This window comes from Elephas maximus, chromosome 17, assembly GCF_024166365.1.
Source record: "Elephas maximus indicus isolate mEleMax1 chromosome 17, mEleMax1 primary haplotype, whole genome shotgun sequence".
NCBI classification, from domain to species: Eukaryota; Metazoa; Chordata; class Mammalia; order Proboscidea; family Elephantidae; genus Elephas; species Elephas maximus.
The window spans coordinates 48918173-49033025 of NC_064835.1; the positions used below are offsets into that span (position 1 = coordinate 48918173).

The 114853-nt window shown below is 46.6% G+C and overlaps 7 protein-coding genes across 17 annotated transcripts in view; 3 read left to right on the forward strand and 4 right to left on the reverse strand.

Annotated features, from left to right (window-relative positions):
• SFTPB (surfactant protein B) overlaps positions 1 to 9727 on the forward strand; it is a 10180-nt gene extending 453 nt beyond the window's left edge. The window contains exons 2-11 of one of the 3 annotated variants that reach the window (XM_049857207.1): positions 103 to 233; positions 562 to 633; positions 997 to 1122; positions 1660 to 1812; positions 2152 to 2241; positions 6297 to 6480; positions 6603 to 6763; positions 8049 to 8129; positions 8661 to 8751; positions 9123 to 9368. In XM_049857207.1, the coding sequence (XP_049713164.1) occupies positions 103 to 233; positions 562 to 633; positions 997 to 1122; positions 1660 to 1812; positions 2152 to 2241; positions 6297 to 6480; positions 6603 to 6763; positions 8049 to 8129; positions 8661 to 8723 (1061 nt within the window). In that variant the 3' untranslated portion in view covers positions 8724 to 8751; positions 9123 to 9368. The other 2 variants (XM_049857206.1, XM_049857208.1) reach the window with 2 other exon arrangements.
• A 27971-nt stretch (positions 9728 to 37698) lies between these two features.
• Positions 37699 to 72942, reverse strand: USP39 (ubiquitin specific peptidase 39). The gene is made up of 13 exons (XM_049856928.1): positions 72645 to 72942; positions 69068 to 69137; positions 65361 to 65455; positions 64112 to 64248; positions 62521 to 62673; positions 58757 to 58982; positions 56516 to 56593; positions 55269 to 55336; positions 54567 to 54755; positions 51180 to 51322; positions 40787 to 40922; positions 39080 to 39166; positions 37699 to 38195 (listed from the first exon to the last, which is right to left on the reverse strand). Exons 1-13 carry the CDS (start codon positions 72910 to 72912, stop codon positions 38148 to 38150), a joined length of 1698 nt encoding a protein of 565 aa, XP_049712885.1. The 5' UTR covers positions 72913 to 72942; the 3' UTR covers positions 37699 to 38147.
• Positions 72943 to 74797: 1855 nt separating this feature from the next.
• Positions 74798 to 79762, forward strand: C17H2orf68 (chromosome 17 C2orf68 homolog). Of its 3 annotated transcripts, none has more exons than XM_049857082.1 (4): positions 74798 to 74993; positions 75074 to 75192; positions 76087 to 76238; positions 76608 to 79762. In XM_049857082.1, the coding sequence occupies exons 1-4, from the start codon at positions 74887 to 74889 to the stop codon at positions 76728 to 76730; spliced, it is 501 nt and encodes a 166-aa protein (XP_049713039.1). In that variant the 5' UTR covers positions 74798 to 74886; the 3' UTR covers positions 76731 to 79762. The 3 variants fall into 3 exon arrangements, with proteins under 3 accessions (XP_049713039.1, XP_049713040.1, XP_049713038.1); XM_049857083.1 differs by having other exon boundaries at positions 76105 to 76238; XM_049857081.1 differs by lacking the exon at positions 76608 to 79762 and having other exon boundaries at positions 75074 to 76179.
• Positions 79763 to 81985: 2223 nt separating this feature from the next.
• TMEM150A (transmembrane protein 150A) lies at positions 81986 to 86509 on the forward strand. Of its 7 annotated transcripts, XM_049857078.1 has the most exons (9): positions 82497 to 82633; positions 83217 to 83254; positions 83364 to 83399; positions 83852 to 83928; positions 84245 to 84331; positions 84871 to 84938; positions 85279 to 85406; positions 85629 to 85806; positions 86268 to 86509. In XM_049857078.1, exons 3-9 carry the CDS (start codon positions 83391 to 83393, stop codon positions 86507 to 86509), a joined length of 789 nt encoding a protein of 262 aa, XP_049713035.1. In that variant the 5' UTR covers positions 82497 to 82633; positions 83217 to 83254; positions 83364 to 83390. The 7 variants fall into 7 exon arrangements, with proteins under 7 accessions (XP_049713034.1, XP_049713035.1, XP_049713033.1 ...); XM_049857077.1 differs by lacking the exon at positions 82497 to 82633 and adding an exon at positions 81986 to 82317 and having other exon boundaries at positions 83217 to 83399; positions 83852 to 83899; XM_049857076.1 differs by having other exon boundaries at positions 83217 to 83399; positions 83852 to 83899.
• Positions 86510 to 87030: 521 nt separating this feature from the next.
• RNF181 (ring finger protein 181) lies at positions 87031 to 89353 on the reverse strand. The gene is made up of 5 exons (XM_049857084.1): positions 89240 to 89353; positions 88513 to 88643; positions 88257 to 88366; positions 88025 to 88099; positions 87031 to 87795 (listed from the first exon to the last, which is right to left on the reverse strand). Exons 1-5 carry the CDS (start codon positions 89323 to 89325, stop codon positions 87736 to 87738), a joined length of 462 nt encoding a protein of 153 aa, XP_049713041.1. The 5' UTR covers positions 89326 to 89353; the 3' UTR covers positions 87031 to 87735.
• Positions 89354 to 92352: 2999 nt separating this feature from the next.
• On the reverse strand, positions 92353 to 100141 carry VAMP5 (vesicle associated membrane protein 5). Its single transcript, XM_049856388.1, has 3 exons — positions 100037 to 100141; positions 93233 to 93370; positions 92353 to 92791 (listed from the first exon to the last, which is right to left on the reverse strand). Exons 1-3 carry the CDS (start codon positions 100037 to 100039, stop codon positions 92582 to 92584), a joined length of 351 nt encoding a protein of 116 aa, XP_049712345.1. The 5' UTR covers positions 100040 to 100141; the 3' UTR covers positions 92353 to 92581.
• A 2117-nt stretch (positions 100142 to 102258) lies between these two features.
• Positions 102259 to 105746, reverse strand: VAMP8 (vesicle associated membrane protein 8). Its single transcript, XM_049856389.1, has 3 exons — positions 105554 to 105746; positions 104065 to 104223; positions 102259 to 102716 (listed from the first exon to the last, which is right to left on the reverse strand). The coding sequence occupies exons 1-3, from the start codon at positions 105554 to 105556 to the stop codon at positions 102573 to 102575; spliced, it is 306 nt and encodes a 101-aa protein (XP_049712346.1). The 5' UTR covers positions 105557 to 105746; the 3' UTR covers positions 102259 to 102572.
• Between the last annotated feature and the right edge of the window lie 9107 nt (positions 105747 to 114853).

Here is a 114853-nt window from a genome sequence, read left to right on the forward strand (position 1 = left end):
TGAGTCCCAGTTCCTATACAGTTGGGTTTGAGAGTTAGGTCAGGTCGGGGTGCTGAGATTGGCCTGGATCTGGACTGAGAAGGCTGCTCTTGCCTCAAGCAGCAGCTGTCGGGAACTCCACATCCCTGGCCTGTGCCCGGGGCCCTGAGTTCTGGTGCCAAAGCCTGGAACAAGCATTGCAGTGTGGAGCCCTGGGGCACTGCTTACAGGAAGTCTGGGGACATGTGGGAGCCGTGAGTACCAATTAAAGTCACACAGGGGCTGGGGGACTGGATGGAGGGTACTAGGTGGACCCTTGATGGGCCTGAGGGGATAGTACGGGATGAGTTGAGATGGGATGAGACAGGTCGGGATGGGATAGGATAGGACAGTAGGGGATGGGACAGGATGGGGTGGGGTGGACAGTATGGGATGGAACAGGACAGAATGGGATGGGATGGGATGGGACAGTAGGCAGCTACCTGTGCCTTTCACCCTCTGCTGAGAGCAGCTCACCCACTTGGGCTGGTGCTGGGAGCATACTCCCCACTCATGTGCCCCCACCCTGGGTCCCCTTCCAAGGATGAACTGTGCCAGGAGTGTGAGGACATCGTCCGTATCCTCACCCAGATGACCAAGGAGGCCATTTTCCAGGTAACGAGGCCCAGATCCTGGGTGAGATTTGGGAGCCAAGACAGAGCAGGGGGAGAGTTTAGCATCCTAAAGGAGGCACTTCCTGGCCCAGGGTAAGGTCCGGGTTCATCTGGGACTCCAGGAACCCCCTGGCCGGAAGAGGGACCTGGGGGTGAGCTCAACGGCACAGCCAGAGATGATGTCTCCTGAGGGCAACTCCTTAACCCCTTGGCGCTCTCTGAATTCCAGTATCCTGGGGAGTGGTAGTCAGACTGCCTGGTGAGGGCCTTGCATCCAAGGATTCAGGCAGGGCAGACTTCAGAGAGAGTGGGCTGACCGTGTCCTCCCATCCTCCTCTCTGTCCCTCTCCACCTAACCTCCTAGGACACGATTCGGAGGTTCCTGGAGCACCAGTGTGACGTCCTCCCTCTGAAGCTGCTCGTGCCCCGGTGCCACCATGCACTCGACTTGTATTATCCACTGGTCATCAGCTACTTCCAGAGCCAGATTGTGAGGCCATGGGAACTTTTCCATGCCCCCCCCATGGCACCCCACCCCTGCCACACGCACGCATACACAGAGACTCTGCCCACAACTTGTCCAGGAAGCTGAGTGCCCCTCAACCAGGCACCCCAGGCAGAGCCCCACCTGCTCAGCTGCACACAGTGGCCTGCTCGCGTACAAACAGTCACACACACTGATAGGCATACGCCAGCCACAAAACCCATACCTGCCCACTCACGTCGTTACGCTCTCACACATACAAACACACACCTGTTTAAACTTTTCCTTCTCACAGACATACAACCTCGTGCTCAAGCGCATTCATAGACACTTGTCCCAAAGTCCCCACACAGCCCATCTCTGCCTTTTGTCTCCCCAACACCCCTGATCCCTAAACCACAGCTCCCCGGCCCAGCCATCTCCCCACACTTCCAGACCCAAAGACGGAGCCTAGACCCTGAGGCCCTGGGGCAAGTCTGAGCAGGAGTGGAGCTCCCTTCCTTCTTCAGCTATCCTCCATCCTGACCCTGTATTGCACCCTAGAACCCAAAGGCCTTGTGTGAGCACTTGGGCCTGTGCAAACCCAGGCTTGCTGAGCCAGGGCAGGAGCCACAGCTGCTGGATCCCCTGCTGGACAATCTGGTCCACCCTGTGCTGCCCGGGACCCTCCAGAGGGGTGCTGGGCCTTATACACAGGTGAGGCCCCAGCAAAGCCAGAAGCCCCTCACACTAGATAGTGGGGATCGAGAGGGCTAGGGCCACAGCCAAGGCTCATGAGCACGTGGACCCTTGAAGCCCTGACCATGGGAGAGTAGGGATCAGTGGAGGTCAGAGACGTGGCCAAGACACTGGGGTTCCAATTAGAGACTGGGCAGGAGGAGAGGGAAGGCTGGGGCAGAGCAGGGGAAGAGGTGAGAAGCTCCAGTTCCTACCTGGAGGGAAGGAGAAGGCAGGGGAGGCAGAGCCTGGAGGACCCCCCCATCAGATACCTTCTCCCAGCCCTCACTCCCACCTCCACCCATTTTTTCTCCCCAGGATGTCTCGAAGCAGCAGTTCCCCATCCCCCTACCCTTATGCTGGCTCTGCCGGACTCTAGTCAACAGGGTCCAAGCTGCGATTCCCAAGGTGAGGGGTCCAGGGCCACACGGAGCTCAGCAGGGCCCCAGCAGCTGCCCCTTCCCCATACACCCCCACACCTAGCTGGCTTCCAGCAACTACCCATTATCCATTGCCTTCGAGACAATTCCGACTCATAGTGACTCCACAGGACAGAGTAGAACTGTCCCATAGGGTTTCCAAGGGGCAACTGGTGGATTCGAACTGCCGACCCTTTCGTTTGCAGCCAAGCTTTTAACCACTGCACCATCAGCAACTAGGAGGGAGCAATTTGTGCACAGCCCCACCCACAGGACTCTAGGGATGAGGCTCAGGCTCGGGAGGTGCCTCGTTGAATGTTCATTCAATGAGCATTACCATCACTCCATAGCCGTCCAGTTGATTCCGACTCATAGAGACCCTATAGGACAGAGTAGAACTGCCCCATAGCGTTTCCAAGAGTGAACCCTGGAGCCCTATGGGGCAGTTCTACCCTGTCCTGTAGGAATGCTATGAGTCAACTCGACTCGACCATAACAGGTTTTTGTTTTTGTTTTTTTTTTTAACCTTTATGGGAGTAGGCTACTACATCTTTCTCCCAAGGAACAAAGGATGGATTCCAACCGCCAACCTTTCAGTTAGCAGCCGAGCACTTAACCACTCTGCCACTGTGCCATGGGAGGTGGATGGTTCAAACCCACCAGCTGCTCCAAGGGAGAAAGATGTGCACTCTGCTTCCATAAATATTTCAGCCTTGAAAACCCTATTGGGCAGTACTACTCTGTCCTGTAGAGCTGCTATGAGTCGAAATTGACTCAATGGTAATTGGTTTGGGTTTTTTTTGTTTTGTTTTTTGGTATATGCCAGGCACTAAGCTAGGTGTGGAAGTGTAAAACTGGATAAGGCCCAGCCTTCCCCTCTAGGAGCCCACCATCTGATGCAGAAGAATCCCCAGTTGTCTCTGTAGAAAAGTTGTTTAATTTTCAAAAGGAGAACTTCCACAACTGGACTTCCCACCCCTGCCCGCACCCAACTTGAGTCTTCCAGACCTGTAGGGGCCATCACCCAGTGGGCTGACAGCCCAGGGCTGCCCTGCCTGCAACGAGGCCCAAATGAGGAAAGGCCTTGCTCCATCAGCCCTTCCCAGATGGGGTCCTGCAAACCGCCTGGTCACTGAGGGCTCCCAGCAGCAGATGAGGTACCTGCTTTCCCCAAACTTACCCTGAAGGTGGGGAGACACTGTTCAGATACTGAAGAGTGCTGAGCAAAGGATTAAAACAGGATGAGGTGATGGGTAGCAACTGAGGACTTGGCTGGTTTTAGGGAGAATCTCTGAGGTGGTGGCAATTAAGCTGAGACCTAGAGGACAACGAGGCCCCAGCATGCAAAGGGCCTACATCAAGAATGAACTTAGCAAACTTGAAGAACAAAGAAGGCCAGTGTGACTAGATCAGGTGGGCCACTAGAAGAGTGGCCAAAGGAGAGACCAGAGAGGGCTGAGCCTTTCAGAAATTTGTAAGCTGAGTTAAGAAATGTTGAATTTTATTCTAAATGCAATGTACAGCTATGGAAAGCTTCCAAGCAGAGGGGCAAATACTCTGATTTACACTCTAGAAAGAGCATTTTCCTGAGGGCTGAAGAATGGATTAGGTAGGCAGGAGGCAAGGACTAAGGAAGGAGATTAATTGGAAGATTGCCGCTGTAATCAAAATGAGAGCTGGAAGTGGTAGAGGAAATGGAGCCTGATGGGAGGACTGGGGATATGTTTGGAAGGTGGACTCAATGGGACTTGGTGATAAATTGGACACAGGGAGTGAAGACAAGAGGAACCCATGATAACTCTATGGACTTTGGCTTGATCGATCAGCCACCGCATGAGATTGGTGAACTTAAGAAGAAACAGGTTTGGGCAGAAAAATGAAGAGCTCTCTCCCGTCTACGTGAAGTTTGAGATGCCTATGTGGCACGCAAGAGAGGATGTCAAGGAGAGAGTTGAATACCTGAGCTTCGAGGGAGAGGTCAGATCCAGAGGTATCAATTTGAGAGTCATCGTCTATAGTCAATCAGTTGCCGTCAAATAGATTCCAACTAATGGCGACCCCATGTGTGTCAGAGTAGAACTGTGCTCAGTAATGTTTTCAATGGCTATAAAAAACCCAAACCCATTGCCATCAAGGCAATTCCAACTCATAGCGACTGTAAGAACTCCCCCATAGTTTCCAAGGCTGTAACGTTTATGGAATCAGACTGCCCCATCTTTCTCCCCTGGAGCAGCTAGTGGGTTCAAACCACCAACCTTTCATTTAGCAGCCAAGAGCTTTAACCACTGCACCAGCAGGGCCTCCTTTCAATGAATATAAACCATAGCCATCGAGTACATTCCAACTCATAGAGACCCCATAGTGTAGAGTAGAACTGTCCCACAGTGTTTCTAAGGAGTGGCTAGTGGATTTGAACTGCTGACTTTTTGGTTAGCAGCCAAGTTGTTAACCACTGCGCCACCACAGATCCTTCAGTGGGTATAGAAATACCTAAATTCAGCGGAGTGGGTAAGATCACCCAGGGACAGAGCGTGGGAAGGATGGAGAAGGAGGCCCAGGGCAGCCTGTCAAGCAGAGCAAAGGTCAATGAAAGAGCCTGAGGAGGAGCAGCCAGTGAAGTGGGGGATGCCATGGCATGGTGTCATAGAAGCCAAGAGAAGTAAGTGTTACGAGAAGAAGGGAATCACTATGGGGCTGAAATCTACTGAGAGACGAAGCATGATAAGTCTTCAGAGCAAAGGTTGTTGGTGACATTGATGGGGGCTGTTTTAGAGGAGTGGTGGGGACAGAAGTCCAAATGGAGTGGGCAAGGTGAGAATGGGAGGGGAAGGAGGAAAGCAGTAAGTATCCACAACTCTTTCAAGAAGTTTTTCTGCAAAGGGTAGCAAAGATGGGTGAGGTATTTTAAAAATAAAAGCTATTTCGGCATGTTCACAGGCCAATGGGACCAATGGGCAGAAAGGAGGAGGTAATGAGACAGGAGACAGGTAATAACCATGAGTGAAGCACCTGTGAAGGTGGCAGCAATGGGGTGGGCCTGGGCACAAGGGGACAAAAGAAGGACCCTTCATCCAGAGTAGCAGAGTATGGGTTCCCATGCAAGTAGGTGGGTTCATCTGGTGATGGAAAGTATCACAACCCAGAGAAAGAGGCTTCCCTGTGCCCAATCCTACGTCAACCTCCTTGGCATTGTTGGGCAGCCAAGGGCTATGAGCAGGGGCAGGGCCAACGCCAGCCCGTGTGGTAGGTCCTTGATGAAAATTGATTGAGTGGATAAATTTGTGAAGGAATGAACCTGTGTGCTTTCCACTCCTCTCTTGCCCTTCAGTTCAGAGGTTGGGTTTGGAATCAGGGCCGGGTGGGGAAACTCCTGGCTTCCTGTGGGGGCCTCCTGAGACCAAGGACGTGTTGGCTCCAGGAGCCATAAACAAACAAACAAACAAACAAAGTTGCTGTGGCGTCAACTCCGATTCATGTGTGTCAAAGTAGAGCTGTGCTTTGTAGGGTTTTCAATGGCTGGTTTTTTGGAAGTGGACCCCCAAGCCTTTCTTCTGATGTTCTCTGGGTGGGCTCAAACTTCCAACCTTTCAGTTAGCAGTGCACGTGTTAACTGTTTGTACCACCCAGGGACCCGACAGCTAGGAGCTAACCCACCTGTGGGGAGGTAGACCAAGTCTGGGTTAGGAGCTGGGAGACACAGGTCCCAGTTCTGGCTCTGCCCAGGCTCCTGTGTGCCTTGGTGATGCCCATCTGTCTGGGTACAGTGTGAGGAGGTTGGGCTCCAACCACCCCTTTCAGAGACCCCAGAGTCAAGCAGGGATTGCACAGCCTTTGGGGTCAGACTGCCTGGGTCCAAGGCCCAAATCCTACACTTGCTTAGTGATCCCAGGCAAGGCACCTGGACTCTTTGGCCTTCAGTTTCCTTATTTGTAAAACAGCATAATTCTCCCTCATGGAAGGGGATGAAGGAGGGTCTACAAAATGCCCAGCCAGCTCCTGGCCAAGCGAAGGTCCCACTCTGCCCTCTGTCTGCCCCTGCCCCAGGGTGTGCTGGCCGTGGCTGTGGCCCAGGTTTGCCACGTGGTGCCCCTGGTGGTTGGTGGCATCTGCCAGTGCCTGGCTGAGCGCTACACCATCATCCTGCTGGACGCCCTGCTGGGCCGTGTGCTGCCCCATCTGGTCTGTGGCCTCGTCCTCCGGTGCTCCAGCGTGGACAGCTTTGGCCCAGGTGAGCCCCCAACCCCTGCCTACTGCCCACTCTCCTTGTCCGCTCCCTGGACCCGCACAGCTCTCTCCTGGTCCCTCTGCAATGCCCTGAGGACAAGATTGCCTGGACCTTTTTCTCTGTAGCCCTCGCTTCTCTGGAGTCCCTGCCGGGAGAATGGCTGCCGCAAGACTCTGAGTGCCACCTCTGTGTGTCTGTGACCTCCCAGGCCAGAAACAGCACAGAGCAGGCCACACCGCAGGCGATGCTCCAGGCCTGCCAAAGCACCTGGCTGGACAGGCAAAAGGTGCGGGACAGACACAGGGGGGGTCTCGGGTGCAGTGTGGAGACTGGGAAAGGCTGTCCAGTGGGAGACACACAGGATGGGCTGGTCCCTCCCCCTGAGGAGCTTATAGGCAGGCAAACAGGATGTGGGTCAGACAACGGTAGTACTGTAATCTAGGGCAAAATGTGCTAAGGGTCAGAGTTGCTCTGGAGAAAGGACTGGGGGTTCTGGAGGGCCAGCAGAGCTTCCACGTGGAACCAGGGAGACTGAGGACGTGCTTCTCTGTCGGGGATAAGTAACACCAGGCCCACTGGAGCTGTGAGAGTGCCTGGCCTTCCGTCCAGGGTCCCCATCCTATTCCAGCCCACAAAAAAAAAAAAAAAAAAAACAAGCCACCTGCAAAAGGAGAGGGCAGGGCTTGAGGCCTAGGGTCCCCCCAACACTCAGAATCCATGACAGTAAATTCCTTGCATCAAGTAAGATTGCACTCTGAGGCCAGCCTGTGATCTCTCTCCTAAAATGCACCTCACTGCGTGGTGCTCTCCTCAAGAACGTTCAGGGCTCCTCACCGTCCATCACATCAGCTCTCAAAGGCCAGGTGAACTTTAAGGTTCCTTCTAGCACTGAAATCCCAGGGCAGAGCAGGGGCTAAGATTCTGCCCCTCCACCTGGGTTTTAAATCCCTCACCTGCAGTGTCACAGCTTTTCCAACAGACACCCTCCACTTCAGCCACCCCAGCTCATTCACACCTGAGCATGGTACAGTGCCCTCCCTTGCCACTGTGCAAATTCTGCTGCTTCTTCTAGTCCGATTCAGTCGCCCTCTTCCACGAAGCCTTCCCTGACTGCTCCAGCTCATGCTGTCTTTCTGGACTCAGAACTCATAGTACCCACCCACTCAGCACTTCCACCCTAGGCCCCTGCACACCCCGTATAGCCCATTGTGTTCTACTTGTTTTGTAAGGTATTGTCTACAGCACAGATGGCAAATAGATGGCACACATACTGATACTGTTCTCACACCATGGCAGGCATCACTAATCGATCCCAGCACTCTATCACATTGTCTCGGAATCCTTAACAGAATGTTCTGGACAGCCACTACCAGAGTCTTCTGATGGCTCAGCTCAGAGTCCTACTTACAGCTAGGACTGGCCAATGGGACTGATAGTTGGACCTATAAATACGGTCAGGAGAGGGAACCCTGGGTGACCCAGATAAGTGGGGAGGCCAGGGCCACAAGGCAGGGGAGTTGTGAAACTGATCTGAGTTTCCCCCACATATGTGTGTCTGTCTCCTTCCTCAGTGTGAGCAATTTGTGAAGGAACACACACCCCAGCTGCTGATCCTGATGTCCAGGGGCTGGGATGCCCAAACCACCTGCCAGGTATACCTGCCCCTCCCATCTGACCCTAGGACTTTCCTCAGCTCCCAGGGCCCCCACCCTCTCTGGTCCATGATTTCAGAAGCCCTGATCCCCTGGGTTCAGGGCATTGCCCAGATGTGCAGGCCCGGAACTTGGAGGTGTTCTCCAGCACTGTGTTAATATAGGAAGGGCAGTCTCTGAGGGGCAAAGAGAAAGTCACAAAAGAATGAAGAGTTTGGGAAGGGAGGGGCAGCCGTAAGAAGTGTAGTTTGATGTACATTATGGGATGAGGGTGTGTTCACAGACCAGTGAGTGCTGGGCAGGTGGGAGGGGTACGAAGTGGGAGTTCTGGGGCAAGCATCCTACCCCTAGAAGACCCATAGTCCCAGGCGGTAGCCTTAAGGGTCTAGGAGGTCACAGCCAGAGTGCCACCAGGCGGCAGGTGGAGTGAAAGCGGCCCTTCCCAGAGGAGCTTCTTATCCTCCTGAGAGCTGGGGGTGGGGAGTGCTGAGGGAGCCAAGGCCTCCAGCCCTCCTGCTGTCTCACGGACAGAACCTGGGGGCGTGTGCAACCATGCTGAGCCCTCTCCAGTGCGTCTTCAGCCCTGACTTCTGATGAGAACACGAAGCCAAAGCTGTGCCAGGTAAGCGCAGGTGAGGGCAGAGAGATGGGGTGGGGCCTGCATGTGATGGGGAGGAAGCCCAGCCCTGGTTCTGGAACTCCTGTCAGAGAGAAGAAGGAGAAGAGAGGACCCAGGAAAACTCAACTCAGACCCATCTGAGGGACTAATTTAATGTTACCCCTCCCCCCACCAAAGACAGCTGGGGGGCCCAAGGGTGGGGAGCTGCCCAGGCTGCCTGATCCAGGAGTCTCAGGGCAGTCCTATTTGCCCAGGACTCCCAGCACCAAGAACTGCTGGGCCTTCCTTCCCTGTTGAGACAGAGAGCAGCGGGTTGGCACTGGAGGCCCAGGCTCTGGTCCCAACTCTCCCATCAACTAGCTGTGTGTCCCTAGGCAAGAAGCACGGTCCCCTCTCTGGCCCTCATTTTCCTCAGCTGCAAAGGAGGAGCTGAGTGACATGGTCTCCAAGTCGTCTCGAGCTCTCAACATCCCAACAAGGCTCCTCCTCAATCTCACTCTACCCTGCCCACTGCCCACACGGAGAGCACTCCACCCTCCACACCCCCTTTCCTCAAAATGGCTTTAAACCAGTGGGCCCAGGCCTCAGTCCCGTCTTGGCCTCGTCTATCTTATTTCTAACCACAGCGCAGAAACCTGAGACACTCATCCCCTGGTGTGAGTCACAGCCAGGGCCTTCTGGAGGAGGTCGGAGAGAGGGGCATCCAGCCGCGGCCCAGCCTTCACACCACACTGAGGAAGCCCAGCCCAGCTCCACAGCCTCTCTGGGGCTGCGCTGAGGAAGAACATCCACACAGCTCTTCCCTGGTCCAAAGAGTCCAACAGGGTAGAAGCCGGGCCCCACCTCTCACCAACACCAATATACTCAGGATACTGGCTTTTACAATTATTTTGTTAACATTTTTATGAAGTTCAAAATTCAGGAGAATAAAAAATGGAAACAAAACACTAAGATAGGCATAGAAAATTCTTTTTTTTTTTATTGTACTTTAGATGAGGGTTTACAAAACAAACTAGGTTCTCATTAAACAGTGCACATATTTTTTATGACATTGGCGACAACCCCACAACATGTCAACACTCTCTCTTCTCAGCCTTGGGTTTCCTATTACCAGCTTTGACATAGGAAATTCTTAAATGAAGCTTCTTTCAAAAGTCAGGACCTGTCTGGCATGGTAGATACTGCAATGTTCAAGTGAGCGTGATGGGAAGGTGGTTGGGCAGATTCTAGTATTTTAAATATTCTGCTGCTTGAGAACTGCCTCTTTATTAAGACATAAAAGGGATTTTCTCTTTATTTTTTTGTAAGGTGGACTTCCACTTCTTCTTCGAAATTCCAGTGATTCTATTTCTGCCATGATTTATCGGCTCAAAGCTCATGGGGTTGTACATTCTACAGACCAATTCCTATATAAGGCAATGCCTGGAACAACATTAATAAAATCCTGTTTTCTTGTACTAAAAAGAAAAAGACACTGCCCTTTAAGGTTCTACAGGAGCCACAGCCTCACCCTGAAGTCTGCTGGCTGGAGGCCTGCCTCATTGGAGCTCTTTTGGCTTGACAGGGAAAGAGAAGCCCCATCTCCACTCCCCCTTCCAGCTGTTTTCACCTAGACCCCCACCTGTTACCCCCCCACCTTCACCAAAGAGACTACTCACTGTTAGGGGAGCACCAGCATCAGTTGCTATTGAGTTGATTCCAACTCATGGCAACCTCATATGTGTCAGAGTAGAACTGTGCAGAGTTTTCAATGGCTGGTTTTTTTTGTTTGTTTGTTTTTTTAATAATTTTTATTGAGCTTTAAGTGAACGTTTACAAATCAAGTCAGTCTGTCACATATAAGCTCATATACACCTTACTCCATACTCCCACTTATTCTCCCCCTAATGAGTCAGCCCTTCCAGCCTCTCCTTTCGTGACAGTTTTGCCAGTTTCTAACCCTCTCTACCCTCCCATCTCCCCTCCAGACAGGAGATGCCAACACAGTCTCAAATGTCCACCTGATACAAGTAGCTCACTCTTCATCAGCATCTCTCACCAACCCGTTGTCCAGTCCTGTCCATGTCTGATGAGTTGTCTTCGGGAATGGTTCCTGTCCTGGGCCAACAGAAGGTTTGGGGACCATGACTGCTGGGATTCCTCTAGTCTCAGTCAAACCATTAAGTCTGGTCTTTTTATGAGAATTTGGGGTCTGCATTCCACTATTCTCCTGCTCCCTCAGGGGTTCTCTGTTGTGCTCCCTGTCAGGGCAGTCATCGGTTGTGGCTGGGCACCATCTAGTTCTTCTGGTCTCAGGATGATGTAAGTCTCTGGTTCCTGTAGCCCTTTCTGTCTCTTGGGCTCATAGTTATCGTGTGACCCTGGTGTTCTTCATTCTTCTTTGATCCAGGTGGGTTGAGACCAATTGATGCATCTTAGATGGCCGCTTGTTAGCATTTAAGACCCCAGACACCACATTTCAAAGTGGGATGCAGAATGTTTTCATAATAGTATTATTTTGCCAATTGACTTAGAAGTCCCCTTAAGCCATAGTCCCCAAACCCCCACCCTTGCTCCGCTGACCTTTGAAGCATTCAGTTTATCCCAGAAACTTCTTTGCTTTTGGACCAGTCCAGTTGAGCTGACCTTCCGTGTATTGAGTATTGTCCTTCCCTTCACCTAAAGTAGTTCTTATCTACTAACTAATCAGTAAATAATCCTCTCCCACCCTCCCTCCCCCGCCTCCCGTAACCACAAAAGTACGTGTTCTTCTCAGTTTATACTATTTCTCAAGATCTTATAATAGTGGTCTTATACAATATTTGTCAATGGCTGGTTTTTCAGAAGTAGATCTCCAGGCCTTTCTTCTAAGGTGCCTCTTGGTGGAGCTGAACTGACAATTTTTTGGTTAGCAACTGAGTGTGTTAACTGTTTGTGCTACACAGGGACTCTGTGAGGTTATTAGGGTGCCAAAAATCAAAATCAACAACAAAAAAATAAGCCTTTAGAGTTAAAGACCTAAATGTTTGGACCAAAAAAAACCTAAACCAAACCCATTGCCATCAAGTTGACTCCAACTCATAGTGACCCTATAAGACAGAGTAGATCTGCCCCCATAGAGTTTGCAAGGAGTACCTGGTGGATTCGAACTGCTGAACTTTTGGTTAGCAGCTGTAGCACTTAACCACTATGCCACCAGGGTTTCCAAATGTCTGGAAGTATCCCTTTATTTATGAAATAATTTTTGTCAACCTATTTCTTTTTATAAAAGAAATACATGTTTATTGCCCCCCCCAAAAATAGTAGAAATCACCATAATCCTACCACTCCCAGGGGACAGCTATAGTAGGCTGTATATTTTGAAAAGAGTCAAATCTTTGACTTCTGATTTCAAACTTTCAAGCACACTTTGGTAAATCTATGCCAGACTATTGTCTTGAAAACCATTGTTTCAATTACGAGATCCAGGTATCTGAGAGAAAAGTGTGTTTTAAATTAAAAAAAAAAAAGTTTGGCTGGAGAGGCAAAGCCTGAAGGAAGAGAAGCGTTACTAGTTTATTGCAAAAAATGAAAGCGGGAATGAGTGCCTTATAACAGAAGAGGAGGCTTCACTCAAAAGGAGATTAAGAGTTGACCAGCAGGTGGGAGGAAAGAATTAAAAGGAAGTGGTCATACCTGGGAGCCCTGGTGGCACAGTGGTTAAGAGCTACAGCTGCTAACCAAAAGGTTGGTAGTCTGGACTAAATCAAAAGCTAAGAGGTTTCCTGAATACAACCAAACACTTTGAGGGACAGAGTAGCAGGGGCAGGGATCTGGGGACCACGGTTTCAGGGGACATCTAGGTCAACTGGCATAAAATTTATTAAGAAAATGTTCTGCATCCCATTTTGGTGAGTGGGGACTGGGGTCTTAAAAGCTAGTGAGTGGCCATCTAAGATACATCAGTTGGTCCCAACCCACCTGGAGAAAAGGAAAATAAAGAACACCAAAGACACAAGGAAAATATTTGCCAGAGAGACAGAAAGGGCCACATAAACCAGAGACTCCATCAGCCTGTGACCAGAAGAACTAAATGGTGCCCTGCTACCACCAGTGACCACACTGGCAGGCAACACAACAGAATCCCTGACAGAGCAAGAGAAAAAGTGGGGTGCAGAACTCAAATTCACTTAAAAAGACCAGACTTAATGGTCTGACTAAGACTGGAGGGACCCCGGAAGACATGGCCCCCAGAATCTCTGTTACCCCGGAACTGAAACCATTCCAAAGACAACTCTTCAGACAAAGATTAGACTGGACTATAAAGCATAAAACGATACTGGTGAAGAGTGTGCTTCTTAGCTCAAGTACATAATGAGACTAAATGGGCAGCTCCTGTCCGGAGGCGAGATGAGAAGGCAGAAAGGGACAGGAGCTGGTTGAATGAACACGGGAAATCTGGGTGGAAAGGAGGAGTGTGCTATCACATTATAGGGAGAGAAACTAGGGTCACATAACAATGTGTATATAAATTTTTGTATGAGAAACTAACCTGAACTGCAAACTTTCACTTAAAGCACAATAAAAAAAGAAAAAAAAAAATGTTGGCAGTTTGAATCCACCAGTTGCTTCCTGGAAGCCCTATGGGGTAGTTCTGCTCTGCCCTCTAGGCTCCGCAATCGACTCTACAGCAGGGTTTGGTGGTTTTTTGGGGCAGGTTCTGTTTTGTTTTTGTGTTTTGGTCATAGCCGAGACTCAGAGGGCCCCTGGGAAACACCCAGCATCCTGCGCCCCCCAGAGCAAGTTAGAGGAAGAGAGGTCCCAAGTTAATTAGGGCCCAAGAACAGGGAGCACTTGTTCCCTCAGGGAAACCTTGACACCAGAAGGGGTGAATAAACAGCTTATGGAGGTGCCTAGGCAGACAGATCTGAGGACTGCATCACAGAAACCAGGTCTCCAGCACGGTGTAGAAGAAAAACCACACCCCACCACCAAGAGACAGTCAGTAGTGGCTCCGAACAAAGAGCCCAGGGTTGGGAACAAGGCAGTGCCAGAGTCCATGGATCCTGAGATGACAGAAACCAGGCCTGTGTAGCCCATGCTGGCACAAGAAGGGTGAGGCCAGGTAAGACCAGTGACACCTCAGCGGAGGCCTGGACCACCAGGGACAGCAGCGGACAGACATCTCTCCTCACAGCAGGGTAATTTGTAAACATTCCCAGGGAAAAGGGAAGGAGGATTTGCGGCTAGTTACCCAAGAGAGACTGAGTATTAAACAAGGGCCTGAGCTCCCTTCAAAAGGAAACGGAGAAGTTTTGAAGGCTCATAAGTCAGGATGAGTTCAATTATACAGAAATAAAGACAGTTCCATTTATACCCACCTGATTAAAGACTGAAAATTTAAATCCACTACAAATCCCTGTTAACATTTTATTATTTATTATATATCATTCCAGACCTTTCTGTGCACATATACAGATCTGCCAGTGGGACCATCCTATACATGCTGTTTTGTAACCTTTCTGTTCATTTAACAATAATATTTCCAGGTCAAGAAATACAGATATCATTGTTAATCACTGCATGATCTTGATATGAACTCTTTCCTTTTTTTTAATTGTACTTTTTAAAAATTTTTATTGCACTTTAAGTGAACTTTTACAAATCAAGTCAGTCACTCATACAAAAATTTATATACACCTTGCTGTATACTCCTAGTTGCTCTTTCCCTAATAAGACAGCACACTCCTTCTCTCCATTCTCTATTTTCATGTCCCTTTGGCCAGCCCTTGACCACCCCCCACCCCCCGCCCTCTCATCTCCCTTCCAGACAGGAGCAGCCCACATAGTCTCATGTATCTACTTGATCCAAGAAACTCACTCCTCACCAGTATCATTTTCTACCCCATAGTCCAGTCCAATCCCTGTCTGAAGAGATGGCTTTGGGAATGGTTCCTGTTTTGAGCTAACAGGAGGTCTGGGGACCATGGCCTCTGGGGTCCTTCTACTCTCAGTCAGACCATTAACTAGTCTTTTTATGAGAATTTGAGGTCTGCAACCCACAGCTCTCTTGCTCCCTCAGGGGTTCTCTGTTGTGTTCCCTGTCAGGGCAGTCATCGGTTGTAGGTGGGCACCATCTAGTTCATCTGGTCTCAGGCTGATGGAGTCTCTGGTTTATGTGACCCTTTCTGTCTCTTGGGCTCGTAGTTACCTCGTGTCTTCGGTGTTCTTCATTCTCTTTTGCTCCAGGTAGGTTGAGACCAATTGCTGCATCTTAGGTGGCCTCTTGCCAACGTTTAAGACCCCAAAAAGTACATAAATATTTAATATGTTTATATCCTACTGGTATACTGTCCCTTTAATCATTATATAGTGTCCTTCCTTATCCTTTGTGGTGGATTTAACTTTAAAGTCTATTTTGTCAGAATTTTATATTGTCACTCCTGCTCTTTTCTGATTGTTGTTTGCCTGATATATTTTTTCCCATCCTTTCAGTTTTAGTTTGTTTGTGTCTCTAAGTCTAAGATGTGTCTCTTGTAGGCAGCATATAGACAGATCATGTTTTTTTAACCCATTCTGCCACTCTCTGTCTCTATAATAGTGCATTTAGTCCATTTACATTCAGGATAATTATGGATAGGTATGAGTTTAGTGCTGTCATTTTGATGTCTTTTTGTGTGTGTTGTTGACAACTTCTTTTTCCACTTAATTTTTTGCACTGAGTAGTTTATCTTTATATATTGTCTTTTCCTCTTAATCATTGTTGTTGATTTTGTTTTTGCTGAGTATTTTTTTCTTGTACTTTATTTTGATCAGTAGGATCATTAGTCTCCTTTGTGGTTATCTTAATATTTACCACTATTTTTCTAAGTTTAAACCTAACTTTTATTTCTTTATATCACCTTGACTTCCTCTCCATATGAAAGATCTATGACTACACTTCTTAGTCCCTCTTATTGTTTTAATGTTCTCTCCTTTTACATAATGGCATCACTGTTTGCCTCTTTTGAGTGTTTTTTTATCTTGATTTATTTTTGTGATTTCCTTTCCTGGGTTGACATCTGGTTGTTCTGTCCTGCTTCTAGTCTTGGGTTGATAGCTGATATTATTGATTTTCTAACCAGAGAACTCCTTTTAGTATTTCTTGTAGTTTTGGTTTATTTTTTATGAATTCGCTAAACTTCTGTTTATCTGGAAATGTCCTAATTTTGCCTTCATATTCGAGAGACAGTTTTGCTGGATATATGATTCTTGGCTATCAATTTTTTTCTCTCAATGCTTTATATAAGTCATCCCATTGCCTTCTTGTCTGCATGGTTTCTGTCAAGTAGTCAGAGCTTATTCCTATTGACCCTCTTTTGTAGGTGACTTTTTGTTTATCCCTGGCTGCTCTTAAAATTCTCTCTTTATCTTTGGTTTTGGCAAGTTTGATTATAATATATCTTGGTGACTTTCTTTTGAGATCTACCTTATGTAGAGTTCAGTGAGCATCTTGGATAGATATCTTCTCATCTTTCACAATATCAGGGAAGTTTTCTGCCAACAAATCTTCAACAATTATCTCTGTATTTCTGTTATCCCTCCCTGTTCTGGTACTCCAGTCACTCATAGGTTATTTCTCTTGATAGAGTCCCACATGATTCTTAGGGTTTCTTCATTTTTTTTAATTCTTTTATCTGGTTTTTCTTCGAATATATTGGTGCCAAGGGTTTTTATCCTCAATCTCACTAATTCTGCCTTCCACTTCCTCAATTCTGCTCCTCTGACTTTCTACTGAGTTGTCTAATTCTTTAATTTTATTGTTAATCTTCTGAATTTCTGATTGCTGTCTCTGTGGATTCTTGCAGGCTATTAAATTTTCATTATGTTCTTGAATAACCTTTTTAATTTCTTCAACTGCTTTATCGGTGTGTTCCTTGGCTTGTTCTGCATATTGCCTGATCTCCTTCCTGATCCCATTCCTGATGTCTTGAAGAGTTCTGTATATTAATCTTTTGTATTCTGCATCTGTAATTCCAGGAAAACACCTTCATCCGGAAGATTCCTTGATTCTTTGTTTTGAGAGTTTGTTGAAGCAATCATGGTCTGCTTCTTTATGTGATTTGATATTGACTGTTCTCTTTCAGCCATCTATAAGTTATTGTATTAGTTTATTTTATGCTTGCTTACTGTATCCTAGCTTCTTGCTTTATTTTCTTTTGATATGCCCAGATAGGCTGCTTGAGTGAGCTAGCTTGATTACTTTAGCCTTTGAAGCTCTTACATCCTGTCACCAGATGGCTAGAGCTGTTACCAGGTATATAAGCCTAGGAGTCCATTCACTCTTCTGGTATGGATTCAGCTCAGGTGTTCAGGTAGTTGGTCATCAAGTGCATGGGACAGGCTCTGTCCTACAGTCTTAGAAGGGCAGGGGTGATTGGTGTAGGTACAGGCATCCGGTTGCAGCAGGGGGTCTCGCTGTCAACAAGGCAGGGGGCTGACAACTGTCCCCTGAGTATCTTGTGAGGAAAGCATGCCCCTGTGCCCTAGAGTGGACAAGTAGGTGGGTTCTGCAGCTGGACCATGGGCACCCAATACTTTTGGTTGTAAGGACTGGAAGGTACCCCTTGTTCTTGGACCTCTGTAGTGGGTGACTATGTGATGTGGATGGAGCTACCAGTCTTTAGGCCCCTGATGTGGGTAGGTGAGGACCCTGTTTAATAGGCAGAGTGGTAGCAAACATCAAATATCCACCTCTCCACCACACAGCTGAAACAGTTGCAGTCTGCAAACAATGGCCTTTTCTCCTGAAATGGGCCCACACAGGTCCATGCTGGGGTGAAAGGTGTTCAAAGTCCACGGACTGTTTGTGCCTGGACAGGAACCGCTTCTGTCCTGAGATCCCCAGGTTAGTGGAGCTAGCAGATTATCTTTTCCCACAATTGTGAATTTATTCCTTCTCCAAGGCCAGGAGAATAGCTCAGGGTGTGCAGCAGAGCCTATCTCAGGCCCAGGGAAATCGACAGCCACTGAAGCTGGCTTGTGGGCTGGGGCGGCATTAAAATAAACGCAAGTACTTAGCTTTTGCTGAGAGCACCATTCTTCTCTGGTTCTGGAGGTTTGAGTAGGCTGTGCAGCTCGCTGTCTCTCCCTGAGAAAACTGCATCCAGAATGCTACCACCAGCCCTGCTGCGATCACTGCAGGGAATGGTGCCTAAGTGTTCCCGGCGATTCAGGTCCAGCAACTCCTCTCTGCTTCTGAACTGTCTCTCTCTCCCCCTGCTGCTCAGTCCATTTTCTAACTTTGCCTTTGATGTTCAGGGTTCCTAGCTTGTCATAAATATAATTGTTTCACTTGTTTTTGCAGGTCTTTATTGTAAGAGGGATCACCAGAAGTGTCTGACTACTCCGCCATCTTGGCCCTGTCTCCTAAATTGTACTTTAGATGAAGGTTTACAGAACAAACTAGCTTCTCAATAAACAGCTAGTACACATATTGTTTTATGACATTGGTTAACAACTCCACAACATGTCAACACTCTCCCTTCTCAACCTTGGGTTCCCTATTACCAGCTTCCCTGTTCCCTCCTTCCTTCTAGTCCTTGCCCCTGGGTTGGTGTGCCCCTTTAGTCTCATTTTGTTTTATGGACATTTCTAATCTTTGGCTGAAGGGTGAACCTCAGGAGTGACTTCATTCTGAGCTGAAAGGGTGTCCAGTGTCCATACTCTTGGGGTTTCTCCAGTCTCTGTCAGGCCAGCAAGTCTGATCTTTCTTTTTGAGTTAGAGTTCTGTTCTACATTTTTCTCTAGGTCTGTCTGGAACCCTCTATTGTGATCTCTGTCAGAGCAGTCAGTGGTGGTAGCTGGGCACCATCTAGCTGTACTGGACTCAGTCTGGTGGAGGCCGTGGTAGATGTGGTCCATTAGTCCTTTGGACTAATCTTTCCCTCGTATCTTTAGTTCTCTTATCCTCCCTTGCTCCCAAAGAGGTGAGACCAGTGGAGTATCCTAGACGGCCGCTCACAAGTTTTAAGACCCTAGATGCTACTCACCAAGGTAGAATGTAGAACATTTTCTTTATAAACTCTGTTATGCCAATTGAGCTAGACGTTCCCTGAGATCATGGTCCCCACAGCCCTCAGCTCAGCAATTCCATCCCTCAGGGAGTTTGGATGTGTCTATGGAGCTTCCATAACCTTGCCTTATACAAGCTCTTTCCTTTTTTAAAATTATTACCAACAACATTGTGAAGAACAAACATCCTTACAAACATATCTTTCTTCGCTAGTCTGATTTTTTCTTAAAATCAATTACAAGACATAAAATTTAGGGGTCAAAAGGTATACACATCTTTACTTTCAATATAGATTTGTTCTGAAGTCACCACCCTGTAACAGCTGCACCAATTTCTACCCTAATAGTAAATAATTTCCTCTTTCCCACTCTCACCAATCCTGAGTATTAGCAATCTTTTGCATCTTTGCTAATCTAAAATATGAAAATGACTTCACGTTGTTCTATTTTGCATTTCTTTGGTCACTAAGTAAACATATTTTTACATGTTTATTCACCATTTGTATTTCATTTTATTTGAAATGCTCATTTGGGTTTTCTGCTTAATTTTCCATTGCAGTTGTCTTTTCTTGTTTTACAAATAAGACTATATTAGATGTACTCTTTTCTTGGCTGTCTTATATGTTACAAAATTTTCCCCATCTATATGTCTTTTGGAAACCCCGATGGCGCAGCGGCTAAGGGCTACAGCTGCTAACCAAAAAGGTTGGCAGTTCCAATCCACCAGGCAGTCCTTGGAAACCCTATGGGGCAGTTTTATTCTGTTCTATAGGGTCACTATGAGTCGGAATTGATTCAACTTTTTTTTTTTTTTTTAATGTCTTTTAGCTTTAGGATATGTTTCCCACGTGTCTATCTTTTCCTTTGTGGCTTTGGGGTCATACTAAGAAATCACGAAGTTTACTTCTCTCTCCTCTGTGGTTCAGACTCTGGCCAGGGCCTGGGGTCTCCAAAAGGGGAAGTACATGCTGGGATCATAACTGTAAAGAGATGCAGGCCAGTAACGTTGCTTTTAGAGTTTCTGCTCTACCTCCCAGTTAAGTGAATTGTGCCTAGGATCTTAAAAACCTTGTAAGCAGCCACCAAGATACACAATTGGTCTGTATTCACCTGGAGCAATAGGGGAAGCAGGAGACTCAGGAATCAGAGAAGGAAATGGACAGCAGGTCTCATTGTCTGCATGGACTACTACTTCCTTTGCCATGAGACCAGAAAAAATGGATGGGGCCCAGCTACCACTGGGGAATGTTTTGACCAAGGACCCAATAGATGGATCTTTATCAAAAGGAGGGAAAATGTGGACAAGAACTTCAATTTTTTTTCTGTAATCTGTTATTATTATTGTGCTTTAGATGAAAGTTTACAGAGCAAATTAGTTTCTCATTAAACAATTAATATACATATTGTTTTGTAACATTGGTTGTCAACCCCACGACATGTCAACAGTCTTCTCAACCTTGGATTCCTCATTATCAGCTTTCCTGTTCCCTCCTGCCTTCTCATCCTTGCCCCGGGGTTGGTGTGCCCATTTTGTCTCATTGTGTTTTATGGCCTTGTCTAATCTTTGGCTGAAGGGTGAACCTCAGGAATGACTTCAGTACTGAATTAAAAGGTTGTCCAGGGGCCACACTCTCAGGGTTTCTCCAGTCTCTGTCAGATCAGTAAGTCTGGTTTTTGTGAGTTAGAATTTTATTCTATTCTTCAGCTTTGTCCAGGAGCCTCTATTGTGATCTCTGTCAGAGCAGTAGGTGGTGGTAGCTGGGCACAATTTAGTTGAGCTGGACTCAGATTGGAGGAGACTGTGCTAGTTGTGGTCCATTAGTCCTTTGGATTTATCTTACCCTTGTGTCTTTGGTTTTCTTCATTCTCCCTTGCTCCAGATGGGGTGGGACCAGTGGAGTATCTTAGATGGCCACTCACAAGCTTTTAAGACCCCAGACACTACTCACCAAAAACTTCAAATTCTTATGAAAACCAGACTTACTGGATACATTAAGACTGGAGGAACCCCTAAATCTATTGTCTTGAAACAACTTATAAGCCTTGAAGAAAAACTATCCCATGAATCATCTTTAAACTAAACAATTCAACACATTTAATAAAGAATATTGGCCTTGAAGCATTGCACTCTTTTAAAGAACTGTCTATATGAGATCAAATGGATAATAGTACTAAAACACAGATGAGAACTTCAAGGCACAGAGAGTCTAAGTTAACAGTGGTGAAACAATATGAGCAGAGATAGGGAGAATGGTAACAAAATGTGAAGTATGTAACCATTCCAATAAACTGTACATGTAAAAATTGTTGAATGGATGTATGCTTTGTTGTGTATTTTTTTCACAAAAAATACAAAAGTAATTAAAAAATTAAAAAGATGCAGGCCAGGCCCCCGCTCAGACAGCAGTGATGGAACCAAGCCATGTGTCACCTATAAAGGCCCTTAAGCTGTTGCACACAGGATCAGTCAGCTCTGAGAAGTGGCCTCCAACCTTTTAGGCAAAGGTATCTATTGTCAGCAGCTTGGGAGAGTGTAAAATTATTTATGCAAAAAAAAAAAAAAGGACATAGAGTACAGAGACTTAGCACTATACCATTTGTTCCACAAACATTACAAACTGACTCTCAAGTACCAACCATTTCTCTAGCGCTGGATACAAAAGAAACAGTTCCTGTCCGCTCTTTTGGAACTTAGAATCTGGTTGAGAAGATAGACAAGAATCACAGAAACAAACTGAATAGTTCAACGGCTGTAAGTTCTATCAAGGAGAAATATACATGTTAGTGAGAGCGTATTAGAGAGGAGAGGTCGGGGGTAGTGAAGGGAGAGCAAGAGTTAAAAGGGAAAGAAAGAGCATCCCTAGCAGAGAAAGCAGATGACAAAAAGCTTCGTCTTGTGGCACATCTGAGCAATAGAATGAAGGTCACTGATCCTGGGGTTGAGGCCAAGGTGAAACTTCCCAAGAGGTTAAGAATTTCCATCTTTATCCTAAGAGCCAATGAAGTGTCTTAAGTGGGGAATCAGGTATGAGGGAGAAATGACTTGGTTAGATTGTTTTAAAAGATTTCTCTGGCTGAAACTCCCCCCCCACACACACCAAAAAAACCCCGTTTCCGTCAAGTTGATTCCGACTCACAGCTACCCTATAGGACGAGAGTAGAGCTGCCCCATAGTCTCCAAGGAGCACCTGGTGGATTTGAACTGCTGACCTTTTGGTTAGCAGCTGTAGCATTTAAATATGGATGAATTGGGGGAAAGGAGCAAGGAAATGTGGGGAGACTTGTTAGGAGACCATTGCAAACAGAAACTGGCAGTAGCTCAGACTAGCATGATGGTGGCAGAAAGCCTGTGCAGGAGTTAGCTGGACCTTGCAGAATGACTGTGGGCTATCATAAGCTTAATCAGATGGTAATTCCAACTGAAGCCTCTGTCTCATGTGTAGAACCTTTTACTGAAACAAATCAACACAGCTCTTGGCACTTGGTATGCTTTCTTCTCCACACCAATTTATAAGGATCGCCAAAAGTAGTTTGCTTTTACCAGGCAGGGCCAACAGTGTAACTTCACAGTATTGTCTCAGGGCTAAATCAATTCTCCTCTCTGCCATAGTGTAGTCCATAGAGATCTTGATCATCTTGATATTACACAAAACCACACTGGTCCACTACCTTGATGACATTATGGTGATTGGATCTGATGATCAGGAAGTACCATGTACTTTAGATACCTTAACCCATTGCCGTCAAGTTGATCTCGACTCATAGTGACCCTATAGGACAGAGTAAAATTGCCACAGAGTTTCCAAGGAGCACCTGGTGAATTTGGACTGCCAATCTTTTGGTTAGCAGCCATAGCTCTTAACCACTACGCCACCAGGGTTTCCTTAGATACCTTAGTAAGACATATATAAAAAAGAGGATGGGAATTAAACCAGAAAATCCAAGAGCCTGCTACCTCAGTGAAGTTTCAGGGGTGGGGGATCAATTATCTAGAGCATATCAAAATATCTTCTCCAAGATGAATGACTAGTTGCTATACCTCACACTACCTACCATGAGAAAAAAAGCACAATGTTCGGTAGGTCTTTTTGGCTTCTGGAGACAACATATACCACATTTGAGTGTGCTGCTTTGATCCATCTACAGAGGTACTTACAGTTAGTTGTAAGGCTGCTGGTTCCAAGTGGGAAGCAGAAGAAGAGAAGGCCCTACAAGTTCACACTGCAGAGCAGACTGCTCCACCACTTGGGCCTTATGATCCAGAAGATCCAATATTTTGAAGTGTTTATGGAAAATAAGAATGTCAAACGGAGCCTCTGGCAAGCACCAACAGGAGAAACAGAACACAGACCTCTGGGATTTTTGAGCAAGTATATGCCCTCTTCTACAGATAACTACTCTCCTTTTGAGAAACAGCTTCTGCTAGCTACTAGGTCATGGTAGAAACTGAGGACCTAACCATGGGGCATTAGGTGACCATGGAGCTTGAGCCTCCCCTCATGACCTAGCCATTGTCTGTCTCACCTAACCATAAGGTTGGGCATGTGCAGTAACAATCTACAGTCAAATGGAGCTAGTATATAAGAGATCAAGCTTGGACAGGTCTGGAAGGTATAAATTGCAGAAGCAGGAGACTCAGGCTCCTTTGATACCAACTCTTCTTGACTATTCTCCCTCAATCCATAACTATTGCCTCCTGAGACTGACTGAGGAAGGTGAAACTCAAGTCTGGTTTATAGGTGGATCCATAATATAGCAGTATTTCACACCCACTCCTGGGTGACACTGAAGGACGGTGGTTAGGGAAAATCTTCTTAGTGAGTATAACTTCGAGTGGTATATTTGGTTTCCACTATATCTGGGGTATGAGACGGCTAGAAGTGCAGATCTACATTAATTCCTGGGCACTTGCCAATGGCTTGGATGAATGGCCAGGGATTCAGAAGAAAGAGAATTGTAAGAGTGGTGAAAAGGAAGTCTGGGGAAGAGGTATGCAGATGGACCTATTTGAATGAGTATACACTGTAAAGATAATTTTGTCACATAGGAATGTTCTCACCAAAAGGCATCCACTGCAGGGGAAATTCTTAATAATCAGGTAGACACAAATGACAGGCTCTGTGGATGTCAGCCAGCCTCTTTCCTTCCCACACTTGCTCAATGGGACCATGAGCTATGGCGGCAGGGATGGAGGCTATGCATGGGCTCCACAGCATGGGCTTCCACTTTCTCTGAGCTGAGCAGTGCCCCTGTTGAGTATCTAATCTGCCAACCAAAGAAACCTGAAGCCCTTGATATTGAACCATTTCTTGTTGGAGATCAGTCAAGGCCCTACTGGCAGATTTATTACATTAGACCTCTTCCGTTGTGGAAGGCGCAGAGATACACCCTCACAGGAATACGAACATATTCTGGATACAGATTTGCCTTCCCTGCCTGTACTATTTCTCCCAGCACCACCATTCATGGACTCAAAGAATTCCTAATTAATCATCATGGTATTCCATACAGCATTGCATCTGATCAAGGAACTCAATTCACAGCAAAGGAAGTGTAGCAATGAGCTTAAAAAAAAAAAAAAAAAAGTTGCCATCCAGTCGATTCTGACTCATAGCAACCTTAGAGGACAGAGTAGAACTGCCCCATAGGGTTTCCAAAGAGCAGCTGATGGATTCAAACTGCCAACCTTTTGGTTAGCAGATGAGCTTTTAACCACCGTGCCACCAGGGCTCCAGCAATGGGCTTATACCTATGGAAGTAACTGGTCTTACCACAGCCTTCAGTATGGATTACACCTCAACACACACACACACACACACACAAAAAAAAAATCCTCACAACTGGACCAATAAACAGCATCATGATAAATGGAGAAAAGACTGAAGTTGTCAAGGATTTCATTTTACTTGGATTCACAATTGACACCCACAGAAGCAGCAGTCAAGAAATCAAAAGATGCGTTGCATTGAGCAAATCTGCTGCAAAAGACCTCTTTGGAGGTTAAAAAGCAAAGATGTCACTTTAAGAACTAAGGTGCACCTGACTCAAGCCATGGTGTTTCCAATTGCCTCATATGCATGTGAAAGCTAGGCAATGAATAGGGAAGACCAAAGAATTGATGCCTTTGAATTATGGCATTGGTGAAGAATATTGAATATACCACTGACTGCCAAAGAACAAACAAATCTGTCTTGGAAGAAGTACAACCAGAATGCTCCTTAGAAACGAGGATGGCAAGACTTTGCCTCTCATACTTTGGACATGTTACCAGGAGGGACTAGTCCCTGAAGGACATCATGCTTGGTAGAAGGTCAGCGAAAAAAGAGGAAGACCCTCAACGATATGGATTGACACAGTGGCTTTAACAACAGGATCATGCTTAACAACGATCGTGAGGATGGCATAGGACCCGGCAGTGCTTTGTTCTGTTGTACTTAGGGTGGCTACAAGTCAGAACCAACTCGACAGCACCTAACAACCACCACCACGTACCCCATTAGCCGGAAGCAGCTGGTTTACTGAAGACTCAATTACAGCACCAGTTGGTGCTGTTTTATATGACGTATTATATTCTTTGAGTAAGAGACCACGATACGGTGCTGTCTTTCCCCATAGTCAGAATACACGGGTCTGGAAAATGATGGGAATGGCTCCTCAACTATACCTAACAACTTTCTCACAGTTTCCTGACCTGGCAACTTTTACCTTTGCAGCTTTTGAGATCTTAGATCCTAAAAGAGAAATGCTTCCACCAACAATGGTTCCATTAAACTGGAAAATTAGATTATCACCTGGACATTTTGGCTCTTTATGCTACTGAACCAACAGGCAGAAAAAAGAGGAAGAAGGTTAATCTACTTGAAGTGATTGATCTTGATTACCAAAAGGAAATTAGGTTGCTCTTACACAATGCAGGGCCAGATGGATCAAGTCCAATAGTAAAGGTTAATGGAAAACTACAGCAGCCAAAAAGCTGGCAGGATGATTGAAGTGTCAGACTCTACAGGACTGAAGGTTTGGATCCCCTACCAGGCTCTGGCTGAAGGCAGAAGAAATATGGACGCAGTGAAAGAAAGCTGTAGGTATCAATTACAGCTTAGTTGTGATCAATTCAGAAATGAGCAAGGTAGTAGCTTTGCTTATTTTCTATTTGCTTGTTTTGTGTGTGATAATTTGCATATGCTAACCATTTTTTCCTTTTCTTTCCATTTTTATCTTACATACAAATTGTTGGAAGTTAACTATACAATTTTGTCTTTAAGTATCAGAAAATTCAGTGGGAAACTCTGGTGGCATAGTGGTTAAGAGTTCAGGCTGTTAACCAAAAAGTCCAGCAGTTAGAATCCACCAGGCACTCTTGGGAAACTCTATGGGGCAGGTTCTACTCCGTCCTATAGGGTTGCTATGAGTTGGAATTGACTCCATGGCAAAGGGTTTTTTTTTGTTTTTTTAATGCCAACAATGAATACAATGGTTCTTGGAACTATGCATCTTCTCATTTTGGAAAAGAGTAAAAACTTCTCCACTTATAAGTGTAGCTGTTTTTTGTTAGGCAGAAATACCATTTTTTTTGTTGTTGCTGTTGTTATATGAAAGTTCAGATGCATGTGTTGCTGTTGTGTACGTCAAGGTGATTCCTACTCATGACAACCCTATATGACAAGAGTAGAACTACCCCATAGGGTTTCCTAGGCTGTAATCTTTACAGGAGCAGATTACCAGGTCTTTTCTTCCATGGAGTCACTGGGTGGGTTTGAGCTGCCGGCCTGTACCACCGGGTTCCCTTCAAGTGTGTATAAAAGTGTATACACAGGCTAAGTTTTCAAAAGGATGGACTGTGCCAGTTATCAATTATTGCCTCTCAGCTCCAAATCTACCCTTTTGCCTGCTCTGTGAACATGGATCTGGACTCTTTGTATTTTTCCTTGCCAACTGGCACTAAAGCTTTGTCAGTAGAGGGTGCTGGAGATACACTGCAGAAAGAAAGGGTTTTGCTTCCTGGTTCCAGGGTATTCACTTGAAAGCAGCATGTACAGCTTTCTCCAGCATCAGGCTCCTACAGCACTCAAGATTGTCCAGTGCCTAACTACCTCACAGTACACTGCGGCCAGCAGCTCCAGGCACCCCGCAGCTTCAGCTACCGCTACCACCCTGCCCCCGGCAGCTTTATAGCAGAGTGCCTCCAGTGAGACCCTCCTCCTCAACAGCTTTCCCCAGTACACCAGAGAATAGATTTCTGGCAAGTTCCAGAGGGCAGATTTCCTTCAAGGTCTGAACTTGGATCTCTGCCTTGGACACTCTGTGTCAGCCCTAGGGGTAGTAGCTACTCCTTATATCACTATTCCTACATTTTTTAGAGTTCTCTTTACTTGTTACTCCAATCCCCTGTTGTATTTAATACTTCTTGAAATTGAACTTCCTCTGTTAAATTATTCTATGGTTTCTCTCCCCTGACTGGACCCAGACTCATGCCGAGATACTGCAAACAGAAGCCTGCAACAGCTTAGATTACACAGTAGCAGAAAATGAGAAGAAGCTGGTAGATTCAAGAAATACCTAAGAAGTAAAACTGACAGGGCTTGGTAATGGATTAGACAAGGGAAGGGGGGGAGGTATAAAAGATGGTTCCCCCTTACATAAGCAGCCCTGGTGGCACCATGGTTAAGCACTCAGCTGCAAACCAAAAGGTTGGTGGTTTCAACCCACCCGGCATCTTCAAGGGAGAAAAGACCTGGAGATCTGCTCCCATAAAGATTACAGCCTAGGAAACCCTATGAGGAAGTTCTACTCTGTCACATAGGGTCACTGAGTTGGAGCTGACTTGATGGCACCCAACAACAACAGCCAGCTTACGTAATGAGATTAATGGTAAAGCCTTTCACCCAGACAGGAAATGATGGAAACAGGTCAAGTTTAAGGGGGGAAAATCACAAGGTCAGGTTTGAACAATGTGAGTTTGAGTTGACAATAAAACACCCAAAACATATCAAGTAGAAAGTTGACTATAACATTCAGAAACTTAGAGACGTCTCGGGTTAAGCTGTTTATGTGCCATCTCCCTAAGATGGTAACTACAGGCACAGGCCAAGCTGCAGTGGGCTGGGGAAAAAGTAGACAGTGAGAAGAAAGTCTTGAAGAGCCCAAACTTTTTCTGGCTAAACACAGGAAGATGAGCCTGCAAAGGAAATACTGGGAGCTTCTAGGGAGATAGGAAAATAAGGACCATACTGTCCCAGAAGCAAAGGGGGTGGTCACATAGGTATGCCGCTCACATCTCCCTTCAAAAGAACTTGTGGTAGGGAGCATAGCTGACTGCCTCCAGCTGCTTCATCTTCAGATCTCCCACATAGTCGGATCTGCTACAGTGGTAACACTGAAGCCATGCTTCCTCCAGTCTGCTCTTGGTCAATGACTGAGCCGCAAGCCACTTCTGCCCAATTCCTTTGACAGGCGATCTTTGCTCTGGGGCTAAGACTTTCTCAGAATTGCACTACAGTCAGAAGCTCTTTTTTCCCAATTTTCCTTCCTTCCCTCTTTCCTCATACAGGTGCCAGATCTGCACCACAGCTGCAAGCGCCCACCTCCAGACTTCCAGTTAAGTACAAAAAAATTTAACATTGTTAGTCAGATACTTTTACTTAGAGACAAATGCATCCTAACTGACCTACCACCCCTGAGCTAACAAGAAGAGATAAGCAAGGCAGGGTCAAGATGGTGGAGTAATCAGATGCTTCCGGTGAACCCTCTTACAACAAACACCTAAAAAAACAAGTGAAACAATTACATTTGTTACAAGCTAGAAGCCCTGGCATGAAAGGCAAAGTCAGAAAATGGACTGAGCAGCAGGGGGAGGGAGAAACTATTCAGAAGCAGAGAGGAGTTACCGGACCTGAATCGCCAGGATCCCACAGACACCATTACCAGGAATGGTGGTAATGGGCTGGTGGTAGAGTTCGGCCGCAGTTTCCTCAGGGAGAAATAGTCAGCTGCACAGCCTTCTCACACCTCTGGACCCAGCGAACGGAGCTCTCAGCAAAAGGTAAGTACTTGCATATATTTTACTGCACCCCCAACCCTGAAGCTGGCTTCAGTGGCTGTCGATTTCCCTGGGCCTGAGATAGGTCTGCTTGTGTGCCCCAAGCCATTGTCCCGGCCTTGAAAAAGGAATAAACTCACAATTGGGGAAAAGATAATCTGCCAGCTCCACTAAGCTGGGGAGCTCAGGACACGAGCACTACTGTCAAGGCATAAATGGTCCATAGACTTTGAATACCTTTCCCCTCTGCAGGGACCTGTGTGCACCTATTTCAGAATTGGCCCTTGTTGGCAGACTGCAACTGTTTCAGCTGTGCAGTAGAGGTGGGTGATTGATGTTTGACACTGCTTTGCCTATTAAACAGGGTTCTCACCTACCCACATCAGGGGCCTAAGGACGGGGTGGCTCCACTCAGGTCACCCACCCACCCACGACAGGGGTACAAGGATAACTGGAACCTCCCGGTCCTTACAACCAACAGCATTGAGTGCCCAAGGTCCATCTGTAGAACTCACCCACCTGTGTGCTCTAGGGAACAGGGACATACTTTTCTCACAGACACTCAGGGGACAGTTCTCAGCCCCATGCCTTGTTCAGAACGAGATCCCGTTGCGACCAGATACTGGTACCTACACCAATCCCTCCTTCCCCTCTAAGACTGTAAGACAGAGCCTGTACCACACACTTGACTACCAACTACCTGGACACCTGAGCTGAGGCCATACAAGAAAAGTGAATGGACTCCTAGGCTCATATACCTGGTAACAGCTCTAGCCATCTGGTGACAGGGCATTAGAGATTCAAAGGCGAAAATCCTCAAGCTAGCTCACTCAAGCAACCTACTGGACATATCAAAACAAAACAAAGCAAGAAGCTAGGGTACAGTAAGCAAACATAAAGTAATACAATAACTTATAAATGAAACGGAGACAAGAGTCAATATCAAAACAGATAAAGAAGCAAACCATGATCACTTCAACAAGTTCTCAAAATAAAGAATCAAGGGATCTTCTGGATGACGGCACCTTCCTGCAATTACCAGATGCGGAATATAAAAGATTAATATACAGCATGCTTCAAGATATCAGCAAGGAGATCAGGCAGTGTGCAGAACAAGCCAAGAAACACACAGATAAAGCAGTTGGAGAAATTAAAAAGGTTATTCAAGAACATAATGAAAAATTTAATACGCTCCAAGAATCCATAGAGAAACAGCAATCAGAAATTCAGAAGATTAACAATAAAATTAAAGAATTATACAACTCAATAGAAAGTCACAGGAGCAAAATTGAACAAGTGGAAGGCAGAATTGGTGAGCTTGAAGATAAGGCACTCAGCACCAATATATTTGAAGAAAAATCAGATAAAAGAATTAAAAAAAAATGAAGAAACCTTAAAAATCATGTGGGACTCTATCAAGAGAAATAACCTACAACTGATTGGAATACCAGAACAGGGAGGGATAACAGAAAACACAGAGAGAATTGTTGAAGATTTGCTGGCAGAAAACATCCCTGATATCGTGAAAGATGACAAGATATCTATCCAAGATGCTCTTTGAACTCCACATAAAGTAGATCTCAAAAGAAAAGTCACCAAGACATATTATAATCAAACTTGCCAAAACCAAAGATAAACAGAGAATTTTAAGAGCAGCCAGGGATAAATGAAAAGTCACCTACAAAGGAGAGTCAATAAGAATAAACTCTGACTACTCGGCAGAAACCATGCAGGCAAGAAGGCAATGGGATAACTTATATAAAGCACTAAAGGAAAAAAATTGCTAGCCAAGAATCATATATCCAGCAAAACTGTCTCTCAAATATGAAGGTGAAATTAGGACATTTCCAGATAGACAGAAGTCTAGCGAATTCATAAAAACCAAACCAAAACTACAAGAAATACTAAAGGGAGTTTTTGGTTAGAAAATCAGTAATATCAGGTAACAACTCAAGATTACAACACTAGACAAAGCAATGAGATCTCAACCCAAACAGAGAAATCACAAAAATAAATCAAGATAAAAAAAGGCTCAAAACAGGGAAACAGCAATGTTATTCTGTAAAAGAAGGTAACATTAAAACAATAAAGAGGGATACAGATCATTCACATGGAGAGGACGACAAGGCAATATAAACAAATAAAAGCTAGGTTTAAACATAGAAAAACAGGGGTAAATATTAAGGTAACCACAAAGGAGACTATTCTACTCATCAAAATAAAATAAAAGAAATACAGACTCAGCAGAAACGAAATCAACAACAAATGAGAGGAAAAGACAATACATAAACTACTCAGCACAAAAAATTAAGTGGGAAAAGGAAACTGTCAACAACACATGAAAAAAGACATCAAAATGACAGCACTAAACTCATACCTATCCATAATTACACTGAATGTAAATGGACTAAATGCACCAATAAAGAGACAGAGTGGCAGAATGGATTAAAAAACATGATCTGTCTATATGCTGCCTACAAGAGACACACCTTAGACTTAGAGACACAAACAAAAACTCAAAGGATGGAAAAAAATATATCAAGCAAACAACAATCAAAAAAGAGCAGAGTGGCAATATTAATTTCTGACAAAAGAGACTTTAAAGTTAAATCCACCACAAAGGATAAGGACACTATATAATGATCAAAGGGACAATATACCAGGAGGATATAACCATATTAAATATTTATGCACCCAATGACAGAGCTGCAAGATACATAAAACAAACTCTAACAGCACTGAAAAGTGAGACAGACAGCACCACAATTATAGTATGAGGCTTCAACACAGCACTTTCAGTGAAGGCCAAGACATCCAGAAAGAAGCTCAATAAAGACACAGAAGATCTAAATGCTACAATCAACCAACTTGACCTCAAAGACATATACACAACACTACACCCAGCAACAGCCAAGTATACTTTCTTTTCTAGTGCACATGGAACATTCTCTAGAATAGACCACGTATTAGGTCATAAAGCAAGCTTGAGCAGAATCCAAAACACTGAAATATTACAAAGCATCTTCTCTGACCATAAGACCATAAAAGTAGAAATCAATAACAGAAAAGGGAGGGAAAAGAAATCAAACACTTAGAACTGAACAATACCCCGCTCAAAAAAGAGTGGGTTATAGAAGACATTAAGGGCAGAATAAAGAAATTCATAGAGTCTAATGAGAATGAAAACATTTCTATCAGAACCTTTGGGACACAGCAAAAGCAGTGCTCAGAGGTAAATTTATATGTCAATACATGCACACATCCTAAAAGAATAAAGGGCCAAAATCAAAGATTTACCTCTACAACTTGAACAAACAGAATGAGAGCAATAGAAGAAAGCAAATAATAAAAATTACAGCAGAATTAAATAGAAAACAGAAAAACAATTGAGTTAACAAGACCAAAAGCGGGTTCTTTGAAAAAAAATAACAAAATTGTTAAACCCTTGGTCACATTGACAAAAGAAAAACAGGAGAGGAAGCAAATAACCCAAATAAGAAATGAGATGGATGATATTACAACACACCCAACTGAAATTAAAAAAATCATATCAGATTACCATGAAAAACTGTACTCTAACAAATTTGAAAACCTAGAAGAAATGGATGACTTTCTAGAAACACATTATCTAACTAAGCTAACACAAATAGAGGTAGAACAACTAAATAAACCCATAACAAAAGAAGAGATTGAAAAGGTAATTTAAAAACTCCCAACAAAAAAAAGCTCTGGCCCAGACAGCTTCACTGCAGAGTTCTACCAAACTTTCAGAGAAGAGTTAACACCACTACTACTAAAGGTATTTCAGAGCATAGAAAAGGGCAGAATACTCTCAAACTCATTCTATGAAGCCAGCACATCCTTGATACCAAAACCAGGTAAAGGCACCACACACACACAAAAAAATACAGACCTATATCCCTCATGAACTTAGATGCAAAAATCCTCAACAAAATTCTAACCAATAGAATTCAACAACATATCAAAAAAATAATTCACCATGACCAAGTGGGATTCACACCAGGTATGCAGGGATGGTTCAACATTAGAAAAACAATTAATGTAATCCATCATACAAATAAAAGACAAGAACCAAATGATCTTATCAATTTATGCAGAAAAGGCATTTGACAAAGTTCAACACCCATTCATCATAAAAACTCTCAGCAAAATAGGAAGAGAAGGAAAATTCCTCAACATAATAAAGGACATTTATACAAAGCCAAAAGCCAACATCATCCTAAATGGAGAGAGTCTGAAAGCATTGCCCTTGAGATAGGAACCCGACAAGGATGCCCTTTATCACCACTCTCATTCAACATTGTGCTGGAGGTCCTAGCCAGAGCAATTAGGCTAGATAAAGAAATAAAGAGCATCCAGATTGGTAAGGAAGAAGTCAAAGTACCTCTATTTGCAAATGACATGATCTTATACACAGAAAACCCTAAGGAATCCTCCAGAAAACTACTGAAACTAAGAGAAGAGTTCAGCAGAGTATCAGGATACAAAACAAACATACGAAAATCTGTTCGATTCCTCTACACCAACAAAAAAGAACATCGAAGAGGAAATCGCCAAATCAATGCCATTTACAGTAGCCCTCAAGAAGAAAAAATACTTAGGAATAAATCTTACCAGAGATGTAAAAGACCTATACAAAGAAAACTACAAGACACTACTGCAAGAAACCAAAACGGACCTACATAAGTGGAAAAACATACCTTGCTCATGCATAGGAAGTCTTAACATCATAAGAATGTCTATTCTACCAAAAGCCATCTAAAGATACAATGCAATTCTGATCCAAATTCCAATGACATTTTTTAATGAGATGGAGAAACAAATCACCAACTTCATATGGAAGGGAAAGAGGCCCCAGATAAGTAAAGCATTACTGAAAAAGAAGAACAAAGTGGGAGGCCTCATACTACCCGATTTTAGAACCTATTATACCGCCACAGTAGTCACAACAGCCTGGTACTGGTCCAACAACAGAAACATAGACCAAAGGAACAGAATTGAGAATCCAGATATAAATCAATCCACATATGTGCAGTTGATATTTGACAAAGGCCCCAAAACAGTTAAATAATGAAAAGACAGTCTCTTTAACAATTAGTGCTGGCATAACTGGATATCCATCTGCAAAAAAATGAAACAAGACCCATACCTCACACCATGCACAAAAACTAACTCAAAATGGATCAAAGACCTAAATAATATAAAATCTAAAATGATAAAGATCATGGAAGAAAAAATAGGGACACTAGGAGCCCTAATACATGGCATAAACAAAACATTACTAACACTGCACAAACACCAGAAAAGAAACGAGATAACTGGGAGCCCCTAAAAATCAAACACCTATGCTCATCCAAACACTTCACCAAAAGACTAAGAAGATTACCTACAGGCTGGGGAAAAGTTTTTAGCAATGACATATCCGATCAGCGCCTGATCTCTAAAATCTACATCATACTGCAAAGACTCAACTACAAAAAGACAAATAACCAATTAAAAATGGACAAAGGATATGAACAGTCGCTTCACTAAAGAAGACATTCAGGTAGCTAACAGATACGTGAAGAATGCTCACGATCATTAGGCATTAGAGAAATGTAAATCAAAAGTACAGTGAGATTCCATCTCGCTCCAACAAGGCTGGTGTTAATCCAAAAAGCACAAAATAATAAATGTTGGAGAGCTTGTGGAGAGACTGGAACACTTACACGTTACTGGTGGAAATGTAAAATGGTACAAACATTTTGGAAATCGATTTGGCACTTCCTTCAAAAGCTAGAAATAGAACTACCATACGATCCAGAAATCCCACTCCTTGGAATATATCCTAGAGAAATAAGAGCCTTTACACAAACAGATACATGCACACCCTGTTCACTGCAACACTGTTTACAATAGCAAAAAGATGGAAGCAACCAAGATGCCCATCAATGGATGAATGGATAAAAAAATTACGGTATATTCACACATGGAATACTACACATTAATAAAGGACAATGATTAATCTGTGAAACATTTCATAAGATGAAGGAATCTGGGAGGCATTACGCTGAGTGAAATTAGTTGCAAAAGGACAAATATTATATGAGACCACTATTGTAAGAACTCAAGAAATAGTTTTAAATAAAGAAAATAGTCTTTGGTAGTTATGAGAGTTGGATCAAGGGAGGGAGGGGGTATTCACTAATTAGAAAGTAGACGAGAAGTATTTTAGGTGAAGGGAAGGACAACACACAATACAGGAGAGGTCAGCACAATTGGACTAAACCAAAAAGCAGTTTCCTGAATAAATTGAACACTTCTAAGGCCAGCGTAGCAGGAGCAGGTGTTTGGGGACCATGGTTTCAGGGGACATCTAAGTCAACTGGCATAATAAAATCTATTATGAAAACATTCTGCATCTCACTTTGGAGAGTGGTGTCTGGGGTCTTAAACGCTAGCAAGTGGCCACCTGAGATGCATCAGTGTGTCTCAACCCACCTGGAGCAAAGAAGAATGTAGAACACCAAAAAACACAAGGTAATTATGAGCCCAAGAGACAGAAAGAACCACATAAACCAGAGACTACATCAGCCTGAGACCAGAACTAGATGGTTCCCAGCTATAACCAAAGACTGCCCTGACAGGGAACACAACAGAGAACCCCTGAGGGAGCAGGAGAACAGTGGGATGCAGACCCCAAATTCTCATAAGACCAGACTTAATGGTCTGACTGAGACTAGGACCCCAGAGGTCATGGTCCCCAGACCTCCTGTTAGCCCAAGACAGGAACCATTCCCAAAGCCAACTCTTCAGACAGGGATTGCACTGGACTATGGGACAGAAAATGATAATGGTGAAGAACGAGCTTCATGGATCAAGTAGACACATGAGGCTTTGTGGGCAACTCCTGTCTGGAGTGGAGATGAGAAGGCAAAGGGGGTCAGAAGCTGGTCGAATGGACATGAAAATACAGAGTGGAGGGAAGAAGTGTGCTGCTTCATTAGGGGAAGAGCAATTAGGAGTATACAGCAAGGTGTATATAAATTTTTGTATGAGAGACTGACTTGATTTGTAAACTTTCACTTAAAGCACAATAAAAATTTTTGTAAAAAAGAGACACGTGCCATGCCCACCAGATAACACACAGTAGGGTAGACAGTTTGTGAGGATTAAAAAAAAATCCTTCCCACTTGTCATAGATTGTGTCCCCCCAAAAATGTGTTAACTTGGTTAGGCCATGATTCCCAGTATTTTGTGGTTGTCCTCCATTTTGTGATTGTAATATTATGTTAAAGAGGATTAGGGTGGGATTATAACACCACCCTTACTCAGGTCACCTCCACGATCCAGTAATAAAGGGCATTTCCCTAGGATGTGGCCTGAACCACTTTTTTTTTTTTTTTAATAATTTTTACTGCGCTTTAAGTGAAAGTTTACAAATCAAGTCAGTCTCTCACCCAAAAACCCATATACACCTTGCTACACACTCCCAATTACTCTCCCCCTAATGAGACAGCCTGCTCTCTCCCTCCACTCTCTCTTTTTGTGTCCTTTTCGCCAGCTTCTAACCCCCTCCGCCCTCTCATCTCCCCTCCAGGCAGGAGATGCCAACATAGTCTCAAGTGTCCACCTGATCCAAGAAGCTCACTCCTCACCAGCATCCCTCTCCAACCCATTGTCCAGTCCAATCCATGTCTGAAGAGTTGGCTTTGGGAATGGTTCCTGTCCTGGGCCAGCAGAAGGTACAGTAGCCATGACCACCAGGGTCCTTCCAGTCTCAGTCAGACCATTAAGTCTGGTCTTATGAGAATTTGGGGTCTGCATCCCACTGTTCTCCTGCTCCCTCAGGGGTCCTCTGTTGTGTTCCCTGTCAGGGCAGTCATCGGTTATAGCCAGGCACCATCTAGTTCTTCTGGTCTCAGGCTGATGTAGTCTCTGGTTCATGTGCCCCTTTCTGTCTCTTGGGCTCGTAATCACCTTGTGTCCTTGGTGTTCTTCATTCTCCTTTGATCCAGGTGGGTTGAGACACATTGATGCATCTTAGATGGCTGCTTGCAAGTGTTTAAGACCCCAGACACCACTCTCCAAAGTGGGACGCAGAATGTTTTCTTAATAGAGTTTATTATGCTAAGTGACTTAGATGTCCCCTGAAACAATGGTCCCCAGACTCCTGCTCCTGCTACGATGGCCTTCGAAGCATTCAGTTTATTCAGGAAACTTTGCTTTTGGTTTAGTCCAACTAGGCCTGCACCACCTTTTATCTCTCAAGAGATAAAAAGAAAGGGAAGCAAGCACATATTTGGGGACCTCATACCACCAAGAAAGCAGCACTAGGAGCAGAGCTTGTCCTTTGGACCCAGGGTCCCTGTCCTGAAAAGCTCCTCAACCAGGGGAAGACTAAGGGCAATGACCTTCCTCCAGAGCCAAAAGAGAGAGAAAGCCTTCCCCTGGAGCTGACAACCTGAATTTGGACTTATAACCTACTAGACTGTGAGAGAATAAATTTCTCTTTGTTAAAGCCATCCACTTGTGGTATTTCTGTTATAGCAGCACTAGATGACTAAGACACCACTAAACAAATTAGTGAAGAATGTTTACCTTGAGATAGCACTCTTGTAGAGCACTGTCTATATGAGCTTAAACTGACAAAAGTTCATCTAAAGCACAGATGGGAACTTTAAGGGGTAGAGATCCTAAATCAACTGTGATGAAACAACGTGGGTAGACAGCGAGAACAGTGACACAGTGTGATGTAATCAATGCCATTCAACTGCTTGTATAGAAACTGTGAATGGATGTATGTTTACTTGTAAATTTTGCCACCAAGAATAAGTATTTTAAAAAATATACCCTTCCCTTAGGCTGCCTAAGAGAAAAATAAAACAAGAGGCTAGTTTAAAAACAGAAATATATTTAATCCAAAAACACATCAAGAAATGAAAGGAACCCCAGGAGAATCATCTACCTGTAATAGGTGAAAGATATGACCAGCTTCAAGCTCTTATTCCTAAAATCCTGAGGCTTGATGCTTAAAAGAAATTACCTTGTCCTTCAGATCCTTCAGATACTCCCAGACACTCAGAAATAAATTACACATGTTTTTAAGAGTTCTGGCCTGCTGAAGCTAGAAGGAAGCCAGACAGGAAGGAGAAGGGAGCTTCAATCTACAATAAATTGATCAAAAACTAGCTGGGTGACGGCACAAAGCCATCCCAGGAGGGCAGCCCTGACATTCTGATGTGAGCCAGAATCCGGAAAAATCAGGCTGCCCAAAGAACCCGCAGCATCAGTACTCTCATTTGCAGTCTTCAGCCAAAAGCACCCCAGAGCAAATTCCTAGACTCATCCTTCAAGCCCCCTGCTGGTTGGTTTCATCATTATCTCGGCACTTCCATATCTGTAAGATGAATACAACAGACATTTAGGAGCTGGTCTAGGAGACATTCAATCAACAAAAATTTATCAAGTATCTTCTGTGCCAGGCAGTGGACAACCTTTACCCCACTTACATATCTGCTAAGTAAGTTCCAGGAAACTGACTCATAACCTTTCAGAAAATTCCCTTCATTCAATTTTCATTTTCCACCCTTCCTCACCCTTCTTTACTTCCCTTTCCAAATTCCCTTTCTAAGAAGACTCATGGCCAAGCCTACAACCTTAGACAAGCCACTACCGAGAGAAAGGAGTCATCTCCAAAAAGTGAGGTGTCTTTTACAAAGCTCTAGTTCTTTCTTAGTCTCAATCTTCCTTCTTTTCCCAGGTATCAGGGCAGTTACAAAAGAGAAGATAGCAATCCTATCTTCCATGGGCTCTCAATTCAATGGAGAAGGCAAACAGGTAAGATAATATGGTCAGTACTCTAATAACAGCATGTAGAGAGTGCTGTGGGTCATAGAGAAGAGTGCTAACTTTGCCTGACGACCTGGGGAAGACTTCAGAGACAACGCCCAGCTGGCCTCCCTGATGATTCCAGACTCCTCTTCTGTGGAACCAGACCACACGCCTCTCCAGACTCACCTGGCTGTAAACACAACTCTTCTTCCTTATTCATAAATCCTCCATGCTTCTCTGCTTCTCTTCTTTTCTGAAAATTTCTGCTTAACTTTCCAGGCCTCACCACACCAGCGCCTCTCAACAGGCATCCATCTATCTAAGGTAGAGTACCTCACTCTCTCCCACCCCACTTCCTGACATCTCCCACATCATTCCTCATGGGTTCCCACATCCCACCTCTGAGGCCTTGTCATGCTAACCCCTCCACCAAGTCTGAGACCAACCCACCTGAATGTACGCCTCTGACAGCGTGATCATCTGGGGAAGGATGTCAGTCACCTGGAGGTCTTGTAATTCATACCACTTGCCCGTCCCCTGCAAAGAGTGGGCAGGGCTGGGTTAGTCTGTTCCCTAAAACCAAGGGTGCAGAAGGAAGAGATCGCAGCCAAAAGTTAGAAAAATCAGAAGAAAGGACACTAGACCGTTACCCAGCAAGAGCCACAAATAAAAGGTGTAGGACCTCTGCTGAGCATCACTGCATTTAGAGTTTTTGGTGTGCTGATCTCAATCCCATTTGAGGATTCACTGAAGTACAGTGGAGTCAAATGTCTTTTCAGGAGGATTCAAGGGGACAATAAAGAGGAAAAGAAGAAGCCTTCTACTCCTCAAATAAGACTTCTCCACGTTCAGAGATGACAGGCTAGACAACTCACTGACGTGTACAGTGTAGCTGGAAGGAGAACCTACACGTGCACAACCCTACCCCCACTCCAGAGAGCAAAAGCAACTGATACACAAGAAAGTGTCTCTGATGGACAATTCCATCGTTCTAACCTGCTTCCTTTTGGCCTACAAACTACTGCTGCACATACAGCAAAACCTGCCTAACTTCATGCTTCCAGGAACAAGGGGAGAAAGAGGCTTCTTCTGGATTATGGCAGAGGCACTTCTGGAAGCCCACCTACCTCACTCCTCCAAACATCTTGGAAATGTCAACATGGATATTCCAGATACTTCGGGTATTCCGATATTTCAGAATATGGATAACATAAGCAATTTCCTTTCATGGTTCAAGGCCTGGTTATGAACATGGGCTTTGAAGCCAGCTCTACTGACTTCAGATAAGTTACTCAAACTCTTTGGGCCTAGGTTTCCTCGTCTGTAAAAAGATGACACTGACTGACCTCAGAAGTGTGTTTCAAGGATATAAATGCAGTAACATAAATTAAGCACTTGGTGTCATGTCCAGCACATAGTAAAATACTTTATAAATCAAAACCTACGGTTCCATAAACAACCAATCAAATTATAACCTGTGCTAATAATCTGGATGGTACCAAACACATCTTAAGAACCTGCTTCATCCTTTTCAGCCTGAGACAAACACGTAAAATGTTTTAGCTGAAACGGAGCCTCTAGACAGTGCTTCACAAGCTTTAATTTCATACAAATCAGAGGATCTTGTTAAAATACAGATTCTGATTTAGTGCTTTGGGTGGGACCTGAGATTCTGCATTTTGAACAAGCTCCCAGATGATGTCAATGCTGCTGGTCCACTGGTCCCACTCTGAGTGGCGAGGCTACAGTCTCAAACAGTGGCCCTCAAACTTGGCTGCACCTCAGAATCTCCCAGGGAACTTCAAAATATCACGATGCCCTGGTTCCACCTCCAGATACTCTAACGCAGGGTTTCTCAACCTCAACACTGATTGTATTTTGGGCCAGCCAACTCTTTGCTGTGGGGGACTGTCCTGTGCACTGTCAGGTATTTAGCAGCAACCCTGGCCTCCATCCTGGAATTGGTCTGGGCTGGTGCCCAGGTATAAGGATTTTAAAAAGTTCCCCATGTGAGTTCAATGTACGGCTAAAACTAAGAACCACTGTCTCAGCCACGGACAGCTCCATTATCTGCAGAGCCCCAAAGCCAAGAAAGGGCAAACTGAAGGGAACTGCCCTCGGAAGTGCCAAAGGCTCTTGCCACCCACTGCCACTCACGTGATGGAGTACGTGGATCCGGTAGGAGCCCTCTGAGGGCTTGCCGTCGTGCACAATGTTGGCGATGAGGTCATAGGTGGTATTCTTGTGTACTGCCTGTACTTCTTCAGACAAGTATTCTCTCAGATCCACATTTCTGGTGGAGATAAAAATACAACCAGGATATCAGACAAAGGCTGTGAGGTTAGGGAAACTTTCCCACACACACTGACCACAAAGCTGTTGAACCTTATTTGAAGACCCTAATCCTAGACAGGCTTGCAGAGCCATGAAAGCCCAGGTTTGTGGGAATTCACATAATTTGCCATAAAAACGAGGCTTTTTACTAGAAAGAGAGGCCCTGTGGGAAACACATATTTTAAAAGCAAGTCCAACAGTCCAAAGTTCAGGAACTGGAGTCATCCCAACCTGAATGGGAGACCAGGCTCTGCCACTTCGGAGCCATGAGATTCAGCATGTTCTATGACATGAGAATGAGAGTATGGTCTCCATAGGCCTCCTACAAGTATGTGCAGGTAAGCATTAAGTGAGACAACAGGTGTGATCCATCTCACCACTGTCCCAGCTGGGAGTTCGGCTGCAGTGTTCAGTCAAGCCTGGTCTTTGGTCCCAGGTCATGAAAGGCCCAGCCACGTGATTACGCAGGCTGCCACAGTGTGTAGTGACTGTAACAATCTCAATGTGACAAATCAGCCAGAGTGAATTTTTTTCTCCTTTTCTTTCCTGGGACTCTGCTTCTTCATTTGGTTGTTCTTCTCTTAAGTAAGTGACAGAAACTCACCCAAGTTAGCCTAAGCACAAAAGGGCAATTTATCGAAAGTTTCTTAGGTGCGGAATGAGCTGGAACCAGGCACTGGAGAAGCAGCGGGATCCAAGGGACCTCCTTACGCTCTTTTCTGCTTCCCTTTACACGCTAGCTCCATTCTCCCTGCTTCTGCAGCCTGGCTTTCTCCTCTCCTCTCTGTGTATGTGACACACCTTGGCCACTCCATCACTTCCACATTTCTCAGGTCTAGTTGCCAAAAGAAATCACTGACTAGGTTCCTTCAATTAGGATTTAAAGAAACAGATTTATTTTTAATATCTGAGCATTCACTTTCAAATGTAGAAAATCATTCTTGATGTGCTTGGAGTAAAATCTCCTTCTATACATCAGCTGAAGTACAAATGTATACTGGTTATTACAAATAACATGCTGTAATAAATGCTTCTTGTGAAGACTGTACAAAAACAAGAAATCAAAACAGCCTGGTACTGGTACAATGACAGACACATAGATCAATGGAACAGAATTGAGAACCCAGAAGTAAATCCATCCATCTACAGGCAGCTGACTTTCAACAAGGGGTCAAAGTCCATTCAACAGGGAAGAAACAGTCTCTTTAACAAATAGAGCTAGCAAAACTAGGTATCATTTGCATAAAAATGAAGCAGGGTCTGAATGAAGTAAGTCGATCACAAAAGGACAAATATTGTATGAGACCACTATTATAAAGTAACAATAAAAGGTTTATACACACAGAAAAAACAACATTCTTTGATGGTTACGAGGGGGGGTGACATAGAATATTACCAAATAGACGGAAGACACGTGTTAATATTGGTGAACAGAAATGCAATACACTATGGGTGAAGTCAGCACAACATGACCAAGGCAAGAAAGGACACTGAGAGGAACACAAGAATTAAGCTCAACTACAGTGACTACCATAGCATACACAATCTTGAACCAATAGTATTAACAAACGATAATCTACAAATGGATACTTAGGTAGGCAGATATGCCAAGAGGTGTGGGAGGGTGTAAGGGAGCACGTCCACCAGCAGATACAGGTGTGATGGTGGATATGTCTACATACATGACTGCAGGTGCTCCTCATACATCAATACAGACAAAAGAGCACACAAGGGGCACAGCCAGGGAAACCTCTTAGAAATAACCAAACACCTTGCGGGATGAAGCTCCCAGGCTCCAAGACAAAGGGCCACAGACCCAGAGAACATCTATATCAACTGGCACAACATAGTTCATAAAGACAATGTTCTGCACACTACCTTGGCGAGTAGCATCTGGGGTCTTAAAGCCTTACAAGTAGTCATCTGAGATCCAACTATTGGCCTCTTCTCATCCGGAGTAAAGGACTACAAGCTATTGAATGGGAATCTAATTTGTACCGTAAACTTTCACCTAATATGCAATTAAAAAAAAAAAAAAAAAGGAACAGGATCCATACCTCACACCATACACAAAAACTAACTCAAAATGGATCAAAGAGGGCTCAGGGTTGTAGGGACCATAGTCTCAAGGGACATCTTGCTCAACTGGCATCACGTAGTTTACAAAGAAAATGTTCTACATTCTACTTCAGAGTAGCGTCTGGGGTCTTAAAACCCTTCAGCAGCCATTCAAGATATTCCACTGGTCTCACCCCATCTGGAGCAAGAGAGAATGAAGAAACCTAAAGACACAAGGGAAAGATTAGTCCAAAGGACTAATGGACCACAACTACCACAGCCTCCACCAGACTTAGTCCAGCACAAGTAGAGGGTGCTTGGCTACCACCCCTGACTGCTCTGATAGGGATCACAATACAGGGTCCCAGACAGAGCTGGAGAAAAACGTAGAACAAAATTCTAACTCACAAAAAAAGACCAGACTTACTGGCCTGACAGAGACTGGAGAAACCCTGAGTGTATGGCCCCTGGATACCCTTTTAGCTCAGTAATGAAGTCACTCCTAAGGTTCATCCTTGATCTAAAGATTAGACAGGCCCATAAAACAAAACGAGACTACAAGGGACACACCAGTCCAGGGGCAAGGACTAGCAGGCAGAAGAGAACAGGAAAGCTGGTAATAGGGAACCCAAGGTCAAGAAGAGAGAGTGCTGACATGTTGTGGGGCTGTTGACCAATGTCATAAATCAGTATGTGTGGTAACTGTTTAATGAGAAGCTAGTTTGTTCTGTAAACCTTCATCTAAGGTACAATAAAAAATAAAAATTTTTTTTTAAATCTGAAAAAAAAAATTAAAAAAAGGATCAAAGACCTAAACGTTAAAGCTAAAACTATAAAGTTCCCAGAAGATAACATATGGACAAAACTACGTTGTTAGGTGTCACTGAGTTGGTTCCGACTCATAGCAACTCTATGTGCAAGAGGACGAAACACCGCCCAGTTGTTATGGATTGAGCAACCGTATGTGCAAGAGGACGAAACACCGCCCAGTTGTTATGGATTGAGCAACCCTATGTGCAAGAGGACGAAACACTGCCCAGTTGTTATGGATTGAGTTGTGTCCCCCAAAAAGGTGTGTCAACTTGGCTAGGCCATGGTTCCCAGGATTGTGTGACTGTCCAGGATTGTGTCATCTGATGTGGTTTTCCTATGTGTTATAAATCCTACCTCTATGCTGGTTGGTTGTATGATGTTAATGAGGCAGGATTAGAGGCATTTATGTTACTGAGGCAGGACTTAATCTACAAGATTAGGTTGTACCTTGAGTCAATCTCTTTTGAGCTATAAAAGAGAGAAGCGAGCAGAAAGACCGGGGGATAAGAATGAAAAACCAGGAGAGGAATGAGTCCTTTGGACCCAGGGTCCCTGTGCTAAGAAGCTCCTAGACCTGGGGAAGATTGATGACAAGGACCTTCCTCCAGAGCTGACAGAGAGAGAAAGCTTCTCCCTGGAGCTGACTGATGTCCTGAATTTGGACTTACCCTAAACTGTGAGAGAATAAATTTCTCTTTGTTAAAGCCAACCACTTGTGGTCCTTCTGTTATAGCAGCACTAGATAACTAAGACACCAGTCCTGCACCGTCCTCACTACTGTTGGTATTTTTGAGCCTACCGTTGTGGCCACTGTGTCAATCCATCTTGTTGAAGGTATCCCTCTTTTTCGCTGACCCTCTACTTTACTAAGCATGATATCCTCCTCCAGGGCCTGATCCCTCCTGACAACAAGATCAAAGTAGGTGAGATGTAGTGTCGCCATCCCCGTTTCTAAGGAGTATTCCAGCTGTACTTCTTCTAAGACAGATTTGTTAGTTCTTCTGGCAGTCCCATGGCATATTCAGCATTGTTGCCAACACCATAATTCAAAGCTGTGAATTCTTCGGTTGTCCTTATTCCCTGTTCGCTTTTGCGTGCATATGAGGCGACTGAAAATACCATGGCTTGGATCTGGCACGCCTTAGTCTGAAAGGTGACATTTTTGCTTTTTAACACTTCAAAGAGATCTTTTGCCGCAGATTTGCCCAGTGCAATGTGTCTTTTAATTTCCCGACTACAGCTTCCATGGGCGTTGATTGTGGATCCAAGTAAAATGAAATCCTTGACAACTTCAATATTTTCTCTATTTATCACAGTGTTGCTCATTGGTTCAGTTGTGAGTATTTCTATTTTCTTTATGTTGAGGTGCAATCCATAATGAAGGCTGTAGTCTTTGATCCTCATCAGTAAGTGCTTCAAGTTCTTGCTTTCAGCAAGTAAGCTTGTGTCATCCACATATTGCATATTGTTAATGAGTCTTTCACCAATCTTGATGCTGCATTCTTCTCCATACAGTCCAGCTTCTCAGATTATTTGTGCAGCATACAGACTGAATAAGTATGGTAAAAGGATACAACCCTGACGCACACCTTTCTTGATTTTAAACCACACAGTATTCCCTTGTTCTGTTCAAATTACGAAACTCAGGGAGCTAATTTTTTGGAGAAATAGACTATCAAACACAACTACAAATGCATGAACAACAGAAGACAAATTCGGTAACTGGGACCTCATAAAAATTAAATAATTATGCTTATCAAAAGACTTTATCAAAAGAATAAAAAGAGAACCTACAGACTGGGAAAAATTCCTTGAGACCCACATATCTAATAAGGGTCTAACCTTCAAACTTTATAGAAAACTTCAACAACTCAACAACAAAAAGACAAATAATCCTATCCAAAAAAAAAAAGGCAAAGGACATGAACAGATACTTTACCAAAGAGGACATTCAAGCAGCTAACAAACAGATGAAAAGATACTCACGGGTCACTAGCTATTGGAGAGTTGCAAATCAAAACTACAATGAGATACCATCTTAACCTGCAAAAATCGCAATGATCAAAAAACCAGGAAACAACAATTCTGGTGAAGTTGGGGGGAGACTGGAACTTTTATACACTGCTGGTGGGATTTATAAAATGGTATAACCACTATGGAAAACAGTATGGCATTTCCTCAAAAGGCTAGAAATAGAAATATCTTACAATCCAGCAATCCCACTCCTAGGTATATACCCTAGAGATCTAAGAGCAATGACACAAGTAGACATATACACAACCATGTTCGCTGCAGCATTATTCACAATAGTAAAAAGACAGAAACAACCTCAATACCCATCAACAGATGAATGGATAAACAAATTATGGCACATACAACAGAATACTAGGCAGCTATAAAGAATAATGATGAGTTCCTGAAACATAATGTAGATGAATCAAGCAGACATTATACTAAGTGGAATAAGTCAATCACAAAAGGACAAACATTGCATGGTCTCACTTTTACAAAAAGACAAGAATAGGTATACACACAGATAGCAACTGTTCTTTGATGGCTACCAGGGACAGGAGGGAAGGGAGGGGAATCCCTTTCTAGATAGTAGACACCTACTGTATTTGATGATGGGAAAGGCAATAGCCAATATGAGTGAAGAATGCACAACTTGACGAAGGTAAATGATAACAGTACAAAGAACCCAAGAATAAAAGACAATTTTGGTAAATGCTGTAACATATACAATTTTGCAACAAAATAACAACCAAAAAATATCTGTGTGGTTACACAGGGAGATATGTATCTGTATATGTGTATAGGAAGGCACATGTTGAGTATATGGGCATACATGTATAGGTGTACCTGTACCTGATAGCTGTGGCCATCAACTCAATTCCAAATTATAGTGACCCTATAGGACAGAACAGAACTATCCCACAGGGCCTCCAAGGCTGTAATCCTTTCTGAAGCAGGCTGCCACACACATATGTACATACATGTTCGTGTGTGCTGCAAATATATTCATACATATAACAAAGCACACAGGGGGCACAATTGTGAATACCTTCCAGACATAACTAAAGACCTCGCAGGTTTGGTTTACTGGGTTTGAAGGCTTAGGACCATAGTCTCAGGGGACATCTTCGTCAAACGGCATAACACAACTCATAAATATACTGTTACATCTTATTTTGGTGAGTACTGTCTGGGGTCTTAAAAGCTTACAGGCAGCCACCTAAGACAAAACTATTGGTCTGTACTCATCTGGAGAAAAAGAGAATGAAGGAAATCAGAGACTCAAAGAAGAAACTATAGGACTAACAGCTCACACGAACCACAGCCTCATCTATCCTGAGGCCACAAGAAATAGATGGTGCCGGGCTACCACTAACAACTGTTCTGACCAGGGACACAATAGATGGTCCTGGACAGAATGGGAGAAAAACGTAGAACAAACCTCAAATTCCTAAAAAAGGCCAGACTTACTGGACCAGTAGAGATTAGCGGATCCCCCAAGACTATCACCCTGAAATATCCTTTAAACTTAGAACATAACCCACTCCTGGTAAGTCACCTTTCAGCCAAATAATAGACTGGCTCATAAAATAAGCAGTATCACCCATGAGTGCTGTGATCCTTTAAATAATCACCTATGTGAAACCAAACAGTCAACATTTACCATAAAGCAAAGATGAGAAGGTAAGGAAGGGCAAGGAAACTCAAGCAATGGAAACAGAACAGCCAGAACGGAAATAATGAGAATGCTGACACACTGTGAAAATATAACCAACATCACTGAACAATATGTAGAGAAATTGTTAAAGAGGAACCTAATTTGTTGTGTAAACTTTCACCCAAAATGCAATTTAAAAAAAAATTAAGAATTTCCAAATAGGGAAATAGATTGACAGCTAACAAAAATATTAAGACTATGTAAGCTGCATAATTTTATCTTAAATTTTTATTGTGCTTTAAGTGAAAGTTTACAAATCAAGTCAGCCAGCCCCTCACACAAAACCTTATATATACCTTGCTTAAAAAAAAAAAAAAACCACTGCCGTTGAGTTGATTCTGACTCATAGCGACCCTATAGGACAGAGCAGAATTGCCCCGTAGAGTTTCCAAGGAGTGCCTGGCGGATATACCTTGCTACATCCTCCCAATTGCTCTCCCCGTAATGAGACAGCCTGCTCCCTCCCTCCACTCTCTCTTTTCGTGTCCATTTCACCAGCTTCTAACCCCCTCTACCCTCTCATCTCCCCTCCAGGCAGGAGATGCCAACGTGGTCTCAAGTGTCCACCTGATCCAAGAAGCTCACTCCTCACCAGCATCCCTCTCCTACCCACTGTCCAGTCCAATCCCTGTCTAAAGTAACTGCATAATTTTAGGAAAAATATACCTTTTTCAGCCTACAAATATTTTATAAGGTAGAATAAAAGAGATACCATATTTCTCTCCGATTAGAGGTTAGAATTGTTTGATGTGCTACCATTCTTAACAGGCAACAAAATAATACTGTATCTGGACGTGTTCACAAGAAAGCACTAACATGGTTCCTTCCAGAGGGAGGGTGGGAGACAATGTTATACATATACACACACACACAGAGATGTATGTATGCATATATATATAACATTGTTTCCCTTCCACCTTCCCTCTGGGAAGATGTGTGGCCCTTTGACTTTTAGACTACATGACAACATCACCTGTTCAAAAATACAAAAGTTTTTAATGTATTAATAAACACAACTTTGTTCCAACTTCTTTATGTGGCTAGCTTTCTAGGTGTTGGCAATAGCCACTGATTTCTACAGACTGACAGTATCTCATATATAATACAGTGGGGTTGCAAGATATATTCATTAATAAAGACAATTTAGGTATGAGTCTTAAGAAATCCATGTGAGCTCTACATAGCCAAACTGCCTGTCAGCTGCTAAATACTGACTTCCCATGAAACTGTCTCCTAAGCTTTAAAAACAGCTGTCAAGACTTGCCTGAACAAGTCCCAGAAAAATCTTCAAGAGTATTTACATTCAAGTTTTCATGACTGAACCAAAATGGTTCCAGTGGCAAAGGAATGAATGTTAACATGTTTAATCACTTGTTTTAGAAAACAGGCAAAGGAGCAAATCATAGTCATCTCCCAACCAACAACAGTCTGAGAGAATGACAACTCATTAGCCAGAAGTGAAGCTTTTCTGTTCACAGGTTTTAACCTGTGCTCCAAAAACCCTACCTCCCAAAGAGCAGAGGGCACCTAATCACAACAAGTTTGGTAAATCTCTGATAAAACGAGGATGTTTATGAATAAAACGCAGGAGAATTAGGTACATAAAGGTTCCAGTTCAGGAAGTGGGGATTACCATATTACCCTGAAAGGGATTTCTTTAGCGCAGATGCCCAGAATCACTCTCATGCTTTGATGCTCTCTAAAGCTGACTAGTGAAGAAGTAATCTTTTCCTCAACTTATCCAAAGCAAGCTTTCTGGAGGACAAACTACTGAAGTCAGTAACCAAAACTCCAAATGCAACTGGGGGCAAAATAAACAAAGCGCATGCTCGATACAAAAGAAGCTGTGGTGTAAGGAGGTTCCCACAGCAGACCAGGAACTGAGGTCAACACACAGTCAGTCCTCCTTCCCCTGGAGGGCTCAACACAGTCAGTCCTCCTTCCTCTGGAGGGCTCAACACACAGTTGGTCCTCTTTCTTCTGGAGGGCAGCCCTGGAGTCAAGAGCATTGCTTCGTAACAGGAACAGAGAGATGACTGTGGCAATTCACCCGAGTCCAGTTCTGAACCATTTCACAGACTTGAAAAGAAAGACCCTTTGTGGTCTCCCTCAATGTTGCAGAGAGGCTTGCGTGTCCCCTATTTCCCTCTACCTGTCACATGAACAAGATGCTAGTGAAGAACAAGAAAAGTGTGGGAAAAGAGAAAAGAAATTCTCCTACAATGCTCATCACAAAGGCTTTCTCTCCTGCTCTCCCACCCACTGTTCTCAGCTTCTTCCTGATCATGAGATCCAGAAATAACAAAACATCATACCTGGAAGGATCCTGAAAGTTTATCCAGTCCAAACCCTTCATTCCACCCATGACAGAATACATATACGCAAATGGCCTGCCCAAGGTTCCACAAGCAGGGAGGCCCGGATCCCAGGCCTCTTTAATTTTAGAAACTACTCTTAGACCCAACACAGAATTAAGAACTGGAGCTGTTTTCAAAGGAGGAATCGGCAGTGCTGGTATAGCCTGAGAAACTGGGAAGATGCGGGGAGATAGCGGGAGGAATGAAAGAGGAGATAAGCATTTGTCCACTACAGCTCCCAAACCACTTTGCAAAGATAAAAGAAATACTGAGCTAAACATGGTGTTCATCCCATCATAAAAAACCAAAACCCATTGCTGTCAAGTCGATTCTGACTCATAGTGACCCTACAAGACAGAGGAGAACTGCCCCGTAGAGTTTCCAAGGGGCACCTGGTGGATTCGAACTGTCAACCTTTTGGTTAGCAGCTGTAGCTCTTAACCACTATGCCACCAGAGTTTCCCAGCCCATCACATATCCATTAAAATCCTTCTCACTAACAAACACAGGGCTTTCCCCTCGCCATATTCACCCATTTGCACAGACCCATGTTTCTTCCTGACTGCTCTGTCACCAGGTTTCTCCATGACCTCACAAAAACATCCTCTTCAAGTGTGAAAAACTGCACCTCTTGAGAAGTGAATGCCACCTGTCTACCCCCTGAAGGGGTCTTACAGGAGCTTTCTGAGTTAGAAGGTAGTAGAAGTACCTGATACGACTCCTCCCAATTTCCCACTAAAATACTCATAAGACCATATATCAAAATATATGTCAATAGGGAGAAACTGAGGACGTTCTGGGTTTTACCCTCTGGGGAAAAAAACAAGCCAGATCGACCAAGGCAGGCAGGACAAATGTGGCGTCACCCCCGTATGCAAGCCTACCTACAGCATGCAAGAAGGTGCATGGCCTGCAAATAGATGGACAGACGTATCTGCTTGGGACTACCTTCCAAGCCAGGCAGAATGCCACCTGTCCTACTGCTCCTTCATCACTGCTCTTCCTTATACCACAAGACTGTAATTCCCAGCAAGCAACAGGACAGAAGGTGAAAGTGAGACTGCGTCCAGGTAAACATCTGTCTTCATGGTCCTTGTATCCCTTCAATAAAAGCCCTGAATTTATGTAATACAAGTAGGCTCTGTTCCTTGCAATTTCCAACTAAGACAGTCTAAAACTTATAGTGATACAAAAATATGAAAAAAAAAAATTCAGGTTCACTCCCCCTAAGAGGAAAGTGAAGCGGGGTGATACCCACGTAATAGGAAAGTTGACAATAGTTGGATTCTTCTCCACAAAGAAGTTGTTCTTAGTGAATCTCTTAATACAAAAGATCAGATATGGTGGCAGCTTGGTGAGCTGGAAGCGCTTCAGGAAGTTCTCCTTGTAAGTCTTATATTCCTAGAGAGAGAAAAGAAAATTATCAAATTAGCACTGGAACTGAAGCAGGGGCATGAGTATTGGTTTGTTTTGTTTGTTTCTGTCTTGCCTTGGTTTCTTTAATGCAATTTTGCCTTGCACTTACGATTCAGAAGTCAGCTGATCCCAGAAACTGTGTAAAAGTTTAAGGAGGATCAGCAATCCAGCTAAGGCTGTGTTTCAGCCAGCACATGATTAAACTGCTGAATGCTAACCACAGTAACATGGATACCACGTTCTACAAGGAAAACAACTGTCAAGTGAATAAGAGATTTGTTTAAAGCTATGGAAGCAAACCATGATAGCCTCACTTATTCCAAATAAGGAAGAACTTCCTGACCATTAGGTGAGTGCGCCCATGGAGCAGGTGCTGGTGAAGCAGATAGGAGCTCCTGATCACTGAGGGTATTCTAGCAGAGGTGATGGCTGACCTCCCACCTCCTTCCCTGTCAAAGGTCCCATGGTTCTAGGGTCAAGTGCAGTCTGTCAGGCAACACTGACTGATGGCTAGCTCATCATGCATGAGGTAGAATGCTGGGGACCGAGGACATCCCCTAAGCTTCAAGGCTAGTGAACATGAATTTGTTTTTCCTGAACACAAATGCAATTTAGTAAAGTACAAACTAAGAGATATACCCCAAATGTCCTCAACTGATGAACGGATAAATATGGTATACCCATACAACTGAATATTAATCAGCCACAAAAAGGAATAAAGTAGTGATGTTGTTGTTGTTATTGTTGTTAGGTGCTGTCGAGTTGGTTCCGACTCATAGCGACCCTATGTACAACAGAATGAAACACTGCCCAGTCCTGCACCATCCTTGAACAATCGTTGTTATGCTTGAGCTCATTGTTGCAGCCACTGTGTCAATCCACCTTGTCGAAGGTCTTCCTCTCTTCCGCTGAGCCTGTACTCTGCCAAGCATGATGTCCTTCTCCAGGGACTGATCCCTCCTGAAAACACGTCCAAAGTATGTAAGACGCAGTCTCGCCATCCTTGCTTCTAAGGACCATTCTGGTTGTACTTCTTCCAAGACAGGTCTGTTCGTTCTTTTGGCAGTCCATGGTATGCTCAATATTCTTCGCCAGCACAATTCAAAGGCACCAATTCTTCTTCTGTCTTCCTTATTCATTGTCCAGCTTTCACATGCATATGATGTGATTGAAAACACCACGGCTTGGGTCAGGTGCACCTTAAGTCTTCAAGGTGACATCTTTGCTCTTCAACACTTTAAAGAGGTCCTTCGCAGCAGATTTACCCAATGCGATGCGTCGTTTGATTTCCTGACTGCTGCTTCCATGGCTGTTTTTTGTGGATCCAAGTAAAAGGAAACCCTTGACAACTTCAATCTTTTCTCTGTTTCTCATGACTAACGCTGACTGCAGTGATGGTTGCACATATCTAAGGATGCACCAAAAACCACTGAATTGTGCACTTTAAACAGGTGAGTTGTAGAACATGTGAATTATATTTCAATAAAGCTATTACTTTAAAAGATGAAGTAAATGCCAAGAGCCTTCACTACCATTTTTATCTACTAACAAGCTGACATCAAGAAACAGTACTCTAACTACCTCAGACTAGTGGAAAAAGGACAGAGGAGATTTAACACCTAAATGTTGTCAGAGCCGAACCTACAGACACTTCCCAGGGGTTCACTAGAAAAGATGGTGGGCGCCTGAGTCATCCCCAAGCTGAACTGGAAAGGGTTTCAGCAGGGCTGTCGGCACCATGATCACACAGCAGGAGCAACTTGCCTTCAGCCTGACACATTACAGCACTGCTGTTGATCAAGTTCACTGGTTTCAAAGTTTGATTTGTATGTAATCTATAAATTTGTTACAGCTTTAAACTTGTTGAAAAGCTGTTAAGTATGAGGAGTGTATACCAACATTTATGTTGGTACTAATTTGAGTAATATTAAGAACAAATTTAAACTGATACTGAGGGTCCATGGGAATATTAATACTACTTAAGTCTGAAAAAGCAGTGATAACAGGCACCAAGTGGTATAGCCGACTCAGAGGAAAGATCTGTGTAAGATTTCCAGCTGTGTCACTTAAAACCATTAAGAGAAAGAAACTGGGCTGCATGTACCCTAACACCTCTTTCACCCCCCAAAAATGACAGAAGTCTAAGAAACTGGTTAGACATTTAGGTATCACTGTTAACTATCTGCGGTCACCCAGACCTTGTTTTGCTTATTATGCTTGCTAACAAGACCCAACGACTAATAGATTGTGACAAAAAAGGTAATGGAGGCTTAGGGGTAGGGGGTGTCTTAGATACTTCTTGAGATAGCTGCCCACCTCACAGTTCCCCCTTCTCAAGGCAAGACCCCCATACACAGGGCCCTTGACCGGGGAGGACACCTGATCCAAACTGACCTCCTGACTCTCTCCCAGGAACACACAGTGGAGTGGCACAGAGGCTGAAAGTGGCTGAGATCAGGGTAATGGCAGATCAGCAAGCGATATCAACAGACCACCACTTCTGGGAACCCAGTCACGCTAGTTCTCACCCCTCCCAAGACCTGGTTGGTTCAATTCTTCCTCAGGTCCTAGGAGACACCTTCCAATAAAGACCCTCTTCTACTTTAGCTTGCTTTTTTATTGGTATTTAATATTTGAGAACAACAGAACCGTAACAAATAAAAAGGAGCAGATAGGGTTTGAAATGAGGTATCAATTTAAAAAAAAAAAAAAACTTTCAGAAAAGAACCAAAAAGGATTAAGTCTGTGTAGGAGAAAGGAGAAAGGAGGGGATTAAACTAAGAAAATAAGAAATAGTTAACTCAGCAAATAAAAAACTATTTCAACTTGATAAAGGGTAATATTATAGTAAGAGTAATAATTTCACTTATTTACATTCTTATCTTAATCTTTCTGACTTAATTCGGAGCATATTAAGTTACAGTATATTAAGCTACCGGGGTTAGAGCATGCCAATTTTTTAAGATGGAATTTTTCCTATATTTTTGAGTCTCTACTGTCTTAAATACTCTCTTCCTCTTTCTGTATCATCCAGAGGCAGGAAGCTTAAAGGGATGTATGACAATTACAAGAGGGATAACCAGCTAGAATACCAAGGAGTCTGGGAGGTTCGATAAAGACGATACACCTTACGATAAATGCACTGATACATGTGGTGTTTCTCAAGAATAAAAACAAAATCAAAAAGCTGAAAAAGGGGTACGAGAGAGCAGGTAGGCAGGTGGGCTACCTTCTCAGTGATGCCATTGAACTTGGCCAGGATGTTGAAGAGCGGCACCTGGGGGATGATGAGCTGCTCCTTCTCGTCCTTATAGAGGGGGGCGGTAGGAAGGTCCAGGGTCAGGTACATAAAGGTGGACTCTACCATCGTCTCCTGGTACTCGTCATTATGGAGCAGCTGCTCTTTCTCTTCCGCAGGCTAGAAATTAGTAAGAAGAAAAGGGCGGGACAGAGCATGAGCAGCCTGCAGACCAGCACAGGTGGAAAGCAACCGTGATTTTGCTGCACTCAGGTTTCCTTCATGTTACACTGAAGTGACTGAAGACAGCTGTCCCAGAGCCGTGACCAGGCAGTTTCACACGCAGCAGCACCACCCAGTTAGGTTAGCACAGGGAAGAGGTGGTTGTCCACCATCAGAGAGATTTTGCTTATACACCATACCATCTAGAGAGCTTTACCTGAGCCTCTGAAACACACAGCAGCACCACCCAGTGGCCAGATGCTTAAACCACCAGGCTCCAACCAGCCCCTAAGCTCCCAAACTTGGAGAATACTGGCAAGATAGGAATCTGAGAGAACTGCTCCGTGGCAGGAGTATTGTAGAACCTCTTCATGGGGCAGGGGCCTTGTCAGGTCTCTAAGCATCTTTTTGTCGCCCCTAAATCCCTCAGACAATATAAAGCAGTATAAGACCCAGGTTCAACTCACTCACCAGATCAGGATGGGGAAGCTTTTTAGTGAAGATTCTCATGGACCCCTGGAAAACATCAGTCACAATCGCTGTATAAACAGAAATCAAATTCAGTGAGGTTGAAAAGCTTTCCCAAAATATATCTTCCAAATTTCTGAATTAAGCCATCACCTTCCAGCCTCAGAACTAAGGCTCTCATTAAACACCTAAGCTTCCTTTCTAACATGTATGCCACCACAAGACCTTTACAATTATCTGTGTAAACAACAATCTCATGTCTGTCTCCTCCCTTGAGCCCTCAGCACAGGGCCTGGCCCATCAGGGAAAACTGTGTTTGCAATGAATGAAATGTACAGAGCTGGAGACGTGTGAATCACAAAAAGCTCACAAGCAGAACAAGGCACAGCCAAGGAGGTCTCATTAACTACATGCTGCCTGGCAAGGGAGACAATGTCCAGGCTGAACTGGACACAAAAGGGATATGATCGACTGAGTGGATGGAGCAGAACAGAAACAAAGCAAGGAGACAGAGAGCACAACAGGGTTCTAGAATCCTGACAGGACACAAGTCAGAGAGCTCAGAGGATGAGCACATGATGAAGACACCCGGCAGAGGTGGCAAGGCCGACGAGGGGAAAGGGCACATCAAGGTCCCACCAATGCCATCACCATCAGAACACAGATGCCAACAGTCACCATGAAAGGAGACAAGGAAAAAACGATTTCAGCTCCCAGAATGACTCACCTAGCTCTGCGGTCAGTAAGCTGGTAGTTATTAACGGCATTCCTGGGAACCATCTCACTACCACCAAGTCAATGTAGACTGCTGAGGGACACAGACTCAAAGTCTGAGACCTGTATGCAGGCCGGCATCATCCCTCCAAATACAGGTTCAGGGTGAGGAACTAGGTTTTAGCCTGGTCTAGCCTTTGACTTAAAAGCCAGGCAAATGAGCCCTCCTCACACTATCACAAGAGCAGGAGACTAGGAGTCTAGAACATGCTGCTCAGTCCTTCTGTTTAAAAACTGGGCCAGGATTTCTAGGGTAGAGTCATGTCTAATTCCACTTACTGAACATATGACCACATCTAACAAAAATGGAGAGAGGCCTAATCAGGAACAAAGTTTAGCCCATGTTTACAACAGATACTACCCCGGCCCCCATGCACAAAAAGATAAACAGTTGAGAACAAAAGGATGAGAAGTAACGATGTTTTTAAAGGGGAGTAAACAATAAAGAATTCCTTTTCACAAGCAGTATAACTTACTCTTCTTTTTCTTCTTTGTGCCCCCCAGAGCTGAGTGCAGGGCATTCAGAAACCAGGATAGAAAGTCAACTCCATCCCCTGGGGAAAAAACGAAGGGTGGGACACGTCAAAGCTGGGAGGCATTATACTCCCAAGCCACGCCCTGGTTGCTGTGACTCCATGGTTCCAGGTTTTCCTTCTTCCTCTCTGGCCACACCACCCTGTCCCTGTGTGTTCACCTCTATCTGGCCGCTAAACGCTGGCACTCCTCAAAGTCAAGCTCTTGGTCTTGCATTCTTTCCTCTCTCCCCAGGCTCTCTGATCCATACCATGACCTGAAATGGTCAGCTCTCCCCCAAGCCTGTATCTCCAACCCAGTGATGACTAACTCCACAGACAAACAATTTTTCCCTGAGGAAGCTCAGGCTTCCTTCTTCCCTTCTCTAGCTTACAAGAACTCTTGCATGACAGAAGGCAGGAAGGCACCTTTCCCTAGCATGAGGACTGAAATGGCATCCAAAGCAGAACACAAGGGTTTCTGGGAACCAGCACATGGGTGACACTCCTGATCTATGAGCAGGGTGTCAAAGGAGCCTGACACCCAGATACTTTGGGATAATGGCTACTTTATCACCAAGATTTGTATCAATTTTACTTCATCTTTGCTCACCCAGGAGCCCTGGTAATGAAGTGGTTAAGAGCTATGGCAAGCTAAGGCTGCTAACCAAAAGGTTAGCAGTTTGAATCCACCAGCCACTCCTTGGAAACCCCCTATGGGGCAGTTCTACTCTGTCCTATAGGGTTGCTATGAGTCAGAATCAACTCAGTGGCAACGGTTTTGGCTTTTTCGGTTTTGCTCACCTAATTAAAACCTCATGCTTTCTTTAATTTCATTTCCCTAACTTCAAAGGCCTCTAATAACTCCATAATGACTTTCTTCACATTCCCCTCACATAAAATTATACACATGCCTTTGTTCTATCACAGCAAGAGCCTCTTCAGGTGTCTAAACACTAGGCAATGAAAGCCCTGACAGGTCTCTAAGATACGGGCAAGCTACGTTTATGTGACAACATAACTGTTGGGTATGTGGCTATGACAGGAGAAAGCAGGTATGTTTATTTTTAGGGTGCCCTGGTTTTTCTGCAACTCTACAACCAATTATGCTTTCTGATTCTATCAGAAGCTGAGACCCCAGTGTTCATGTGTAGGCCAGGAGTCGTCTGCTAAGCACTGTAAATCCTTACACTGAAAAGACACTCATTCTCCAACAAAAACTTCCCACCTGATGCAGCCTTAGTATAAAAACCTGTGACCAGATAGAGCTGGTGCAGAAACAAATATCCCTTAGAACAGCAGATGCCCCAGCCATCCTAACTGATGGGAATTAGATGGCCCTACACAGCATACACACAGTGGGGGCCTCAGACTAAGATTTTATTGCCCATGTTATAAACTACTAAGCATCATCAGCAGCCGTGTTCAAACAGATTAGTTACTTCTGCTCATTTAGGAATAAGTAATGGGGTTTCTGAAAAGAATATACTGATCTAGAAAATACAGTCTCAATCAATGTACCTTATCTATCCCGAAGTGTCTCCTATTTTCTCCTACCCTAAGAACCCAAGGGCCCCACAGTGGCTCCTTACCTACTTGGAGTCCTCTCTATCTCTCCCTTCCTCAGGTACCTGGGAATCTTAAAGGCTGTGAGGCCATGACTGAGCTTCCTCTCTAATCCACCCCTCAGCCAGAGTAAAGCTTTTAAAATGTACATCTAATGTCACACATTCACTTAAAAGCCTTTGCTGATTTCCCACTGTTGTCAGGATATAAATTCCTTAGAGTAGCATAGAAACCCCGACACAACCTGCTCCCTCCCAACTTCTACCTCAGTGCTCTCCAATTTCCCCTGGAATGTCTTCTTCCTGCGTCAGGCTCTCCTGCACTGTCTGAGGTGTCCTTCCAACCTGGAATGCCCCCCTCCCTGTCAGCCTGCCTTCACCTCTATCAAAAACTCAGGGGTCTTTTTCTCCACACTCTGATCCCCAATCTATCTCCCGCATGTTGGATGGGAGGCCCCTGCCCCGTGCTCCCATAGTATATTCTGCTTCCTTATCACAGACCTGAATACTCTGTAGCCAGCTTTCTACATAACTGTCTTCCTCACTAGACAGACAGCTCCTAAAAGGGAAAAATAAGTTTGTGTATCAAGCTAGTTTTATTGCTCTGAAGTCAGAGAAACATGAATGACTTGTTCCTCACCTTGCTTGGTGATCTGAAAAGTCTTCTTGCTGCAAAGGACAACTGCCTGAAGCATTTCGTGGGGAGAGACATGCGCCTTGAAATTTCGAGGGTTCCAGAGCTTTCTCATCAGCTCTCCAAAACGCTGTACCAACAAGAACATGATATCCCCTGGAGGACGCTTGATGGTCTTATAATTGTCTTCTTCGAGGAAGTAGTTCCGGAGAGGAGGAACATTAGACAGAGCCTGTAAGTCAAACACTCATGATTAGCCCAAAGCCCCTTTGCAGGGCCCCTTGGAGTCAAGGCACCTCCCACCAAAGTTACTCTAATGGAACCCTGTGACGGCCTTAAAGAGTCAGAAGTAAGTGGGCCCCAGAAGAATGCTACCCAGAGTTAATAATACAGGAATATCCTTCACGTTGAGTTTCATACAAAGTCCTACTCTGCAGACACTTGGTTGACATGGATATGACAAAGGAGTTTAAAAAAAAAAAAAATGGTATTCAATTCCCTACCTGCTGACCAACTTATTTAACAATTTCCTTTCTTACTCTAATTATGCCTGTGACTATGCTTGAATATGTAAGGAATTAAAGGCTAGAAACATAAATACTCTTTCTTCATCATCCATTTTCACTGGAGCAGAGCTAACCATCTGGGGAACACAGCTTTCCTACCTCTCAACTCCACTCATCTTAATGAAAGTTGATGTTCTCCTAAAATGTACCACTGACAGAGTGATAATAAAATGACACAATTGTATATAACAAATGCACTCTGTTAGGATGGAAAGTGGTCAAAAGGTTTAGGAGAACAAAATTAAATTTGACCTTATTAAGCAAAAAAGACAAAGAACAGCCATGTTAGTTGAGGAAGGAATACATGCTATTAGCCTGAGCTACAAAACTGAACATGGAAAAGCTCCTAAATAAAAACACGGTATGCCCCCGGGTCCTTTCCTCATGGGCTCACGGGTCCTCACCAGCACGGTGTTTACTATGAGCCCACATTTCGTGGCAAGATAACCCATTCAGAAAAGGCAAGAGTTTCTACTAAATACAATAAATCCAGGTGTCTCTGGGGAAGATGACTCAAAACACAGGTGATCAGGAAAGCCTCGACAAGCCTCCCTCAGCTATAGAAGAAACAGGGCTTTCTTCTTAGAGGCTAATTGCTTTCAAGGAAGTTACTCTCAAAAGATGAATATGGATAAAAGCTTTTACTAATTCTCAGTAATCCATATTGTGTAGCATTTGCTCTCTGGCTTCCACGCCCTAGAACAAGACCCACCCCCACAGACCAGCAGTCACACAAACAGTAGCTACCTCAGAGAAATGATCCAGCCACAGGATCCCTGATCCATTCAACCCTATTTCACTGGAAACATCATCACAGAGAGTTTATTATTCATCTCTTTGTTTTTATGGGAGAATTTCCTATGGGAGCTTAAATTCATCAAAGTCAAGACCAAGTGCCCTGACTCTGTTCAAACCCTGTCTGTCCATCCGTAGTAGTTTTCACAGAGCTGTAAGAGGCTGGGAGAGGAACAGTCTGAAAAGTCTCTCTCCACAAGGATCTGACCTTCCCAGGGACTAAGCTTGTCACCAAGGGCAGACACTGAAACTAGTAGATAAGCCTACACAACTGTTTCCCCAGTTCTTCATGGCAGAAATATAAACAAAGTTTAAAAGCAAAATAAGAATTGAGTGAAAACATCTTGCAACTTATATAACACAAACAGGCTACTATCTTTATTACATATTTCTTAAAACTCAGTTAAGATGAGCCACTATTAGAAAAACAAGCACATAAGGCCCAACAACTCAAGAAAAAAATATAGTTAATACGTTGAAAGATGAAATCAACTTTAGAAGTGATCCAAAAATGTAAGTCAAAATGGAGGTACCTATCAAAATGGCTACATACATACAAGTACACAAAATATGTATATACATGTATACACACACACACAATACACACCACACACTTTTTTTTTAAGTATTAGTGACAACGTAAGGTAAAAGAACACTCTTTTGTGTTGCTGGTGGGTTTGTAAATTGCTACAAACCCCCCAGAGCACAGAATCTAGGCGCTGAATGCACTAATACAAGAATAGGAGATAGATTAAATAGGTTGTAATTTATCAATAAAATGAATTAACATGAAATTATTAATAATGCTATACTCCTTTGCCATGAGATCAAAAGAAATGGATGGCACCTGGTTACCATTACTTGGCATTTTGATCAAGTACCCAATAGACAGATCTTGATCAAAAGGAGGAAAAACGTAGAACAGAACTTCAAATTCTTATGAAAACCAGACTTACTGGATACAATGAGACTGGAGAAACCCTGAGTCTATTGCCTGGAAACACTTTTACACCTTGAACCAAAACTATCCCATGAAATCACCTTTAAACAATTTAGCTAAATTAACAAACAATGTTTGCCTTGAGCATTGCACTCTTCTGAAGAACTATCTGTGTGAAATCAAATTGACAATGGTAACCCTAAAGCACAGATGAAAACTTTAAGGGGCAGAGAGTCTAAGTTCACGGTGGTGAAACAATATGGGCAGAAATGGGGAGGCTGGTGACACAATGTGAAGTATGTGACCATTGCCAATGAACTGTACACCCAAAAATTTATCAATGGGTGTGTGTTTTGTTGTGTATATCTTCACCAAAAATGAATTAAAAAAAAAAATTAGTGAAAGCAGGCATATAATTCTGGTAGAAGAGATTTAAATGTGTATTGCTCACTGGCTTTTTCTAATGAAACATTAATGTAGGTTTAAAAAAAAAAAAGGAATACTCTAGAAGAACACTTGTAAATTAAATATTAAGATGCATACACATAGTATATTACTTTATAAATAAAAAACATGTAGTTGTATGCATTTTGAAAGTCCAGAAAAGAAATATAACAAAATATAACACTATCACAAAAAATGTAAGACTGTCTACAGAAGGATGCTCAATGCAGCACTGGAAACAGGGGAAATAAAGGTAAGTTAAATTTTATCCATCAACTGGGAATGGCAAAATAAGCCATGATATTGCCACATGATGGAATATTCTAAATGTGTGAATATGTTCAGAAAAAGTTCTGCAAGTCTACATGCTGTTAACTCCCCTGGGACAGAGCAGTGGGTAAGGAAATGAACAAAGCTTTCACTTTTCACTTTACACATTTTCCCTCAATGAGCCTATGTTTGTGTTTGTAGGTTTTTTAATCAATTTTTTTCTTGAAGTGGGATTGTCATAATTTTCTTATTTATGCCTTATGCTTACCAACATGTTCCAATTTTTCTATAATATGCACATACTATTATGTAATTACAAAAAAAAAAAACTTTTCACTGAAAATAGGTCAGCTTTGACTTTCTATCTTTCCCATTTGGGGCATAAGCATGGGGAAGGGATGAGACATCTCACAGCCGAGACAATGAACATCTGCACCAGTATAAAATGCGTTATCTAGCTAGCCGTTTCTAGTTTGGTATCACCAGGCAACACCCAGATTCCATCCCTCATTCCCTAAGACACTCCAAGGCCATGAGGCCAGTGGCTGGAAAAGCCTCACATGTGGCAGCAGTCCCGAGAGCACACACAGGAATATACTGCTTGCTGCAGAACAAATACTCTGCAGAGTCCTCAGCAGGACTCAATGCCTGGAGACCACTCGACTGTGCTCAACAAGGCAGCAGTGATTTCTCGGCTGACCCCACACCATTACTGGGTTACCCTCTCTTCTTCAGTGTTCCCATCCTGACCCTACCTGAAGGACAGCGTTGGCGTAGTCGTTGGCCTTTATGTTGTTCAATCCCACAATGCCTGGCAGGTAAGTGGTACCATCATAAGCCCGGGACAATTTGGCTTGCTTATCCAAGTTTGCAATTTGCTGCTTCGTGAAAGTGGGCTTTAATACATACTGCAAGCACAAGAAAATTTTACATTGTCTGAGGACTATAAACAGAATTCACAGAACAGACAAAGTATGTCTGGAACAGCAACTTCTGCCAAAAACAAAAAATGAATGGGTCATGAAGTTCTGACCACACACCCAAAAAGGCCCCAACAGTAAGTGTAAAGGCCAAGTAACGTGGGGTAGATCCTCTCCACACTGCTAATCTAGAAGGGGATCTCCACGTTTAGCCCCAAATCACTGAACCCCAGGTCTTTGCTCAGACCTCAGCTACCTGGCCAGCCCCAAGGTAAACGACTGCCAGAAACTGCAGGACCGCTCCAATCTCTGAAGGCAGTGGGAGCCTGAGTCCCGGCTGTGAGCTCACACAGCCAGCACGTCCCCTCAGCTCAGGAGCCTGAGAGCCTCCTCACCTCAGGCAGGACTGAGGAGCTCGTGGCTCCCTATGACTGGGGATGTGGGATCAGAATTCTCCCAGTTAGTGCCACGCGGGTCAGCCAAACGTGCCACGGGCTGGACAGAGCTCGTCACTAACGCACTCTGAAATCTTCATTTCAAATCCTCCCTTGTAAATACGGTCCATAACTACCTAAACTCAGCTATATTAAACTTTTAAAGTAGCATAAGTAGTATTTCAAAAACTCTGAACACCTAGCTTTCCTTAAAAAGAAACGGAATACTTAACACAATGAATACGGAGCCACTTGCTAAAAAAGGAAAATGATAACCAATGGTTTCAATATTAATCAAAGCGTAAGAGGCTCTCCAGTTAGTACAGCAAGTAACCCTTGGCACAGGTCAGAGACCAGAGCCGTCAAATGGGGCGTGCTGGCCACTCTGGCTACATCGCGTTAAAAGTAGTCAGGAGCTGGTAAGTTTGGTACCCAGTGTACTACACCAGGTGCAATTCACAGCCCTACTCCAAAACGTGGAAGGAAAACTGATCCCACAAAAAATGCTTTAACTCCATCTACCAGATGCTCTGATACTAAGATTTCCTAATGGACACAGATACTTTAATAGCTGGAAAGGAATGTCCCACATTTAAATAACTTGACATTTTGGTTTACAAAAAAAAAAAAGCTTTAACTCCAAGTAGAAAGTGACTGACTGCTAAGTGAAAGGTCAGCAGTTTAAAACCACCAGTGGTTCCAAGGGAGAAAGATGCAGCAGTCTGCTTCCATAGGGATTTGCAGCCTTGGAAACCCTATGGGGTCACTATGAATCGGAATCTAGACAGCAGTGGATTTAGTTTTTTGGTTTAGAAAGCAGCCATATTTCTTCACTCCCAGCCCTCGATAGTTATAAGGCAGAAATAACGACGAGGCTGCAGACCACAGGATACAATTATGAGCCCTGACCTCCTTACTTGGCTTTCCGGGTTCCACCCACACCCAAGGGGACTGAGAGTCTTCCCTGCAAACTAGCTCTCCTGGACACAGACCGTGATATCCTCCAGCGAGGAATCAATGATCTCGTAGTTGTCTGGAAGGCAGTAAAACTTGAGGGTGTGGAGATTGAGGAAGACATGGTGGCTAAACTGGACGCTGTGGATGTAGGCGTGAGACTTCAAACCCCGGCCTGCAGAGAAGGATGAAAGGCTGTAAGAGAAGGGCAGGTTCCAGAAGGCACAGTTGAGGCTTGATTTTCCTTTCCCTGTTTTGTACTGGAACATGTTAATATCAGCAAAACCAAAGAATGATGCCATCCATGAAATGAAGTTCCCACGTGAGCATCTCTCATCACAAAATGTAGCAAAAATAATCGCTATCAGGTACTTTGTTCCCTAGAAGGCATGAGCCATGGGTTGGGGAAACTAATGTCATATAAATGAATGTGAAATATACATATATATGAACCAGCTTCATATGCATTAAAGGTTTGTGCATCTACCATATGTAACACACGCACACACATGCGTAGACAAGCACATACGCATATACACCCTGCGACAATCCATCACCGCTCAGTCCTGAATTTCCAACTGCCCACGTTTGGGATAGCCCTGCACCTAGGTGCCTCTGTTCGTGTCATTCCCTTCTAGAATATCTCCCCCTTTGCCCATCCAAACCCTCAATGTCCTGCCAGTTCAAGTCCCAGCACCACCTGCTCCATGAACTTCCCTCAAACACTCCAGCTAACACTGGTCTTTCCTTCTTTCCACTTCTTGCTGCCTTCAGCTGCACTGAGCACCACAGTCCGGCGGTCATCTTTATGGGCTTACAGAGCTGACCGGCTGCTTATGTGTTAACCTCGACTCCTTACAAGAGCAAGGGATGTAGTTCGTAATTCTTCAAAACTTCCACTATACTACGGACATACATGGCATTTGCCTGGTCTGAATGAACTGAAATAACAAATTTTCAGAAAAGAACAGACATAAAAAGTCTTTAGAGCAAGAAGATTCTCAGAAAAAGACATAAACATGGAAAACATTAGAGATTTGGCAACCCAGACTCTTTGAGATCCCTGACACAGACTTTCACACGACATTCTCTTTCACTTCGAGAAGTATTCAGGTTCTGACCAATCAGAGAGCCTCCTGTTCGTTTTCTGAGAGAAAATGTGGACTAACAGAAGGGTCATCAGACACAAATCCTGAGAGCAATTTACTTTCTTTAAAAAAAGAAAACTCTCTGGAGCAGACCTGTGGTTAATGCTTAACACCCTGCAAGCTTATCACATTTACTTACCCTGAAAGTACTTGCCACACACCAGGCAGGCATAAGCGTTAATGTGGGAGAGGGAGATGGAACACAGCTTCTCAAAGTCAAAGTCCAGCACACTCCTAAAAGAATCAAAACAAAAGGAAAAGCAGTTAATAGGGGCAGATGTCTAGGAGGGCAGCCAGGCGAAGCAGAACAGACCCTACGTTCCACAATGTGAAATAGCATTCTTCAGAGAACGGCTCAACAACCACACATATACTGTGGGGAGCATTAACTATTCCTCTCCCACCACACCCCAAAGCAGAGCCAAGTGTCCCCACCAGACAAACAATGCCAATGACCCTCCTTCTCAGTAATACTGATAACCGGTCAAGGACCTGCCACTGCAGTCACTTTCTCTGAAGGGAAAGCTCCCAGAACTGGACTAAGGAACAGGGCCCCAAAGGCACTCCAAATTAAAAGACTAGGCACTGAAGGGCATAGAAGAGTGAATCTATGCTTTTATAAAAATTATTTTTTACAAAAGTGTATTTTTATAAAAATAAAAATTTATTTTTGTCCATAAAAGTAAGTGCAAAACCTGAAGAATTTCAGGGAGTACCCACAAATAGGTCTATTTATGAGTGTGGGCAGGTGAGAGACAACTCTTACCTCCACTGAATCCACAGGCGGCCAAAGGATTCCTTCTCAAACAGCACTCTAAATAATTGATAATGTCCCTCCGAGGTGCACCATCCAATACAGGAGCCACCAGCCACATGTGGTTATTTACATGTAAATTTTTAAAATGAAAACTAAATAAAATTTAAAATTCAGTTCCTCAGTTGCACAAGCCACATTTCAAGTGCTCGACAGCCACATGCAGCTTGTGCTTACCACATGGGACATCCCTTACACAGAACAATTCCGTTTTTGCAGAAAGTTCTATTGGGCAGATTGAAAGCATTCTAAGATGACATCTGGGCTCAGAGAAAAGAGGACCATGATGAGGTAAATACCTCTGCTTTAGGACTAATTTTTGTCTTTTTTTTCCCCCTCTGCTGAATCCCAAGCACTTAGTATTGTACCCGGTATACAATGATGAGGTAAATACCTCTGCTTTAGGACTAATTTTTGTCTTTTTTTTCCCCCTCTGCTGAATCCCAAGCACTTAGTAGTGTACCTGGTATATATGAGCACTCCATAGATATTTTAGTACTGAGGTTTAGAAGGACACCACCGTACCCATGTGTCTTACTCATCACTACTGCTGTAACAGAAATACCAAAAGTGGATGGCTTTAACAAACAGAAATTTATTCTCTCACACTTCAGGGGGCTAGAAGTACAAATTCAGGGCACCAGCTCCAGGGGAAGGTTTTCTCGCTCTGTTGGCTCTGGGGGAAGGTCGCTGTCATCAAGAGTTTCTCAGCACAGGCACCTCAGGTCCAAAGTACGAGCTCTGCTCCTGGCTCTTCTTTCTTTGTGGTAGGAGGCCCCTCTCCTCTCTGCTCACTTCTCTCTTTTATATCTCAAAAAAGACTGACTCAAGGTACAACCTAATCCTGTAGATCGTGTCCTGCCTCATTAACATAACTGCCTCTAATCCTGCCTCGTTAACATCATTAAAAAAAAAAAAAAAAGACCCGCCGCCCTCAGTTGATTCCGACTCACAGCGACCCTGATGTGTCGTTAACATCACAGAGGTGAGGATTTACCACACGTAGGATAATCACATCAGATCACAAAATTGAGGACAACCACACAATACTGAGAATCATGGCCTAGCCAAGTTGAAACACATTTCTGGGGGACATAATTCAATCCATAACATTCTACCTTGCCACATATGAAACACATTCACCCCATCACATCATCTCAAAAGTCTCAAATCAACTCCAAGTCCAAATTCCATCCTAGGGCAAAATTCCTCCTCATCTGTGAAATCTAAAATACAAGTTATCTGCTTCCAAACTACAATGCTGGAACAAGCACAAGGTAAGACATTTCCATTACAAATGAGAGAAATTGGAGGGAAAGAAGGGATAACAGGCACCAAGCAAGTCAGCAGAGCACATTACATTAGCCCTCAAGGCTTGAAAATAATCCTCTGTTTTCTGAGACTGTTTAGAAAATGGCCCTGCCCTCCAGACTCTAGGTCTTGGCCACACTCCCCAGATTCTGAATGGAGGCCCCTCAGCCCTGGGCTTCATCTCCATCTTCCAGGCCCACTGGACTGGCAACTCTGTTCCCTCATCTTTGGGCATCCCCATTATCCCAGTCCATCTGAGTGGCAATCTCACTCCCTTGGCCCCCACAGGCCCCATTCTTCTGCCCCTTGGACATGGTGCCCCACCCCCTCAGCTTTGGTCAGCAGATCTGGCCACATCCCACTGGCACTCGGGAAAGGCAGCCCCACCCTCCAGAATCAAGCTGATGAAGATCTGACTCTTTGAAACCTAGGAGGCTGTGGCCTCGCCCTTTGAGACCCCAGAGGTTGTAGCCCTACCCTTTGAGACCGAGGAAGTTCTGCTTTCTGTACTCCTTGTCTCCTCAGCTTCTGTTTCCTGGTTCCTTGGCCACTCGACCCCTCAGGTCTTTTGTGCCCGCCCCACGTCTGCCCTGCTCGGGCAAGTGTTCCAAAGCTCTTTTAGCTCTACTGATAAGTGCCTGGAGCCACTCAGCTCTCTTGCTCACTAGGTCAGCTCCCCCACTGTCTCATACCAGTCTTCTGGTTCTGCTGCTGCTTCTTTCCATCTGCGCCCTTTCCAGTGTTACAGCACTCCTCACTTCCTTCTGAACTTCACCAGAATTGTCTTTGATGTCCATAATTCCAACAGTCTCTTCAAGGCAATCCAGGCTTTTACTATTAGGTACCTTAAAACCCTTCCAGCCTCTACCCATTACCCAACTCCAAGATCACTTCCACAGTTTATGTATCTATTAGAGCAGCACCCCACTCTCAATACCAAATCCTGTCTTAGTTATCTAGTGCTGCTATAACAGAAATACCACAAGTGGATGGCTTTAACAAACAGAAATTTATTCTCTCACACTTTAGGAGGCTAGAAGTACAAATTCAGGCCACCAGCTCCAGGGGAGGGCTTTCTCTCTCTAACAGCTCTGGGGGAAGGTCTTGTCATCAATCTTTCCCTGGGTCTAGGAGCTTCTCAGTGCAGGAACGTAGGGTCCAAAGTACGCTCTCCACTTCTGGTGCTTCTTTCTTGGTGATAGGAGGTCTCTCTTCTCTCTGCTCACTTCTCTCTTTTATATCTCAAAAGAGACTGACTCAAGGTATAACCTAATCCTGTAGATTGAGTCCTGTCTCATTAGCATAACTCTCTCTAATACTGCCTCACTAACATCACAGAGGTGAGGATTTACAACACACAGGATAGTCACATCAGATCACAAAATGGAGGACAACCACACAATACTGAGAATCATGGTCTAGCCAAGGTGACACACATTTTTGGGAGACACGATTCAACCCATAACACGGTTCTTCTAACACAGAAATTCAAAATGAATTGAAAGCTCTTTATGCATTTATTCACCCTTAAACAACATTCCTGTTCTATAACATACACTCTGACTCTTTAAAGTAAAGGAAGAAGTTTTTGATAATAATGGCAAGAAGCACAATTTTCTGAGCAGAAGGCTTAGAAGGGGTAAGATTAAGATGTTTTCCCATGTGTGTTCTGGAGAGATTGCATTGTTCTTTTTTCTGCCTTCATCACCCATTCTACTGACCTGTTAATGGTATCCAGGTATGGGCAGTGGCGACTCCTCCGGTCCTCGGAATCCACGCGGCCATTCTTGGCTGAAAGAAAAATCATCACAGGCTTTGGAAATGGAAACATGTGCTCAGGGTCAGCTACCAGTGAAAGTAAAGAAACACAGACATGGGACGAACTAAGCAAGATGAGCTCCTACGCAGCAGGCTCGCAACACCCAAAACACCCACTAATGGCGCAAGCCGCAAACTGGAGACTATAGTTTGAACACACCTACTCAACAAAGGATTAGTTTGCAGATTACATACAGAAACCTTGTCAATCACTAAGAAAGACAAACAACCCAACAGAAAAATGCACCAAAGACGTGAAAAGGTATTTCTTAAAAGAGGAATACAGCCTACATACATAAAAAAGAAGCTCAACCTCATCAACACATGACATACCACTTCACACCTACCAGAGAGGAAAAAATAAAGTCAGAAAATCCCAAGTATTGGTGAATATGTGGAGCAATGGGAAAGCTCAAGCGCTGCTGGTGAAGTATAAGCTGGTACAACCTTTGGAAAATAGTATGACAGGATCAAAGCTAAAAACATGCAGACCCTTCAGCTCAGCAATTTCTCTTCTAATTGTACACCCTAGAGAAACTTCTGCACACACACACCAGGAAACATTGTAAAACATTTACAGCAGCAACACTTGAAAGAGCCAAAACTGTAAACAACCCAAATGTCCATCACACGTAAAATAGTGAAATACATTTTGGTACATCACCCATGGAATATTACAGAGCCATGAACATCTATCTGGATGAACCTCAAAAACATGTCTCACAAAAACAAAAGGGAAAATCAAAAGACTACATACAGTAAGACTCCACTTACATCAAGCACGAAACAAAACACTGTGCAACTTAATGGTACATATATGAGATAAAACTGTAAAGTAGAAAATAATGCAATGAAAATTCGAGACAGCAACTACTCAAGCAGGAAAGGAAGCAGATACAACCAGGAAGGGGCCTACAGGAGCTTCTAAGGTACTGGTACTTCTTAAGCTGAATGGTGTTAGGAGACAATTCTCTATGGGTCTCACTTTTCTGCACATCTTGTGACCAGAGGCACTGCCAGCCTCTGCTGCAGATCATCTTGTCAGGGATGTTGGTACAGTGAACAGCCTTGAAAGAGAGAAACAGTGTTTCCTTACAAAGTAAAGGCAAGGTTACTGTCCGTTATAAAAGATCCAGGTTCTCAAAGCTCAGGGTTCCTCTCCCGTGAGGCACCGTGTGTACAGGTGAACCAAGCCGCCCTGTGGGAACTGACTCAGGGAACTCACACAGATGCTGGTAGTCTCACCACTGCTACTGCTGTGAGTAATAAACTGTCCTTTGTCTTTGAACCAGGAGTTCCATATTTTTTATCAGCATCCATGAAACTGTGCCAGACTAACTTGTTAGCCTGCAAATAGGATAAAATCTTAGACCTTTCACAGTTCTTGGCAAGTGGTAGATTTATGGATATATATTCATGCTCATCTTTAAACGGTACCTGTTCACTGTAAATTCAGTCCATCTTAATGCCTGTGATATATTTCACAATTTTTTTTAAAGACATTAACAGTAACTGGAATCCTAATACGTCCACCAGAGAAAACAATCTCCTCACCACAATTATGCAAAATATCTCACAAACCATTTCCCTTGCCAGGAAGGGGATACCTGAGGCTGACACAGTTATTTAAGTAAAGGAAGTCAGAGAATACCCTGAAGTTATTATTCAAAGATAATCAAGCTCTTTCTATGAGCAGGAAGCCCTGGTGGCGTAGTGGTTAAGTACTACGGCTACTAACCAAGAGGTCGGCCGTTCGAATCTGCCAGGCGCTCCTTAGAAACCCTATGGGGCAGTTCTACTCTGTCCTATAGGGTCACCATGAATCGGAATCCATTCGAGGACACTGGGTTTGGTTTGGTTTTCTATGAGCAAGATGCTATACTAGACCCTGCGCATAAAACAAAAATATATCAAACAGATAACCTGACCAAGAAATTTAAGAGCAAATATTACAGTATAATCATATACAGATAACCAGTACCACAAGGTACAAGAGACCCCTCCAGACACCGCCCCCCTCCGCTAGCATGTAGATGAGTGATATACGCATCTGCCATTTCAATAGACTTCTACTAACTCACCAGAATACAAGTATACAGGAATATATTGAAGTCAAGAGTACAAAATTGGGAGAAGGAATAGAGGATGTAATTGGGTTGGACAGGAAAAGTTACAAAGGTGATAACCAGCTGCTGTGAAGTGGACTCCAACTCAGGGCAACCCCACATGTGTCCGAGTAGAACCGTGCTCCACATGGTTTTGAATGGCTGATTTTTCCGAAGTAGGCCACTGAGGCACTTCTGGGTGGACTCGAACCACCACCCTTTCAGTTAGCAGCCAAGCATTACCATTTCCACCACCCAGGGACTCCTCAGAGGTGGCAGGCACCTATTTGATGAGCGGTAGACTTTCAACAGGATTCCCTGAGTGGCACAAATGGTGAAGCACTTGACTACTAACAGGAAGATTGGTAGTCTGAGCCCACCAAGCAGTGCCTCAGGAGAAAGCCTGGTGATCTGCTTCTGAAAGGTCGCAGCCTAGAAAACCATACAGAGCAGGTCCCATCTGCACACATGGGGACGCCAGGAGTTGGAATCGACTCCATGACAACAACAGACTTTCAACAAGTAGGAAGAGAGAGCACTCTACACAGAAAACCAAGGCTGGGCGATGGTTCTCCAGATCTCACCCTCTCACAAGTACTAGGGGACACCGAAAGAGCCCAGAGGAAGGAGGCAAAGGGGGAATTCATGGAGGGAGTAACAGTTTCACTGGCAGGGCTACTTCCACTAATTTAGAGACAGACCAGAATATGAAACCCACCTGCCCAAACCAGAGTGACTCAATCTCAGAGGAAGGACCAGAATCCAGACCTCCTGACTGCTACACCCCAAAGGGATAACGGGGTAGTTTTATGCAGGTGCACAGCACTCAGGCTCTTAACTGAACGGTCTGATCCCAGAAATTACAGCAAAACTCACACACCTCAGCTTTGTTGTAAAAAGTGAAGGAGTTAACACCTGAGAAGTAATCAACCCAGTGCCGGACCCTCCATAGGGATTCAGTAAAGGCAGGCTGCTGTTAATATTAACAAAAATACTACAACTACAATTATTAATATTAGCGGTCCCTAAGTGGTGCAAACAGCTAAGCGCTCGGATACTAACCTAAAGGTTGTCGAGTGGAACCCACCCAGAGGCGGCTCAGAAGAAGGGCTTGGCGATATGCTTCCAAGAGGTCACAGGCTTAAAACCCTACAGAGTGCAGTTCTACCCTGCACACATGGGCTTGCCATGAGTCCCAATCAACTCGATGGCAACCATTCGGGTTTGGGCTTTTCATTACTAATACTAGTACTGTCCTCGTTGACATCTGGATTCCCCCACCCCCACTCCTTGCAGGGAAGTCTCAGAAAGTCGGAAAGAAAGGACGAGGAAGGGTGGAGCCCGGCCCAACCCGGCCCGGCCCGGCCCCGCGCACCTCGCACCTCCCGCTCAGGCTCCGAGTCCTCATCCGCCTCGCGCTCCCGCTTCACCCGCACCACTGGGTAGGCGGGCGCCGGGGCCTCGCGAGCGCTCGCAGGCTCTGCCTCCCGCTTCACGCGCACCGGGCTGCCCCGGGAGCTCGCCGCCTCGGGCTCCCGCTCCCGATCTCGCTCCCGCTTGACGCGACCCGAGCTGCTCCGGGACTCGGATTCGCGTTTCCCGCGGGCAGAACCACGAGACTCCCGCTTGGACCGGCTAGACATCGCCACTACCAGCCGACCCGCCCGCGCAGACGCCAAGCACGCTGGGAGTGCCCGTCACGCGGCCAATCAGGAGCGGCGCTGTTACCGAGCCCAGGGGACTCTACGAGTCGCTTATGGGGACAAATCGCGCCGCCGGAAACTTGCAGGAGTCATCGCGCTTTTAGCGTTTTGCTTGCCATTGCGAGCGCTCTTGAGAATGTTTTGCGGGCCTACAGCCACCTTACTCGTAATTTCCAGTTTCAAGAAGCAGGAACCCTTTATTGGCAATCGCGTTTCTGAATCAAAGAAGGTGTCATACGGCCCTAGATTTGTTCAAGATATTTGTGACTGAAAACCAGAATCGGGAGGCTGGCTCCCACGGTCTCGGGATGTCAGAGCCTGACGCTCCTGCGCAGTACAACTAGGCGACATCCCCTTTTTGCAGCACCCTGGTGGCCCCAATTCCGACAGCGTTGCTCTTAGTACCACCAAACCAAACCAAAAAAAAAAAAAAAAAGACAAACCAAACCCACTGTCGTCGAGTCGATTACAACTCACAGCGACCCCATAGGACAGAGTGGAACAGCCCCGCAGGGTTTCCAAGAAACAGCTGGTGAATTTGAACTGCCGAACTTTTTTTTTGGTTAGCAGCCGAACGCTTAACCACTACGTTGCCAGAGTTTCCCTTGGTACCACAGGAGTAAGCAAATGCCCAATCGGGGCAGATTTACCAAGAAGCTGGTAAAACTCAGGCTTCAGGGCCTGTCACCACCCCCTTCTAACCCCTGTACTAGTATGTTTCTTGTTTTAACAGCTCTGTATGGGGCGGTTCTACTGTGTCCTTTAGGGTCGCTATGAGTCAAAATCGACTGTACAGCAACGGGCTTGGTTTGGTTTCTTAATTGAGTTATAGGAGCCCTGGTAGCATAGTGGTTAAGAGATCGCTTCTAACCAAAAGGTCGGCAGTTCGAATCCACCAGCCTCTCCTTGGAAACCCCCTGGGGCAGTTCTATTCTGTCCTATATATAGGGTCATTATGAGTTGGAATGACTGGACTGCAACGGGTTTGGTTTTCCGATTACTGAGGTATAAGTGACATACAATGAACTGCACATGTTTAAAGCGTACAATCTGGTAAGCTTTGACAAATGTATACACCGGTGAAACCATCACTACAATTAAGATAATGAAGTGTCCCCCTGCCCCACCCATCCAGCTATAGACTAATTTGCATTTCCTAGAGTTTTAAATACACGGACCCTTACAGTACGTACTCTTTTTTTTGCGGGGTAGGGGGGCTGGTTTCTTTCACTCAGCATAATCATTTGGGGATTCTTCCACGTTGTTGGTTTATCAACAGTTCATTCCTCTTGATTGCTCAGTAGTATTCCATTGTGTTGATGTAACACAGTTGGCCCTATTTTAATCATAAATTCCTACCTTTTATCTTTTTTTCAAAAAGAGCTCGAAAATTATATAGGTCTGGCTGGCGGCACGTCTTCGCCCAGGCCGCCCAGCACTTTGCCTCCTACCAACCTAGCAGGCGCGTGCTATCCGTGTCCCCATTTACAAGTGCGGAGACTGAGGCACTGGGGGATTAGGTCACGCGGCTGGTGATGGAGGTTCACAGTATCCTATCACCAGAATAAAGACAGGAAGGCTCCACAAGGGACGTTGAGTAATACAATGGGTGATTTGTACTTTCCTGATGTATTTTGGCTTCTGAGCAGTAAGCCTAAGTCTTGTCTCGCATTGATAATGTTACAAAGGAAACAAACAGCCCGGTCAAGTGGCGGAAGCGCTTCCCTGGCCTCCCCACTCCGCCACTCCCTTGTCATTTCAGCGCGAGCAGCACTCGGCCTCCTTGGCCCGTCCGGGACCGGAAGTCACGACGCGGAGCCGGAAGTTGAGCTAAGGGAGAGGCGGGCCTCTTCCGACGGGAGGGCGGCCGTTGAGACCGTTGAGGCGGCTGCTGCTCCGCGAACAGGGCTTCAGATGGAGGCGGCGCCGGCTCCCGGGCCGGGGCTCTGCTGCAAGCCTGGCGGACGACTGGACATGAGCCACGGCTTCGTGCAGCACATCCGACGGAACCAGATCGCTCGGTATCGCCCCTCCCCGCGCCGGCGCCACCCCCTGCCTGGCCCAGCCGGGCCGCCCCTGACTCCCGCTCGGCTCCCCATAGGGACGACTACGACAAGAAGGTGAAGCAGGCAGCCAAGGAGAAGGCGAGGAGGCGGCACACGCCCGCGCCGACGCGGCCCCGCAAGCCCGATCTGCAGGTGTACCTGCCGCGACGCCGAGGTGAGGCCGCCCGCCCCGCCTGCCTCCTCCAGCCCGCGCGCCCTTCCGGCCCCGGGCCCTCTGCTGCGACGCACTCCCCTTCTCTGTATGGAAAAAAACCACTTCTCGTCCCCCGAGGCTCCGATCACGTCGCCCCTGCCCGGAACCTCTGCTTCAGCCGTCCCCCACCTCGGTTTAGTTATTCTCCCCGGGGAACAGGGAGGACTCATGGCCCCCACTTAAAAATCCCGATTGCTGTTACAGGAGATACTTGTAGCAAAAAGTTGTTTGTGGGTTTGCCCCGCCATACCGTACCTCTGTATCTGCAGTGCTTGGCGGAGGGGAAACCTGGCCCAGCTATAAGTGACCAGGACACAATTGTGGAATAAAACCCAAACCCAGTAAATGGATTTTTCCCTAGCTTCACTGGGATCTAGAGATCAGAGTAACTAACAGTGCAATAGTGCCTTTACCTTTTCCATACGCTAACTTATTTAGTGTTCGTAGGATCCCGTAAGATGGAAATGATTATCACATCTGTTTCACAAGTGAGGAAACTGGGCACAGGGAAGTTAAGTAACTTGCCTGAAATCTGAGAGCTACTAAATGGCAGAGCCTGGATTTGAACCCAGGCAGTGGCTCCAGAGACTGTTCTATCCACTCCTCCAATACCTTCCAATCCTATTCACCAGACAAACAGGCATTGTATACCTACTATGTGAAAGGACTGTGCTGGGTTCCCAGCAATGATATAAAGGTAAATAAAACTGCTTCTAATTGGTAGCACACCACACACACATACACACAATTCAGGGCCCATAAGAAGATTGGGACTTTGTTTTCCTGCGTCATCTCTGTGTGCAAGGGCTCCAACTGCCTCCCTCTCTTCCCTCTCACTTTGGTTCATCCCTCCAGATGGTTCTACTCACACAGGCAACCCAGACTATGAGGAGTCCGGTGACAGCAACAGTAGTGGTGGATCTGAGCTGGAGCCTTCTGGCCATCAGCTTTTCTGCTTAGAATATGAGGCGGACAGCGGAGAGGTCACGTCAGTTATCGTGTATCAGGTACGCCTCCTGTGGAAACAGCTGCAGCCTAAAGGCCCTGGGCCATGGTAGGCGTTACTGCCAGACCCTGAGCTGCTGTCTGACTCAGGGCCAGTGGGAAGAGTGCATTCCACGTGGGAGCATAGGACTATTGGGCAATGCTTTACAAACACGACTCCCTCCCATCTCACAGTGATTTTCAGAAGGGAACAGGGAAGGCTCGTGCCCCCAGTTGAGAATCACTATTACAGGGGATAATCTGGGAAATGACAGAGCCAGCAGGAAGCCGTGAGCCAAACGGAGTTCTGTGAGAGCATTGTCTGGGGATGGGGCAGGCTGCCTTTCCAGAAGAGGCCAGGCCCTGAGCTTCCTGACTCTTCCTCCACGTAGGACGATGACCCCGGAAGGGTGAGTGAGGAGGTGTCAGCACACACGCCTCTGGATCCACCCATGCGAGAGGCCCTCAAATTGCGCATCCAGGAGGAGATTGCAAAGCGACAGAGCCGACACTGAGGGGTTGAAGGCATTGTCTCCAGGCTGGGTTTACTGCATTCAAAGGAGTTCTGTCCACGGAGCTCACTCCTAGCTTGAGGGTGCCAGGACCATTTGCTGATCTTAAGAGCCCTCCCCAGAGCTGCTGCATCTATCCACAGGAGAAGGATGTTGTAGGACTGCCTGCCTCTGTTGCAGCCATTCCTTTACTGTATGTTGACCCATTTGACCAGCCTGATAGTCTGGAATTTCTTGAGAATTTTGTTTGACTAGCTTGGTGTTCTGGAAGCAGAGACTCCGGGAGGAGTTGGGGTCACAAAGCCTTGCGCCATCATGCTGCTTTCACTGCGGTCATGTGCCACCGGACACTTGGCCAATGCTGTTTCACCCAGCTCTACACCCACGTTTGTAATTTTATGGTTCCTTCCTTTTGCCTTTCTGCTCACTTCCATCGAATGCCATGTTTCCTAGGTCTTCTTTTCAGCTCTATTTCTTCATTCTTTTTTCCCATCCATTTGCCTTAGGTAGAGTCCATCAGTTGCCCCTCCACTCCCATTCTCATGTGACTGCCTCTGGATGCCGGTACTATGGGAGCCTCACTGAAGTTGTAGGCAGTGGTCTGTGCCCCTCCAACTGCTCAGCACCTTGGAGGTGGGGGGTCCTGGGGATGGATCTACCTTTCTAAAAAGCTCTCCAGGTAATTCTGTTACCAGCAAAGTGGGAGGCCCTTCATTTTGGGGGTGTATCTGCAAGCACGTCTCCGTCTTCCATGGCCTTTGCAAGTTCCTCACATGCACCACTACCTTGTACTGTCTAATAGGAGACTTAGGAAGAAGATACCGGAACTTAACTGCAATGATTTCTTGTAGCAAAACTGGCCTTGGTTAGGGCTATGGAATTCCAGCTTTTACCTCATCCCTAGTTGTCTCTCCTCTGTTCAGACTAAAGAAATTATCAAAGCAAGCTTGAAACTGACTCTCCAAAAGTGACTTAACAGTCTTGAACAAATCCACAAAGGGGATTTCAACATGAGTAAGAAGTCCTGAATGATGCCCCAAAGGGAGTGAAGTGAGTCTCTTGTCTGCCCCTCCCCTGCCACACGCGTTCCCATCTCCTGTCTTCCTGACCTCCTTGGAATAAAGCTCCTCAGGAATATCACTCTTTTCACCTAGTGGACATGTTTCCTAATGCAGGGTTAAGCCAAGGTCTGAGATGTCCACAAGCTGTCATGCACACCAAGGTCTGGAGCCACTTCAGCTTTCCAGCAAGTCAGCTTCACCTCCGTGACTTGAAATGTGGGGTTTAAGTGAGCGCTAAGACTTGCCGAAACCAAAGCCCCCCTGCCCCAGGGGTTTCTCCACATCAGGTTCTCAAGCTCAGTCTGGCTGTTGGCTATCCCATCTCAGCAGCTTTTCTCCAAAAGGACACCCGAGGGCACTGTTTGTACACTAGTCCTCTGAAAGTCTACCATCTCAGCAACGGACAAGGCAGCTCTTTATAACCTATACCATTAAAATGCACAAGCCACAGCTTGTAGTGCACAGGAATGCTGAGAAGGCGAGTGAGATGGATAAGTTAGAAGGACCTGGTTGTGAAGGTGGCCTGGAACCAGAGTGCACCAAACCCACGGAGCCCGCCCAAAGTTAAATGCCTTAAATTCGCCAGCCCTGTGCTCCATTCTGCTTTCAAAGAGGAAAGTCTTTGCCCTCTTCTTCAGCTAGGCTGAAAGTGCCTTTTGACTTATAATATTAACTACCCTCCAAAGCCTTGGGCCAAGGAGGCTTGCCAAACTCTATCCCCCTCCCCCCGCCCCCATTCTTCTTGCAGGTCAGAATCAGAGTACCAGTAATTTTAGTCTTCCAGCTCTTCAGCTTATCTTGTGACTTGGAACATAACAATTTCACTGGAACTCTTGGGCTTCCTGGTCTGGAAATACTTTTTGGGTCTGACTTCTCATAAGTGGATCACCTGTTTCCTAGTTTTATAATAAAACTTGGAAATGACCAGAAGAGTATGGGGGGTGGCACCTGAAATTTTAGCCTGTTTTGTGAGAAGGGAAAATCTAAAGGAGAGGCCGCGTTTGGTGTGTACCTAATTGTGTCTTTTTATGTGTTACGTAATCTTCACAAAGTCCTCAGGTCGGAGACTGATGGGAACTCCTTGCTTTTAAACTTTTTTTCTTGAGGCATTTTGCATATGAAGTACATGTAATATATTTTCTACTCAAAAAAGCATTTTTATCCTTAGCAAATGTATACAGTGTGACTATGTACATGATTAAGCCTGGTATTGAAAGGAGAGGTTGTCCTTCAGAGCTGGCCCGTTGGAGGTTTATGCGCACATTTCTATGATGCTGCCACTGCTTCAGACATGTCTGAAATGCCTCTCTGGGATGCCTTAGAGTTCAGCCACATTGCTTATTACTGCTCCTCATCTGGGCTCCATGAGGACCCCTGGTGACCAAAAGGTTAGCGGTTCAAACCCACCAGTGGTTCTGTGAGAGAAAGACCTGGCGATCTGCCCTGGTAAAAATCACAGCCTAGAAAACCCTACAGGGCAGTTCTACTCTGTCACGTGAGGTTGTTATGAGTCACAATCAACTTGACAGCACCTAACAACAGCATTTGGGCTCCAACATACTACCACCCAGATCATTCACCAGATTTGGCTTCAGACATAGCTATTTTCTAAAATCTGTGCTTTGCCCCCAAGAAGCATGATCCCGATCATTTCCCATGGTCTCTAGAGACATCCCATGCTGTGTGGTACAGTGGCAACAGTGTTGGGCTAAATGGCGTTTTCCAGCGAGCTGCTTCAAAATCAATGCTCATTTGACTACGTACGTTCTCAACTAAGAAAAAAGGCTGGGAGCCTGACAGGCATATCTCATGCCCATCCAAAGTGACATGTTCTTAGTAGGTAAGCTATCAGTTTTAAGCCTTTTTATTTCCTGGGCTGTGGCAGATGTTAGTAACGGAAGCTGAGTTTTACAGGGGCTTTGGGCTGTGCATGGGTAAACACTAGCTTGAGATCTACCCAGTTGGCAAGCGTGGAAGTCTTTGAAAAATGTAATGTAAGAAAGGAAGAGAAGAATGTAAGGCTTTTTGTCCTGAGCAAGAGTAGGAGCTTCTGGTGCCTGGCCAGCCAGTAGGACCATCATGGGCAATAACATGCTTTTCCCTGTGGAAGAGCCTCTCTGAAAGAGACATTCCATCTCCATGGTCCACTCTGAGGGGCACTGCCAGGTAGAGATTAGCCCCTGCGGCTAGAGAAAGCCCTTTGAGGTAGTGAGTATCCAACCTGCTGTGTGTTTGGCAGGATCCGTGCTTGGCAGGGTAGTGGATCGCCAGCTGGTTCACAAACTTAAATGAGGCTTTTGCCTGTAGAAAGGAGTAAAGACATCACTTTCCTACCTCTGAGCCATCTCTTCGTAGAAGCACCATAGAATGTTACCAAATATTTAAAACATTTTAAGCTCGCTTGTTGAATTCCTGTCCTGTTCATGAGGAACCAGATGGCCCAGAAGCCACAGGCACCCACCCCAAGTTTCCCCAAAAGTTGGAGTGATGCTAAAAACCTTGCAAGTGAATGGCTCTTCTACCTTCTCAGAACCAACAGTGAGAGAGTGGTCTCATTGGTTATGTTGTGATGTTCAGTATATAAAAAGCCATACATTCTTCTGATTTCTTGTTTTCAGTGTTTCTGCTGTGTGGATGTATAGGATGAAGTATGCAAATTTTTCGAAAATGCTAGAAGAAAAGTACTTTTCAAATACAGTATTTTTTTTAACCAATAAACTTACTAGTTTTACAGCACGGTTTTTCCAAGAGTTGTGAAATCACTTGTGTACATAAGAGAAATGTAGATTAAATGCCTGCCCTAAAGTCATTCACACCACCATGGAATTCAGGACTGGAAATTTCATCTCTTGCTTTGCCTATTTTAAGAGCTGTCCTGGTTGAAGCAGAACAAGATTCACGTAGCATTAGAGCTGGAAGGCATTTTTAAAGACATCTGGCCCTACTTCACTGATAATGCCATTCCGCCTCCCAACCCATCAAGAAGACTGTGATAGGGAAGCTCTATATTGGGGAAATTCTACTTCAGGAACCGCTTAGATTGTCACATTAAGCCAAAATTTGTGCTCCTTGTCACAGATCTGGAGTGTATCTGCCTTATCCCCGCTTCCACATTAGAGCAAGCATTGCAGCCTCTCGGCCCTTCACCATAATAATGGATGGACAGGGACTGAACCCCAGCTCAGTAGGAGACGGTCTGTAAGTGCTCATTAAGAAGGACAATGTTTCCAGAGATAAAGGAAATGCTGGGGGTTTACAGCACCTTTGGACAGATGAGAAAATGTGTCTGCTCCAATGAGAGTGCAGATAGGTGGGAAGATGGCGGTTTTGAGTAAATTAGAAAGGCACCCCCTTCGTCCTAGAGGACAGAGCCTGGCCAGCAAAAGGAAGACTGGATTTTATCCCCATTCTTCCATTCAGTGCGGTGTTCTTACACAGTGATCACCCTGCACAGCCGTACTTCTTGGCCCTGCTTTAACTGTTCATCCTGTATGTGATGCGGTTTGTAAAAGGACTCTCCAAGTCACTTCTCATTTCTATTTCCACCTTCCACTGGGTCCAGAAAGGTTTCTCCCTCTTCAAAGCATTGTCCAGTTTATCCTGCTTTCCATGCTCCATTTCTCCACAGTACATGGCCCTGTTTCTGACAGAACCTTTGCCTTACCGTTGTGGCCCAAGTCGTCTGCTCCTGGTGGCCTGGGCCAGTGCTCCTTCAGGCAGTGATCCTCCCCAGTGTCCTCTCAAAAGGTCTGCAGCAGATGCTGGGCCAGAAACACAAAACGGCACTCAGCTCCCAGGCACACTTAGTAGGCACATTTCTAGTATGTGAAAGGAAGTACTCCCACCCTTTCAGTCCTTAAAAAGGTGTCAAGGAGAACACTTCTGGCCAGCAAGTTTTGGTGAAACCGGTGGGTAATTTATTTTCACTCTATTCTCAGCTTCCTTTTCTCAGATTCCTCTGGGTCTCTTGGCTTCCTCTCTCTGTTTACCAGCACCTGACAGTGTTAGTCCTCACCTACCCTACACTTGACTGACGAATGTAGAACGGGCGTCCCTTGGTCTGTGGCACCTCGTTTCCAGTAAGTATCCGGTAGTCAGGACCCACGTCTTGGACACATGACTTCTGGACAGTACTCTGTGCACTTGTACAGCTTGAAAATAAAAAGCATCTGATGAAAGCTGCCCTCCTCCTGTTTGTTGAGCGGCGGGAAGCATAAGCCAAATAAATCCAAGGCGCTTGGCTTTCTCAAGGAACAGCCACGGCTTTGTGCTCCCTTCCTCTGCGGTCCCACCTGACGCCCTCTGACCGCCAGGCACCTGGCGCCTTGTGGAGAGAGCTTCGCCGAAGTCTCACTGTCGCCAGTCCAGACTGTAAAATGTGCCCGGCGGCGGAGGGAGGCTTCCTCCAGCCATGCGCACGATGACAATCACCGGTGGAACTGGAAGGTTGGCCGGCCCCTGAGGGCGCCTGCCTGCCGGCGCTTCCACCACAGGAACAGGGTGAAAGGGACAATTCCTTTGGAATCTCGGTATGAGAGTCTCTGCTCGGTCCCCAGGCCACAGCCCTCGGCGCCCAGGTCCCCCGAGGTTGAGGCACCGCCCACGTTTGCACCGTGACGCGGCCGCGGGGGCTCGGGAATTGTAGTCTCGGGCCGGGCGCCGGGGCCGGGGCCGGGGCGGCGCGGACTCCAGGTCCCGGCGGGCGGCGCGGCGGGGCTGGGGCTGCTAGGGGCGGGGCCGCCCGGCCCTTTAAACCTCTCTGGGCTGCTCCGGAGCCGCGGTCTGAGACAGCGCCACGAGGGGGCTGAGCGGGTGGGCGGGAGCGGCGCCGGGCACTCTGGGGAGGTGCGTACTGGGCCCCTACCCTCCCCAGGGGACTCTGGGCCTCCACTGGGGAGGCTGGTGGCCCCGGGCCCCGGGGGACACGCCGGCTGTGGCCCCCTGCCAGAGTCCGGGTCCCCGCGCCCACGCCAGCGGGGGGCCGGGAAGGGCTTCCCGCGTGAACCCGCCCCCTCCCCAGGGTGCGGTGGTTAGGTGGCTGCCTGCGTGCGGGTGCATCGCTGTCCTGCAGCCCTCCACCGGCTCGGTATCCCTTCGCAGACTTGCCTTTGCGGGGGCCCCCTTGATTGTCCTAGCTCCAGCCCTTCTCCCAACCCAGGTCCCTTAGGCTAGGGAGGGTGATCCCTTCCTGATGTTATGACCCCGCCTGAGTCTCTGAGCACGCCGGTGGCATTTGGGTGGACCTTGGATGCTCCCTTGGATGCCACAGGGTGTCCACGTTCTGGCCTAGGCTCAGCTCAAAGTTTGGGAACTCAGAGGCTCAGCGGGATCTCCGGATCAGGTGTTGACCACCCACCCCCACCCCCACCCCTGCACCCCAGTCTGGTCCAGTCAGGACCGTGCACTTTGACCTGTCTTTTTCCACCAGGCCAGGGCAGCTGATGGTTGTGGCCAAAGTATCTTAAGGTAGCGGGGCCTGCCCCCTCTCCCCTACCCACCTCCTGTCCTCCCCCCCCTCCCCACCACCACCCTGGCTCCCTTCCCCCATGACCGCCTGGATCCTCCTTCCTGTCAGCCTGTCAGCGTTCTCCATCACTGGCATATGGACTGTGTGAGTAAAAGGGCCAGAGGCAGTGAGGGGGGTTAACTAGGAGGCAAGATGGACCCAAGCTGAGGAGGGACGGGCCCTATTCAGGACCCAATAGGAGCTTGATGGCACTCACAAATCCCTTGTCCTCGTTGCAGGCCTCAGGATGGTAGCCAGGGTGACTCTGGCTAAAGCCAGGCTTGCGCCTGGGCACACAGCACCTTGGAATAAGGTGGCACCACTGCTGACCCCGCAGGGTGGTGCTGACAGTCATCCTTCTAGCCAGGGCAACTTGCAGGGGGACCAGTCTATAGCAGAGGCCTCTAGTTGGAGGCCATGCTGTGGGCTCTGGTGTGGCACCAAGCTGAGTCCCCAACAAGGACAACAAGTCTGACTGGGGTCAGAAATCCAGGAAGAAGTCAGTGAGGGGAGGCTGGCTCAGGGGAGTGGGGCAGGTGACAGCTCTGCTCCTACAGGTATGCCATGGCCGTGATGAACCGCCACGTGTGTCCTGTGGAGAACTGGTATGGCGCAGTCTGCAGACAGCCTCACTGTAAAGCTCCCTTCGTCTCTGTTCCCTCTTGGGTCCGGGGGCTGCTGCAAGCCAGATGGAGACCCTGGGCCTCACTGCCCCTCTCTGACATTGGCAGTGCCTGTCCCTCCACAGGCATGGCTTTGTGCCCATCCACCCACTTCCCACCACCCTCTCCCCTGTGGCTTTCGTTTCAGGTGGGCCCTGGGGAGTTGGCATGTCTGCCCCCGCAGAGGGAAGCCTGGGAGGGTATCCTCTGTGAGGCCTGAGGCTACAGGCCAAGGGCCTGGGGGAACTCCCTCCCCCCAGTCTACTCTCTGTCCTGCCTGCCTGCCAGGTCCTACAATGAGTCCTGCGCTCCTGACCCTGCTGAGCAAGGGGGCCCCAAGACCTGCTGCACCCTGGACGATGTTCCCCTCATCAGGTAAGGCCAGAAATTGGGCCAGTCAGGGAGACCCAAGGCCCTCATACTCCCAGCCAAGCCCTTCAAGCAAAGGTCTGCCCTGACGTCTCAGAAATAATACGTTAATAGACACTTAATAACAGTACTGCCTGAAGGTTACTATGTGCCGGTCACTGTCCTGAGCACTTCACATGCACCATCTCATTTAATCCTCTCAGCTTTGAGGCAGCTATTGTTTTCTTCGTTTTATAGGTGAGGAAACTGGCTCAGTTATGTTGTTTGTCCAGGTCACACAGCCAGTAAGTGGAGGCACCTGGATTTCAGACCAGGCCCTCTTGAGGACAGCCAGAGCAGCTGCAGGCCGTGACAGGGAGTCTCGGGTGGCGAGCAATCCTTTATCTCTCACACCTTCAAGCTCTGCTGTGGGGGGCCAGCCTGGGACGCTGCCCCCTCATAAAGCAGCGGCTTGCCTTCTTTGGGACAGGCCCAGGGGAGAGCAGGTGGGCCAGAATGGGGCCTTCTGACCCTCTCTCACTCTGCCCTTGCCCCCCTCCTCTCAGCAAGTGCGGCACATATCCCCCCGAGAGCTGCCTCTTCAGCCTCATTGGCAACGTGGGTGCTTTCATGGGTGAGTTGTGCCCTTGGCCCCCTACCAGCCCAGGGCAACCCCCCTTCCCAGCAATACCCCCTCCTCAGAAAGGCCCAGGAAGCCCTTGTTCAGAGCAGCCCTCCCACAGGACGGCTAAGGCAAGGGGACTGAAGGGGACTATCTCTGGCCTGAGGGTTTTTGTGAGGAGAGGCCAGAGGCTGACTCCTCCAGCTGGAAACTTAGAAAATCCGGTTCATTCCCGTCCCATCTACTCCCTGTCCTCAGGGGCAGGAGGATCAGAACAACTTGGGGGAAGATAGTGGTGGGCAGGCCGGAGGGAGGCGCCAGGGCTGGCCCCACCCGTGCTCTCCTCCCCCAGTGGCTCTGATCTGCCTCCTACGCTACGGGCAGCTCCTGGAGCGGAGTCGCCACTCCTGGGTTAACACCACAGCCCTCATCACGGGCTGCACCAACGCAGCAGGCCTCGTGGTAGTCGGCAACTTTCAGGTGTGCCTGGCTTCCCCCTTGAACATTCCCCGCAGGGCCTGGCCACCTGCAGCGGCAGCGCCACCAGGTTGGGGGTGGAGGCAAGAGGGACTGGGAGTGAAAGGGGAGAGGAAAAGAAAGATGAATAGAAAGGGGAAGGAAGAGGTGCAGAGAGGGAGGAGGAATGAAGGAGCAGGAGGGGTGGGGCTGCTTCACAGGGCACCCCCTTTCCTCTGAGCTCAGGTGGATCATGCTAAGTCTCTGCACTACATCGGAGCCGGTGTGGCCTTCCCAGCAGGGCTGCTCTTTGTCTGCCTGCACTGTGCTCTCTCCTACCATGGGGCCACTGCACCCCTGGACCTAGCTGTGGCCCACCTGCGAAGTGTGCTGGCTGTCATTGCCTTTGTCTTCCTGGTTCTCAGTATCCTTCCAGGACAGGGCAGCCAGGAACTCATCCTCTCTCTCTCAGCCCAGCCCTTCTCCCACCCAAGGCCAGGGGGCAAGATCCCAGGTAACGCTGCCCTGTGTGTCTTCTGCTCTGGCTCCAGGAAGGGGAAGCCTGATCCTTGGCCCCAGCCTAGTTTTAATTTGGAGTTCCTGGGTGGCGCCAATGGTTACCTGCTTAACTACTAACTGAAAGGTTGGTGGTTTGAACCCATCCAGAAGTGCTTCAGAAGAAAGGCCTGGTGATCTGCTCCCAAAGGTCACAGCCTTGGAAACGACCCTGTGGAGCACAGTTATAACCTGTACACATGGGGTCGCCATGAGTCAGCACTGACTCAATGGCAACAGGTTTAAGTTACATATCCGGGAGCGAAGGAGTGGGGAGGCATTGCTGGGTCCCCACACATCCTACTGAACACTTCCTTAGCCTTATTCCAGGTGGGGTCTTCTTTGTCCACGAGAGTTCTCAGCTGCAGCACGGGGCAGCCCTGTGTGAGTGGGTGTTTGTCATCGACATCCTCATTTTCTATGGCACCTTCAGCTATGAATTTGGGGCCATCTCCTCAGACACACTGGTGGCCGCACTGCAGCCTAACCCTGGCCGGGCCTGCAAGCCCTCAGGAAGCAGTAGCACCTCCACACACCTCAACTGTGCCCCCGAGAGCATCGCCATGATCTGAGATCTGGGGAGGGTGGCTGGCCCAGCCCCCACGGCTTCCAACCCCACCTTCTTTGCATTTAATTTGTACCAAAAACGCTTTCAAGTATTACGTTGGGTTGCGGGCTTCCTCACTCCTGGAGTGGCCATCCCACATCCATCTGTGCCAGAGAGGAGCAGCCCTGCCGGCTGCCCAACTGCTGCTCTCCCACTGCGGATGGTTTGTGTTCTAAGATCACCTATCTTCACTCGCCCAGCCAGCCCTTCAGGTGCCTTCTACTCCCCAGTTCTGAAGCCAGACCACTGGGGTTCCCTGCTGCAGGAATTTGGGGCTGGGAAAGGTGAGAGGGATAGATAGCTGGTGGGGGGCAGGGGGGCTGTGCGTGGCTTAGTCTGGGAAGGCCCACTTCCGGGCCCACTGAGACACACCGGGATTCTTCACTCTGCCCCTCACTTCCTTTAGAGTGAATAACACAGCAGAACCATGTGGGTATTTTAGTACTTTTTTTATATCTATTAAAAGAATTCTAATTTGCATATGTATAGTCTGTTCTGGAGAATCAGAGAGGGCCTGATCCAGCAGGGCTTTCCTTAGACAAGACAGTGGACAGGAGGAAGCCCCACCCAGGGAGAGTCCTGAGTGCCCTCTGCTCTTTGAGCTCTTTGAGCAGGGCAGCCAGGTGCAAAAAAATTCCTCTCAAGGGCTTGCAGTCTGAAGAACTGACCTGGTCTGATAATCTTATTCACAGTTCCCTTCCCCATCTCGGAGTGTGGTTTGAACTTTGATTCTGGGGTGGAGGGTGGGGGAATGTGTTGAAGGAGCAGCCTTAAAATGTGAAAAGCTACACAAAGTTCCTGGGATTCCAAGGTTAACTAAAAATTGCCAGAGGGGAGGGGGTATAAGCTGGTTTTTCTTTACCAGCTTTTCAGTAGCTACTGGTGCCAGTTTCTGACCCATTTTTCCTTCCAACCATGAACACACAGGCCAAAGCCCTGGTTGGTCCAGTAGCCAGGTTCTTTACTGCCCTGAGTCCAGATGGGCCAGCAGGCTTGGGAGGGAGGGAAACAAAGCCTGGAGCCTCCTGTGGTTCAGGAACACCTTCCCCAGTAGCAGTAGGACTTGATGGGGCAGAGCACACTCCCAGGCCTGTGAGCAATGCAGCCGAAGGGTGGGTAAAGAGAGCTTTAATGAGGATTCAAGGTTCAAGAGGAAGACGTTGGGAGGGCTGGTGCTCAACCACAACTGCCTCATGTGTACATGGCTCCATGGAGGTTCTCGAGTCGGTGCTTCTGCTGCTCCTTTCGAGCCTGAGGGAAAGAGGGCACAATGGGCAGGGGCCATCCCTGAAGGCCTGTAAGTGAGGGAATAGGGCAACTGAAGGCCATTGGCATCTGCATTGCTGAAGTGCTCACCCTTCACCAAGGCCAGAGCCAGGGATTCTGAGGGCCTACACAGGCCTGCTGAGGTGTGGAAGGAGGCAGCCATGGGGGCAAAAGGAGTCTACTGGGACCCGCTCCACTTAGCACCAGCCCCTACCTTATCTCGTCTGTGCTCTTCATAAGTGTCGTCATCGGTGGGCAGCTCATGGCGGCAAAGGGGGCAGGAATTTGTCTGGGAAAAGCAGGGCAGTGTTCCAGCCTGGGTCTGGCCAAGATTCCTCCCCTGATCCCACTTACCACCCCACTCCTTTGGTCACCCAACAGTTCATAAACAGGACCTGAGAACCGGGCCCAGGGTGGAGTGAGGGCTGGGAGAGGGGAAGCAGTACCTTGCTTAGCCAGGGCAGAATGCAGTTGGAATGAAAGAGGTGATGGCAAGGCATCTCAATGGCCGTCTCCTCCTCCTCAAATTCCAAAAGACACACGGGGCACTTGAGGTCTTTGAGAGGGAGTGCTGATCAGGAGAGCTGCTGTGGGCCCCACCCCCAGCCCCCACTCCAGAAAGGCACACCTGGCCTGGGAAACTGAAGAAGCAGAGCAGTCAGCTCTGGGAGGGCCCCAACAGCTTAGGGAGTATGTCCTCACCAGCCTGAGACCCCCTGATGGCTGTCCTGGGGAGGCTCTCGACCACAGCCTTGGCAGCAGGTGGAGGCAGGTGGTGATCCCAATCTACTACCAACCCCAAGTCTTCAAAGTCCATCCTATTGAAAAGCGACCTGAGGAGGCAGAGGACGCTAGATCAAAACAAGAAAAGCATACTTCCTCCTTGCCCCATAATCCACTGGATATTCATTATAAATACCCTGCCCAGCTAGTAGTCGTCATAGCTACCCCATAGGAGGTGCACGGTGGAAAATGGTTTACAGCTGCGATTTTGTTCCCATTTTACACATGAGGCAACAGATTCAGAGAAGTTACTCAAGGCTACGCAGCAATGACCTGGTAGACCCAGACTCCAAGACTGCAGTGCCGGCTTCCGGGGTTCATGTTTCTAACAAGTACACCTACTCACATCCACCGGGCCCTACCCCGCCCCTCAAGACCCGCCTTCTCGGGTCCATCCTAGACCCGGCTGCCCTCTACTCCCACCGCGCCCCAGTCTTCCCCAGACAGAATCCCCTTGCCCAGGCCCGCCCTGCCGATCCAAATTATCCCGGATCTCGCCGCCCGGACGACACTCCAGATAATTTATCCCGTCCCTGCCCAGAACTGGCTGGCCCAGAGAATCCGCCTTCTCCAGGCAACCCTAGCCCAGAATCCTGTACCTGGGTCCTCACGCCCGAGCGCCGACCTCCCAGCCGTGCGCACCCACCTTGCGAGCTCCAGCAGCATGTTGGTTCGGGCCTCCTGCTCGGGATCCAAAGGCTCGCAGTCGTGCTCATCGAAATAGGATGCCATGACTGCCACGCTGACACAGCCCCCGGACCCCTGCTGGACGGCGACGTCTCGGCACCGGCCAATAAACTGGCGAGTTGAAAGAGAATGGCCAATCAGAGCATCCGGAGGGCGGACACAATGGCTTGTTAACGGAACAGACGGCGGAAGTATTAATTTGGCTGCCTCTTATTGGCTCGAGTAAGTCAGGTGACCAAAGACTAAAGCCGTTGGAGGGGCTGGGACTGACCAGAAAACTTCTGTTTTGGAGTCGGAATGAAGAGTAGATGTCTGCTTCTGGTCATGGCCGTAGCGCTTTGAAAAGCCAATTGTCTAGGCTGTAAGGGTCCTCAGTCAGCCCTGAGGCTCAGAGGACCCCGGCAATGCAGATGCTGGAGCCCTGACCCTAAGATTCAAATCTGCGATCTAGGTGAGAGCCAGGACTGCTGCCCTGCCCTCGCCCTCGCCCCCGCGCTGCGCTGCTTTCTGGATGGTTCAGGAGTTTACACTTGATTCCTCCCTCACCCCCCTAAAAACAAAAATTTCTTGCAGATTTCTTATGTGTTATTCACAACGGCTGCTAACCAAGGGGTCAGCAGTTCGAATCCGCCAGGTGCTCTTTGGAAACTCTACGGGACGGGACAGTTCTACTCTGTCCTATACGGTCGCTATGAGTCGGAATCGACTCGACGGCACTGGGTTTGGTTTTTGGTTTAGTCACATCGATAGAGGATGGGGCAAACCTCCTAACGGAGGGAGGGAAGATCCCTGCCGGGAGATCCCGGGCCTCATCTGCTCATTGGACTATTGGTGTGACGTTCATTCAGCCCTTTGCTCAACCTCTCCCCTAGACCCTAGCTTCTGCTTCCCAGTCTGTAAAACTAGCGGCTTGAATAGGCAAATGCCTAGTGACCAAAGTTTATTAGTGGTTACCAAGGACAGGTGGTAAGGAAAAATGGGGGGTAACGGTTAAGAGGTACAGAGTTTTTGTTAAAGTGATGACGAATTTGGAAGCGGATAGTGGTGATTGTTGCACAGCATGGCGAATGTAATGAACGACACTGAATTGTACATCTAAAAATGGCTGAAATGATGCTATATATATTTCACCACAATGAAAAAATAAAAATAGCACCTAGTGGCTTGAACTAAATAAGTGGTTTGCATCCCAGCTACACCTGAATCCTGGAGTAGGGGGAGAAAGGAGCTTTTGGGGGAAAATCCATGTCTGATACCTACCCCTTAAAGATTCTGATTTAACTGATCCAGGGTGCGATATGAGTCGGAATTGACTCGACAGCACTGGGACTGGGGTTTAGGCTGGTGCCCTGGTGGCGCAGTGGTTAAGAGCTCGGCTGCTAACCAAAAGGTCAGCAGGTCGAATCCACCAGCCGCTCTTTGGAAACCCTATGGGGCAGTTCTACTCTGTCCTACAGGGTGGCTATGAGTCAGAATCGGCTGCACAGCGCAGGTTTGATTTGGTTTCTGGCTTAGGGTGGGGCCTGTGTGCTGGTATTTTTACAAGTTCTGCAGGTGATTCTAACATGAGGCAGGGTTGAGAAGAGCTGCATTAAATGACTTGGATGATAGCATCTAGAGCTGTTACGTTGATGGATGCCTTTTTACACCTAGCATTAATAATCCTAAGAACAGTCCTAGGAGCAAAGTATCATCATCTCCTTTTTACATATGCAAAAACAAGTCTTGTCCAAATTCACACAGCCTGTAAGTGGAATGCTGACTAGCTACAGAGCCTCTTGCTTTTCTCCATCTTTCCCATAAAAACCAAAACTTAAAAAAAAAAAAAAAAATTGCCATCGATTCCACTCCTTATGTTACACAGTAGATGCTCCATGAGGTTTTCTTGGCTATAATCTTTACGGAAGTAGATCATCAATCTTTTCTTCCACAACACTGCTGGGTAGGTTTAAACCAAGGCTTCTTTTTTTTTTTTTTAGCTGGGGCAACATTTGCATTTCCATCCCAAATATACTGAATCACTATCTACACTTTAACAAGATCCCCAGGTGATTCTTACATACAACTTTGCAAATTCTCAGCAGGGGTTTGAACCAGAATGAAACTGTTTGAAGCCCTGGTTTAAATCACCAACCTTTAGGTTAATAGTACAGTGCAAACTGTTTGCATCACCCAGGGACCTCCTTTCCCATAAAAGGAAAGAGTAAGGAGCCCAGTGAAAGTAACAAAGATCTGTAAGGAGTAAAAAAAAAAAAAAAATTTTTTTTTTAAAAAAAAAAAGAGTAAAGCTTCAGACAACTCCTAGAGGTTGTCATTTTTTTCTGTCAGAAGCCTCATTCTATCTAGAAAAAACTGCTTGTGTTACACACATGACCTGGAATTCCCCTCCTCATCCACAATTATGAGCTGAAGTTAAGCAGCCCAGGCAGAGACTGCCTGTTCCCACAATCCTAGTGGGGCCTCTTTCCTTCTTCCATGGCTTATTGTACCCAGTGATCCTTGTGTGACCCCTGGAGCTTTGAAAAGCTTGACTTCTTTCCTACAAGGCAAACTCCAGGTTACCCTTTGTGACCCTGCATTAAAGGACCTTAGAAGCCCTTCCTGTTTTCACTGCCAACTGCCTCATGGGTAATTTGGTAGAATCTTGAGGAAGAAGATGGGTGGAGAAACTGGGGAGGGGGAAGGTGTTCACAGGGCAAAAAGTGAATATGAATGTGAGAGAGGGCCTCATGCTGTTAAAATCCTTAAAGTATTTTCTTTTTTGTCACCCCATCTGGAGTCGCATTGGTCTTCTGAGCATTCTCAAGATGCCAGAAAAAAATAGATTCCATTCTCAGGGAAACAGGAGGACTGGTTCCAGGGTCTGGTCTGGGGTTGCTGTGTGCTGTGTACCTGAAGCCCAGAAAGGCGTGTCTGTGTAGTGTCTGACAAAGGAGAAAAGGGAGAGGAAAAAGCCACCTCCCAGGGTGGAGACCTAGCAGTGGTGGAATTTGTAAGCAGCCCCAGGGGTGGGGCAGGGTGCGGATGAACCACCCGAGGACCCTCAGAGACACACACAAACCAGCTTTTAGGCAAACAGCAGCTTTTATTGAGATCCAGGCAGGGCTGGCCTGGCACGGCCAGTGCAGCAGGCTGCTCTCAAGAGCCAGTCTGTGGCGTGATGGGAGGCGTGGAGGTGCACACATGGGGACTGTCCTCTGAAGATCACTGGGGTGGCTCAGATGGGAATGAACACCAGGGTTCTCAGGAGACCGGAACTGGCTAGTGTGGCTGTTCAGCCTGTCCCAAAGGCCCAGCCAGGTCAGTCCCCCGGCCCTGAGGCTGTGCCCGCGCCCTGGGCCTGTGGGGCACTGCTGCCTTGACTATTCTGGGGGAGAAAAATGGCCAACAGCACAATCAGGATGACAAGCAGGCTGCCACCCACCGCCAACCCCAGGTAAATTCGGCAACGGACGTTCTCCCAGCGCTTCTTCTGGGCCAGGGTCTTGGTCGTCTTGCTGAAGGCAGAGCTCTGTGGAGACCCCAGACACGGTGGGAGTGAGTGGTTCCCCCAGAGACAGAGCCAGCTCCCCCCAAGCCCACCCCCGGCCCCAGCAAGGCCTAGTCTCCTGCATGCTCCTCAACATGTCTTCTCCCTCCCTCCACACAGCCTGCCAGGGCCTCCCAGCCTGACTTCCTGACACAGTGTAGCCCTTGACTTGCAGCCCCACTGGCTCACCTCCAGTTAGCAGTGCCAGTCCTCGACCTTTAGGAAGGCACACAGCTGTAAGCTAAGGACTTTTAACTTCCTGGGGTCTACCCATCACATGCAGGAAACCCCACACTGACCCTCAAGCAGACCTCAGACCCCCCCTCCCAAAGGCCTAGAGACTCAGTACACAGCCTGAGAGCTCCACTGAACGGCTCCTCCAAGCCTGCCCCTCTCCCCTGTCTGCCTCCCCAGGCCTCGCACCATGTCCAGCAGTTGGTCGGAACGCTGCTCCAGTTCTGCCAGCTTCCCATCACGCTCCAGGACCTTGCCGAAGTTGTTGAGCATGATTTCCGTCACCTCATCAGCCTGCCGCTGGCATCGCTCCAACTCTTTCCCTGCCTGGGCACCAAGCCCAAGGTCAGGGCAGCATAGGGCCCCCATATGGCCCTTACCTGGCCCCAAGACCTAGGTGCTCCTCACTGTCACTACATGTACAGCATATGAGGAGAGGAATGGCACCCTTCATGTACATGTATGATGTATGTGGGGTGAAGGGCCTGCTGGGTGAGTGTGGTTTGCCTTGGGTCTTAGTGGTCCCTCTCCTTGCCCATCAAGGCAGGAAGGAGCAAGTCCCAAGTCAAACCTGGCTCCCAGCATCTCAGTTTCCACTAAACTGCCTCAGGGTGGGACCTTCCCAGGACTCCACTTTCCCACAAAGCAGGTACCACCTCCTCCAGGATGATCCTTGCCCAATGCACAATTCCCACCGGCCTGAGGAGGCAGCAAAGAGCAGGGAACCAAGCTTCTTAGCTGGAAGCAAGACAGGGAGGGGCTCCATCCCACAGGTTAAGAAAATTGATTTTGGACCAGCACAGTCATAGTCTCTGCTTACCTGCCACCACCCCCAAACTGAGCAGCTCAGCTCTCCCTCCTGGCCCGCTGACTAGTCAGGCCAGTTCTGCCTCCTCTCTGACCCTGCTCCCCGTATCAGGGCCTGTGGTTCATTCCCTGTCTGCCTGGGAACCTTGGCCTTCCTGGCTTCTGGCCGCCAGCCTTCCAGTTTTCACTGGGGTTTCACTCACAGATTAGAGACCAGCCCTTGGATTTCCCAGCCTGGGCAGCAGCCTCACCTGACAAAAGAAGCCAGCTCATTTCAAAGGACCAGGAAAAGGGGTACAGGGTCCAAGCCTGGGAGGCTCAGGACAGGAAAGAGGGAGAGAGTATGGGTCCAGAGCAAGAAAGGAACTGGGCTTTGGACGCATGACTGAGAGAGACCCAGGGCAAGAGGTACTAGTGAGAGCTGGAGGTCCAGGAGCAGGTCCAGGGACATTTCAGTGAGACGAATACCAGCAGATGAACAAACCACAGCAACTCCCTCCTCCTAGCCTAGGCCTTCCAGTCCCCCACAGCCCATCCCTGTTCCCATCTCCTCCCCGCAGAACAACAGCCAAGATCCCTTTCCTGCCAGCCCACATCCCCCATTGTCTGAAGCAGACATTTTGGCACTTGACTGAATTCCACTTAAAACAAGAGATCTTCAGTGTTGGAAGGGATCTGGTGGTTACAGAGGACCACCTCCCACCTGGGCAGAAATTTTCCTTGAGGAACTTTCCACCTGCCTTGCACACAGCCTCCAAGCCTTCCCAGTATGTGAGTCCTCTCTCCCCATGTGGATTACAAGCTTCCAGAGGGAGAACAGGAACTGGGCCCCTCCCTTCATCCTCCACCACCGCAGGGTCCCAGGAGGCCAGCGCATGCTGACCCTTGCAAGATCTCAGCGAGTGGGTCACCGGCATCATAGCTTATCCCAAAGCGACTCTTGTTCTCAAGACATGTTATCCCAGTGTGTTTATGTAGCCCAGCAGGAGTTTGGAGGGGCAGGCATCTGTAACCCAAATATGTCAATATTTACGCATGAGCTTTCTGCTCAGAGATGGGGCAGGCAGACCACTTTGGGAGAGTGCACTCACAGGCTGGTGGGGGAGGAGGGGCAGTAACTGGGAATGAGCAGGAATGATCAAGAGAGCAGTGAAGCTGTGTTCTTCTCTCCATTTTCCTAAGTAAACCATTATCACTATTATGACAGCTATATTACTCAACGAGGGTCCATTATTTGGTCCTTTGAACTTCCCCACATTCAAATAGTCCAAACAAAAACTTAGGAACGGACAAAGATTCGAAAAGGAGAATCACTGTTAGAGACTGGTGGGATGCTGGATGTTATTTTGTACTCTTAACAGCATAGCTGTTATCTTACTCTCCAACAAGGGGTGATACTGGGTCACACTCTCTGGAACAGCTGGCTGTGCCTACAGCTGCAGCCCTTCAGCCTGCTCCCCGCACTGTGTGAAGCCACACCTCCCCGGAGCCAAGGCTGGGCCCAGGTCTAAGAACACATTCATCCCAGGGAACACAGAGGCCTCAGACCCAAGGCTTGGGCCCTCCTTGGCCCCACTCAACCAGAGGAGAAAGGACACTGACTATGTGCACAAACCTTCAGCTAACACAGGGAGAAATAAGGTCCCCTAGTCACACGCAGCCCTGGTGGCACAGTGGTTAAGAGCTCAGCTGTGAACCAAAAGGTCAACAGTTCAAATCCACCAGCCATTCCTTAGAAACTCTATGGAGCAGTTCTACCCTGTCTTCTAGGATTGCTATGAGTTGGAATCGATTTGGTGCCAATGGATTTGGCTTTTTTGGTTTAGGTGGTGCACAGTCTGCTTTGACTATTGATCTAAAGAACTATGAAATGTGGAAGGTTTTAAGTTCCCAGAGAGCGAGAGCCATGTCTGTCTTACGACACATTGTAACTCAGCATAGTGCCTGGCACAGAGTGTTGGCCTTGTTAGGTGCCCTATGAGTTGATTTCAACTCATAGCAACCCCATGTAACAGAGAAGAACTGCCCCATAGGGTTTTCTAGGCTGCAATCTTTACAGGAGCAGATCTCCAGTTCTTTCTCCTGTGGAGACACTGGGAGGGTTCGAACAGCTAACCTTTCAGTTAGCAGCTGCGTACCTGTTACACCACTAGGGCTCCTTTGGCTCAGAGTAAACACGGATAAATATTTTCTGAATGAATGGTGTCTGCTTTTAAGGAGTCTCTGGGTGGAACAGTGGTTAAAGCTCTCAGCTGCTAACCAAAAGGCTGGCAGTTCTAGTTCACGCAGTGGCATCTTGGAAGAAAGGCCTGGCAATCTACTTCTAAAAAGTCAGCCACTGAAAACCCTATGGAGCACAGTTCTACTCTGACATACAAGGGGTCACTATGAGTTGGAATCTACTCAATAACAACTGGTTTGTTTTTGATTTTTAATCTGGTTGAGGAGAAGAGATCGGATACAATTAGAAAGAAGCAAAGAGTTACAAGTAAAATACAAATAGCAAGTGTTGCAGCAGCTGGCAGAGAGGGTGGTTCCTGAGAACTGGGGTTGACAGGGCGGGAAAACCCCTTGAAAGCTGTGGTGGAGCCCAGGCATTGCCAGTAGAGAGACAGGGGTGCAAAGAACAGTGATGGACCAGGCGGAGGGCCAGGGTGAGGGCAGGGTGGGGAGAGAAAGCACTGAGAGTCAAGAAGGGAGTCTAGCTTGGAGGGAGTGCGGAAACCAGGGCGAGTGCTGACTGCGGAGCTGGGAGGACACTGGAAAAGTGCTTCTGGAAGATGTTTCTATTGGTGATAGGCTGGCAGCGACAGAAGTGAGAAAAGGCAAGACAGAGACAGGCCAGAAGGGCGGAGAAGTAACATCAGCCAGGGTGTGAGGAGATGGCAGGTAGGCCAGGGGAACAGGGAGCGTTGAGAGGAAGGCTGTCTGAGAGAGGCATTTCCGAGACCTGCCAGGGGCCTGCAGGGCTTGAGGTTTTGAGCCAGGCTCAGGGGGAAGCAGCAATGCCCTTGGCAGGCAGAGGGTGGTAGTTACGAAAGAAATGTTCTGACAGACCGTTACCCTCTGTACAGAATACCCCTCCTAAACAGCTCAAATCACCTCTTGGATTTTCTAGGCTAAATACCCCCTGGTTCCTTTTCTGAAAACACACCTCCCTGTGCTAACTCTCCTTGTCTCCCCTCTTTTTTGGTGTCCAGGAACCCCATTTCAGCTGCTGACATCCTTGGCGGGGCCAGCGCAATAACGCGGGGCCAGCGCAATAACCTGGCCATCCTCCTCTGGCCAACACTCGGCTGAGTGCAGGGACTGAGAACAGAGCTCTGCACCTGAGCTGTGTCGGTTCAAATCCTGCCTCTGCCAGCTGAATGACTGAACACTGAGGTCGTGACCTTTCTGACCCTCTGCTTCCTCTGTGAAATAATGATAATAATACCTACTTCATCATATCACATGTTGTAAATAAAATGCTTAGCACATATTAAATGCTCTATAAACAAGCTATTGTTATTCATGTAGCCCAAGTTTCTCCTAGCTATTTTAGCATTCTGAGTCGAAGAATACATGATTGTGGTCAATAAAACCTCTTAGGTGTTTTTATAAAATACACAGCCAAGGACAAAAAAACCCACTGCCATTGTGTTAATTCTGACTCTGGCAACCCTATAGGACAGGGTGGAACTGCCCCATAGGGTTTCCAAGGCTGTAGTTCTTCCTGGAAGCAGATTGCCACATCTTCCTGCAGGGCAGCTGGTGGGTTTGAACCACCGACATTTTGGTTAGCAGCTGAGCACTTAACCACTTTGCCATCAGGGCTCCTTCACAGCCAGGGTAGCTCTTCCCTGTTGCGAACTTGTGCACTTACTATTTTCTAACCTGAACACAGAACTTGACAAACCTCTTTGACAACCTGCATCTAGTTTATGCCCCTGAGGCATTGCAGGTTGTTGAGAAGGTTTTACACCTTGAGCAATAATAATGGCCACCACTCAGTGGGCTAAGCACTGTGCTGCTGGTGTTCATTCCCTTCATCTATTTAATCCTTATAACAACCCATTGAGGACACTATGATTATCCTAATTTAACAGAAAACTGAAGCCCAGAGGGGTTAAATCACCTGCCTGCCCAAGGTCAGAGACCCAGTGAGTAGAAAATTGAGAATTTGAACCCATGGACTCCAAGGATCATAGTCTTAACTGCTGTGCCAAACTGAATGCAGACTTAGCTGACTGGCTGAAGACTCACCAGATCTGATGCACACCAACTCAACCAACCTGTATGCACGTGAGGGAGGCTCATGGCTCAAAGCAAATTCTTTTGGCTGTGCATGAGAGAGGGTTATCTATAAGATAAATGAATTCAGGTAACTGTTCGGCTTCCATCATTCCTCTACCCATTATTACTGCTCCAAAGAGTTTTCTTGGCTGTAATCTTTACGGAAGCAGATCACCAGGCCTTTCGTCTGTGGTACCTCTGGATGAGTTTGAACCACCAACCTCTAAGTTAGTTGTTGCTATTGCTAGTTGCTATCGAGTTGATTCTGACTTATGGTGACCCCATGTGTATAGAGTAGAACTGCTCCATAGGGTTTTCAACGCTGTGACCTTTCAGAAGCAGATCGCCATGCCTGTCTTCTGAGGCACCTCTGGGTGTGTTCAGACCACCAACCTTTAGGTTAGTAGTTGAGCACAAACCATTAGCACCACCTAGGGACCTTCCTATCCCCTACACCTGAAGCCATGTCTAGCACAGAGGAAACATCCAAGAAATACTTGTTGACTGAATGAGTTACAGAGAAAAGAAGGGAGAGAAAGAAGGACTAGGTAGGAAAGGGGGATGGGAAGAAGGAAGGGAAAGAACTGGGAGACAGAAAGGGGCAGAAGGAAAGAAAAGACAGAGATAGGGCTAGGAGACGGGCAGGGAGAGAGGTCAATATTCCCTCCCCAGGCTCTGATCCACTTTGCCTCAAATATTTGAGAGTCCGAGGGTTTTCCAATACCCAGCCCGCCCCCCCCCCCCCCAAAAATTACTCTGGCCTCAGCCTTCACTTCAGGAGATTCCTCTTTCTCCTGCCCAAGTGCTAAAGGCCAGCTAGGAGCCCATGCCCAGCCCTACCCTGTTCCCTGCCCCACACAGTGGGAATTGGGCTCTGGGCTCTGTCCACTCTCAGAGCCCGCCTTGGTTTCCTGACTGGCCTCCACTCAGCACTACCTTCCTGCCCCACTTCCTTTTCCTGCCCCCAGTTCCCTGGAGATGAGGCCATCCAGGCTTCACAACCCCTGGCCAGGCCACATCCATCACACCTCTGCCAGTTTCTCCAAGGCAGAACCTTAAAGCACCAAGCCAGCTTCCTGCCCAGCTCGCCTCCCCGGGAGCCCTGGGGGGTGGGGTGGGCAGGCAACTGGCACCAGCTGTTGCTGACACCTTTGCCTTGGAGATGGCAAGTGGGGACACAGTCTGCAGTAGGGGCAGGGCTGACTCATTCTGGAATGTGTCACTAGGTAGGGGTTAGAAGGGAATCGGAACTGTGGCACACTCTGATAACTTCAGTGGCGCTTTTACAGCAAACCTCTTCCTTTCTCTTTCGGAAAGGAATTTGCCCTCCAGCACCCTGCCAGGGACTACGCAGGCACAGCCTCAATCTCCTCATCTGCTCAGGTTTCCAACTCGTGGCCAGGCTTGGCTCCTCACAACTCTGGGAGGGCTGAAGAGGTCATCGCATTACCTACGCCCTTCCGAGAGGGTTCCGAGAGCTCTGCGTGTCTCTGCCATTACATCCTGTTTCACCTCGCAAGAACCCACCGGGCACGCATTGCTGACCCCACTTCACAGACGCGGAAAGAAGGCTCAGGGAGGCTAAGTGACTTGCCCCGGGTGACAGAGCTGGTAAGTGGCCACCACTGGGATCCCAGTCCTGAGCCTGACTCCAGTGCTGGTGCTCATAACCACTTCGCTCCCGGGACGTGGGAAGCCCGAGTCCGGCTCCCCCGCTGCAGCCCGAACGGGGCGCACGCCTGTCTCCCTCCCGGGCTGCGCGCGGAAGCGGAGGGTCCGGCCCCGCGCTGCGCTCCCGGCTGTGGTCGCCCTGCCCGGTCGCAGCGTGCCGGAGGGCGCCCCCGCCCCGGACTTCCGACTCCTACCTCCCGCCGCCCCCCGCTCGTCCCCTGCCCGCGCCCGGCCCCTCACCATCTCGGCCGCCGCCGCCCCCGCCGCCGCCGCCGCCGCGCCCTCTCCAGGATCCTCTGGTGGCCGAGCGGCCGCGGTGCCAGCGACCCGAGAGGAAGCGGAGGAGCGGGGCGGGGCCGGCCGGCCGGTGGGGGCGGGGGGCGCGCCATCCTTGCGGTCGAGCCGGGGCAGAAACGAAATCAAATCGAAAGCAGCAGGCGACGGTGGCAGGGGTGCGAAGGGCGCCTCCTCCTGGCCACGGGCACCCAGCTCGGGTTTCCACTCCCGGTCTCTCGGGTTGGGGGCTACGCCTGAGCAGCCTGGTGCCAGGTCTGCACGCTGGCCACACCTGGGGTCCCAGTCTCCGCAGACGAGATTGAGTCGATGGGGTGAGGTGGGGAGGCGTCATTCATTCATTCAACAGGCATCTGAATGAGCGCTATTGCCAGGCACTGTGCTAGGCGCGGGAGACAGCCATGAACAAGCTAGGGAAGGGGTCTCTGATACCTTGGCGAGTGCATCGCAAAACGGACCCCCAGGGGGAAGGTGTGGTCCCTGGGTGGCACAAAGGGTTTGCACTTTTTTACTAACCTTAGGCTGGCCATTGGATCCCACCTAGGGCACCACCGAAAAAAGGCCTGGGGATCTGCTTCCCTAAAGATTACAGTCTAGAAAACCCAATGGAGCAGTTCTACACTGTAACACATGGGGTCGCCATGAGTCCGAATGACTGGAGGGCCACAGACTCCTAGAGGAAAGTGTTAGCCCTAGCTTTTCTGTGTTCTCTTCTCACCAGAGGGCAAGTGCAGCTCTGCCCTGGTATGATTTTACTCCGCCATCAGAGGATGAGGTGAGGCTGCTGTGTCTACTGCCACCCTGAACAGAGTGCATCTATCCTCTCCACTCTGCCACAGAAAATCAGCAGCCACCTGTCTCCACCCCATCCCCAATGTCTTGAATGAAGGCCTCTCTTGAGGAAGGGGATTGAGGGCTTCCCTCTTGGGGCTGATCTTGTGAACACAAGCCCTACACCAAGAAGGTTTCACCCTCACCCCTCCAGGACACCCCCCGCCCCAGGACTGAACATATAGAGTTCATCTCAGTTCCTTGGACCTCAAATTCAGGAGTGGCCTGAGGAAAGAATATGGACATGGTTGTGGCAAAGACTGCCCCAGGGTCTCTTCTGTGGTTCCTTCTCTCTCCCCGGAGAAAACATGATTCTAGGACCTGATTTACAAGTACCCAAAAAACCTCCATTGCCATCAAGTCGATTCCTACTCATAGCAACCCTATAGGACAGAGTAGAACTGCCCCAGAGGACTTCCAAGGAGCTGCTGGTGGATTTGAACTGCCAACCTCCTGCTTAGCAGTTGAATGCTTAACCACTGTGCCACCAGGGCTCCTGATGTACGAGTACTAGTCCCAAATCCAGCCTCCCAACCCTGCCCCTTCCCTACTTCCTTTGCAAAATATGTTTCCAATTCTGGAAAACCCATGACTAGGGGAATAGGGGCACAGATGGCAAGGCTCCTCCCCCCAAAACAAACCAGACTGGGCACTAGAAAGAGTGGCAATGACGGTGGAACCTGGTGGGGAGGAGGCAGGCCTGAAGACACAGAAGCCCATTGTGCATGGACAGGAAGGAGGGCCACAGGCCCTGTCCTGTGACACTGACTGTGCCCAGCCATGGGACGTGGGGAAGAGACGCTTGCCCCCTCAGGACAGCTGAGACCCAGGGGCCCTGCTAAGTCTCAGAAGGGCAGGGCAGGCAACAGACAAGAGCTTGCAGAAGAAAAGAAAAAGCAGTCCAGCTCCTTTAACCCCCAGTTCTAGACTGCAAAAGGGTCAGTGATGGGAGAGGCAAGAGGCCTACACCAGATTCCTAACTGCTATCAGGGAGGCTTCATGTTTGGCTAACACTTCCAGCAGACAAGGAGTAAAGGGACACGGCAGGGTCTAAGGGGGATACATAGGAGTCTTACACACCACACTAAAATGCTGTGAAGGTTTTGCTTTATGCCAAGACCCCCAGAAAACTCTTGCTCTTGAGACCTGTGACAATGAATGGGTTAGGACCAAGAAGGAATAAAGAAATACAGGCAGGCTCCATTTTTCTCCTCCAAACATAAGCTCTCCACCTCTCCAACAACTTGGGTCTCAAGTCAGAGGACCTCAGCCAGAGACTGTTTTCAGGAAGAATAGAAACAGGAGAGTCAAAGGCAAAATGGAAAGGAGAAAGTGCCTCACACACGTGCACGCACGTAGGGATACTGAAAAGTCTTTATTACCCTCAGGCCACCAAGAGTTTCCCAGCCACATACTGGGCCCCGAGTCTCTCCAACCCACTCTGAGGACCCATGAAATGCAGCCACAGTCCAGCTCTCTCCTTCCAGTGGACCAAGGTGCTCCCTGGGGTAGGCAATGTACAGAGGGACCTCAGGCAAGGAGCCGGAGGCCTGGACCCAGCAGCATTGCCTGTGGAGGAGGGCGGGAGAGAGGGCCCCCTTGCCATCAACTATGGAGGGTTGCCCCAGAGGGCAGGGTGGGAGGGGACTCTCTAAACAGGAATGGCACCAGTGGCAAAGAGCACGATGAAGAGGATGATGATGAAGACAACCACACAGATGAGGACTATCATCTTCACATTCTTCCACCAGAACTTCCGGGCCACTTTCTGTGATGTTGTCTTGAAGTGCTCGGACTGTCGGGGATAAGAGACAGTAAGTGACCCAGTGCCTCCTTCCCCTCGGGGTGGAGGTTCACATGCCATAAAAAAAAAAAAAAAAAAAAAAAAAAAAAATTCATGCCATACATCTAAATATTTCAGCTATAAGCTGAGATAACAAACTGTGAAATTAAAAAAAAAAAAAAAAAGTTCTAGCTTCCTACCTTGACAAATGTATCATCAGAACCACCTGGCAGACCACGTTCAAATTTAGAATTCTTAGGCTCCAGAGAGTTCTCTACCTAAACGTGGCAGGGGCCCTGGCTCCCAACCTGCCATCTTCTCTTCTACCCTTGGCACTGTCACACACGTGGAGGGGCCTTGTACACACATGCTCTACCCAGGGGAAAAACGCTTTGGGAAGGCAGACCCTGGGGGAGGCGCAGGCATCTCCCTGGCTCCATGACTCCTTTACCTGTGGGGGCTGCGGAAGCTGGAGGACAGACCTGGGGCATTCTGGGTAGTGGGGCTGGTGTTGGTGTTGGGAGTGAGGAAAACCATACCTCTTCCCCCAACTTCAGTTGCAGAAACTAAGTTTCCCTGGGCCATTCTCCCCAGACTGGGTGGCAGAAAGAAAAAGTAAGTCCCCGGGACTCCAAGGAGCTATACTCAAGATTAACCACAGGACTCAGAAAGCCAGAGCTCGTCTCTCCTGGCTGAATATGGAACCTGAGGCTCCAGCCTTTGCTGAACTTGGAGATACTCCCTTCCTGAGCATCTGGCCCCGGCCCCTGGGTGGAGAGAGAAGAAGGAGGCCTAGCAAGATGTGTGGGAAATATTATTCTAGCCTTCAGCTGGCAGAGGACCCCAGGATCAAAGAATTTCACTCCCCTTCCAGCTCCTCTTTAAAGCTGACTCAGCAAGATTCCAGCAGTTTCCACCCCCTGCCTGCTAACTCCTGGAGAAGGCAAAGGCCCCTAGTAGGATTTCCCAGACTTAATAGTTTTGTCCTGGAGAGGTCAAATCTTAAATAATTGTCAAGGGCATCCTTTAAAGGGAAAACCGGTTTTATAGGAGGGAAGCCTAAGAGTGCATGGTCTGACTGAGCCATCCATCTGTCTCAGAAAATGCCTCAAGCATCAGCCCCCCAATCCCTGATCGTTGATCCCATGCCTTGGGCCCCAGTACCACTCAGTGTAGAAGTGGAAGATCAGAGCAGGGACTCAGCTCACACCAACTCCCAAAACGTAGAAAGGCATAGAAATGGCAAATTGCAAACTTCTGTCTCTCCTGTTCTTTTTTGGCCCACAAATAAATACTTGCCTTGCCCCCAACACACAACCCTCCCTCTCTCCCTCCAGCCTCGGCGGGCTCCCCATCTCACTGTGGCTTCCAGGTCCTCTGTCTTGTTCCGGAGATGGTCCAAGTTTTCTCCTCGGGCCAGGATCCGCTCCACATTCTGGGTCATAATATTCTTGACTCCTTCCACCTCACTCTGCAGGTTCCGCACCCGGTCATTTCCTGAGCCTCCACTGGCCTCCTCCTGGGCAGCAACACAGGGTTAATGAGGCCCAGTGGTGGAGGAACTGAAAGCCTGTCTCAAAGGCCAGAGGAGGGGAAGGGGGCCTTTAGCTTTTTGTAATGCCTGAATTGGTTGCAAAGAGAATTTTTTGTGTATTACTTGTATAATCAAAAGTAAATGTATTCTTTAGCCCCAGAAAGTGAGATCTAGACAGACTAAAGCAAATTCATGTCTGGCTTCTCAGGGCTCCTGATAAGGAAAAGCAGCACACTACTAAGCCCCTCTCTGCTGCTCCTGGCCCCTCTGAGAGGCACAGAAGATGGTGGAGCTGACATCCATGGCGTCCTTTCCCCACCAGTGCAGAGCCCACCACTGTTTACAAGCTCCCAGAGGCATCCCTGCCTTCCCCTGATTCCACAGCCTCCCGCCCCCACCCCCTTAAAAGTGGCTGCTCTGCCCAGCCCAGCCAGCCCTCTCTCCAGCCCCGAAGCTGGAGCGCTGCTAGGCTCCTGGCCCTCCTGGGCAGCCTAGCCATAGTTCCATTGCTGGGACCCAGAGCACTGAGCAGCCTGAGTCCAAGTCCCCCACGAGGTACCCAGGCCGTTGAGCCGCAAACTTCTGCTTTCCCCACCACTTAGCACTATTCCCAGGCCCCAAGCTGCTGCCTGCTTATGCAGATATTAAACTGAAATACCAGGTTCGCTGTTGGGTGAAATGCCAGACAAGCCCTCCCTGGCTGGTGCCTCCTCCAGGTTTGACGATAAGGTTTTTGAACAGGGAGGGGAAAAAACATTATTAAACTCCTGCCTGCTAGGCCCACCGAGCCTCCTGAAACAGGCCAGGGGTATGGGCCAACACTAGACCACAGACAACCAAGTTCTGATTCTTTTACAAACCCTTAAGTCTCCAGTTTACCGACAGGGGGGCAGTTCCTGAGGCCCGGTGGGCAGCCCAATCCTTCAGAGTTTTGTGTAGGAGTAAAAGTGAAAGGCAGGGGTAGAGAGCCTGCCGCTGGCTGGAATTTAAGCTGGAAACAGCAGAGGCTCTACCCTGTAGGGAGCGCCACGACACCCGGGCCGGCTGGAGGAGGAGACTTGTTGGCAGGCAGTTCTAGTCCCGGAATTCGGACCCCCACACGGCTCGGGCCGGCACGGAGGTCAGGGGAGGGCAGAAGAGGGAACAGGCGCCCGGCGGCTCCGAGCCATTTGCGGCCAAGCTGTCAAAGAATACGGGCCACAGGCAGCGCTGGCCCAGCCCTCGGACTCCGCCAGCAACTTCCAGCACCTACAGCCCCCGGCCCGAGCTCCTCGGTCCCGGTTAAGTCAGCCCCTTCCTCGCCCCGTTCGCTCACCATGTCTCCGAGCACAAGGCCTGCCGGCAGCCGAGCTCGCCTAGTAGGCTTCCTCCCGCGGGAGCCCTCGGTTCACTTCCTGCTTACTCCAACTTTCAGCTTGCCCCCGCCCACTCGCATCCCGGGCCGCTCCAGCCACACCTAGCGCAGGTCCCCGCAGGTAGGCGGGCGCCCTGCACTGCCCTCCCAAACCAGGGTCTGGACTTAAGCAACAGGGCTCCCCGGCGGCAAAGGTCTGCAAACTCGTCGGGAGGGAGAAAAGAACTGTGGAACAGCCCTCTAAGTTTCCTGAGGTTGGGCCTTGTGACCTAGAAACTGCAGCCGTCTCCTTTTTCTGCTCTGAATACCTGAGACCGAAATCAATCATAGCACCTGCGAGGCCTGGTTCACTTAGGAATAGAATGCAGATACAGAAATTCCTTGCTGGAAAACCCCTTTTCCCAGGTCCGTGGGTGGGCCGAAAGCATTAACTCCCGCGATGTCTGGAATGCTGTGACCCTGGGCTCTGACGTCAGGAAGGTTTAAGTCCCAGCTGTGTCAGTTTACTAGCCCCATGACCCTGCTTGACCCTTCACCTCTCAGTTTTGCAGATGCTAACACTGGAGCCCTGGTGGTGTAGTGGCTAAGAGCTCAGCTGCTAACCAAAGGGGTTTCCGAGGAGTAGCTGGTGGATTGGAACTGCCACCCTTCTGGTTAGCACCAGAGCTCTCAACCATTGCACCACCAGGGCTCCTTGGTGAAGATTACATATACCCATTGCCTTCGACCCTGGTAAAGATTACAGCCTAGAAAACCCTATGGGGCAGTTCTACTCTGTCACATGGGGTCACTATGAGTCGAGATAACTCAATGGCAACTAAGAACAATACTGACCCCAGCCAGTGCTGTTGAGGGATAAAGAGACAGCACCAGCAAAGTGCCTAGCTCAGGGCCTGTACGGTGCCAGAAAGTACCAGGGAGTGATGGCTCACCACCCTCCTTCCTTCCAAAGGTCAGCAGTCCTGCATTTCCCTTCAGGGGCCCCATGAGGGCTGGCAAGCCTGGTCAGAGGACTGCCCAATAGCCAGAGAGGGTACCAGGGTGAAGGATTCTTCCATCAATCTGGCTCCAGGCCAGGGAAAATCCACCCCTCCCAGATAGTCTTTATCAAGAAGACAGAACAACAACAACAGGGACATGCAGAAGGGAAGAAACATGCCTAACCCATCACAGGAGGTAACAGTTCCGAGAGGTAAATGTCAGCTCCTCCAAAAAATACATTTGTTAAAAAAAGGCTTTAAGAAGTTTTGGACTACTGTATCACTTTGAGGACCCCTGGTGGCACAGTGGTTAAGAGCTATGGCTGTTAACCAAAAGTTCAGCAGTTTGAATCCACCAGCTGTTCCTTGGAAACCCTACGGGGCAGTTTTTCTCTGTGAGTTGGTTTATGAGTAGGAATCGACTCCACGGCAGTGGGTTTGGTACCACTTTGGATTCCTGGGTGGTGTAAGCAGCTGAGTTCTTGACTCCTAACTGAAAGGTTGGTGGTCTTGGAAAAAAGGCCTGGTGATCTGCTTCCAAAAAGTCACAGCCTTAAAAATCCGATGGAGGGCAGTTCTACTCGGCACACATGGGGTTGCCATGAGTTGGAACTGACTCAAGGCCAATGGGATTTTTTTGGTAGCACTCTGAGATACGTTCCTTCCAATTTATAAGGTTTTAATCTCAATTAGATTATTAGATTATGGACACCTGAGATTTTTTTAAATAATATTTTATTGTGTTTTTGGTGAAAGTTCACATAACGAATTAGGTTCCCACTTAACAATTTCTATACAAATTATTCAGTGACATTAGTTACATTTTTCACAATGTGTCAACATTCTCTTTAACTGCCTTTTGGTTGCTCTGTTTCCAGCATTCTATTTTTCCTGCCCCCTTGTCTTCTCATCTTTGCTTTAGAGTAATCATTGACCCTTTGGTCTCATATAGATGATTTTTTTTAATGGAGAAGTGTACTCACAGAGAATATCCCTTATTTTGTGTGCCAATCTGTTATTTCATTAAAAGGTGACATAAGGGGATGGTTTTGGTTCAAGGTTCAGACCTGAATTTTGGTAGACAGGACAATCAGCCCTATAAGCAGGGGTATAACAGCTGATTTCACAGAGAATGTGACTGCCCTACACCTCACCATCCTTAGAAAAGTTGCTAGTACGGCCAGGTGGAGACGGATTTCATCCTGGGGCTATATTTGTGCTGTCCAATACAGCAGCCACTAGCCTAGCCCCATGTGGCTGTTAGAATTTGCAATGTGGCTAGTCTGAATTGAGGTGTACTCTAAGTGTAAAAAAAAAAAAAAACGTTTTTTTCTAAGTGTAAAATACACACCAGATTTCAAAGACTCTGTAGAAAAAAGAATGTAAGTATCTCCTTAATGATTTTATGTATTGATGATGTGTTGGATATTTTGGATATATTGAGTTAAAATAAAAGATATTAATGGAATTAATTTCATCTGCTTTTTTCCCCCCTTTTTAATTTGGCTAAGTAGAAAATTTTAAATTACAAATGTGGCTCAAATTGTATTTCTATTGGACACACTGATCTACACCTTAATATTTATGTGTATTTAGACAACTTACATAGCACCTCTTGGCACATAAAAACCCGCAGTGAATGTTAGCTATCATGATTACTGTTATTAAGAATTCTAGCTGCTAAGTGAGGTGGGTGCTGGAAATAACAACTTGAAGAGGAAGGGCATTGCATTCATCAACAAAAAGAACATTTCAAGATCTATCCTTAAGTATAATGCTGTAAGTGATAGGATAATATCCATACACCTACAAGGAAGACCAGTTAATACGACTATTATTCAAATTTACGCACCAATCACTAAAGCCAAAGATGAATAAATTGAAGATTTTTATCAGCTGCTGCAGTCTGAAATTGATCGAACATGCAATTAGGATGCATTGATAATTACCAGAGACTGGAACGTGAAAGTTGGAGATGAAGAAGGGTGGGCAGTTGGAAAATACGGCCTTGGTGATAGAAACGATGCCAGAGATTGCATGATAGAATTTTGCAAGACCAACAACTTCTTCATTGCAAGTACCTTTTTTCACCAACATAAATGTGACTATACATGTAGACCTTGCCAGATGGAATACACAGGAATCAAATGGACTACATCTGTGGGAAGAGACAATGGAAAAACTCAGCATCATCAGTCAGAACAAGGCCAGGGGCCTACTTCAGAAGAGGCCACCAATTGCCCATATACAGGTTCAAGCTGAAATTGAAGAAAATTAGAATAAGTTCACGAGAGCCAAAGTATGACCTTGAGTATATCCCACATGAATTTAGAGACCATCTCAAGAAAAGGTTTGATGCGCTGGCAACACTAATGACTGAAGACCAGACGAGTTGTGCAAGGACATCAACGACATCATACACGAAGAAAGCAAGAGGTCATTAAAAAGACTGGATAGAAAAAAAATTCCAAAACGGATGTCAAAAGAGACTCTGAAACTCGCTCCTGAACATTAAGTAGCTAAAGTGAAAGGAAGAAATGATGATGTAAAAGAGCTGAACCGAAGATTTCAAAGGGTGGCTAGAGAAGACAAAGTAAAGTATTATCATGACATGTGCAAAGGTCTGGAGGTGGAAAACCAAAAGGGAAGAACACACTCAGCATTTCTCAACCTGAAAGAACAGAAGAACAAATTTAACCCTCGAGTTGCAATACTGAAGGATTCTATGGGGAAAATATTAAATGAGTCAAGAAGCATCAGAAGAAGATGGAAGGAATACACAGAGTCACTGTACCAAAAAGAATTGGTCGATGTCCAACCATTTCAGGAGGTACAGGAACCAATGGTACTGAAGGAAGAAGTCCAAGCTGCACTGAAGGCATCTGCAAAAAAAAAAAGGCTCCAGGAACTGACAGAATACCAACTGCGATGTTTCAACAAGCAGATGCAGCGCTGGAAGTACTCACTAGTCTATGCCAACTGGCTGGAAGAGGTTTATATTTTTGCCTATTCCCAAGAAAGGTAATCCCACCGAATGTGGAAATTATCAAACAATATCATTAATACCACACACAAGTAAAATTTTGTTGAAGATCACTCAAAATCGGTTGTAGCAGTATATTGACAGGGAACTGCCAGAAATTCAAGCCAGATTCAGAAGAGGACACAGAACCAGGGATATCATTGTTGATGTCAGATGGATCCTGGCTGAAAGCAGAGAATACCAGAAAGATGTTTACCTGTGTTTTACTGACTACACAAAGGCATTCAACTGTGTAGATCATAACAAATCATAGATGACATTGCGAAGAATGGAAATTCCCGAACACTTAATTGTGCTCATGACAAAACTGTACATAGATCAAGAAGCAGTCGTTTGAACAGAACAAGGGGATACTGAGTGGTTTAAAGTCAGGAAAGGTGTGCATCAGGGTTGTGCCCTTTCACCATATCTATTCAATCTGTATGCTGAGCAAATAATCTGAGAAGCTGGACCATATGAAGAAGAACAGGGCATCAGAATTGGATGAAGACTCATTAACAACCTGTGTTATGCTGATGACACAACCTTTCTCGCTGAAAGTGAAGAGGACTTGAAGCACTTACTGATGAAGATCAACGACCACACATAGCCTTCAGTATGGGTTACACCTCAACATAAAACAGAAATCCTCACAACTGGACCAATAAGCAACATCATGATAAACAGGGAAAAGATTGAAGTTGTCAAGGATTTCATTTTACTTGGATCCACAATCAACACCCATAGAAGCTGCAGTCAAAAAATCAAAAGACACATTGCATTGGGCAAATCTGCTGCAAAAGAACTCTTTCAAGTGTTGAAAAGCAAAGATGTCACCTTGAAGACTAAGGTGCACCTTACCCAAGCCATGGTGTTTTCAATCACCTCCTATGCATGTGAAAGCTGGACGGTGAATAAAGAAGACCGAAGAATTGACACCTTTGAATTGTGGTGTTGGGGAATATTGAATATATCATGCACTGCCAAAAGAAGGAACAAATCTGTCTTGGAAGAAGTACAACCAAAATGCTCCTTAAAAGTAAGGACAGTGAGACTACGTCTCACATACTTTGGACATGTTGTCAGGAGGGATCAGTCCCTGAAGAAGGACATCATGGTCAGTAAAGTAGAGGGTCAGCGAAAAACAGGAAGACTCACAGTGAGATGGATTAACACAGTGGCTGCAACGACAGGCTTAAGCATGGCAACAATTGTGGGGATGGCACAGGACTGGTCAGTGGTGTTTTGTTCTTTTGTATATAGGGTTGGTGTGAGTTGGAACCAACTTGATTGCACCTAACAAGTGAGGTGGTGGATGGAGAAACATGAGAGGTGCCAAGAAATAGAAGGCCAGAGTGGGATGCCTGAGAGGAACTGCAAAAATTGGAAGAGGATTCCCAGGATCAGGGTGAGAGTTACAATATTTGAGGAGTTACTGGGTTCTGGCATGCCACAGCAAGCCTTGGACACATGTGGGTGTCCCTGAGGGAGCTGACCCTGGCCTCACCCCAGCAACCATCAGGAGGGAACATCCAAAATGCCCACAGTTGGGCCTGCCAACCTGTTCACCCTTACCTTCACCATGCACATCCTTGCAGGCTGGCCTCACCTGTGCAAACACTACACGGTTACCCTTTGTCAGAAGACTACCTTGAGAATACCCACAAAAGGTGAGACACTCAGAGTCTAATGAGACTCTCCTCCCTGCCTCCAAGTCACACCAAATTACATTTGTGTTATAATGTACTGACTCAATAGTTCTGACTCATAGCAATCCCATGTACAACAGAACAATATAGTGCTCAGTCCTGCGCCATCCTCACATTTGTTGTTATGCTTGAGCCCATTGTTGCAGCCACTGTGTCAATCCATCTCATTGAGGGTCTTCCTCTTTTCTCTGACTCCCTACTTTACCAAGCATAATGTCCTTCTCTAGGGACTGGTCCCTCCTGATAACATGTCCAAAGTACATGAGACAAAGTCTCGCCATCCTTGCTTTTAAGAACCATTCTGGCTATACTTCTTCCAAGGCAGATTTGTTCGTTCTTTTGGCAGTCCGTGGTATATTCAATATTCTTCACCAACACCATAATTCAGATGCATCAATTCCTCTTCTGTATTCCTTATTCATTGCCCAGCTTTCACATGCATCTGAGGCAATTGAAAATAACATGGCTTGGGTCAGACACACCTTAGGCCTAAAAGTGACATGTTTGCATTTTGCATTTTAACACTTTAAAGAGGTCTTTTGACCAAATTACATACTCTTTCCCAAATACACCATACCCCTTTATATCTTTGTTCAAGTAGACCTCTCTCAAGAAGAGTGAAGATCCTGCTTTGCTCATTACTGCCTATTGGAAATTCTATTCAAACTTCAAGACATTGCCTCCATCAAGTCTTCCAGATTTCTCCACTGAAGTTAACTTCTCCCTCTTCTGATCTGCCATCATGCTTTATTTCTCTTTTATAGAATCTATCATACACTTTGCCATTAAATGCATACACATTTGACTCCTCCAACAGACTCTAGTCTCTATGAAGGCAGGAGCCGTGCCTTCACTTAGGTAACCTTTGTACTACATGACAGATGCATCACACATACTAGGCACTCACTAAATGTTTAAGGAATTGAACTGAGAGATTTGAAAGAGGGCTTCTTTTTCCACAATGCAGACAGAAAGTCAATTTTTATTAGAAAAGATGCAGGAAAAAATGTCTTCCTTAAATTTTGAACTCTTTTATGGATTTGTGAATGTTAAATGTATATTCGTTCTGAAAGGATAAACTGGAGGCCAACCCCTTGAACACAAACAAGTTAAAATCACGTGATGGAGAAGTACTGAGCTAGCACAACTCATTTACGAGCTGCATTTCTGTTACCCAGAATGCGCTCAGTTCACCCAAGGTTATTAAGACCTTCTGATTCCCCTCTCTCCTCTCAAAACTATACTCATCTTTCAACACCAGCTCAAGTGCTACTACTTCCAAAAAACCTTTCCTGATTTCTCTAGCTGTAATTCATTACTTCCTTAGTGCTTCCATAGCACTCTGAACCTCATCCAATACTTACGACTTTCTACATTCTATCACTGTATTATGCTTCTACCTCTTCTATGTTGTTTGTTATCATGTGTTTCCTCACCCTTAAACTCCCAGAGGGCAGAGGCCACAACTTGTCACTGTTTACTCTTACGTAACTTCACCAGTCCTAGGCACAGCCAGACCATGAATGCTGCATGTAAGGGAGCCATCTAATTTTCAGTGGTCCTAGGAGTGCCAGCCCAAACTTCCTAAACCACACTGGATCCACCTGGGCTCAGGTCTGACAGATTAAGAGATCTATCTCCTAAATAAATCTATGGCTTCCAAAGTGACTTGGCCCACTTTACCTCTTGGCCTGGAAATGGGTGAGATCCTCAATAGCAGGAACACTGTTATCCCAACAATTCCACCTGTCAAACACCTCTCTCCCCACTAATCCCCTCTTTTATGTCTACTCCTGTCATTCCTTTCCTTTGGGACAGAGGTTCTCAAAGTGTGATGCACGAATCCCTCGGGTCCCCAAGGCCAGCTATTTCCAGTTAGTTGCAATGGCGTCGAGTTAGCTCTGATTATTCATGGCAACCTTATGTGTAACAGAATGAAACACTGCCCAGTCCTGAATTATCTTCGTGATTGTTGGTGTGTTTTGGGTCAACTGTTGCGGCTATTGTGTAGTATAGTGTCTTCCAGCACTATACTGGACAATGTTCTGTTATGATTCATAAGGTTTTCATTTGCTAATTTTCAGAAGTAGATCACAGGCCTTTCTCCCTGGTTTGTTTTAATCTGGAAGCTTCACTGAAACTTGTCCACCATGGGCGACTTTGCTAGTATTTGTAATACTGGTGGCATAGCTTCCAGCATCATAGCAACATGAAAGCTACCACAGTATGACAAACTGACAGATGGGTGGTAATAATAACCAGTTGCTGTTGAGTCGTTTTCAACTCATGACAACCCTATGTGTGTCAGAGTAGAACTGTGCTCCATAGGGTTTTCAATGGCTGAATATTCAGAAGTAGATTGCCAGGTCTTTTTTTCAAAGGTGCCTCTGGGTGGACTTAAACCTCCAACCTTTCCGTTAGCTGCCAAGTGTGTTAACCGTTTGCACTACCCAGGAACTCTGGCAATAACACTGACATGTTATTTGCCTTTTTTTTTTTTTTTTTACTATATTAACATTTGTACTGATAAAGCAAGAAGATAATAAAAACAGTGGCACCAAATTGTGGCAGTAGTTATCGTATTCCTCATTGCCACACAGTTGTAATTTTAAAAAAAAGCATTTTCAATTAAGAACATCCTTGACAAAGCAGTAAAAATTATTACTTGTATTAAATCTTGGCCCTAGAGTACACACTGAGTACATGCCTCTTAAATATTTTGTGTGAAGAATTGGACGTATCCATAATTTTTTTATACAGCACTTCTGCACACCAAGCAGTGGTTGCCTCACGGCGTTCCAAGAAAAAGCATGAATGCAATTGAGCTGGGAGCTGAACTTCCTTTTGTTTTTGTCTCCTTTTTCCCTTAAATGAAATGCCATTTTCCTTCAAAGAATGTCTCACAGACTGGGCCGTTTGGCAGATATCTACTCAAAAATGAAAGGAATGAGACTGCCTTCTCTTCAAGGAAAACGACAATATTACTGGCCAACGATAAAATTTCAGCTTTCAAATGAAAATGAGAATTTTGGAGAACTTGTATTAGCTACTGTGAGACTGACAGCTTCCTGATACTTAAAAGCCTGATAAAATCAGTGATGATATAAAAAAGTTTTAAGTGTTTTGCTATCAAATAATGAGATGTGTCAACATTTGAAGGCCTGTATAAAAAAAAAAAATTTTTTTTTTTTCTATAACTCAGTGGGAAACCCTGGTGGCATAGTAGTTAAGTGCTACAGCTGCCAACCAAAGGGTTGGCAGTTTGACTCCTCCAGGCCCTCCTTGGAAACTCTATGGGGCAGTTCTACTCTGTCCTATAGGGTTGCTATGAGTCAGAATTGACTCAACAGCACTGGGTTGACTGGGTTGGGTTATAACTCAGTGAACCAATGTTTTGCAAATGACCATATGTATGATTGTACACAATCCTAACAGTAAGTACCCATTCAAAGTGCAAGATATGCTAATGATTATAACGTAACAGAACATAAAGTTTATCGATGTGGTTTCAGACTCCACATTGCTATTAACCTTTAAAAAACTATCACTT

Bases quoted from the DNA above. Each gene is read 5' to 3' on its own strand.
- VAMP8 (XM_049856389.1), bottom strand. The intron at 102,717-104,064 runs GTGAGATGGGGA...TATCCCCGACAG, and splicing joins CAGAGGACCTGGAAGCCACA to TCCGAGCACTTCAAGACAAC.
- C17H2orf68 (XM_049857081.1), top strand. From the start codon at position 74,887: ATGGAGGCGGCGCCGGCTCCCGGGCCGGGGCTCTGCTGCAAGCCTGGC. The intron at 74,994-75,073 runs GTATCGCCCCTC...GGCTCCCCATAG, and splicing joins CGACGGAACCAGATCGCTCG to GGACGACTACGACAAGAAGG.
- VAMP5 (XM_049856388.1), bottom strand. The intron at 92,792-93,232 runs GTGCGAGGCCTG...GGGTCTCCACAG, and splicing joins CCGACCAACTGCTGGACATG to AGCTCTGCCTTCAGCAAGAC.
- TMEM150A (XM_049857074.1), top strand. From the start codon at position 83,902: ATGGCGCAGTCTGCAGACAGCCTCACTGTAAAGCTCCCTTCGTCTCTG. The intron at 84,332-84,870 runs GTAAGGCCAGAA...CCCTCCTCTCAG, and splicing joins GACGATGTTCCCCTCATCAG to CAAGTGCGGCACATATCCCC. The intron at 85,407-85,628 runs GTGTGCCTGGCT...CTCTGAGCTCAG, and splicing joins TGGTAGTCGGCAACTTTCAG to GTGGATCATGCTAAGTCTCT.
- USP39 (XM_049856928.1), bottom strand. From the start codon at position 72,912: ATGTCTAGCCGGTCCAAGCGGGAGTCTCGTGGTTCTGCCCGCGGGAAA. The intron at 65,456-69,067 runs GTCAGTAGAATG...TGATTCTTTTAG, and splicing joins TACCTGGATACCATTAACAG to GAGTGTGCTGGACTTTGACT. The intron at 39,167-40,786 runs GTGAGTGGCAGT...CACTCTTTGCAG, and splicing joins GGATCCACGTACTCCATCAC to GGGACGGGCAAGTGGTATGA.
- RNF181 (XM_049857084.1), bottom strand. From the start codon at position 89,325: ATGGCATCCTATTTCGATGAGCACGACTGCGAGCCTTTGGATCCCGAG. The intron at 88,644-89,239 runs GTGGGTGCGCAC...CTGCCTCCTCAG, and splicing joins ATGCTGCTGGAGCTCGCAAG to GTCGCTTTTCAATAGGATGG. The intron at 88,100-88,256 runs GTACTGCTTCCC...TGCTTTTCCCAG, and splicing joins TTCTGCCCTGGCTAAGCAAG to ACAAATTCCTGCCCCCTTTG.